Source organism: Ascidiella aspersa, chromosome 1, assembly GCF_963924565.1.
Source record: "Ascidiella aspersa chromosome 1, kaAscAspe10.2, whole genome shotgun sequence".
Classification (NCBI taxonomy): domain Eukaryota; kingdom Metazoa; phylum Chordata; class Ascidiacea; order Phlebobranchia; family Ascidiidae; genus Ascidiella; species Ascidiella aspersa.
The window spans coordinates 27,292,648-27,417,515 of NC_139447.1; the positions used below are offsets into that span (position 1 = coordinate 27,292,648).

Consider the following 124,868-nt stretch of genomic DNA (forward strand, 5'->3'; position numbering starts at 1 on the left):
TAAGTGTCTTAATACAATTGTTTATATACCATTATTAAGTAAAATCAATCAATAAATATAGTCGTAAATCGCCTGTTGTTTTAATCACGTTTAATGGAAAATAACAACAAATCACGTTCAGAACCGCTAGCAAGGATGCCGCAATCTATTAAACGTTTCTGTAGCTTGCCAAATTTCGAAAGGAGGATGGACAGTCGAGTTATGTGACTTACTTGCGGAAGTTTAACACAATGTTAAACAACATGCCATACACGCGTTCTGTCACCTAAAAAACGGTTAACATGACAGCTTACCAAGAATCCTAAATGCGTGCGTGCTAGTTTCACGTGTATTTTGTTCATGAACTTTAAAAAAATGAAAAGGAAGTAGGTAAGGTTGTGACTCGATTCTTCCCCTTCGACCAAGAAGAGGTCGGGAATTCCTGAACAAAAGTCAGTAGTGGTCTGAGCCCAGTCCTCGCCAACCAGACAACCTGTCTCCACTAGGGAGCAGTTGCCGCCACGGAGGTAGGGCCCTGTAAACTGCATAAGGCAAAAGGAAAACGTTTTAACCTTTTGTTTGTGGTGGTAGTATTGGTAAGTAGTAATAAGTAGTCGTGAAGTAGTAAATGTTTAGTTATTTTAATATTTAGTTATACTGCTGAAAAAAAAACGGGTTTCCTAGGCAAAAAGTCAGGATTCTACTGAACCAGGCTAGACTCCACAAGAAGTAAACTTACCTTACAAAGCTACCAATTAACCCCCTCGCACCGATGAAGCTCAAGAGCCAAACAGCGGAAAGTAACCTCTCGAACAATCGCGCAGGTCTCGTCTCTTTCTTCGAACGCCGGCAGAAGGCGAAGACGCTCGACCTCAGGCAGTCACTACGAGGTACAGAGGCACGACAACGGCAGCACGAGCACCGCTATCAACTTCGACCTCCCCGACAGTGTCGTGCAGAGCGCCATCAGCCAGAACTCGACCCAGCTCACCGTTCTCTTCTTCAAGACGGACACCCTCTTTCCAAGCGGCGAGAATGCAACGCAGGTGAGTGATTTTTTTTTCATTAGATTTCCTAAATCCAATCAAACACAAAATATTTAGGTCTTGATTTTTGAAAGTTTTATATCTGGAAAATGTAAAAAAGATTGGGTAAATAAATTTTTAAAACACCTTTCCGTTAGTTACCGCGTCGAAAAGATCATTTTCGTACGATTTATTATACTGTCATTTGTTTTGTTACATATGTATTATTTTTTTTTTTTCTGAAAGACGATTGATATAATTTACAAATTTGATTAACTTTTTTTGTTTAATTAAACCTTTATTTGACAGCTTTTCTAATTGAGACACTTAGAATGTCAAACAACATCGTAACATACATGTAAAAGTTGTTCAGTAACGAAAAAGGGTCTCCTGCACTCCAACGGCAACGGGCCGGGCAGAGACAAACTAGTTATGTTTTCGTTTTTAAATCTTGGACGTTTTACAGATCTTGCTTCTGAGCTTCGGAAAGCAGGTGGTGCTCACCAATCTGCAGCAGCCAATCAGAATTAACCAGAACAACCAGCCGAATCGCTACGGCGAGCTGCCAGACCCTGATAACTCTAGATTGGTACGATATCTCACGAGCTAATCTGTGTTTATTAAGCCCCCTTTGGTATTGATAATGGGGTCTGGTTGACTGCGTAATGACAAACGGAGTAGCTTTTTAATTTTTGAAACTATTAAAGACATTTAAATGTCAAATATTACGCGATTTGGTTTAAAAAAAATGTTCGCAGCTCGTAATTTGTACTTTTTAAAGCGGTTAAATATATTAGGATTTTCTAAAGGGTTTCCGAAACTAAAACTGAAGAGGCACTATTCAATCTGGTAGCCCATATAAAGGCATTAGTAAGATGCAACGCGCTCAGCCTATATTAAGATGCTATAATTATCCTCTTAAATGTAAAACCCTTTCTCTTCAAACCGAATTAGTTTTTATATGTCGCTTTTCATCCCTGCTTTTAGGTGGACCGCACCTTCCTGGAGTGCAAGTACTGGGACGAAACAACCAGTGGTTGGGCGACCGAGGGCTGTTGCTTGAACCAGACCGACCCGACGAAACCCGTGTGCCAATGCTCGCATTTCACAAACTTTGCCCTCATCGTGGTACGCTGCGACGAACCTACCTACTTTACTTTATAACTTGGTGCTGTTCTTCCAATTGAGCAGTTCCGCAGAAGTCGGCTTTCTGCCCCGCAACCCTTTTTTATTAAGATTATTTATCACCTGATTTCGTGGTTTTTGTCACCAAATAATTTAACCGCAGCGAAATGATTTGTTTTTTAGTATAAAATGGAAAAAATCAATCACAGTATTTATTAGGAACGGCAAGCAAATAGCTGAACGTATTTGAATTTCATATTTTATTGAAACTCAGTACCTTTCGCGCATTTTAAATGGCTCAATGTCTATTAGAACTATTTCGTTAATTGTTTAATGATAAATCTTACCCGAAATTACTTCCTCTCTCTGTCCATAATAATCTATGGTTCAACCTATGGTTCAACTTAGTTTGGTAAGAATTGCTTAGAATTAAGCCCAATCAGTTCTTCTGAATTGATAGCTGTTTTGTAATTAAACCAACATCATACTTAATGAAATAAGCTATTGCTGCTAGGCATAATGTATAATCGAGTGTTGCTCATCCAGCAGTATATAATAAAATGCTGGATGAGCAACATTCGGTTATCATACTAAATATCACTCAGTTTTATGTGTATGCAACCAAGAATATGGCATAGCTTTTACATACCTCCTTAATCCGCTTCTTGTGAACTTTCGAAATAGAAACCGAATTCATGTCTTTTCAGGCGAAGGACTCGATTCCCATCGACGTGGTGCTGGAAACTGTAAGTGACGTGGGATGCATCCTTTCTATCATCAGTCTTGTCATCGTGCTCATCCTACAGCTCTCGTCCAAGTGAGTTCCTTTGACCATCGATTAATTTACCCAAAGTCTAAAACTGAGGCTCATCGAAAAAGAGTTGCGCAGTTGCGCGTTTGATGAAAGAATAATAACTCTGATGTACAGCATTTTAATAAAAAATGGTTAAGATAGTATATCCGCGAAAAATATGAATGGCTGAAGTAAATAATTAAAAATCACTTTGTCGTAATAAACGAGTTTCATGCTTACTTAGTTGCGCGAATATTGCGCGTTTGATGAAAGATAACTCTGATGCACAGCATTTCAATAAAAAAAATAGTTAAGACTGTATATCCGCAAAAGTTATCAACTGCTTAAATGAATGATTAAAAATTACTTTCTCGTATAATAAATGATTGTCATGCTTACTAAGGCCAAAGTTTACTGACCCTGAATAAAGTGTTTAAGGAAGGCCTTTACACTGAATTAAATTTGGAGTAGGCCGTAAAAATGTTCTGTAATTAAACTATAGATTTCCATCCCTCAAAATTATTGCTTAAAGTTTCAACCGCCCATTTGATATCAATCCAATGCCAGTTGTTTTAGCAAAAATGTTTATCAAACTCAAACCGGTGTTTGAATTTTCCTTCTACAAACACTTTCGTTCAAATAAAACCATACTTTCTAATAAAAAGTCGCAAAATAAAACATGTCTAAGAATTGTAGTATATGTGTAATACTTGTACCCACAACAAAATCTTGCCCTCCAACAGAACACATAATGCCGAGTTCTAAAATTTTAATAAAAGCTTTAGAAGGACAACGCTTCGAACGAAATCTTGGAAAGTTTTACACTTTTTAGACTGATTTGTGTTCTCAAGCCTTTGTCTAAGAATTGTTTCCCTAAAAACATCAAAAAACGCAAGGTAACGGAAGTAAACGTATCCCCCCTATGTTGCCAGCGAGCGTCGCCGTCTGCGCTCTACGCGCGTATTCGTGAACGTTTGCGCCAACCTGCTCGTCGCCTATCTTATCTTCGTGATCGGCGTTGGTAAAACCGAAAACGACGCAAGCTGCGTGGCCATCACCGCCATTCTCCAGTACTTCTTCCTCACCACCTGGTTCTGGATGGTCGCGTACGGCTACGACCTTTACCTTAGCCTCATTAAGGTAGGTGTCTCGTTTATGTATGATGTTATTGTAACAAAAATGGCATAAAAATGGGTGTTATAAAATCTGGTTTTCTTTTAGTTGTAACTTCATTTATTTTTGAAACTGTGACACTTGGGTTGCCAAACAATTTTATTACCAAACACCGTTTTCTCTCAAAAACACGATACAAATTAAATTAAGATATTTTGAATTATCTGTTTAGTTAAAGTTAAGTCATTTTCATCCAACAGCTTGTCAAGTCCCAACGAAGTTATAAATTGCCTTTAGTGCCAGTCCGCAATATTTAAGTCCACGTGATTGAAACAAACAATAAATGTTTACGTAATACAATGGTTACTCATTAGATTAAAAGCATTTTTGACATAATCAAGAATAAAAGTTATTTTTGTCTACAATTTTTTTAAAAAACAAACAAATTTTATCAAAACTTCGTTTACCATCTCAAATTTTGTTTTACATTAAAATACGAAGGACATTGTATGTTTTTTAAATTCAAAAGTACAGGTCACAGTAAAACGTCAAAAGTCGAATCACATAAAAATATAGTAAGTAGACGAATTAACTATACATACTAGAATAACTACAATAAATGTGTAACGCGACAAGACGACACATGCTCCACCTCCACGTATAGGTTTTCCGCGACGACGGCAAGATTTTCATGCGTAAACTCTACATCATCTCGTACGGAATCCCGCTGCTCATCGTGATCGTGACAATCGCGTCCGCACTCGGATACGACGCAAATAAACTCGTGCCCATCACCTGCGATGGAAGTAAGTTAAAGCTCGAATTAAATAGTTTTGTTTATCCGATTTGACATGTTGGCGCATTACACGTTAGAGCCGTGTTTCTTAACCTTGTTTCGCGGCTGCCCAAATATTAAGCGGAAAATCAGTAAAACTGTAGTCACTTGCATTTGAAAATCTGTTGTTTAGATTGATTCTGTTTTGCCAGAAACTTACTTTCCAATACCGCTTTTTTTAAATGCAACTTACGGCACTCCCAATAAGTTTCTTAAAAAAGAACTATAACAGGGTCAATATATTTTAACTTGGCGATTCAGCCAAAAATTTGACACCGGAGAGAAGCCTTCACAAATTGTAGAAAGCAAAAAGTATAGGTTAACGCTTTCATTTTTCCGCTTGCAGACGACCTGCTGCGTCACTCGTCGTACCGCGCCCTGAACATGTGCTGGCTGCATGGATACGCCCTCTACTTTGGCTTCCTACTACCGGTCGGTGTCTGTCTCCTTCTCAACTGCTTCTTCTTCGCCATGGTGCTGCGCAAGGTCGTCTGGAGGCAGACCGAGGTCAGAGTTAGCTGTAGGCCTTTTAACACCCGTGCATTCTTGTTTACAACAGCCAGTTTCGTGATTTGCGCATAAAAGTGCTTTGACGAAAGCGTGTCCCAATTAATCGATTACTATTTTTTACCCTTTAACCCAGTCCTTAGGCAACATAGGGCCGCCTAGCAATTCGTAAACCAGGGCCGGTTTGTACACGTTTAGTTGTATCCTAAACTCTCGTTTCGGAAACGTATCTAGTCATGGCCAGACCAATTCGATTTTTAGCCTGTTTAAAATACTAAAACGACTTGTGACCTTCTTTATATTCGTCTTAAATTGCACATTTTTGCACAACTCCAAACATAATAACAAGTTCGTTAGCTAATTTGTTTTATACCGTCAGAGTATGACGTCATATTGCGTGTATTTTAGATCCCATTTTTGACCCGGCCCGCCACAACATTTTAAGTTTCTCATGCTGCCCGCGGTTAAAAATAATTGCCCACCCCTGATTTAAGCTAAAAACAGACACGCCTTAAAAATATTTATTGTCTTGAAAAATTTGGTCTGGCGACTTTGGAATAAGAACAATTTTGCTGTTTCCCTTTCTAAATAAAAAAAAACTTTGTTATCGGCATAGGGTCCGTATTGCAGTTGTTCGAAAAGATGTGTTCTACAGAAACCCTACTTTACGGCCTGTTGGATACCAAGCGCTACACGAACTGTCAAATTTTATTAATACTTAGGCGAACTGTAAATATAACCAAAAAATACATAAAACAATAAAAATCGGCCAACGAAATTGGGCAGAAACGTGAATTGCTAAAGTCTAAAAATGCTGTCCAAGCTTAGCCAAAACCCGACTCCCATATTTTGCTTTCAGTTCCCTAACCACAACAACAGGGGAAAAAAGATGTACCAACTTTTTTCAAATACTAAAACTTAATTGGGACAACTAAGCTTTCTGCAACCATTTTCGCGACAGGACCTATAGGGATCGTTTGAAAAAAAATCACTGGAAGATTAAAATGTTCCAATAAAAAACATGATAATTGTTAAAAAAATGTGTAAATGCCGACTGTAACTAAATATTATGTGCCAGCAGAAAACGTAATAAGATAATAATAAAACGTTTACGAAATATAAAAACAATACCACAAAAACAAAACGATAAAATAATGCGTGTAACAGATACACACCAACCTGCGTTACATCGTCTAACATGCTCCGTTATACAATCTAACGCAGCGGTTCCCAAACTTTTCTAAGAAATTTGCCTAGTGGACCCGTTGGAAATGTTTTGATATTTCGCGGCCCTAAAAAATTCAAGGGTCAGTTGACCCATGTTTCATGAAGTATACTAGCGCAGTCACGATTCTTTCTAATGTAACAACTTTCTAACTAACGCGAACGATTCGCTGAATGCAGGTAGTACAGCATAACAGATGCTCTGTGTTGTCACAACACGCCATACGATCTAATAATAAAGCATAACTAAAGACAACAATAATGACAGATATTAATGTTTAAAACATAGGTAGACTAATGTTTCAAAACATTCGCTAAAGCCTAATGTTGAAAAACTTAAAAGATGAATTCTCCTCGCGGACCCTGTGAAACGGCTGTACGGACCCCAGTTTGGAAACCGCTGAACGTCTAACGTTTTTAGCTTTTTTACCAAACTCTTTCACTTTTCAATTGCCGCAGATTATCTCAAACGCCTCGCAGAAGTCGGCTAAACAGAAACTTGAAATATCGGTGACCCTCTTCAGCACAATGGGCCTGTCCTGGATCTTCGGCTATCTGCTGCTCGCCTCCAACGACCCTTACTACGTGCGCGTCATGAGCTGGTTCTTTGCCATTTTTGCCGTAACTCAGGTTCGTGCAGAACGATCTTTTTATTGAACGTTTTTATATTTTACACTCGTCGCTTAACCCCAATATGCCACAACAGTGGTTGTTAGCCGCCAGTCCGCTATACGTTTCGTCGGAAGGGCAAAGCGTTTTCTTTATTTTGAAGGTTGGCAAATTATATTTTTTGCCATCTTCAGCTGCGTAAATGCGAAAATAATTTTTACTTGCTATATTGTAGTGTGCTAGTCCTGTTTCACAGAAAAGCGCCGTGGGTAGTTCATCAAAATTCGACTTTAGAATGACACAATGAAAGATCTACATACATGTGATCTAGCCCCTCTGACGCTGTTTTTGACCAACGATTACGGCTTCCGTATCATACAGTACACCGAAAAGCCATCGCAGACTAATCGAATCAATGATGCAAGCCAGGCAGGCTAGAAAACAACTAGCCTGCAGTGAGGTTCGAAATCACGACCTCCGGTCATACCGGGACCCTCGAAACATACTGAAACATAGGCTTAAGATGGGAACGAGTCGAGACCAGACCACACGCCAATGCTTTCACAGGATTCACAGAATGTAGCGTTGTCGTATGATTGTGCTTTTATAGACGCAGTGAATTTATTTTAAAATTTTATTTGTTTATATATTCGCCATACTGTTAGATTCGAGAATACTAAAATATCGTTAAATCATTCTGATGTAAACTTGTTGCGCGCTGTAATAATATAGATATTATTCGTCATTGCAGCTTAATTGTTTTTATCAAACTACTTGGATATAGTGCGAACTGTTACCAATGTTAGCTTAAAAAATTTAACACGATGTTTTCCCTAAGGTGATAATTGGGTACTCTCGTTGTACTCTCATCTTTCTAATGCCCGGGTTTCGTCGCATAGTTATCGGTTAGTTTAGGTTTAAATCTTCCACAATGGCCATATCGTACATCACGCGCCAATTCGATTTCACCCATCCTACACCGTAGTATATTTTACATTGTAATCTGCCCAACCACCTCCCTTGCTTTGTGGCTAGGATAACCGAACTGTTTGATTTCACACCGCAGGGAATTCTCATCCTGGTAATGACTTCGGTGCGCCACCGTGCGGTAAGGGAAAAGATCAGCAGCAACATCCGCCGCGTCCGCTCAAACATCTTCAGTCGCTCCGACGCCTACGACATGTCTTCCTCTGATCCACAGCATGTCCAAGTCCAGGAAGCTACCAGTCCCAGTAGTCCAAGGTCCTTTATCGAATAGGGTGAAGTTGTGTTGAGGACTTTTGATTTCAATGACTGCAAATACTTTTTTCAATGACTGCAAATACGGCAGCAGTGGAAAAATGTTATGCGTCGACGCAAAACAAAACATTTTTTGCGCGCAATAAGTACCAAGAGGCCCCAAAATACTGAGAGCTTTTCGATATAAAAATATATAAAAAAAAAAAGTATCTTTAAATTTTGATCTAAAGCAATTTTTCGTAGTGTCATACCTGATTTTAATGTGACGTCATAGCTGAAAGAATCAGTGACAACCAGAAAATGCGCTGCTATTATAATATTTCAGACGCCGTCTGCCTCTTTGGTGCGCACGTCCTGTATGTAGGTCATTGTCACACTTACTGTACACGTGTACGTCACATGTAGTAAAATGGAAAAATAGGTGCCTGCAGTGTGCAATTGTCAATTTTTGAGTATAGATTTTAACAACGCTAGTTGAACCTTATTATGACGCAGCGTTGTGTGTGTAGCACCCAGCTTTAGTTCGTAACACACCACATTTTCACAGCTGTTACCCATTAACAAAGTTGGAAATATTTTCTGTGTTATTTCGAACACCTTGCAATTGGCATTTCTTCATCCTTTCAATGCAGTAAAACCACGATTATGTTCGTTTGCACAAGTCGTACTATTAGGTCCCACGCTTTTTGCACTTGTAGATTGTGTTAGTTTTTTTCTTATCGTCACTGTTCCACTAAATATTTCAGGTTCGGTATTGCTCGTTTACGGTTAAAGTATACAGAGTTCAATCACTTGAATGCCTTTCGTTGTATGTCTTGTGCCCTTTTTGACATGCCTTAATATTTTACCGCAATAAACCAGATTTCTCAAAATGTTGTTAACCCCGGCCGGAAACATGGTTGTTTTTTTATTTTTGTAGTCGGAAAAAAACAAAATTAAACTAACTATGTCACATTTTTTGTATAGAGTTATAGACAGTAGTTGTCAAAGGGACCCACTTTGGCTTATTTTAATTTTGGGAGGAAAAACGAATTAAAAAAGAAGGCATGAAAAGCTTATCTAACTGTAATGATTAGTAGTGTAAAAAGTCTATTAGGTATAATCTAAGTCGGTTGTTTCTTCAGTTACATATTAGTTTATTATTGCTTCACAGTTACAGCCATTTAAAACATATTCACCAATGTAGGCATTTTTACATAGGTGTAAAATTATTACCTATGTCACACGTTCAAACAAACTCAACTTTCTGAAGATTAGCGCATCCAAATTTTTGTAACAAGTCTTGGCTTTTGGCGCAGATGTATCTATTGCAGTTTTGCATATTTTTTTTATTTTGTCGACACTTTTCTGTAGGTTTGGTTTTCTGTCAGCAGGGTACATCGAAGTAATAATATAATAATAGTTAGAATACTTTCGTGTTTTTTTCTTGGGAGAATTTGAATTGTTTGGGCTGGTAAGAGAGGAATATAAAAAAAACTTTGAGAACCACTGGTATAGATCAACTTTTTTTAAATACTAAAACCTAATTGGGACAACTAAGCTTTCTGCAACTATTTTCGCGAAAGGACCTATGGGAATCGTTTGAAAAAATCACTGAAAGATTAAAATGTTTCAATAAAAAACATGATAATTTGTTAAATTGCAGGAAACTACCTGTAATTCAATAGCTTTTTCTGCTGAAACCACAGTAACCAGGTTAAAACAAACGCTGTCTGGTGACGTCACTATCGCAGTCAAACTGCAGACAGAATAAAGTGAACAAAAATAAAGGCAAATTATCAGCAATAAACGCAGAAAATGGAGTCGCAGGAACATTTTACGCCAGAGCAAAGGAAGCTACAGTGGTGCGAGTACGTGCGGAGGGAGAGGCGCATGAGTAACAAGACCTACGAAGCGCTGGAGACGCCGCACGGCAGCTGGCTTGCGCCTGATAAAATGAAGCAGGAAATCACCTACTTCAACAACAACAAAAAGCACCCCAAGTACTCCGAGTACGAGCGACTGTTTCATCTGAACCACCACTACGAGAAAAAGCTGCACAGAGACGACAGGGCCAATAGAATCGGCCTCGATGTTCACAACGAAGAAAAAAACAAAGCCGTTCCAATCCTGTCCTCGTCTGAATATGGTTCCCGTCCGCCGCTGGAACAAACTACCCGGGCCCATGTTATCATCGAAAGCGTGAACAAAGGTTTTTACAGGTCCAGGGGAACGAACATTCCGAGCAGCTTGGATGGCTAAAGTTTGGTTTGCTTTTTGTACTTTTGAAAATACAACATTAACATTGTTACGCTGTGTAGCCTACTTAACTGTCATGATGAATTTTTACGAGACGTAGGCTGCATATGAAATGGAAATAGTTAAATAATATTTTGTTAACCGAGCTACACGTTTTCTAATCATTATTTTTTTTTAAATGCGGTTCTGTGAAATGCATTTATTGAGATATAGTTGACTGTTTGACGTAACTAAAGTTATACTTGTAGAATTTAGTCCACGAGGGTTCTGTCTTAGTTTTCATAAATTAAAGTTTTCTAAAAAAAAATAACCGGTTAATTTATAGCAACTTTTATTTAGTTTTGACAATACTATCCCACTTTAAATTACAAACAGTGAGAAATTTTTAATATCCCACTTAAAATTACAAATGTTGTGAGACCCAAGTAAAGTCAAGTAAATTTTTGGCGACAAAGTGAGTTCCAATCATTTTTCGTATCAATAATTCCTTTAAAAAAAATAGGAAAAACACCCAAATATTCATGGTGTAAATCAGCCAAACAAATTTGTTACCTTTTTGTGTCTTGTTTTCTGTTTCTTTTGTTAGTATAATTATATCAAATAGAAAGTCAAATTTTTTTTTAAATGAAAGTACATTGGAATTAGCCTATATATTACTGTTGATTCGATGAGACCAGTGTTTCCCAACCTCTCTGTGGACGTAAAAGAGTTACATGGGCATTGACGATCTTTTCGTATTATGTAAAACACGCCACAGTTACATTTCTTGGTCTACAAAACTCGTTAGCCTACAAACATTATTACAAAATGTTTTGCTTAAGCTTGTATATCTGGAAAGAGACCAAGTGCGTTGTTTCCTCGCAAGGTATTTTGTTAACTGTCAAAGCCACATATAACCTAGAGTCCTAGAGTCACACATCACAAATCGGCGACACTTGAATAAGTTAAACTGCAGCGACCACTATACAAAAAAAACAACATGTGGCTTACGGCCCACGGTTGTCTACGCCTGTAGCCCTGACATTTAGTTAAAATTATGTATGCACATAAATTGATATGGTACAGTATAAGTATTTATTTGCGTCTAAATTTTAACTCACCTTGTTTCGTTGAATATATAGTTAATACCCGATATAATCATAATCCAGGCTAAATTAATGGCCATGCTTTTATTAAGCATCTTAAATCCATCTCCGGATTCGTTGTAACATGAGGGGCGTTACAAGAATCTCAGTAGCATAAGGGGCGCTAGTACAAACACGGTAGGTTGGAAAACACTGAATAAAACAATTAATTAGAAGCTACTATAACTAGGCTTGCCATTTTTTAGAAACGTAAATCCGGGACGTATATTGAAAACTGAAATAAACTTAATGTTGACCAAATATGAAATAATTTAATGCTATTAATTAACTTACCAGGGGTTGCGGTTGTTTTATATTTTGTCAGTTTTATATTTTTTTTCAGGGCTTTATTTTTAAGGGTGGTTTTTCTAAGTAATTTAAATTGTAACCGAAAGTAATATTCCGTATTGTGAATGAAATGGGTCGGGTAGATACTTTCTACAATTAAAGTTGGATGCAGCCCTCGTGAAAGCAGCAACAATATTAGGCCCTTCATGTTGGCAAAGGCGCTGTGTCCTTAACAAATTCGTGTTGCCCTGACCAAATCATTCTCAAGCATAGGTTAAGCAAAATGTAAGATTCCAACAATGATACTATATAGGTTATATAGTATCATTGATTCCATCAAGCTGGCCTTTTAATAACTTTTACATATTATGTTGTACTACGTCATTTGCTTGAACCGCATGTTATTGTCGATGATTTAAAACGGTAATTTACCATGTTACTAAAATGTTACGGATAGCGTAATATCCTGGCTTGAGTGCTAAATAGTGTGTAAAGTTTAATTTTCTCTAAATAAAACATTTTAATTTCTCTAATCGCTAATTGCTATACTGTACAAGTGTACATGGTGCCTGAAATGGGTTGCTAAGCACGTCAAACATTTTTTACGTAACGAAAACTATTGGCATATATATCAATAGGGAACACTCACTAACGTAAAACCTTAAGTTGTATAGCAGCCATTGTTCACGTTGCGTGATATTCAGCAAATACGTAATCCTGGTACCATGCTGCGTTCAACGTAAAAAAATCTCGTTCGAAACTGAAAATTGGTTACTATTAAAACCGCATTAAATGCGAAATTTTTCGAATTTGACCTAAATTTTGTGCGGTAACAGACATCAAGAAGTTTTTAAACATAAAGTCGTAAGAAACATTAAAACATATTACTATTGAGGCAATCAGTATGTTATGACTTAAATTTGATTTGCAATGATGAAAACCCGCGACATTTATCGCTCCAGAATTATTAACAAACGTTAAACTTGAATTTGTAAAAGCAATTGTTGGGACTTGCGTAATATTCAAGCAAATAATACCGGCACCAAACTGCGTCATGCGTGAAAAAAAAAACTTGAAAATAAAAAGAGTTGAGAAATAATTAAATGGCTAAACTCGAGAGTTTTAGGTTTTTTATTTTTTTGTAAATCTCAAATTGAAAAATCCGGGACAAATTGGTTAACCGGCCGGGACACCGGGACAAGGCCGTAAAACCGGGACTGTCCCGGCTAAACCGAGACGTATGTAATCGCAGTACTTGGTCTTCCTTAAAATAGTGAAGCCTTGCTTTAGCATGGCGCGCTGCGAAAAATTGGACGACGCTGTCGTGGCCAAATAATCGCAACCGCGAGATGCCGCCAGAGATTCGCGCTTGACAATCGAAGCGTAGGACAAGCCGAGGCCTCTGTAGTTTTTAGCCACTGCCACCATGCTTACCCAAAAGATCTGTTGCGCTTTAAGATCCTTGAAGATATCTCCTGGTAAAACAAACCGGACTACTTTAAAATCGTTGCCGAATCGGCGTTAAACATATACGCCAACAAACTATATTCGTTCATATTTCTTTTCAATTACACTATTTCCAAAACCACTAAAATGCACCATGGATGCAAAACGTGGAATAGTCAATTCTAAGAAGATAACAGAACTTTCAAACCTAAATGTTAATTTGTTTAATACCCTGATACATTTTATGATACGTTCGCGTACGGTAAAACATTGTCAGACATTTAAACCACCAACCTTCAATTAAATCGACAAAGGTATCCAATGCTTTTTCCTCGGCGGTCATATCGATGATGGGTGGCTCCGCAGGTGTACAACCCGACCTATTTAAAATCGAATTCATTTCCACGTACACCAATTCGTCTGTTTCCTTGACAAAACCGCCCAGCGAAACGCCATCGGGAATTTTCGCCTGAATACGAATCCGATCGAATGCCACTGCACGTTCTTTGCCCACGCCGAATGTTTGCCTCAAAGGGTGCTGGTCGCTGTAATGGTCAGCCATGAACGGCAAAATGCGATCAGAGTCCTGCTCCGTTAGAACCCGAACGTCCAAATCTGTCAGTACTTTATTTGGGCAGTTCATGGTTTCACACATGTCAACCTTTCATTTGACAAAACGTATCGCGCTACATCTAGGCACTATGTAGATTTATGGTAAATGTGAACATCAGCCTTTTATTAGAAAACAGCAACTACAAGTATTTTATTACATAACGCGAAACCTAATAAAGGTCGATTGATTAGCAAGCCCAGAAGCAAGCAAAAACAATAAATCTTACGCCTTCTACAATCTAAAACATATTTCAGCTTTGGAATAATATAATCTATCACGACGACCTTTAAACCGACAACAAGTTTAATCACTGGAAGAACAAAATGCTTTGCTTGTTGGACATTTGTACAGCAAAACTGGTTGCTCTCCTTTACAAGTCAGCGCTTTTAATGTTGCCTTACATGTAACCTAGTATTGCAGGCCTATTGATTATGCCAACACCAAAGTATCAATTGTAACTCCAATGTTGCAAAGTAAATCAGTAACGGAAAGCAAACAAGCAAAACTAATGCCCAACAGGCGTCCGGGCAATTTTAGTTTGTTCAAGGCTAAGCTTTTAAGGAGTTGTAATTTAAAAAGCCCAAAACCTTAATCCAGTATTTTCCAACGCCCCTTGTAGACGTTAAACAGTTACAAGAGGGCATTCGGAGTCTTTTCTTAGTTTGGGGACGGCAAATGAACATTAGGGGCGTTATCGAAATTCCATCATCTTATCAATTATACTATGTAAAACATTCCATAGGCAACACATTTTGTTTACAAATCATATGTTCGGCACCTAATATTCTTATAACAACATGTGCTGTTTCTATAGCTTTAATTTTTAAATACCAAATCAGCAATAGACCAAGGGCCTTATTTTCTCCTTAAACATATTTTATTTTAATTGTCAATACAGTAGACATAAACAATTGACGACGACGTGGCAAGCTGTACTGCCCAGTGACCCCTATACATACAAAGATGTATGTGCTTATGGTCCTTCTGTACAGCGTATTTAATCCTAATTGCTCACTAATCCTGTTACGTTACCGCGAAAATATCGTTTTTGTGAACGCGTAAAGTTGCTTACTGCGACTCATTGATTGGGTGGTTTATCAACGGCAGTGACGCAGCACACCGGTCACGAAACACAGTTCTATTAATACTAGATAAATCCTATTTTTCTCTTTTTTCCTCGCGAAATTTTCTTTTCTCCGCGCGAAAGTGCTTACTTCTACGTTGTAACTTTTTAACGTCATATTGTAGCAACAAGAGGGGTATGAGGCAAGAAATCTGTCGAGCCCAAGAGGCGGTACTATAAAAAGGGCTAAGAGATGCGCTTTAAACTATACCTCCACATTTCACTTTACCATAAAATCCCCGTAGAAATTAAAATAATTTGAAAGGTTGAACTATACGTTGAAATAATGCGCGCGGTCTATGACGTGTGAATTGAGGCATCAACCATGTTGAGACTTGTTATATCAAAGCTAGTTTAAATCATTGCTTGTCGCGCCATAGAACGTTTCCAGTGCGCAGGCAAGTAGCTAAATTATTTCTAAATGCAAAACATACGATTTTTAATAATTTTTACTTTCTCCTTCGGCTTAGCTCATTCATTTTACAAGTATTAAAAGATAAAGCAACTATAAGACCTATAAACTTCCAATTTTTCCAAAATACGAGGTATTTCAAAAGAAATGCCGATCTAAACCAAAAATTAGAGCTTGCGTCGCTCGCCAGGTGAGCAGTCAGTGATAAGAAAGATTATGAAACACTTATATAAACTGTTGCTACCGGGCATAGTAATATAAATAAAAAAACAGCTCCTCTGGTAATTTTAATTCTTGACCAAAGGCCCTGAAGGCCCTGACACCCTGACGAAGGCGGCTTGCATAGGTTGCCGAAACTTTGTTCAGGAATTAAAATTACCAGAGGAGCTGTTTTTTTTTTATTATGAAACACTTGTCAAGTAACTATTTGTTGTAAATGGTTAAATGTAAAAAGTGTACAATCAACAAACATCGATAAACAAACTAACAAAAACAAACTATAGTTTGTTTACCAATTCACTTTCCACAACTTTATATAGCTGTTTTGCTTAATCAATTTAGGATTATGGGTATTTACCTTAACTATATCATTTTTGATTTGTGTGCGACCGAGAATAGCTTAGAACAGAAGCGCACCGGATGTTGATTTTCATAAAGTTTATTTCCAATACAACGTTTTTTTACTGCGTAAATATACTGAGAGGGGTCGGACAAAAAGGGAAGTAGCATTAAAATACGCATACAAAACTGCATTTAGAAAATACACGCATACTGCACTCAGTGATGGAAAGTACGAACGGCGTTCTGCATCGACACACAGTAAACTTTACAGAGAAAAAGTAAACGAAAGGCCTACTACAATATAAGACCCAACTTAGAAAAAAAAAATAGTCAAGTCAGCAAGTAAGGGCGAAGTAACGAAACCGCAACTCTGCAAGGGAAGTATCACTCATGTCATGTCGCAAACTTTCAGCACGTGAAGTGTGCTCAGTTATTTCGAGCGTTTCGGACAGACAACAACAAATTTGCTTCTCTTGTTCATTTCGTGCCGTCGCTCAAATTTGAATTTGGTCCAACAAAAATTGCTTGGTATGAAAGTTAAAAAATGGAAAACTCGCGACGGAGCAACAGACGTATGGTATAGTGCTGAGCGTCGACAAAACAAAAATAAGCACAATTTAAACACAATTGAAGATAGAATCTGCGTTGGCATATCCAGGCGCATTCGTTGCACCCTTAAGTCGTTACGTGTAATAAAAATGAAAAAAAAGATGTTACTCAGTGTTTAACGAAGTCATGAAACAGCAGCTCATTTCTCATTGCTGTGCCAATAAGGGACAAAGGCAAAGCCGTGATATTCTCCCAAACATGCTGGTTTGCGACACGAGCTGACAAAGGTTATGTACCCCTGACTGGGAAGACGATGAGACGTGACCTTCGCGGGTGACCTTGGTATTGTAAGCGACCACGTGGGTGTAGCGTGTAATCGATTTTACTCGGTGGTTATTGCGATATGTGCGTGAAAGTATTTTTGCAGACATCGCTTTGTGTGTTTTTCGTAAACTTGGTTCAAATGTGCAACGCAATCTTTCGGTTAAATCGAAAACATTACACCTGGTCAGTGAGTGAAAGTTTGTGTGGGCGACATTGTCTAGACAGGATACGGAAAAAACTGTGTTTTGAGTTTGCGAGAGACGGCGCTTTGTCTATGAACATTTCATAAAGTTCCCTTCGGCGAAATAGTTTTTCCGTAGCCTTATTTCATGCATTTAGCGACAACAAAATAAACGCACAGCACAGCAAGGCACTGCGGGTGATATTACTCGCGCGAGTCAGGCCTGTCTTACAAAGTTGGCACCCGAACAAAAAACAAACGTGAAACAAGGGGTCTGCTAGTGCGACACCGCCAACTTGATCTGTTTTCCCAGAAGCACGTTGGCGCTGGGCAGCGCTAGAGGGCACACCGTTGTCGTTGGTGACGCAATAATCCAAGAAGATACTGGCGACTTTGACGTCGGGCTGACGATTGGTTTTATGTCTTGCGCCGAGGTGACTTGAAGAATTTCCGAATCATTCTGCGGCAAAACGACACTCGTTTCCTCGTCGACAGTGGCGGCGAGGACGTCGGGGTTGGGAGCGGGCTCGATTTTGAGCGGGACCAGAAGTGGGGACTTGGTGATCGGAATTGTCAGGCCGGTGGATTCGCAGAGGTCTGTGATAAAAAGCAGCTGCAGTTGAAACGTTTTCCGTTGACAAAAAAAAACGTTAAAATTTATATTTTTTACGCACTAAAAATTAATCAAACAACAATTTGATTATAGTTGTCACAAGGTAAAAGTATCCAACATAGCGCATGGGGTTCGTATATTGTTTTCAAAGTTATATTTCAGCAAACGCCCACGCTTTAACAATCTAGTGTTTACGGTTCGACATTTATTCGTCTGGTTACAACATACGCAGTTAGCAGACAGTGCTGTTTTATACGTTCGCTTATAATTGGGATATTAGACAAAAGGCTTCAAAAAAGCTGTTTAAATGCCGTTTATTCGGCTTGCGAAGCCCGGTGCCGCCTTCGCAAAGTTTCCAACGCACGAAGAATAAGCGTCCCTTTCTTAATTTCGCAAGGGGCGACCGACACCGGGTCGAGAGGCTTTCTGCTGACCGCTGCGAAACGGCGCACAAAGGCTAAAGCGGAAAGCGGCGTCGAGCAGCATCGTTTGCTCAGTGATTGTTGGCCTGCAGATGGGCTTACGGTGAACTGTTGTGCTGGTGTCGTCTGCTGACTGGTCGCCGCTGGCTCCGCTTGCAAGTTGCACCCCAGTTGTGTCGCTGGAAACGGCCGGTGCTTTCCAGCCGTGCGCGTTCGGGCCAAACTTGTACACCAGACGGCGTCCGTCCACTCGTTCCAGGATGCCGCGGTTGTAGTAGTACCTGTGCGTTTCCAAAAATGGTCGATGTAAGTTCACTGCGTCACTAAGTAGATATGCGTAGGGGTGGTGGATTCAACGGAACCCAATACTAAATGCATATGAACGAAAAATACGAACGACACTGAGGCAACTTATTTCTACCTTACTCTTTTTGATCAAATTTCCGTGGTTTATTCATTTGGTGTTTCTAATAAGGATTTACGTTAAAAAAATGTTATCATGAAAAAGCTGTTGCTTACTTGTTCTGTATATAGCGTGTTTTTAAACCTAGTTTTATATTTATGGTATTATATTTATGGATTTAACTGTTTTGGTCCCGATCAAGGGTTTTGCGGTGTTATATTATTGATAACGTATTGTTTTTACTGCGATTGGTAAGTTATTAATAACCTTTACTCATCGCGACTACACTTAGTTAGCACGTTTACACAATGGGCAACATCTAAACAAAGTGAAGGAATAGCACATTAAGTCATAAATCAAGCCCAAAATATACGAGTCGGGTTCCCCAAGTCGGCTGATCCATGGAGGCTCTAACTATTTTACAATAGGGTATAGCGAATGATGAACGACTTGTATCAAGAAAAAAGAAGCGCTCGGCTATGCAGAGCCAGGATAAACACTATACACAGCGGGAATTCGAAGACTGCATAGAGACGGCGACCCCTTTGCTAATGGGCTGCAGCATTGCAACAGCCAAGGCCCGAAAACAAAAACAAAGGCGTCGAGCGGCCTCGCAACCGAAAACCATCGCTCATAAGTGATATAGACACAATGGATAGCGGGAACTGGCCCTGGATGTTGATCCAATCCCGCTTCCGCCGCTTAGCAAGCGCGATTTCTTGAGACAAGCTTCTCGTTATATGCGCAGCGTTTTCGGGTCATGGCTTGAACTGAGCAGAGAGTTTCGAGTGCCCGGGTTTCGAACGACCGATGCCTTTCGTGCCGTGACTCTTTCGTAAGTTTCTTTTTTAGATTTACAAATCATAGCATTTGTCTTGGTGCGCATTGTATTGCATTTTAACTAAACCCATGGGAATTTGCAACATACTGTCTTATCCATTTGTTGTAGCTAATGAATCCATACCCACGTTGTCTTTGTCCTCTATTGGAAACCTTACAAGAATAGAGAGTATTGTACAAGACTTATTTTTGCTGAATTGTCTGCCTTCTATCGCCACGCTTTTGAATTTTGTGTTATAGAATTCTACGCGGAGGCGCCAACAATTAGACAAAAGCAAAAGTCAGGACGACGCCAAAACACTAGAAGCTGATTTTGCGTTAAACAAACGCATGCGACGACGGGGTTAAACGCTATATAGTCCAGTCGTACTCGGGGACTTTAGGCCCAATTACTCACCGCATGGCGCGGCTCAGTTTCTCGTAGGTCATCTTCGGGTTTCGCTTTTTCTCGCCCCACATGGAAGCCACCACGTCCGACTGCATGAAGCGGAAAACGCCCTGCTGCCGGTCCTCCCACTTGATGAGGGTGGGGCAGTGCTGCGGATCAAGCAGGATGTTGCGGATGAACTCCCACAGGTGCACCGCCTTGCCTGTCGAGCGGACAAAAACAGTAGGTAAGACGGCGCGCTTTTCGACTTTATGTCTTGCTGTTTTGAGAGTTCTCTTGGAATAATTTAAGCTGTATAGAGATTGGACGGTTTGAGGAAAACACCGCTGCTGGCTTTTCAATCTGCCTGTCAGAGGCCTATATGGTCAACCTGCATAGCCCCATTCAGTACAAGATAGGCAACGGAGCTTTAAATAAAAAACGCGTATATACTGATGCCCACGCGAAAAGCACGCTTTTGTTATACTGCTATTCGCCAACATAGTTAGGTTGCTCATTGGAAGAAAAATCATGTAACACATGGTGTGTACGGTTCATCTCCACCAATAAACCGAAGTTGTTAATGTCAAAAGAGTAGTAGGGGACCGTTACGTTATTAACATAACAATAGAACACCAAATTGGTGCGTATAGGAAGTGTAATATAATCGAAAACATACAGCCACTCGAAAGGTAACTTATATGTCTAACGAAAACTTAACCGTGAAACATACAGAAGTTCCGCAGCGAGTTTGCAACTTTACGCGGCGTTAATCACACAATATAGTCACAACCTTGTGACAGACCAACGATATCACAATAAAAGTGTGTGTCAGCGTATGCAAATAAGCGCAAGGAAAAGCGGTGATTTAGTTTGGACATTGCAATTGCGACTGTGCGTCTATATGTTTCTGCGCACAGCAGTTGCGCATGACTCATGCGCACGTCATAAATATCCTTCAGTTTAGAAAAGGTGAAGTCGGTTGAAAACGCAGTGCTGCACAATTCAAGTATTATTTGGCAAAAAAACAGGCAACAGTGCGAAACGTCTAAATTCTAAACTAAACGCACGATATTGACGTGTGCACAAACATATTTCAAGTACAGACCATTTTAATGCGTGCGTGGTGTGATGGGTCATCGTGAGAAAAAAAATATTTCTATACGTTTAGTGAGTTGCCTGTCCTATGCCGAAACCGAATGGTATCCAAAGTAAGATGATTCTAAATTAATTATACGAGTGATACACATGTTTTAATAATATGTCGCCAGTGATCACATTAACCACATCATTTTACATACATTTCGAACGATCAACATACAGCGCTTTCAACTAATCGGAAAGCCGCCTAAAATAAAATATAAAACGTTATGCTAAGCTACAGTTACAATGGTGCAATCCTCCTTAAATGTCACCGCTATAAAAATAACACTTCGCAAAGATTGAGATCACTCACAACATTTATATCAACAAGAAAGGCGCTATAACACTATGCGCAACCGGTAGCGACGTCAACGGAAGTCTTAAAAACGTCAAGAGTGGACTACAAACACGGGCGCAAACCAATTCGACCCCCCAAAAAAACCTTCCGCAAATTTGCTGTCGATATCACGTACCCGCGAAATAAAAGCGGACGTCAAAGAATGCGTAAATGACAAGTCGGAAATTTAGGCGTTATATATGACGTCAGCAATTTGGCCCCTTAAACAGGAAAAAGCGCATTAAACTTCCTATGTGTTTTTTTTCTGTCGTTGGTAATACTTATTTTTTGGGAATTGTGACTTTTGATCAAAACTCGCTTAAAAGTTAACATCTAGGTTAAAGAGGGCATACATATTTAAAAAAAAAATTACTTTTTTTTTCGTATCTTTATTATGTTATAAAACAAGTGTTTCGCTACAATAATATTTTAAAATATAGTGACATTACCGGCAGGGTTAAAATATTAAAAATATATGAGCTACAATTAAAATAACAAACAAAAATGAGCTCCAGTTTTCAGGACCAATGAGTTTATCATATTTTCATATTCTATTATGTTTTTCTTTTTTGATATAGCGCCCTATTTTTTTCATAGGTCAGCAAAACTAACATTTCGTGTGCAAAACCCGGTGAATTCTGAATTCTCACGAGGTCTGATTTCCCAGAGTGCGCGAAGTGGGTGATGACAATCATATATGTAATTAAAATTAGGAAAATTGGCATAAATGAACCCCATGCGAAAGGGTGAGTAAACTCACCGCTTAAAAATGGTTTTAAATAAGCGTAAAAAATGCAATCTTTTTGGCAAGGACTTTAACCCGTGAGCTTTCGTCGATAGCGTGCCAACTTTTGTAGCTTTAATTATTGACCACCAGTCACTGCACGTTTAGCAGCAGCAGCAGCAGCGCGTAGCTTATGTATTGTATTGTAAGTAATACAAGTAATGTCAATTATGTAATTTGAATTTAGCATTCCAATTTTATCGTTTTTTCGAACTGAATCTAAACCAGGAGACAGCTGACTCGATGAACCTTACGGTCTTTCGCTGTCTCCTGGGAACGTCAAATATTTCAAAACATTGTGATTTCGGCGATTCTCGTTTTTTGTTTTTGTTTTTTGACGTTCCAAATAAAATATTATCCTATCCTAGCAGACATTTTGGCCCGGTGAGGAACGGACACCAAATGTTAAAATTCGCCTAGTTTGGACGAAGATGAAAACCGCTGACACACAACAGTTGCAGGTCTCTACGCCAGTCCGGTTTCGTTCGACCTATTTTTTGGCAACATTTTGCGCGTATTTTTAGCGCGAACCCAATTGGGTTCGGGTGTTGCAACGTACTTGGTCAGCTGATGGTTACGGGGAGCCAGAAATAAAAAAAATGCAACGAGTGTAAAAAAGATGCATAATTTTGTCCTTTCAATGACTGTCGATCGAATTTATAGAATATTTAATGTGCTTTGTCTTGTTTGTATACACTGACCTAACAAAAGTAAATATTTAGGCGGTGAAGTTGGTGGAGAGAAATCACGTATGAACTAATTAAGTCAGAGTCAGTTTCTTTTTAAATCCTATATGCTCCTCACGAACTACCTTTTGTATTTCCGCCGCCCAAGTCATGCAATTGCTATCCGCTTACGGCAATATATGTGTAACACACCATTTTAAACCATATACCTTTTTCGGCCGTCATCTTGCGCACTTTGCAGCAGAGTTGTCCCTCGGTCATAAGGTTGCCGGTCACCACGCTCGCCTGCTTACGCTTGGCGTTGTGGCTCGACCTCGGCTTGCGTCGTCGGTAGGGGTTCGACGAGTCGTCCTGACGCAAGACCGACAGTCGCGGGGCGAACTGGCGGGAATTCGCTTCCAGTTCTGCGGCCGTCGACGCGTCGTCGCAATTAGGCGCCTTGAGCGAAACGGCGATCTGCCAGTTGCCGACTGCGTGTCTGTACTTGGGCTTGGAGGGGATCTGCTGCTGCTGCTGCTGCTGCTGTTGCTGTTGTTCTGGCTGAGGTGGACAGTCCACCATCAAATGCGCGTTATTTTGCAAGGGGGATTCCGCCCGCTCGCAGGTAACCGACGCAAAGTAATCGTTCTCGCTTTTAATGACCGGAAGTGCGACGTCATCGCTGCTCCCGATGACGTCAGCGATCGTCGCGTCCACCGCGGCTTGTTGTTTAAACTGCAAGGAAGAGAACCTGTCGCTCACCGAGTACGCTCGAACGGGTTCGGCCAGATCGAGGAGGTTGTGTGCCGGTTCTGAAACCAAAAAATGTGGTTAAAACCGCGTTATACTAAAAATGGTTATGTTTACTTAGCAATGAAGCATAGCCTGACGTGCGTGGTCCACGAAATATTGGCAAATAACATATTTTTTGGATACTGGTAATCGTTAAATGCTATAGGCAACAGAGCTTGACAAAAAAGGGGAGCAATTACCGTAACACCTCGAAACGTTTTTGAATTAAAAATATTGCTTGAACTTAACATATTATATGTGTACTACCAAGGTAACGTAGTACCGGATGCTTTGCTAACAACATACAACAAAGCAGTCTTAGTTGATGCAGAAACCAGAAGGAGTTAAATGAAGAAATGTGCTAGCCCTAAAATAAAAGTTTGATATCAGGTGTTGTGTTGTGAGGTGAATAAGCAAATTAAAATTCCAAAACCGATTTAGCCCTCTATAAAAATCGGTGATTTTATTTTCCAAGCAAGCATTCAACACCGAGTTATTTCACAAAACATAATGGCATCACCTGCTTAAGAATTGTAGCGGTGTGCGCACACGGGTAATCACACCTAAACTTCGATTGGTGAAACGAAAATACGTGATCACTGGCACAACCAATAAAAACCTCTACGTTTTGCAACTTTCGTTACCTTGCGACAACGTCAGTTTCCGAACAACGAAAAGCAAGGGTCGCTAAATGTTTACTGTTTATAGAGCGGACTGCGTGCGTGACATCCATCTGAACGGCGAAAGCTGACAGGTTAGCACGGCCGTAAAAATTCCCTCTTTCGCGCGAGCTCCGGAAGCACCGCTGTCCCCGAGTTACGTCGATGGATGCTGTTGCTGCTTTTTGCCGGGCTTAGGCTGGCTCTCGCGCCAAGAGAGGGTCGTGATGTGATGGCTCGCTACGAAACGCAACCGAACAATAACCGGGCGCAATCGAGGCGCTGAGGCTGAGGTGTTGTTTAGGTTTTTAGGCGACAGGAAGGACCCGTGACAGGCGAAGCTCGTCCGGACCATTTTTCACGTTTAAAAACGACGACGACGACGACGACGATTTCGGGAATCCCCGTTGGAAAAGTTTTCGCTCGCCCCACGTAACAACACAATCGGCCTGCTGACGGATTAGATATGAGGAACGTGCGGGGCGGGTCCGGTTTCGTTCTATGGTCATCGCTTGCACGTAAACACGGGAATTTGCAACGTGAGGCGTGCGGCAGACACAAGGATCAACCTGCCGGCCGAAGTATGCTACAGCAGCCTGGCGTAAAAGTCGCAAAATTCTAACTAAAACAACCGGCGAAAAAAAGTTTATAAATTCCTCGTGTTTTTTTCAAAAAAACAGTAACTTATTTCTTGATTGTCATAATCGTGTCAAGTTTATTCGAAGCAAAACTTATGAAATGGTCGATTGCACAATACGCAAATGAACATAAACAGTTAAAAGTTGAATTGGCAATTAAGATGTTTCTGGTAGCTTGTAAACTAAGTCAATTGTTTTTGATTCAATGTTTTTCCGTGCAAAAATGCTCAACACGAATAGAATCACAGCCAGTAGGCAGCTGACTAGATGACTTCAGTCTTTCGCTGCCCCTAGGACCTACAGACGCTTCTTTTCTTTTTCATTTTTTTTTTCTATGTATATACCGTTGTTTCGAAATAAATTTAAATCTCTGGTTCCACTGTCAGTATATCCACAAATATCTACCTGGACTTGGCGTATCAGCGTCGCTAGGGGGCGTGAAGACCTCCTGTAGAACACGACTGGCGTTGGTGTAAAATGCAGATGGACTTCCAGCCGCGTGGTAGAAAATCTAACAAAACAAACAAAAGGGTAACAAACTATCAAACAAAGGGGTTTTATTAAACGTCAAAAAGGCAAAGTACTGATTGCTGTTTAAAATCTAAAGAAATGTTGGCCCGCAAAACTAACTCGTATGTTGAATTCATTTACTATCGCTAAGGTTGGCATCCAAAATGTTTTGCGCTTTGATAATTGAGTTTATTTTTCAATATTTAGTATATCATTTGTGCCACTAAACAGCCTATAGTGAAAATCTAGTATCCACATATGTGTAAATCATTTTTACCGTATGGTAAGATCTTTATAGACATAGATTGATCTATATTGGGTAGCTAAAAACAAAACAAAGCTGCTGCCGCACACCTCTTGGTCGGAATGTGGGGTGGCACTCCGGTCGCCCACCGACATCGCGTCGCTATGGCAACTGTAGCTCCGCCACTCCCTCTTCACTCCAGTGACGTCATCGAGACCAAAATGCGTTCCTGACGGGGGAGAAGACTTAACGGGGGTCGAGCCCGGACTGTGAATGCCGCTGTCCGTATCCGAGAATGTCTGAACATTGCTAAACTGTTGCTCGCAGCTTGACGTCATTGAGTCATGACGTAGGGTCATCGTTGAACTATGTGACGTCATCGAATCGTAAGGTACTTGCTGATGGGTATTGGTCGTGTGGCCTTGGTAACAGTATTTGATTTGACTAAGGTCTGAATTAGGACTGCAATTGTTTATTTCATGGCGCCTGTCGAATGACTGGGGACGCGGAGTGATGTCACAATTACTGCTGCCCATGTCATTGACCATGTCGAAGAAAGACAGGCTGTTGTTCAGAACCTCCGTGACATCCTCATCACCCAATAACTTGCCGCCGTCGACGTTAAACAAATCTAAAACATCGAGCGGATTTTAGCGTTTAATATACATATTTATGTAAGAATCTCAAATTTCTTTATGTTAAAACGCTCTACTTACCTTCAAATATTAAGTTGGTCTCTAAATCGAAGATGGAAGATTTGCTACCAGGAAAAAATGACTGCTCCCAGTCTAATTGCTGCGTCATCTCTTCGGTGTTTGAAATATCCTGCTAAAATATAAAGTTGCTGTAATAATCTAATATGCCTTTGAACAACGTTTTTACTATAAATAAAAGATATTTTCGACAGTTTTTTCATACAAAAAACTTACTATCGCTTACAAAATAGTTAAACAACCCACCTTTGTATCTTTGTTGGGTTGGTCCTTTGAGTCTTTACAGACGTTTTTACTCTCTAAGAAATCTAAAGACAGAAAAAACATTGTTAAGGAAATATTTTGCTGCACAACGTAAATAGTTGACGTCACGAGACGTCACCAGGTGCCATCTTGCAAAAAATCAAAACACTGCAGGCAGAAGCAGAACCGTCGATCCTCACAGCCGTTCGCGCACGGCGCAAAGGCAAAGCCGCTTAACCGTTGTGAGCATTCGCCCACCATATCCTTTCTACAGGTTTGCTCTGGTACCCACGCGCTCCAAAGAAGCTATGTTTAAACGACGGCATTTGTTTTTGCGAGCCGGCCGCGGGCCAGGTATGGGGTGACTAGAGGGTGGCTGCGGGGCAGGGCCGCGTTTAAAATAATGCGACCGCTTCCGTTGCTCGGCGCGCGTTATTAATAAGCAAAACATGCATGTTTTCTTGGCGAACACAAACAATAGTATGCAAATGCGTTGCGCCGCCTGCACAAGGGGTGGAAAGACGGGGGACCAATGGCCTAGTTTATACCTCGACATTGGCATTTCTACACGAAATACAAAAATCTCAAACCTTCGCCGGTTGTTACGACGCGTTGAGCATTACTACTTCGACAACTTGTAACACAGATCTCCTAAAAGGATATTTTAAAAATGTATGATTTAACATCTACATCATATATATATGCCAGCCGAAAAATATAACGAAAAACTTCTGTTACTAAGCACTGTCAGTGGAACAATAGAGTAGCTGTAGCATTAAAACTAAACATCGCTATTTCACATTCTGTTATCCCGTTTGACCTATTGTATTCTTAAACTTTGCTAAAGTACTATAAAAGTTCGTAAACAAATGTGGTCCATATACTGCTACACTTAAAGAAAACTTAAAATATGCAAACACACATATCATCATTAATTTAAGTTGGCTTTTTTAGTGAATAAAATTACTACATAAAAAAAACCCTCGTTTACACAAATATTCAAGGACGCCATTGTACTACAAATATACAAAAAACGATACTTTGTTGCAACACAACTTGGTTGATGCGTATAAAAATTTAAAAATAAAATTCTAAGAAGCTTTGCGATAAAGTGAACGCTACTCTGCTGAAACTGATAATGACCGTTAAAACAAAAAAATAACACTAAACCATAAAAACTTCCAACAGCTGCAAGTATAACGTGATTTTAAATGAACCTAATCGCTTTCATTATCGGAATAGATCCTCATAATGCTAACACTTTCGCAATCATGACGCGTAACTACTCTCCGTGCGCCCATGTGCGACTATTTCGTTTTCTAGGACCTCGTCCGCGAAAAGCGTTGCAATTAAAACCAGCCTAGGCTCTCCCGGCTGGATCCGTGACTGAGCGTATTGTGAGCGACATTTTCGGTCGCGTCCTGACTCAATGGACGACCGGCGTCATCACATTGCTGCTGCTTATGTGAAAAAAGAAGAAGGCTCTCTTCTGTTGGAAGGCAAAACAGTGGTTTGTTTATTCGCCAGAGACAACGGGATTTTGCGACACGTTGTTATTTAGTTGATTTTAAGTGTGCATTGGATCACTTTTAAAAGACCGGTTCCGTTTTACATATTTGCTTTACAAATCAATAGTTTAAGCGGCAATCGCATCGCCCTAACGAATTATTTACACCTAAATAAGTATATAAATATTTATCCATTTAAAAAAATAAAATAAAATAAAATCTGAAATACAACCTTATTATAAAAGCCAGTAAATATTACTTTGACTCTATGTCTTAAACTCAAGTCAAGCAACTCCTAATATGCAAGCGACTTAACAGACCAAAAGTATGATATAAAATATTGCGTTGCCAACCGATCGTTTGTAATATTTGAAGCAGCTACTGCAGTTAAAGAAAGTCTTGACCCTATGCCATTACTGTTTTAGGAACACTTGCACCTGGACTGAATAACGTGCTTGTATAGCTATATGGACCACGGCCCCATACGGGGTCAAGCTTGTACGGATTAATCTTGCAACGATGAACAACTTTTTAAAGTGAAACTTCGTAAACATGCCTTTGTACGCGTACAGTTAAAATGAGCACGACAAGCTAGTGGAGAAACATCCGACGCCCCTTAAAACGCATTGCAACATGTTCAAGTTTCAATTGATGTATGGTACAAGTTTCACTTGGCGGAGTCGCTTTTTGCCGCGAAAACGAAAGTAATGCAGACGGCGATATTTGTCATGTGTATCATCCCTGCAACTACGTAACACCTCTTGAATGATATATTATTATGGTATTATTGTCGCATAGCAAGGTTGTTTAATATAGTTTACTAAACCAAATCTTGAGTTAATTTGGCCGGGTCCCTCTCCCACATAAAGTAATCAATATTACGTGTCTCAATGGTTGCTTAGTCGGAAATAAATAAGGAACGTATAGAACAAAAAATCATCTTTTCGGTAATAGAAACTGACACGAATGATTTTAAGCCACTGTAAGTCTATGTCAACAACGAAATGTTAACTAAATTAAGTCTAATTTGCGCGAGCGAACTTATCATAAAACAAAACAATGCACAGATACCCTCGATTTATGGTGAAATAACACATGCACAAAATGCCTGACAATGCACCGGAACCTATAGCCGATGCACGGCCGATGGGCGGCTTTATTGGTTGCACACACAAGACAAGAAAAGAACGTCCATAGACCGGGTAACTGCTCCTGTCATGTACTAATTTACGCATCCGCATAGGCTTGTAGGTACGACAAAGTTCTATTTAGCTTAAAAAGTGACATATCGTCCACCGACCCTATATGCAGCAGGGGGAATTTCGCAGGGACAAAGGAGGTGCTACCGCGCGCGTGTTTTTTGTTCATCATTTATGGTTCGCGACGGAGATGGCCTTACTCACAACCTAAAACGTAACGTACGCTGAAAGTTTAACTATTTTTTCGCCTAAGCTAAATTACAATCTAAACGGCGTATCAAAAGGCAGGTGACACAGTGGCCATTGAAATAAATAAAATACCAAGCTAACGACATTTTAATGTTTAAAGGGAAAAGCTTTGGTTAACAATTTGGAATATCACGTGAATATTCAAGAAAACGATGGCGTTCAAAAGTAAGGTAAAGGTCACAAAGAACTCAACTATAGGCCAAACGTACACCTAACTTATTTTTATATGTTTGCGATAGATAGGTCAGATTTTTAGCTGAACAAAAATTAGTTTAAAAAAGCGATAAAATAAAATGTTTTTCAATTAATAAACATTACTTTAGTGCTAGTTGGGCATAAATAATAAGTTACGTTTCCTATATAAACAATTGTGCTGCTACATTTTTACACAAGTTCATTCAGCAATTCAGGTTGATAAGGGTTGTTTGGCAAAGCGAAACACATTCATCGAAACGTGTAAGGCGCCACGTCATTGCGTGACACAACACACTTGCGCCTGCATAACCCAACAAGTTGTTGCACAATGTCTTCTATTTGCCGTTGGGTGAACTGCACCGCGTTGCGTTACATACCACAACCGATTGCAAATATAGCAACACCGTGAAATCACATTAGCATTCGTGTATGGTATAGGTGAGCTGGCTGTAACGGGCCTGATGCAGAACTTCGACCTGCACAAACTAAGAGAGCCTTTTTGTATACCGGGTAAAGGCTTGCAATAAATTGGCGATGATCCATTGCTCGTAAACACCCATAGAAATGTCCGATACTTATTTTTATTTCGATACCCGATGTTGTTAAAGAACAATACTTTAAAGCTGGTAAACTGTGTTATTGTTAGTAAACAATTTTTTTGCAAAACAATTACCTTTCGAATTGGAAAACGTTCAGTTAGATTGCAAACCTTTGCTGAAAGTTTAAATTAATTAGGTTTTGGATCAGCACCGATACCACGCTCGTATCGGGCGAGTACTAACATTTAGCACCGGTATCGGCTAAGATCCAATATTATCGGATATCCCTAATCCAGACAATTTAATTACCCAAAAAACATCAGATTACTTACCGTCGCAGACAAAGCGCTTCCAGCTTTCGTCCCGGTCAGAAAAGCTGGCGAGAACGGACGAAGAGCGCTTCGAGCCCGCTTTCAGATCGCAGCCGCCTCTGCTCGCGCATGTGAACGCGTTGGAGGAAGCGCTCAAGATTGGATCTCGACTCTCAATGAGTTCGTCGTCGGACTCGCAAGGAAGAGTTCGTACCCGCGATACGTCAGCGGCCATCGAATCGCCGGGGATGTCGCCCGCTTCTTTCAAGTCGCAATCGCTCAGAAAGGGGTCCGAGTCGGGCGGGAGGATGGCGTCGGATGTACCGCCACCGCCGCCGCAGCAGTCCAAAGTTTCGCGGATCGTTTCCGCCGAGGCGAGGTCGCGCGACGCCAGGTCGGAAAGCGCTTGCGTGAGCGGCAGTGCGTGGCTCGACAGCGCCGTCGCGTGATCAACAGTGGACTCGGGCAGCTTAGCATCAGCATCAGCAGCAGAAGTGTTGGGAGTTATAGCGACAGTGGCAGTAGTGGAAGCAGTAACGGTGGTTGGTCTGGTCTGAGTGGAGCTTTTCCTTACTTGCGGTTTACGAACGGTCACGCTGACAGTCTTGCACGGCGGCTGGGACGGGGGCGGCGAGGGGCGCTTCTGCTGCTTCTTTTGCTGTCCTTTGGCCGGTTCGAAATTGGTGTGGTGCCACTTGAGCGGCGTCGATCCCTTGCCGCGTGACCACGGCGAACGCAACACGAGGGCGCCGTTGCGCGGCAGCTGCTTGGCCACCCGCTTTACGGCAGCTTCGGTGCGGCTGCCTCCACGCAACACCGACTTCACAGTCACGTTACATGTCTTCAGCAGCTGAGCGAACTCCTTGGGCGTGAGCGTGGTCCGGCTCGGCGGACTTTCCCCGCCGGCCTTTGGCGATAAAACGGTGACCACGCGCGGCCTCTTTTCCGCTCGCGGGCCTTTATTAGTATTGTCACTTGGTCGTTGGGCTTCTAACGCCGTGGCGCAATCCGAAGGTTGCCGCGCGTCGGCTTCAGTACCCAGGTCGGTTTTCCCGAGCACAGTGTCGTGCGGGTGACTGGCCACGCCGGTTTGAGTTAAGTCAATGGTGGGTATGGCACTGACAGGTTTGCAGTCCTCGTCGCTACTTTGCTTCTGCTGATGCTGGGCAAAAGTGCTGGCCAAGCCGTTCAGCTTGCTGGTGATGTCACCGTCCAGCGCCTTCTGCTTCAGCGAGGCGATTATTTTATCCAGCGGCTTCCTGTGATCGAAAGCGGACTCTTATTGTTCGAAGCGTGGGCTATTGTTGGTGCCTTGATGACGGGTTGTTTAGTATGTCCTATGCTGTGCCAGCGTACTTTCGTTGGGTAGCTATATTTTAATTACAAACAATGCAAAACTTTAAACGCGTTGATTATATATTTCTTTCGAAATAAAAGCATTTATTTAACTGACCCGCACCACTAGTAACTCATTACAATACTATTAAGGGGCTATCTAGAGAAGGGGTGAACAATGAATAAAAATAGACTAAAGTCGGGCTTTTTAGTGGAGTGTCTGAACGTTGCTTAATTACGCAAGTTAATTTCATTTTATTTTCCGACATTACATATAGCAGAAAACTTTGCCCATTACAGAACGAAATGTAACAAGTTAAATCTACTGAAAAAAATTATGAAACCACTTCTACCGCAGATTAGCAAACAAACTAGCAAAGAATTGTAGTAAGTTCTCAACTCACTGAACGAATTTCGATGTCTCGTCTTTTGTCACAAAACACCGCTTGACGTTGTTTTCCCGCTGGTCGAAAGAAACGACGATCGGCTCCGAAAGGTCGAACATCTTCCTTTTTGTGATGTAATCGTGATCCGAGCGCCCGTGAGTGATCATGTGATTGTACTGAACGGCAGTCATCGCGGAATGTAAAGTGTGCAGAAAACGCTACGTACCGCCACCAAGCGGTCAAGTTACTTTAGGTACATGTCCGTTAGGTGACGCAAATGCATTTGCATAGTCTAAAAATAAAAGGTCGGTAAAAAACAAAAAAGTCGTTACTGATGAGGTTACACTATCTTGGTAAAGGGTTTTACTCGAAAACTTGACTCAAACTTTGTCACTTAAAATCATGCGTGGCTAAATAAGTATGACGGATGAATTCATGTGCTTTGCAAAGAAATATACTTTCTACGTAAAAAAATTTCTACAACAGGCAGTAAAATGACAATGAAATTTCGACTTGTCTAGTTCTACATCTTATTAACAACAAAACTTTATCAGCTGTAAGAGTTACATACCTAAAAGTCTTTCAAATAAGTAACAATGCGAAACCTAATATTGTGCAATATCAGACAAACCAAATTGTATACAATATGTAGGTTTTAACAAACAAATAGTTAACTTTACGGTAGTCACAGTATTAACAACGGTTGCGATTAAAAAAGTGGCATTTTGAATGTATTGTTGTTAATGTCTGGTATTTAACTGCAAAACAAAATTCGGTGCGTAAAAGAACACTAGTCAGTTGCACCCAGGATTCCCTAAAGCTCTAAAGTCTATGAGCCGGTACGCCCGAATTAGTCTAAAATTACAGTCTGCGTTTGATCGTTCTCGATTTTGCCTTCTATTCTGACCTATCGTTCGGCTATGTTGGTCGTCGGTCTTGGCTCCCATGCTAACTGACTGAGCACACCCAATATCTGGCAAATATTGACTGGTCGAAGGTCTCAAATACCTCGTTTTGTCGCATGTGTGTGGAATGGTGGGTGTGACCAAATAAGCTCATTGGTTTATGTTGCTACTGTCTCGTATAAAATCAAATCCTTTAAACTGTACACATATGTGCACAGTCGGAATGAATAGATAAGAAAAGCTGATCACAACAGTATCTGAAAATCGTTTTGAATGCTGTCCATTTTGCAGACCTGCCAATTAATCGCTTCGTTTACTTCTTAATATGACAAGGAGTTGTGTAAACTATGACAAATTTCGACTTACGCCGATAAGTGGACTTATGTGCGCTTTGTTGCCATTCGATCGTAATATCCCGGTGGAATAAACGCCAAGTGCTTCTCCTTTATATGTCTGGCTACGAATCACGAATCATATGTATTAACGGTGGTACCACAACTTAAAAAGTTTTTTTACAAATGGACTTTATGAGGGAGAAACGTTCGAAACGATCGAATGAGTCACCCAAGCGACTTCACGTTGATTTCCATGTGCCTTCAAGCAATACAGAGCGTAATACCGGCTGGTAACGCTCCTTCAAGCAGCCTAACGATCAATTTAAAATACAACCATCGTTCCCCAATTACACCAGATTTCTACTAAATAAAGAAACTCGCGATTGCATGATTGAGTTATAGCATAAGGCGGGGGAAACCTGAAAATGCCTGCTGTGGACTGGAGTCTGATGGCATTTGAATGATTTAAACTAACACGTGGCGAAAAAAAGTTTCTACAGTTATACTATTAGGTCGAGTACAATACAGTTATAGTACACTTAACAAGCTGAGGTATGCTTGGTACTACGTTCCATGCTTACAAGCGTGTAACCGTTCCAAACCGTTGCATTTACCCCAAAAATGTAGGAACAAATGTTTTGTGCGTAAATAACTGATATAACTGACATTTTGCTATTACCAAATGTGGAAAACCGAAATGAATTAAATTACAAGTTGCTAATTAATAATCCTGTATGACGTGTATGAGTTTTGTTGCTACGCAATTACAGCGTCATGAATAGAAACACTGTCGCAAATTCGAAATCAATCGTAAATCTTGGAAACATTTTTATGTTACTGGGCATACGAAATGCAAATGATTAATAATAATTGATACATCAAGCAGAATGTCACGAGTTTCACTTTGACTTTTTTCCTTGAATCATTCAACGGCAAAATAAACTTTCGTTTTATTCCAATTTAGTAGCCTTACATGTGTGGTTTGTATTTCTGAGTCCTTGGATTGTTGTGAATTTATAATTTGCGTTAGTTGATGTTTGTTTTAACGGTTCCAAACTGTGAAACAAAGACTTTCGTTTTGCGGAACCGCTAGATTATTTATAAAACCATAACTAGCTTGAAAGTAGTGTTGCGAAAAAGACGAAAGTAGTATTGCGAAAAAGACAGCCATATATGGCGAAATTCATAAACAATATAGCAAGGCCTATGGTATTTCCACTTAACTACCTCCTGTTTGTGTACCACAGTTGACCATGAACAAAGTAGTTGCAAAAAATAAAGGAAACTTACCACATGTATTTTGATCATAATCTACGTGAATATTTAACCACCAATTTTAAAAATATATATATTTATGTACCTTGAACGTTAACGAAATTGTTGGGACTTTTAATTTATTCACACAAGAAATACAAACTTTAGGTAGGTATTCGACTGTTACAGCATAACAAAGTACAAAATATAATGAAGACATTTTACCGGAACTGTACGTTTATGTAGTGAACGGCATTGTTTTTTCATATACGACAGAACAGGGTAAACTATAGAAAGCAACGTATCTCTCTTTACAAGGCTTACTTGCTTGTTCGTTCTTACAATTTAAATGTCTTTTAAAAATAAAGAGTTATTCGAAACGTTCAAAATGCTACCTACTTCTGTATGGGCTTAGATATTGTTATTCCGTCTTACGGCAACATTCAACCATTATGCTCCTAAATGTCTTTTGTTTAAAAACTTTCGACTTATATTTGGCGCTGTGTGAACTTTGCAGAATCTAACGCCACAGGTTCAAATATCAGTTTGTTTCATAGATTAGTCAACCACGTTTGCAATGATACACTTGTTGTTCCATTTAGAAGCAGAATAGCGTACAACACAAAAACCGGCAAACGGGGGAAAGCACCGAATGGCCGGTGACGTAGTGCGGGGCGTGTTTCTCATTTCAAAAACATCCCTTTCCGACTCGTTTCCCGTTTTTTGCGCGCGCCACTCCAAAAGGACGTGACGAGGTTTTGACTCGACCAAAAAACTTGCCGGAATCGCGTAAATGGCTTATCGAGGAAAGAAGCTCCGGTCACAATTTACGGTGAACGTAACACAACCTTACCGATTTGGTTCTTGATGTTTTTTTTCATTTGCACTCGCCATGTTTACGGAATATCGTTTTCCAGTCGACTTTAAAATACAAGTAAATATACTTTTATTTCTAGTTGTTACGAATAGCATCATAGTATGAGAAACGTTGTTCGACCAAGGAAATTAACATTTAATGACATCACACGAAGTATCAAAACTAGAGGTTAGCCTAAAATCTGACGAACCAAATGGTTTAAACACAGGTTTACTGCAGAAACTGACGTAGAACAATGTATAAGTTAAAACAGTAGCTCATAAAAATATGCGTCAAATTTAAATTAAAAAAACTCAGATAAAACGTTTAATACGGTACAGGCGCAAAATAGTTTGTTTGTTTGTTTGTTAAAATGGTTATTTTGTTTGCCTAACAGCATATATAATAGTAACTTTGCTCACAAACTTTCACCTTAGTCTTTGTCCAAGCTAAATAGCACATATAAAAACAAGATTACTACTAATAAAACCAATCTCACACCTATATTGCAAACGTTATATGACGGAATATTTTGTAAAACGGATTTTGTTTAGTTCCATATTCAGTATTCTGATCGATTCTTCCCAAACGTGATTATGGGGTCGTTCTCCACGCAAATGCCAGGCCATTTTCGCTCGATAGGTGAGTTTAAGAAGTATTGATTGCATTATCTACTCGTACAACCTCGGATAAGTTGAAATCCACCTGTAAGCATAACGGCTACAGGTTTGCGTTTACAGTTGAGTGATACGTTCTGAGGCACGCCCAAAAAGCAAACCCTAACCTTCGACAAAGTCAAATTACACCACAGGATTTCATAATTTGAACAAATAACGCTTATTTTAAGTCAACACGGAAATCAGTTGTTATCTTGAAAAACGAGCTTGCTACCTTAGTGTGGCTAAAACATAAATATGCAACATTTTACAGTGAAAAACCTAGCCTTGGATGAACGTTTTTTCTCACACACATTCCGCCTTCATGGCGTTACAGTTGGTGCACATTCCAGCAATATTCACAAACGGAAGGCTTGTGCTTGTGCGAATATTTACCCACAGAGGCAAATTGCTACATCCTGGGTAACTTATGTTGAACCATAAAAAGGGTGCCAAAATGTGGAGTGAGCATAGCCAAAACTAATATTGCAGGTAGTCAATTTCGTTTAAGTAATATGGATATTGTTGAAACATACACTATTACTTATCCACAGTCAAGTGAATGTTTTCAACAAACAATGATCGGTATATAAACCCGCATTAGTACTATCACAAACCCTGAAATCCAAGTGTTTATTTCTAATTAAATCGCTTTTTATTTGATAACTTTACTCGACCTTATTAACGTCCATCGTAGGTGTTTAGTGGCTACTGATCAACGGAAGTAAAGCAATCGTCTATGCAGAGTGAAAATTAGCATAGAAGATATATGAAAATTAGCCGTAGAAGTTACTGTATATAGTAAACTGAAAATAAAGATGGTAGATTATAAAGAGCATATACAGCATGACACTACGCCGATCCTACGACATTCTTTTAACACAGGGAGGCAAATAGTTTACCGCGAATAAACGGTTGGCAGAAATATTGTAAATAACCTCATGGCCAGCATATAACCGAATTGACTTCATCCTTCGGGTAAAGAAAAACGAAATCAAACAAAAGTTTCACCAACATGAAAACCTAATGTCGCCTCCTGACGACCTACGCTTCCCCACAGTAGCCGATTTGTTGCTGCCGTGTGCTGCGTAACGAAGCTGATTCACAGCAAAGCGTGATGTGACGGTGACGCGCCGGAACACTAGAGGAACAACGTTAGATAAGCTTCTTCGCCACTAGAAATGGACAGTCTTTTTTAACGCCGAACCGTTACGAAAAAAGCCAGTCAAGAATCCGAATCGCGTTATCCGCCGTGGATTTGGTCTTGCAAACGGGTTCGGGCATTTTCTATGCACAAACTCGACGTAGAGCAAGCTCAGTCCACGTCGCTATACATCAACGGGCAGCAAGTCGGGGAACGGAAGCAGCACCAGCGTTATAGCGAGCCTACGCTGTCGGGCGCATTTCTATGCCATCGTGCTTTCTATATACAGTACTGACACCGCTTAACTTTGCTCTGTACAGCATCCGCGGTTTGGATTTGAAGTCACGCCGTTGTGGGACCTCGAAAGGAAATCCACACTCGGCGCCCGATACGGCTATTAAAGCGCCGGCACCGCCAGATCTCCCTGCTTCCTATTATTCTGTAAATACATCGCTTCCTATCGCACACGCACACAATACTACACACTCTATGTCCACCCATACATACACGTTTCGCATTCATTGGAGACCTTAAGAAACCGGCCGCAATGGGTTAAGGCCGCTACCGGTGTGTGAGCGTTGAAGTATGACAGCCGCGTAAGTTTGCACTCTTTGAGCTCCGTTCAGTTTACAGCGCATGCAGCACGCCTCATGCGCGACCGGTGGCTTGCGCTGTAGATAGCAGAAGGATTAAGTATTTTGCTTGGTGCACTATAAACCTACCACCGTTTCTCACCGCATAGAATGGAGCTTGTTGACTTCTTTGTGAACCAATTTATTCGAATTTCGACATTCCATCCTCATGATGCGCGACTATACGAACAATGATAAGTTGATAACAATTCTTCTAACCAATAGTCATACAGTAAACAGAGTTTAAAAACTTCCAATTTTAGAAGATACATCGATTGTAAGACAGTAAGATCCTTAACCGATGCTCAACGAACAGAAAAGAAATATTTTACGCAACAGATGGAAGCAAATGTCGGTAATGACTTGACGGTTAAAAGCATTCTGGCGGCCAACTGCGTCTGCTGTTACTCTTTTACGAGGCAACTTGGCAACAAAATTCGAGCGGAATTCATAAGCCTGGAAGAACAATAGAACTGCAGAAACACACAGTGCCAATAAACACGAGTTAAATCTATGCCACTTAGACATCCACATAATTATACGCTGACGTGCGTTTAAGATCCTATACCGCGTTTTCTCTGTTCTTGCTCCTTAAACATTGTCGACTGACATGTTATTACGCGAAAAAAGTTGTTCCACGTACATTTTAAAACTCTGCACAGTGATAATAAAGAGGTAATAAACGCGTAACGCACAGCAGCAGAGAGCTCACGCACCAACACTCAGTATATAGTGTGCCGGCGTGCCTTGCATGCGCCCGCTTTGCCGGCCTACGCAAATGAACCAGGAAAACCTATTTAAATAGATGATCTGTTTCGGCTATTATTCTTTCCACAGGACACTAAGTTCAGCGGGCGCAAAGCTAAAACACAAAAGGCGAGCAAATAAAGATCGTCGGTCACAAGCTCGAACTAAAAACTATACATGACCGTCAATGACGTGCGACGCTGACCCGACCCTCTAAAAACACAAATGACTATCGCATAACGGTTTAGGCTACGCAGAACCTGCATTCGCGGATAACTTACGGCCGACACAAGTGATTGAGGGACATTTGTCGGCACGACAATTATAACGTGACTCCTGAGTCACTTCAAATCGGAAACTGATTCATTTTCACCTGCCCCCTCGTGCGCACTGCGAAAAACATGCCGACACGTAAAAGCCCTGTTCAGCACAAAATCGGGAACGGCGGGACTAAATGAACCGGTATACCCAACAAATAAATTCGTTTTTTTCAATGCCTTGCATTTTTTGGAAAACCGGGCCATCGTTTTATTCTTTCCTTCTCGGATAACCACGCTAGCATTTGGCTGCAACAAGGAAGCTAAAAATCCGACGCGTTGGCTTGCTGACTGATAATGCAGTTAATACAGGCGTAAATACCACCATACTCCGGAACCGCCATAATGACGGAAAGTTGCTACAAGTAAGCCATCACTCCTAAGAAGGCGACCATTCTTGGTCGCTACAAATATTCATCTTCGAAACCTGGCGCGATAAGAGGCACAGTTTACTTGCGTACATTGGGCTAACATCTTACGTCATTTGCCTTTAAGCCTTGCACGTTTTGCCAGCGTTGCCAAAGATTAAGTCAGTCGAGTTGGCGACCAGTAGTACCACTGCTGATCGACTTATGGTAGAGGAAAGGTAATACCACTACTGTTTTTCAGTATATCTTATGTGCTTGTGTTATGAAGTCTAACTGTGTGGCACTGGTTCACAGAACTCACTGGAAGTCGGATATGCCTTGTTTATGTGTCACCACCCGACACCCGTGTGCTGAAAAACCTACTATACGGGCTTGTAAAGTTTCTCACAGTTGCAGCTCTTACCGATGGTCGACTTCACAGAAATAGCTTTCTCGAGACCGTGATATGACTGTATTGAGATCCGGAATTGCAATTTCGATCAACTTGGCCTAAAGTTCTGACCAATAACACGGCTATAAGGGTCTGCTGCGACACAAACGCCAGGCGGTTTCTCACTAAATCATAACATCAAATATAGGGTAAGAGCAATTTGTGTTTAAAAGCGCATTTAACTCTACGAACGCTAACGTTGGTGAATATTTTTGGCTTCCAAACCCCTATGCCAAAATTCTGAGAAACCCAGAAAATCACCACGCGTTTCAGATGCAAATAGCGATTGTTCTGGATTATAAGAATTTTATCAGTAAAATATTTCCTGTGACACTGGATAAAGGTGTACAACAATAAATAATATTGCCATTAACGTATTTCATATGTCAATATCAGTACATTTGGTACACTGTCTGCTACAGAATAGAACGGTTTCTGCACCCTTTTTGTGACAAATAGGATCTTCAAATTCTAACAAATATAAGGTTAAATATACAAGTACATTATTTACCTCATGCCTACATCTAGCTCAGCACAACTTTTTTTAGCATACGAACGGAGTTATAAAAAGTTGGCGGCAAACCAAGAAAAAATATACAAAAAACGACAATAGGCAAATGGACAATTTTTAAAGGCAGCAAGAGCGAAGCACAGCAAATAGACAATGTTTAAAGGCAGCGAAGCACAGTTTTATGAAGCTTAAAGTAAACCTTTCCATATCTTTTTAAAGTTTGCATCTTATATGGTCTTCCTAAAACGTTTCAAGCCACTTAAATCGTGGAAATCGCCTCGGTTCCAACTTGCGAAGGCGGGGGACATCGAGAAATTTCACTTGCATTCGGAAAATAATATTAGGGGCGATTAAACCTAACATAGTTTTTTTCAAATTCTTTATTCGCAAGAAAGTCATAAAGTTACACGGTTGATTGCATATGGTCAAAATGCGTAACTTGGTGTAGCTTACGTTTTTCGTTTGTATTCTGTTACTCGTTTTTAAACTATTATACATTACCTTTGTGAAATGTTGCGGAGCACTGAGCTAGATTCGCTACGTGGACATCTCAGTTTATATATATATATTGCATATAACTGTAGACATTTTCTGGTGACTTTTTTAATTATTTAGTTAACCCAAACAAAAGGCTATCGATCTGGCAACAAAAGCAAATAGGTTTTACTGCAGCCTATGCCTGAACCAAACGACCAATTGCCTTTAAAGTTGGTTAATGAAGAAAACGTGCTGTACTGTTTACAGCTCGCGTATCCGCTTCCGCCAGCGCTGCTTCTAAGCATCGACAGCTTGCCCCGAACGACATTACGTCATAGGGCCGACGCGCTGAACCGGTGCAAGTGGAGCTGTTATTGTTTTTCGAGTCAAACCTCTTGTTCGTAGTGCTGGTATATGGTGTGTCGGGTTTAACTGTCTTTCTTGTTGGCCATATTATATCGCACAGCACATCAAGTGACCAAGCGGTCAAATTTGTTGTCTGATAGACCCAATATAAGAGTATGCGCCAAGTTGTGTAGTTTTGTTATGACTTTATGTAACGTTTTTATGAGGACAACTAAATGGCGATTGAAAGCTATTCTGTATAGCAATACAGTTGAAAACAACTTTTTGTTCTACTAATATCGCGAGAATTTGGCGCGGTTGAACACATGTCACAACTCACAAGGTATACAAGGCCAACAAACCATCGCTAATTAGTAGTTGTATACTTCACTCTAAACACGGTTAAGATACAATTGTAAACGAGAAGGCATGCGTATGTATAATAATATAATCTGCTGGCACTGAAGTTAAACACCACACGAAGGAATAAAACACGTCACTTGCAATCCAAAACTCTATTCGCTGGTAAAACTGCGTCTTGCTTTATTGGTCATCTTCGCTATACAGCTTTGACAAGGAAACAATAATTAACCGCATTTGCATGTCAGCTCGAGGTGATAAAGGCCCTAGACATGACTGCCGCGTTCACTGTTGTCTGGTAAAAAAAACGCAAACGAAATGTGATCTGGTTGTGCTGTTGTATTTTCTTCTACGTATGCACTAAGAAGCAACGTACTGGGTTTCTGTATAAAGTTTTTCAACATGACAAATATACGGACTAAGTGTCTATAATTTGTGTGCCGTGTCCTAACGCTAAACTTCCGTTATTCAAATATGTTTAAGTCGACCGACTCGAATTGACACAAAGGGACAAAAAGTCGATCCATATAATCTGCTTTAGTATACCAATTATTGTCATTATTATCAGGGTTGGACTTATCTACGTATAAAACCTAAGTCAAACTAAGCCATGCTCCCTAAATATATTTGTGAAATGTTCATGTCTTTCTAAACGACACATTAGTTAAGTACTGCCAGGATATCAGTAGACCCTGAGCAAATCGCCTGTAACAGGTAGTAGTTAAATATGGCCCCGCTTGAATGTATAACTTAATCCGAAAGATAACAATGTTGATGAGTTAAACAAGCTTGGCGATTTGCACGATTCAAATGGTTATTTTGTTTATAAATGCAAATATAATCCTAGTCAAAACAAATCTAAGCGGGATTAGAATTTTGAATAGACTTGCGAACAACACCTTTAGTCACATCGAGCATTTGACAGCAGAGATTGCAATCTAGAACAGTCAAGCCTGCTGTACGACGCCGGGTGCACTACACAACATCAATTATTTAACTTTCTCACCTGACGGCTAATCTTTCTGACTAAAACAAAACCTGATTTCTAGTCGCTAAAAGGCTTTACTATGTCGCTACCAGCACTAGGCAGCAGACATCTCCAAAATACGCATATCCAATTGACTACTTGAGTATGACGTAATCGCCGACTCGGGACTTACACGGGCAATTTCTCCGGTTGCCCGTCTGGTTGATTTTGAGTCACGCCTTGAACTAAACATGCTTTACGCCTGTGTTATGCCACAAGTAAACCGTGTAGGTTCGTAGGTGGTAGGCAGAAATAAATCAACAAAGGCGTGGCTAACTGTAAGACTTTACGATCATACACCACAAGAATCATATATCTGCATCGTTGGAATTCCACTTTAAACGCTAACTCTGTTGAACCTAGTTCAACCGTTTGTAAAACAGCAATCGGCAAGCAAATATTGGTGTTAGTTAGACGATGGTGTGCACTGCTGGACAACATAAGCACACGACACACGTTAAACTTCCACCCGAACTAATCACTGATAGGCTTGCTCCTCACAAGCGAATTACATCAAGATTATGAGCAACCGGCCAAACCATCAATTACGCTATCGGCGCGCCCGGCGTGACCGGAGGTTATATTAACGTGGCGAAGCGTTGCAAGACTACGACGAAAGCAAGAGATTATGCGCGATCAAATCTTCTTGCCAGAACCAATAAACAATAACCAATGGCGCATACAAATATTGGCTTTTCAAGATCATCAAGTGAAGTATGCCAAGACTTCGCCCACTTATGCAAACAACTTGTTTAAGTACTGTCGTATCTTGGAAGAGTGTAGGCTTACGACGCACAAACAATCTACATCGCTCTGCTGTCTAGTCTGTTTTAAAATACAGATGTAGCAAACTGTAAACACGTATCACATTAATATAATAAGGCTGTCTAATTACATACAGTAAGCTACATTGTTGTTGAAGGTTATGCCTAGAAATAAGAAACTGTTACTCATTGCTTCCGGATGGTGCGCTGCAAGCAATCAACCCGGTCTGGGAATAACGTTTACAATACTACTTGCAAGTACCCACAACACCTAAAACCTTGATTACTTCAAAATGACTTTCACTCGTCTACTAGTATAGCGAAACATGCCCAGATAAACTGCACTGCTTAGCACTAAGTCGATGGCGAATCAAATTCCTTGCTGCCAGCAACAACAGAGCAGAGCTGCGATAGACTGTGACACCAAGCACGAGCAGGCGTTCGAAAAACTGCGATGTAGTATGAAAAAGCTTGAAGCATGCGCACCTTTCCACAACAATGCCAAAAATGGACAGAGTCGCGTCGAACTTAACGACGTTAGTGCGAAGGTCTTGCTGCGCCCGAGTGAATGCTGAGCCTGTTGTTTGCACCGATTTGCTGTATAAGCTTTGCATGTGAATGGTTCAAAACTAGCAGATATGTATAAATGTAATAATATTGTAACTGAAAAACTTTGTGGGTATACCAAGCGATGCTTTATTAAGTAGTTGCAAGGTGGTCTCGATTCAATACGAGACCTACGTCTGTTACAGAAACACCTATAATGCGATTAATCAGTCTTCGGCTGGACATATTTCGCATTGTTACTTATCTCTACGGCAACCGACCAGAATAAAAAAAATAAAAAACACGTTTATTGTACCATTTTTATTACAGTTAAATTTAACAGATATATAAGCAAACCTTAAAAACTATACCTAGGCTATTCCTTTAAATATAATTACATCAGTTACTTGTAGTTGTACGCTGCTTAAAATAACCTTTCACAAACGTGTCAAAATATAGAAACTGTCAAACTATGGCGAGGCAGCGTTTTAGCATAGCTGACTACCATCATAGCACGGTTTAAATTTAAATAGCACTGAGCCGGTGATATATCAGCGGTTTACACAAGCAAGCCTACTGAGTGACAACTGTGACATAGCCTTTACTGGAAGTGCCGGTTTGTGCAAATGGCCGGCATCGCTTTTACGGCTTGCAAACTGCAAGCGATTTACGCGACGAGAAAGGAGCCCAAGTTAAAAAAACTAAAAGAAGGGGAAGATATGCCCTACCTACCTTACCACTCATTTTATCAAGGAGAGTACCGCTCTAATAACCTGTGTTTGACATCAATGACTGAACAACAAAAGTTACAAAACAAAGCTGCATAAAGCCAACGAATACACGTTAACCATACGTTTGTTTACAGAACAAACAGAGAATTTGTATGTCATGGTACTGCTCAGAACCAGTTTCCTTTCGCAGAGGAAACTAGTCAGTGTGTGACGTCATCTTGTTGGAAGAACGTTGCGTTTTGAGGTGTTCTTCGTTAGGCTACTGGTATGGTTCTTGGGGTATTTTAAATCAGTTCAAAATTATTATTTTCAACTAAAAATCTCATAACCAAAGCAATATTTAATGATGTTCCAAAACCAAAACGTAAGGATTATTCGTTTTTTTCTGAAATAAGCAAATTTTAACTTGTGTTGTCCAAAACACAAAAGTTTCGTATTGATTACAGGACGGCTATCTAAAGAGATACTTTAATTTGAACTAACATAGCTGCGCAGCTTGCTTCGAAGTTCACTACCAGAACGAATGTATTCGCCGGAACTTTAAGTATCACTACATATGTTGGTTGTTGGCCTTTTTATCCATCCTTTAAAAATAAAACTGTTTTCCGAAATTTCAAATTAAAAGTGTAAACCTTGCGTAGACTCGATGCATGCGTATCAACTTTGCCTTTTTGCAGTTGTCGCATTGTGAACTGCCATCTATCGTGCATAAGTAGCCGTGGTAATGGTGCCTCAACAAACTAAACGTGCAATGGTAAGCGGCCCTGTCAAAATCTCGCATTGGTTTGTGTAATGTTGGCCACACTCAGGTCAAACAAACATGAATCCGCAGTCACGCGTAAGTTTACAATCATTTTCGCTTTCTCTGGTTTGAAATGTCGCTGAGGCTGCCAAGCCCTACTCAATACTGAAATAAGCTAACAAGTGTTTCGTTTTAGAATGCAATAAGCGAGCGCCGTTATTAGCAGTTTTTTGTACCAATGCTCGCTATTTTTGTAACGTGTTGGCTTTTGGTACATTGTAAAATTCGCAACATTGTGTTTTGCTCAAAGGTAACACAACCGTTTGCACTATGCAACTGGGTCGTGCAGTCATGCTCTACATAGTTTCCTATATACGCTGTTGTTGCTTCCTGTTCTAAAGGTACACGCTTGTCGTGACCGTTATAACACTGCTAAGAGTTTGATCAAATACACAACTTGCGTGTAACCGGTCAATTAATGCTCATCCCCTTTTGTGTTTGTCCATTTTAAGTTACCCATATAACGCCCGTTTCACTCTTTATTATTTAATCCGAGAAATTACTGATAAGTATAGCTCAGGGATTGGCAACAGAAGGCCCACCACTTCTTTGGCGAACTGACATGAGGTCGTTTTCCATATTTTTGTCTATTTTATTTACATATGTAGTATGTTTGCGTTTTGCGGGAATCTTTTTAGCCAAAAGGCGCCGGAAACTAAAAAAAAGAAAGTTTTGTCAACTTAGTATATCTGAATGTATTTTGTTGTGTTGCGCACTAGTTCTTGCTTATTTTCAATGTCAACATATAATAGAGAGTTTAACGGTCCTATTCAAATTACCCCGCGTTTCCATAATGTGTTATATTGTGATCATGAGCGACGCTGTGGTGACCCGATTTTAAACCAAACAAACGCATGTTTTTGTTTAGCAGTATGATAATTATAGCCCATTTTCAAATGCAAAAAATCATACGCTCGTCTTTAATTAACAGTTGTTATCACAAAATGCTTAAAACTCCAGGTTTTAACAAAAGTATCGGTTAAAACTTATTACGGCCCGCCGAGAACCTTCTGAGTTTGGGTCAGGCGCGCGACTAGGAAACTGTTACCGACACCTGGTATAGCTTATCCAAGATTGTGGCCAGGAACAAAAATTTAAACTAATAAAAGCCAGAGATTTAGCACACAAACAAATAGAATAAAAGATAACTTTATTATATTGCGTACGGGAAGGAACTGGGTATCTTGGGCAAAAAAATCCGGAAAAACAAGACAGTCCATCCCAGAAGGTAAGCCAGAGACTAAACCCTAAAACAACAAGGAAATCAATTAAGATAGTTTAGTTGCTGAGCAGCACATTTCTTTAATTTTTTTACAACTTTAGAAAATACTGATTGACGAAATTATTACCTTTTGATAATTTGAACAACATCTTCATCCATGAGAATATGCTCTTTGCCGACACTTTGCGGATTGTGCTTGACAGAAGAACCCCACACAAGAGCGCTAAAGCAATAAAATGCTAAGCGTCAAATAATCACTATAAATTTGAACTAGGACGACGAATATTACACAGAAGTTCTGTTTCTGTTTCAGTCGGGCTAATTTATGAGCTCAAGTTTTAACTATTGTAAAGACTTTGCAAAAAACTAGGTTTTGCTAAAAATTTGAAGCCTTTACGACCTGCAATTAAAACTTACTGTTTAAATTCTTTTAATAACGTTCGATGGATTTTATTACAGAAATCTTCGACAGCAGGACTTCGCGATGAGAGTACAACTGGGGCCTCGTAGTCTGGAAGCTGACCTTTTGGTTTCGTGTATCTGAATTAGAGTCATTTTTACACACATGAAGTATGTTAACAATGCTGTACAAATCTGTAAATTCATAGGCGCCGAGCTTTTAAAATTCCAGGGCGTTTTCCCCAACCAGTGCAAATATGATTATTAATCACATAATAATGTGACAGCTCTTTGATATTGCGCTGTTACACAATATGAGTAAAACAAACCATTTAGCGTAGAGTGATTTTTTTACAGCCCCTTTAATTTTCCACACTAATTTAGTGCGTATCTCGAAAATCCTAAACGTTTTAAAACCTTGTCAGGATGCCAGAGCTAAAAATGCTCCGCACACCCACGTTGGCGCTCATGTCTGTTACATAAGATTTTTTTTATAAAATCATAAAAAATATTAATAGGGGGGATTTTAACAGTTATTACATTCTGATCAGCTTTAAGTAGTCCCACATCATTTCCAATAAGTCGTCAAAATTCCATTTATGGTGGGCCGAAATAGGGACACAGTGGGGCACTTTGTAAATGATGTCAAGTTCTTCAATAGAAATCTGAAACAAATATAATAGCTAAGCTCATCTGGAGCAATATCTTCCTTAAAGTTTAACACATCATATAATAGATATACAATATTCCTACTCAACAAAACAATTGAAAAACTGTTTTTCTACAATTGATAATAAGGAATTATCAAATTCTATTGAACAGTTTTACCTGGTCAATTTTATTTAAAATGTAAATGCAAGGAACATAAACTCGGTTTCCCTCCACCACATCAATAAGGTCATCCGAAGTGCAATCTTCCTTTAGAATTATATCAGCATTGTGTATTCTGTATTCAGCAAGGATTTTTTTGGCGATATCCGCGTCCAGTTCACTTTGTGCAACCTTGGGGGACATAATAATATTTTAACAATAATAACAAATTATGTTAAATTACTTGTTTTTGTCAAAATATGTTACAAAACTCAGTGGGGGTATTCAAGTTGGATTTGGTGCAAGTGGGGAGAAGGAATTTTTAGCTTTTAGTTAACACCTGTTATTTTATGACCAAACCAATAAAAAAAATAAAAAAAAATTCATTTTGACAAAAAACAATTAAATATCATGAAGTTTGAGACATGCACTATTTATCAATAATAATTACACAATAGCAGAAATTGCAGTAAGATCAGTTAATACAGTGCTTCTTAAACCATTTATTTTGCGACGCCCAAAATTTGTTGATCTTGTGACGTGCCCGGTAACATATTAGATGTTCCATGTAGGCAGAGCAAACTTTCAATTTCATTCACAAATGTAATATATAATCCGTATTTTTGTCAATTATAAGCCTATTAGGCATTATTTTGTTACTGGTATATACCTCGCTGCAGATAACACATTGGTGACTAGGGTTTCCAAGCAATTGTCATGATAAATGTTTAAAATGAATTTTGATAAAAAATGTTATTCAGTAATGTTAGATAATTTTATTGCTACAGTTAAAAAACACTGTGCGATGCCCTTGGAAGATTTAAATGGCCCACAGTTTGAGAACCTCCAAATCAAAATATAAACATTTCAGGTTTTTAAGTTTATCTGTGAAAAAGTAAACCAAACATGCTACGGCTGTTCTTACCATAGCTTGGAAGTTGATTCCTCCCTTTTCTTTCATTTTATAATGAATATTAGGAGGGGTTTTATTGAGCCTTATTCCAAAACCTTCCAGTTCTTTTTCAATCAGCTTTTTATCACCAAGTGGCTTCAACACATCAAGTACAATAAATATGAGACTGCACGTTCTTGCCACTAAAAAATAAGAAAATATGCCACAATGGCGTAATATCAATTTGAAGCCACTGTTTGCTAAAAACACAAAGTAATACTGAATTTTTCTGTGAAAATATTTGGATATAGGCCTACCTATGCAATTAAGGTAAGTAACACAACAAAATACAAACCTGCTATTACTTGTTTTCCTCGACCTTTGCCATCTTTTGCCCCTTCAATAATACCAGGTAAATCAAGCAGCTGAATTTTTGCACCTAAAACAAAAAAAATTTTTAAATTATATAAAAAAATGTTTTTTTTTTAGTAATTTACAAGAAGAAAATTTAACAGAAAAGTTTTCTGTTTATTTGTAATAAAAAACAAACAGAAAACTACCGTCATTATAGTTCTGAAGTGATTAAAACTGAGGTAGGCAAGTGCTTATCAGCAATTTACCCTTTAGGTTTTGTGTATTAAGTAGGGCGATTATTTTTTGACTGGTCAAAAAAGGTCAAAATTTACACTTTAGGTCAAAATTTGTCAAATTTTTTTAAGTCAAACTCAATTAAAAATGCACTTATTTCGTTTAAAAATTTAACAAAGTATAGTTACCTTTTTTAAATTGTCGTTAGATTAATTATATTCAAGGAAATTTTAACCGTATCATTAGAGCAATATTACTTCATTAGAGCAATATTACAGTCTACGTGAGCCGGCAAAATTAACCACCCAGGTCTGGTTTATCGCATAAGGTTTAGCTTAAACTTCTCTTTACTTTTTATAGTTGTGTATTCCTGATTTGGCCAAATTTCTTAATTGGATAATATACTAGGTCCAAATTGTTAATTTTCTGCAATTATTTCTACCTTGTATTTCAACCGTTTACACAACATTTTTCTAAAACAACCAGCGTCTTGTCTTTCTTTTGCATTTTTATGGCTGTTTGTCTTTATGAAGTGACAAAAATGTCAATTAAGCATTTTCATGAGTTTTGCATAAACTTGAAAAAATAACTGATTTGTGTTCGACAAACATCACAATTGTGTGGTTGGCAACGCCAAGACAGTACTCTATACCAGTGGTTCTCAACCGCCGGTCCGCGTCAACTTTCCTGCCGGTTCCCCAAATAAATTACAATCTTAACTCTCAACTACAAAATGCAAGATGCTGAATGCTTGTCCACCAAATTTAGAACTTCGCCAGCTTCGTAATTTGCAACATTGTGACATAACATAGAGTTAATTGTCTACTTTGGACTTTATCGTACGACACAGTGCAAGTGTTGTGCCCAACTGTTTAAAATTAGGCTACTGATCGTTTAAGTCGTAAATTTTAGGACCAGTTGTATATGAAAAACTTTATTAGAACCACGTATAACACGTATGATATAAAAAAAACAGCAGCAAATTGCTCAATGAATTAAGTTTCCACTCTTTGCTTTTAAGTTGCATACTTTTGTCACATTTGCATTTTGGGTTGATTTTCATTTTTGAAGGTCCACCGGTCCGCAAAATTTATTTTGAAATTTTACCGGTCCGTAAGATAAAAAAGGTTGAGAACCACTGCTCTATAGAACAATATGAGTTTTAAATCAATGTATTTCCAATAGGTCAAAATTTTATCACAAAAACAAATTCCAAGGTCAAAATTTCTAATTTTTTTGGTCAAAAAATATTCGCCCCAGTAATAAGGAATTAACTACAGCACAATATATGAGGTTAGTGAGCTATAACTACTTCAATAAAGTCACATGTATAAAAACAAAAATGTTTATATCTATAATGTTACATTAATTGAATTAAGAAATTTGTATATAGAACTATATCAGGGGTCGGCAACCTTTTAAGCAGTGTGCCAGTTCATGAATAAAGGCAAAATATCAACAACTCGCGCGCCAACATTTGCTTTGGTTTTGCACCGGCAACCAGGACTGCGGAGTGGGTTAAAAACAACCAGAGTCCCAGTCCAGCCAAATGTGATTTCTATGAGTCCCTAATATGGGGCTGACTCTACAGCCTGTATTTCACTCATTTCTGTAACTAAAATAAGATGGATATTCAGCGATTCACTGATAAGGCTCATGGAAAATATGCCACTATATACCATTCCACCATAACAATTAACAGTTTGCTGCCTTATCAGTTTCGAAATTTACATGCGCACACGTCGGACTTAGGTAGTTTAACCTAGCCTATACGAGTCTAAAGTTTTCTACAGCCCTGCTGTGATCTGCTAATTTATGAATGATTTGACATCTAACATAAGTATCCTGGGAAATGCCATTAAACCTAATTTCATAAGTTAAATTCTGTAAATATACCCTAAACCTGCTAAAAAGCAGATACCAAGAAGTGTTAACTATCAGTTTTGCTTTTAGCTTGGTTTCTGAATCACGCAATAACACACATGCTTACCTTTAATTCAGAATGCCCAGCTTTACACACTGATCTCTACGAAAGTTTCCCTCGTAACTTTTATTGTAAAAGGACCTGCTTTAACTCAATAAACACCATGCCACTTTTGGGTGAATAATGACATAATATAAACAGTTAGTCGTAAACAACAAGTGTAAAAGGCCCACATAAAATAATGTTAAATACAACAGTTAAGACACTAATTTGTGACACAAACACTAGAGATCAAACTGGAAATGTGTGCAACCATTTAGTTAGTGCTGGTGTTATAGATAAAATAATAACGCTAATGATGTGGTAGTGATGTAATGGTTGCACTTTCTTAATGTGCCATAACGTGCACGTTAAATCATTTGGCGTGCCCTGAAAATCATCTTGCTTCCACAAGTGGCATGCATGCCAGGGGTTGCCGACCCCTGAACAATATAAACAATGCAGAAGAGTTGATAGCTTGGTCACTTTTTAAGTTTTCCATTTTTGCCATGACATATTCTAAAGCCTATCTAATAACTATAAAATTCCTCATAGAACATACAAACCTTTATATTTTATTACTCCAGGTACGGTTGTGAGTGTTGTGAATTCATATGAAGCCACTTCACTATAAACTCCAGCCAGGTTACTTAGTAATGTAGATTTGCCAACAGAGGGAAATCCCACAAAACCAATTCGAGCATCTCCAGTCTTTGCAACATCGAATCCTGCATCAAAATCAGTTGTAAAAGTTTATTACAAGTTTTGCCTTTTCTGACTCTTTCCATTTATCTTTTTGAAAAATAAAATGTATATATCCAACTTAATGAGTTTAATACAGAAAACGATACAATATAAGTTTTAAATATGTGTTTCCTTGACCACTCGAAATTCCTTTAAACACTTTTTTTATGTTTAAACACCAGCTATTTTTGAAAGAGATTTGTGTGCACACATCAATTAGTATATGGCACAATTTAATTTCCAAAAAAGGTTGAATCTTGATAGGATTTCCAACCTCAGAAATGCAAAAAAACATGGTTGCACATCTGCACACCTGATATCATGGCCTGATGCACCTGATGCACATAAAGACTGAATTTTGGGCACCTGCACACATGGCAAAATACTAGAGGGAACACTGCCACCGAATATATATATATATATGTTTGCAATAATACATTGTTAAGTTTATAAATGATTTGTTTTTGATTGTGTGGGTTACACAAAATTAGCAATATGACAAACTATGGTGTAAAATATAAAACTAAGCTCCTAAGTTTGGTTTAGCAAGGACAAAAACAACAAAAATTACCTTCTCCAGTACCACCACCACTTCCCCCTTTCGGAGTGATTAATTCCCTTTTTAATTTGGCCAATCTTGCTTTGAGCAGACCAAGATGGCTAGCTGTTGCCTTGTTTTTTTGTGTCCGAGCCATCTGCAACAAGTGTAAAATGTGTGAAACTGTAAACTAATAAAGAAGTTTCATATTCTAGTTGTTACAAATGTTTATACTATCCTTTTTTTAAGTTACATTGACTTGTTTTTGTTTTACATATTGTCAATGGACCTAAATCGAAAGACTACATCTACAGTATATTAACATATATAGCACTGACAAAATTACATACAATAAACTTACCTCGCTTTCAATCTCAGATATTCTTTGAATAATACTAGCCATGATGAGCTCAACAATTAGTTCTTTATATAAACAAACCGAAAAAGTTTACCTTGACCAACAAAATGAGAATCATTCAAAAAACACCTAAATCCACTATAGTTACAACAAGTATTTTACTTTCAATCAGGTGAACTAATAGTTTGGACAAAATTTTGCCAATGTTTGTTATTGTAAATACAATGAAATAATAAAATAGGTAACTGAAGCGTGCAGTAACATTGCATTTGACTAAAGGGTGATTTTAGTACTTTCTGTTAATTTGTTAAGTTTGTTGATTGCATTACGGTTGGTCTAATCTAAACTCAATCAATGTGCAAAGCTTGCCAGTGATCGGTGAATACACAACTTATTATTTTAAATATTTTAATAGGTGTCCGGTAATGTGCCTCACATAATTTTTAAATGTTGAAATAGGTACTTGAAAAAAATGAACAAATTTTCCTAAAGAATATTACCGGTTTACTATACAAACAATATTAACATCAACATGCGACTCTAAGTATTTGTGACGTCATAGTTACCACATGGATTATCTATACATCGCAAACTACAGCAAGTGAATAAAAAAATACAAAGCTAAAAATGTAAAACTAACAATCATTGGAGAAAAACAATGTTATAACCATTGTTATTGCAAATTAACCGAATTAAAAAGTTATCTTATGAAAAATCAAGTTTGGATGAGTGTGAAGATTTGTGTACAATAAAAACATCAATGAATTAATCGCCATATTGTATCATGACTTGAAAACGTTTAAATTATTGTGCTTTAAATTAATTTTATACAACTTCTTATCGGCAAAGACTAAGCGAACAAAAACAAGCTTTATCACATTATGGTCATGTACGACTTTAAATAATAAACTGTACTTCGTTCACATCTATTCGATAGACACAGCACGCCATGTTTGACCTATAACTTCAAATTGAGCGTACTGCTGCGAAGAAGCAGGGTTTCGGTATGCTTTAAAATACATTGCTATGTAATAGTCTTAAATCTCAATAAATTTAATCAGTTTTTAGAATTGCGCAAACATTATCCTTTGTTGGAAGTCTAAAGTGTTTTGAGGTCCCAATTGCAAAAATATGAGAGAAAGCGATTTGGTATTTTGCTTTTGCTGCGTTATTATCTAAAAAATGCATCTCTAGCATTCAGTAGGATTATACGCATTTAATTTATTTGAACCATGCGCATACTGCCATTTGGGTACAATATTTGTAAAAAATTAGATGGCGCTGGTCTAGAATCCTACCACAATGCAAATTACTTGGGTTAGGGTGCGGGGTTTGGGTTAGAGTGAGTTAAGTAATATTATTAAATAATGAATATATTAATACTTCACCCACCCTTACCCAAACACTAACCGACACCCCAACTCAAATATTGTGCATAGTTTTAATAATGTTATAGGATTTTAGACCAGCGCCAATTAGATTTCTTCCCTAAATTTGTTAGTAAGGCATATACTGGTGCGGGTCTAGAATCCAAAATTTACAACTCACATTATAGTGTTAGGGTATTCATGTTAGCGTTTGGGTGGGTCAAGGAACAAGCTATATTATTAAATAATAAATGTGATAATGTTTGACCAAACAAAACTGTTTATTTTGGTTTATTGAGAGTATACATATATGTTTTTTACCTTACTAATATGCACCAATATAAAAGGCACATATTGCTTAACGTACTAACATTGATTATCCGGTTTAAACTATTCCACTAAAAATTAATTATCACTGAACTAAATTTAGTTTGTAGTGTTTAGGAAGTGAATATAAATCAAATAGGACAATGGCTGTTAAAACAGATGGAGTTAAGAGCAAGCCAAAGCAAAGCCGTTCATCTTCTGAATCTGGAAGCAGCAGTGGGTCATCCGGGAGTTCCTCTGGAAGTGATAGCAGCTCATCATCCAGTGAAGACTCTCCGTCTCCTCAAAGGGCAAGAGGAAGAGGAGGAGCCAGGGAAAGAAGTCCAGTGAAAGGAGCAAGAAAACGGCCATCTGTGCCAGAGAAGAGAAGATCTCGATCTCCCCACAAGCCGGCTGTACGTAGGGAGCGAAGTCCAACACCGAAACCAACTAAATTGCATATTGGTAACCTGACCAAGAATGTCAACAAGGACCACATAACCGAAATATTTTCCTACTATGGAAAGGTGAAGAGCATAGACATGCCAACCGAAAGGAATGGATTTCCAAAGCTTTTGGCCTATGTTGAGTTCGAAGATCACACTGAAGCAGAAAAGGCTGTTAAATACATGGATGGTGGGCAAATTGATGGACAGGTGATAAGCATTCGCTCTGTGCATCCAATAAGAAGAAGACCACGACGTCCATCACCGCCACCAATGGGTAGGGGCCCAAGAGGAGGTTACGCCCCTCCTCCAATGTGGAGAAGGTCGCCGCCGCGACGACGTCGCCCACCTCCACCACCAAGGTCTCCTCCGAGGCGAAGAAGATCCCCATCTCCTCCTCCAAGGAGACGCCGCCAGCGCTCGAGAAGTAGCTCAAGCGACTCCAGCTGAAAAAATTCACACACAACATCAAAACTGATTTTTACTGTTTAAAACAATCATAGACATTATCACTGGGTTCACTTTTGATATGAAATTTTTTTCATGCCTTGATGTTTTAGTTTGAATTTTGCAAAAAGTTTTGTTTAAACATGTATATCTTCATGTTTCTGCAATCTGCATTTTCTATGATGGAGTTAAACAAGTTGTAATTATGACAGTAAATGCTGCTTTTTTGTGATAACCAATATAAGTTGTGTTTTTAGGCGAAAGTTAGCGTTTACCTGAATGTTAGAATGCTGTCTTGGAAATTAATTACTGCCCTAACTCCTGCAGTAAGCCGATCACATCAAAATTGTATGTAAGTGCGTTTATTAAATGCCAATGGACAAATTATGTTTATCACATTAAAATGTTAACACTAGTATTCCAATTTTTTCTGATTAAGTTTTAAGTCATGTTAATTGTTAATTAACTAAGTTGTTTGAAATCAGATTTTTTAAACAATTCTATAGAAAAAAGATTTGCAGCTTATCTGCAACAAAGCATAGAGGTGTTCATACAACAACAGGGTCTTGGGACCTTGAAGAAGAAAGTATCTTCAATGGTGATCATGAACAACTGCGTAATTCCTTGAAAAAGGTGACTACTTGTCAATACATAAACATTATATGTTGTTAAGATAGATGTATTTCAACATATGTTTAACAATAATGCTGAATCACGAAAGTGCCTGAAAACTAAACAGAAATGTTTTGTATAACTTTACTTTTCTGACCTAAAAATATTGATCACAACAGTTGCATAATGCATGGTTAAAAAACCCTTGAAATTTACACCAATGTTAAAATGTGAAGTTGTCTTACATTGTTGTTTGAATGTCGACATATGCTTAAAATGGGTGGCCTTAGAGCTAATGCTGGATCGTTTTACAGACACCGAAACTTTCCTCAGACCCCAGGGGTCCATTGTTCAGTGTTTTATTCCAACCTCTTTAGTCTCGTGAGTCGCAACCACCTTTTCAGTTTTTATCAAACTTACTGAAACTAAAAGCCCAGCCAACATTTCTGTCAGTCAGTCCGCCTGCATCAATAATTTGCAGAAAATTATTATGTCTCTTTATCGTAAGAAACAACTTGACAAATCAACTGCAATTAAAGGGAAGTAAAGTTAACAGTTTCCATTTCTAACAAATAACTACATGACTGAATATGAACTTCAGCTAATAATTGGAAACAAACACAATAGTGACAGAATGAACATGTTTGGCCACCTGCAGCAAACATAAACACAGCGGTTAAAATGGAGCATGGTTTTGCTTTATCTACTGCTATTTTTTGTGGTTTATTTTATTATTATTTTAGATTTATTTTAGCAAATAATACTCTAGTACCCGAGGTTGGAAACCACACTTACACTGCCAGGATCTACCAAAATATTGTAGTCACGATGTTTTAGCTGTGAACAATGATGTTTTCTAACATGGTCAAAAGCAGGGCAACTTCTCCAGTCGACGGGCTGATTCCTGAATTGATACATTAATCGTGTATTTTTTCACCTATACAATGAATAAATCATTGTTGTTTTTTTGTTTGTTTTTTGTTTCTCCTTGTTAAATTAGTGACACTGTTTGTCAACTTTACTTTTGTTGGCAAAATCCATGAAAAAATATTTATTGTAAATTCTAAATCTAACTTTACCCCAAAACAAAAAATCTAAAAACGAACTAAAGAATACCTAACAATCACTATTATTTGACGTAGTAAGCAAGTAGTGGGGGATTGCGCAGACTGTGGCCGCGGGCCACATTATTATGTAAGACCAGAAACTGTTTGCGGGCCCCTTAAAATGCCGTCCAGGTCCGCAGGCCGTATGTTGCCGGCTCCTGGTCAAAAAGGAGTACATATTGTATTTTAGGACAGTCCGACCCTAGTGTTAATGTGTTTCATCTATCAAATTGGAAGATTACATGAGCCCACTTAATAAATTAATACGTTAGAAGCAATAGTGGAGTGTGTTTGTGTAATATTGTGTAGATAATTGACACAGAGATAAATCCGTTTGTTGATGCTTGGGAGGATGAATCAGCTTTTCCAGCACATACGGTCTTCAAAGCACTTGGAAGTGCTGGTTTTCTTGGTGTAACTAAACCTACAGGTAAATTTATTGTCACTGTATAATAATTGTTAAAATATATCCAAGCAAAACTACTTGTTGTTTACTTTCTCTGTAATTTTAATTTATAATATTACAAAAAGTAAATGATTTTTTTTGAAACAGCAATTACTTAGATTGTGTTGTTTTAAAAGTGAATACTAAATCTAAAGATTATTAAAATTGCTTTAACTTATTATTTTAGTGAACATAGGGGAAATGCGTTGGTAATGTAACATCTTAACTATATTGAATTGCAAATTATGCCTCATTAACATAAATTAAATACTACACTGTGGGAGTAATTGTATGCTGTAATGTCCTTTGGCTTCGATTTTGTACTAGCTGCCATTTTAGTATTTTCAAACAACACAGATCAAAAATACTTTACAGTATATGCAATGCAGAGTATGGAGGACTGGGTTTGGACTACACATATAGCGTTGCAGTAGCTGAGGAATTGGGAAATATCAGATGTGGTGCCTTACCAATGGCTATTGGAGTTCAGACTGACATGGCAACTCCTGCTTTGGCTCGGTAAGAAGATCAATCAACATTTGTATTTAGGAAACTGTAGCGTATTTTGCAGCACATTTACTAACAACAAAATACAGTTAAGAACCAATAATGTTATGTCAGTCCTAAAACTAATTTTGTTAAGTAAATAAATTGATGTATGTAGTTAACAAGGAAATGTATCAAATATCTAATTTTATTGTGTAACTAGTATATATTAGTTTTAACTGTTGAATTTTAAATTCTTGCAAGCTGTGAATGCGCAAAAACTCACTTATATATTGAATTACCAAACAATTAACTTTAGTTTTTTTGCTAAAAAATCATATTTTCTCACTAGGTCATTTGTACGGCATTTTTCAAGCCATAATATTCAATAAAATTAACATTTTTCTGTTTTTAACTGTTTTTGCATTTATAGCCTGTTATCATCGGTAATAAAAGGTATAAAGATAAAACTGGTAAAAACGCAATAAAGGAAGCAAGAGTTAATAAAAAACAGGAAACACATCAGTTTGAAAAAATGCATATCATGATGTCTTAATTCAAGTAATCTCCGGAAAGTGCTGGTCTCTGAAAAACTGGCGTGCAATTATGCAACTAAAGCAAAGTTAATCACACCAAGCTAAAATCAATTATGATTACCAGGTTTTATTTGGCAACACATATCCTAGAAGTATACTCAATGTATTATGTGCAAAAAATATTAGCACATTGCCAGGTTAATTTGAGGTACTAGGCTGTGGAAACATTAGCCTGCCATAATGCAGAAACATAATATAAAACAAAATATTATTTCCATTTTCCTTTTTTACATATAGTTTTAGTTTCAACAAATAAAGTTTAGGGGGCAATCATACCAGCGAAATAAGAATAAGTTTGAGGGCCAAAAAAGTGTCAACAGACCACATTTGGCCACTGGCCTGGTGTTGGCTAACTCTTATAATTTCCCAATAACCTTACCTTTGTCATAAATTCATAGAAAACAGTTGGCCATATACAATTTAAATGTTTCAGCATTGCATTATTTTACTAGGTTTGGAAGTCATGAACTTAAAGAGCAATTTCTTGAGCCATCCATCAAAGGCGATATGGTTGCTTGTCTGGGAGTCAGTGAAGCTGGGGCTGGGTCAGATGTTGCAAGTATTCACTTTAATATATACAATCATAGGCACCACTAGTGGACTGACTGATTTGTCATTATACCTGCCCTCTTCAACTGAATAAATCAAAGTTAATTATAACAATAATGTAGCAAACTTTATTTAATAAATTCATTTAACTAGATTTAAAACCTATAATATTTTAAACAAATGCTAGACAGAGGGGCACTTTAAACTAGAAGTTTTTTTTTTACTTAAATGGAAAAGTTGTTCCTACTATGTACAAATTTTAATTGCATTTTTGGCATATTTTAGCCTGTTATGGTGGAATTTTTGCTTTAAGAAAGTGCCTACACATATAGCAGCAAAGTAAAAATTATGGTAACTCTATTAAAATGCAACCAACCATCAAAATAATAACCGCCCTATTAAATGACTATTTAAATTACAAAATTAAAAAGTCAAAAATTTCACCCATTATTGTAGTATTAAACATGTATTACAACAAATTATTATATCCGTCATGCTTTTCATGTATTCTTCCTTTACATTGCTGGTTGCTTAACTCTATACTTAGTATTCATTGTGTGTTAATTAATTCTATTTTCTATGAATGTATTAGGCATCCAGACAGTAGCAAGAACTGATGGTGATGACCTCGTCATCAATGGAGGCAAAATGTGGACAACCAATGGAACGCAGGTGATTTTATATTTACTCCGAATCTGAAGTATAATAAAACAATAATACAGATGTGTGTAACAGCTGTGTTAGCCATTCAAAAGTTGCCGTTTTGTATAAACGAGAATGGATATTATACTATTCCAGGAGTGTTCAGGGGACCAACCAAATCAGTCAACCAATTAAAGATTTTTATGCAAGCAAGGCTAGGCTAAATAACTTATCAGGGATGAAATGATCGATTGTAACCTATTGACTGCTTGCATAAAAAATTTCTACTTTGCAATGTTTTGAATAAAAAAGGTGTATTGCTATGACCTTGGGTCATTAATTTTGTACTTTATAACCTAGGCTGATTGGATGTGCTGTTTGGCTATCACAGGGGAAGGTGCAATGCATGAAAACAAATCTCTTCTATGTTTACCCATGAATACACCAGGGATCAATATAGCCAAAACGATCCAGAAAATTGGCATGAACTCTTCAGATACTGCCCAGGTTGGTATTTTCAATTATAAACATTTTGCTAGGGTAACATTTCTATCAACAATTAAAATTTTAAAACACGGTAAATTTCTTAAAAATAATTATTTATTATATATTTTATTAAGGTATTTTTTGAAGATGTGCGTATTCCCAAATCTTTTATCATTGGTGAAATGGGAAAAGGCTTTACCTACCAAATGTTGCAGTTCCAAGAAGAAAGACTTTTTGCTACAGCTGGAAGTAAGTCTTTCATTATTCATTCAGAACACGTATTTGTAAACTTACAAGGTTCTCTCTCAATAAATGTATAATTCTTTAAATGCTGTTTTTAAAAATGGTATAGTGTTGAAGCCCTTGGAGAATGCTATTGCTGAAACTATAGCCTACACCAGAGAGAGGAAGATTTTTGGACAATCAATTCTTGATAATCAAGTGGTGCATTACAGATTGGCAGAATTACAAACTGAAATTGAAGCTTTAAGATCTCTTTTGTACAGGGCGACAGGTTACTGCTTAAAATATATTACAAAGTTGTCTTTATTTTATCTCACCCAAAATAAAAATGATTGTACTAAAATTATATTTACTTTGTCTAGCAGGGTGTCAAAACTGTAATAAATCTTGTTAAGTTTGCAGTTACCAATTTTCTTTTGATAGGCCTTTACATCAAGGGTCATGATGTTACAAACCTGGCATCAATGTGCAAGTTAAAGGCTGGTCGCCTTGGTCGCGAAGCCACAGATGCGTGTTTGCAATACTGGGGTGGAATGGGTTACACCAAAGAAACTTTTATTTCAAGATGTTTCAGGTTAAAGAATTTTTTATTGTGGCTAGTTTCTATTGTGTTAAATTTAATTTGAAGGTATTTTGTTTACTATTTGTGATCAGTTTTAATAAAATCAGGAATTTATTTTGCAGAGACTTCAGACTTTTGTCAATTGGAGGTGGAGCTGATGAGGTTATGCTTTCAATTATCTCTAAATATATGGGCACCATGCCGAAAAAGCACCGATGAACCTATGCAGCAGCATTATTATAATTATGAGAGTTTTATTTTATAATTGCATTTATAACTTTACAATATGCAAATAAATCCTTCATTTCAATTGCATAGTAAGTGGCGAAAAACAAACAACAGTTTCATGACAAGATTAAACTTTTGGTACATGGGGAAAACATTGAAACAACTCAATGTCTTGATGGGACGGAGTGCTTATATAGACTATTACCAGTAGCACTTATAAATCGAACAGTCATTTGCTTTGGATCCATGTCGACAGTGGCAAACCCTCCAAGACCTGTGATATGTGCCCAGTGAAACTTGAGTGAGTCTTTAGGAATATCATCCAAGTGGGCAGTGCTGGGGTCTACAACATCCACTGCCCCAGTGAGAAAGTATTCAACCGTAGAATTGTTTTCTTTAATGTGCTAAAAAGAAAGTGTATATTTTTTTACTTCTTATTAAATCATTTTCAGACTAAATTTACAGACATGATTTCCTAAACTCGCAATCTGGATAGAATTTCCAGTGCAAAGTGTAGTTATACAAACCTGTAAGTTGTGGTCGTGTCCACAGAAATATGCAGTAGCATTGTACTTTTCCAAAAGTGGTTTCAATTTTTCAAGTAAACACTGGGTTGGGCCATGTTCAGCAACCGACCATACTGGGAAGTGTCCAGCCACCAGCAAGTATTTGTCTCTTAAAATTAATAATTTACCCTTTGATTAAACACTACTTAATGCTGTTTCTCACACTGTGCAAACAAAACATATAAAAATCAATAAATTACTAGAGATTAAACACCTAATCATGTGATGTTTTACAAAAACTAACTTGCTACTCTTTAACTTTTGTTCGATAAACTGCAGCTGCATCTCCGCCTCTGCAATGTTGATTTTGCCATTCGGTTTACTTCCAACCTCATACTGGTTAGTGTTTCCACATAAAGTGACTGTGTCAATCATGACAATGGTAGCACTTACTGTTGGATTTTGCAATTCAATGCTGTACCTGTGATTATTTTGATGTTGATTATGTACTACTACTGCGTCTTTCTATCATATTTTTCTTGTTAAATGAACACCAAAATATATACATTTATATCCTATGTTGTAATGACGTCAGTTAAAGTAAAATATATATTTTAATTTTTTCAAATACAACAATTTTCTTGCTATGTGTTGCGATTTTGTTATTTTTAGTGGAGTTATTGCTGGTAATTGAGCGAGTTAAAACTTAACTGGGACGTAATTTTAAAATGACAAGTTTAAACACTGTTTATATCTTACCACAGCTCAGGAAATACCCATCTCATTGAATGCTGTGAGTATGCGATTTCACCAGTAACATTTCCGTAGTGATCATGGTTTCCAGCCAAAACAAACCAGGGAATTTTATTGAATTGCAAATCGGAAAACACATTCTCAAAAGTGTGCTAAACAAATAAAACTTTTTTATAATCTTGTAACGCCTGATAATCATTAAACCAACATACATTAAAACTAGCCTATAAACATTTCAGATTTATAAACCTTCAACTACATATTCTATATGTACCTGAAACCTTGGATCATATTCATTGACCACTCCATTTTCATAAAAATTGTCACCAAGGGCCAACACATACTTTGTGTCTTCCTCATTGGCAACAGTTATCATGCGCTTGGCTGTAACACTCTCAAAAGGTGTGTAATACGGCCAGACTGGAATTCCACCCCAGTCGCCCATGACAATCATTTTGATGACATCATCATCTACAAAAAAAATAAAAGAAACATGGCTAGAGCATAAATAATTATTTAAACTACAACACCATAAACAAATAATGGCAACCACTTGGATTTCAATTTAGTTTTTTAGATACCTGCTTTAACTGTTAGGGTCTTTGTGTTCTTATCATAAACATGTGGTTGATGAGCCCAAGTAAGGGAAACAACAGCCAGCAGGGTAACTTTCAGAAGTTGCTGCATCATAAGGAAAACTGCACAAACTTGGTTAAGTAAACTTACATTTGCTGCAAAAAAGGCAAGACTAGTTACTAGTACAATGACAATCAAAGTTTAACAAAACACTGGATAACACATATTGATCCCAACTAACTTTGTAGTAGTGTTCATTTAAATAGTATGCTACATAATTAACACAGCGTTTTTTTGTGTTTTAAGGCGTTTGAACATTGTTTTACATAACTGTTTTCCCGCAAAGCATAGCTGAAGAAAATACCAAGTTTTTTTATGCTAATAATCCATGGGCTACCTATTTAAAAAAATTAGGCAGAGTGCGAATAAACAGCACTGACTTGTCAACTGCGTAATTTTATGTTGTACTTTTGTTTATTCCTTATTTAAATAAATATGAATGCCTTACAGACGCGTGAATATTTCAACAGAGAAGCGTTGAACACCGTACTATCCAACTCCACTAAACAAACTGCCATAACAAATCAGTGCATATTGTCGCCTAAAGGTTTATTGTACATTCGAAAAATTCAGCATAACTCCGCTTTCAATAAAACCGCTTACAGCGCAATAAAAACACGTCTCGTCAGTAAGCCGTTCATTTCCTTGTCTGGCAGTAAAACTCGAATAAAACTAACGTTGCAGGAAAAGCGAATGCGTTTGAGAACGACCTTGGTAAGCGGGATTCAAAAGGAAATAGCCAGCACGATTTTGAACAGACTTTTCTGGAGCACACGCAAAACAAACACGCTGAATGCACCCCATCAGCAGAAATCAGTGCAGTTCTAAGCAAAAAGGTCTACGACAATCAGTGCATTCAAAGGATCAAAAAGTCCGACTTTTAGACTTTGAGGTCTTGGACAATGCACTAATTTGCATTAACAAATGTGCATAAGAAGATTAAGTTTAACAATACTTGACCCAACCAAACCTAAACGCTAACCAGCGCCCTAACCCAAATAATGTGCGATAATTTAATAATTATAACGCTTCAGGCCCCAATACCTCAATTTGTGACGTAATAATCTTAAATACAATGGACGAGAAATCAATCGACCGTAAACCCTGGATTTTTTTCTCTTTTGTTATTTGTTTAGGTTGACTAATTAGCAAGGGTGTATTCGACAACTGACATCGCTAAGTCAAACCTTCTTTCTTTTTTCTTGTGACATCGACATTTGTTTAACTGAAGCAGATTCTTAAAATGAGGTATAATGGTGACTGTCGTGCGCGTTTCAAAGTCTTCACTTTTATGTAATAATGGTTAACGCAAAATTATGCTCTTTAAGCATATTTTAAGACCACGTGCTAAGTGTGCAATGGACACAACTTTCCCCCCCTCAACCGCAGCTTGTATTTTAGCTGACTTGGCACACAGCTCGGCGAAATTGTTGCGCTAAACGTGGCATGATAACACCCGGGAAAACCGATCTTCGTTTAGTATTGCAGGTGGTGAAAGGCGTGCTTGTAATTTAGCGCTAGTTCCGTTCATGGAACTTGAAAATTGCGCTGCTGATAGTCGAATTATGTATGATTCTACCTCAATTAATCACACATATTTCACGGTCTTGGTTTATTTATTCGCCTGAAGTTAACGATTGCACACTGTGGTTTCGCAGCTGGCGCGTGACAGGATTGTTAACGACGCACGTGGTCGCTTTTGCTGGACGTATTTGGCTGGTTCTGATTAGTTTTTTATGACGTCTTGCAATCACCATTCTATGACGTCATACTGTCACTGTTTGATGACGTCATTATTCATTAACGTCGGACGAAAAATAGGGGAATTCCCTAAGTTGAAAATTCATGACCCTCCTTTTGATTTTCTGGTTACGCCCCTGCTTTTAACGGCTATGAAAATTTTGAAGGAAACGCCACAGAGTTACGTCGTAAAACAATTAATATTAAAAACAGCTGTTGTTCTCTAGCGAACCCTTGCGAAAATAAGAGTGCGAAACCCAGCGACCCAGTAGTGTAGTAAAATTGCAGAAATCGCGAAAAAATTAACAGAATCTGAATTTTATAGAGGGCAAAATATGTTTGCTTAAAACAGTTGGATAACATATATAGTTCAGAGGGCATGACCTAATAAGATCCACCTATGGCCCATGATCACCCTTTACAGCAGTTGTTTGTATAGGCTACTTTACAACCAAGGGAAAGCAAGCAGCTCGAAAGTTTACCGTGTAATATATTCGTTAGTAATAAGATTTTGATCAGAAATTTTCAAACATTACTTACTGGACCAAAATGCAATAAACTGTGGCATGGCTTTTAAGCCAAATTTGCCGAAGAATCAGGTGCTTACTGCAACGCAACTTGAATAGCATATAGCTGTGCGTTGTTTCAGTGAGCGTAGAACATTTTGTATGTATTTTAGTGCCGCAGCCTCAAACACTTAACTTAATGTTCCAACACACACACAAACAAACTTTTTAATCTACTAGAACTTTGTGAATAATAGACAATAGAGTTTTGAGAGGCTGGGGTCTTATTTTAATATACGTTGAACATTTGCTGAAAACAAATTCAAGAGAATAGTATCAGTATTTGTAAACACCATGGTAAGAGTTACCTAAAATTATTCCTATTTTGTTTGGTCTAGAGTTGAATTTTCTGGTATGCTGCAAGTTTGTAGAAAAAATGAATACTAATTTAGTCAGTTGGTGACAGTATTTAAAACATAAATGGATGAATGGGATTGACATGCTAATAATTCCTGCCAGTATGTTAAAAATATTTTGTCAAACTGGCTTAGGGATTGTGAAGCATGATTGATCCACAATCAATCTCTAAAAATGATCAAAAAATGCGATGAAATCGTTCTCTACATTATGTGTCATTATACTTGTAAGTTGTAATATTAAAAGAAAATGCTATATTTCCAAGTTCATGTTTGGTTCTAATTGAATAATGTGTTTGAAACCTATTTAATTTTGACCAACTTCATCTGGAAATATTTTAGTTAGTACTTAAAAAAATAGTGTCGCTGTTTTAATGAAATTTTAATCCTAAGAAATTTAGTATAAAAAAGAATTAGGATGTCCAACACCGATGAAACCAAACTGGCAGTCACTTGTCCATTGAAAGATAAAAACTTTGTTGCTGAGAATGGTGATTCAGTGTTACCTGATTCATTACAAAACAAAAATAAGGGGTTAATTGAAGTTGCAGCAGAAATTAATGCAGATGTTAATCAAAGTCTGTTCTCTGACGACGATGAAATCAATGATCAAGACATGGAAGGTGATATCTAAATTTTGCTTTTATTGTTTATTTATACATTTTTAACTTAAGAATGTTAATATAACAAGTAGTCACTTTGTACCTACACATAGGTGTTTGTTGCACATTAACTATTTGACAGCGTAAATACTGTACTTTTATTATTTTATAGGTATCGAAGGTGAAATGGAAACTGAAGTCATGCCCATAAATGTAAAAAAAATGTTTTTGAAAAATAAAATGTTAACAAATTATTTAAACCTTACTTCACTTTTTGTTTTAAAGAAAGCTGAAGACACAGCTGCGCAACCTGTGCGCTATTTTACTAAGAGGTCTTTAAAGGTCAGTAATGGTAACAGCATAACAGCCAATATTTTTATTTGTTTAATCCTGATATAATTTTTGTACTGTATCATTTTAAACAGTATCAGATACCTTCTTCATCAATGGAGCCCTTGCCAGAGGGTTGGGTGACTGTTCAGCATAACTCTGGTATACCAGTTTACCTTCATAAGAAAACCAAAGTACTGACATGGTCCAGGCCTTATGTTATTGGTGTTGGAAGTGTCCGTGTAAGTTGTTTTGCGTTTAAAAAATCTTTGTTGAGTTTCAAAGTAAAAATAATATTCCACTCTTAAGGTATTTATACCACATGGACTCTTAATCCAACTGTTTATTTATTTATTTATTTACATGCCAACTTGTATGTTGTGTAGTATTTTAGAATCTTGCTTATCTGGCGATTTCTTTTATTTATTTAAAGTAGTTATACAGTCTTTATTAAAGTATGGCATACATTCATAACATAAGCGGGTGTTCTGCAGAGGCTAGGTCAGTTATTTCTCTTCAACTACCCTAACAATGATTGTTTAACAGAAAAAATCAACAGATTTATGTTTGTTGATTTATTTACTCAATTATATATCCAGCAAAAGCCTGACTGGCCAAATCTATATCTAATAAAGTATTAAAGCTGCCTAGAAATTAAAAATTTGATTACATTAAACATTTAATAAATGTAAAAAATAGGATGAACAGCGCCCCTGACCTTATCAAGTGAGCCGCCAATTTCAATGAATACATATATATATATATACATCTTTGCCCTGAAATATTTATGTGGAAAAAAAAATTGTGGTTAGCCTAAAACACTAAAAATGCGCTATATATGACTCTAATTGTACAACTTTGCAGATGCAGTTGTGGGTCAGAAAGCCCACCGAGAGGTTATGAATTACACCTAATAGCACATGAAAAAACGTTGCCAGCACTTGGAATATACTACCCATAACTCTATTCAATATTTAAATACCGCTAGTTAATAGTTACGCAGTTAATTAACTAATTTATTTAAAGGTGTACTATTTTTGTAGAAACACTCTCCACCAATTGTAAGCATTCCATGTTTGGCTTATATGAGAACCCTTGATAAAATTAAAGCTGAAGTTTCAGAACAAGCAAGTGAGTCATCTTTATTTTATTTTTCATATCAAGTAAACTGTTGTGCTTGTTTATTACATATTTTTTTGTTTTAGAAGGTAACCTTGCAAATAATGACCAGGATAAAACCAAATGTGATGAAAATGAAAATAAAGCTATCCCTCCAAAAGAAAATGGTAATTCTGCAAATGACCATGTCAGATCTGAATCACAATCTAACAATAACCAACAAGACTGTTCTAATATTGTCATCGTCAACAACGACGATAATAAAGATACAGCAGCTAGGTCACAACAAAATGGAAGTTCTGCCGAAGCTTTTTTTCCAAAAGCAATTCTGCACAGCAATCAAAATGAACTATTAGGTACCATTTGCTTCTGTATGACATATATATAGTTAATTATATAGAGGTTATAAATGCAGAATAAACTTTGTTTGTTATGAGGCCTCCTTGTTTAAACCAATTTTACTAATCCATTTTGCAGATGAAGCATCTCTATTAGAATATATCGACTTGCGATTTAAGTTTAGTATTACACAAGTTCCCCACTTTAATAAATGGTCTGATAAAAGGCAATTTGCAAGAAATAAAAAGAGGGAAGCAAACCAGACAACACAAGAAAGTCAAGTAGAACCCAAAAAGGTTTTAGTTTGCTTTAAATAATTGTTTAAAAAAAAGAGTTATTGTGTAATAAGTTATTGTGTAATTTTTGCAATATTGTATGGGAACATAAATTAAAATATTTTAATTTTAGCTTGGTCCAGCCAAGGTTATTACTGTCACAATTCCAAGAGAAGAAGGAAGTAATAGACCTCAAAGTGAGTTTTACTTGTTTTCTGTTGCTACAAAGCGATTATTAGAGCAAAAGTTTTTGTATTTATGTTCATTCAATTCGTCACTATTTCGTCTCGTTTTAACATGCAAACAATAAAATATAAGCAAATTTTTGGTCATTAACAAGTTTTAAAATTCGTTTCGTCCTCAAATCGTTACCTTACGGCCGAAGTGCAGTTCCTATAATGATTAAAATTCCCCGTTATGTATATGTAATTACTAAAGCAACGAAAATTGCTTTACAGAAGTTGCATTCAACCCCAGCACCAAGCCAATGGTTTGCGTTTTACACGAGTATGCCCAGAGCGTTCTCAGGACAAAGCCGCATTTTATCTTTGAAACAAATGGTAAGCGTTTTTAACTTGAACTTTTTACTAACTTCCAAGCGTTTACATGACACATATTTGTCAATCTGAAAGTGGTTGTTAAAAAGTGCGCAATTTGTCACAGACGATTCGAGCGAACCTTTCCAGGCCACGATTGTAATCAACGAGAAAACCTACGGCGTTGCAAGCGGCCTAAATAAAAAGACGGCAAAAAACAAAGCGGCTCTTGCCACCATGGAAATGCTTGTTCCGGGTTTCAAAGTAAGTTGTCAGAACTCATAAGGACAAGGGGTGTATTACAATATTTTAATATTATATTTACCCTGATTATGCAATCATACAATAATGGCCACAACAGGAAACGTAGGTCATATATTATTAAAGTTAAGAACACGTTTTTTCGGACACATTCTAGGACTGTTATACGACAGGGTTGACCACTGTACACTCTACTTTAAACCACGTGGTTGTGTCGACTGTTGTATTTTGTTAAGTATTGACAAAAACTTTCAGCCTAAAAACTCGTGCTTCTGAATTTAGTTTTGTGTGCAATTAGACTAGGAGCGAAATCGTCATAAGCTTCGAAAAAAGTACTTTTATGTGGGAGTGTTTTTATACATCTGATGTTTGTCCACTGAACGTAGTACTAATAAAATATTAAAAAATACTCGTTTCTTACCCCCTTGAAAGAGCTGCGTTCAAACTACTCGCGAAAAAAAAGTTGGATGAAAACGACCTTTTTGCGGCGATGATTTTGTTGAAAAGCATTGAGCGGTTGCATATTGTCGATCAAACTTATCGCTTATTTTTCAAACTTATCGCTTATTATTTATTTATTTAAGGACCAGGTCGAAAGTCTTTCGGGCGAGACTTCAGTGGAGTACTTCAACGACGTATCAGTCACCGACCAGCGAGTTTACGATCTTTGCGTTCACGCCGGCAACTACTTACCCTATCAACTGCTCACCGAGTGTCTTAAACGGTACATTTACTAATCCAGTGCCTTACCAACGTTGCCATTTTTTGCCGATAATTTCAGCACTCACAATAAGGCGCGCCAAAATAATCTACACAGAGAAAACTGAAAAATAGTTATTTGCATCTATATCACTAATAGGGGCGCATTTTAGTGTGCAAAAATTATCTTTTTTTGTTTATTTATGTTCATATCACGTATTTTACAAATCAAATTAAGTGTATGTTTTAACAGGTTGTAGCTTCTATTTAAGCCAACCAAAAAAATAGCATAGTAAGAAGGGCCCAGCACCGTCTGGTTTGAAAGCACTGATAAAAGAGATTTTAGAACATCTCTTATATTTAATCTAGCATGGCCCGCAGTGATGTGACAAGTGATTTTGCTAGTGTTATAAGTACTAGGTTTAAAAAAGTAAAATTTGCAGTCACAAGGGTTGTCGTTTAGCATTTTATTACACTTTTTTGTTAAAATAGAACTCTTAAATGTTGCATATATTTATGGCACAAAGTAATTTGATGATTTTCTGCTATTTTATAATTGCGCAATCAGAGACTTGCGACTGTTCTCACCATAAACTCGTTTTCATCACAGTAACCAGGGAATCGCCGACACCAGCATTAAGTTTGACGTTCAGGCCGGCAAAGGAAAAAATATTGACTACACGATGGTTTGCGGCAAGCATGTTGTCAACGTAAGTAATAGTAGTTCATTACCCTAGTTTGTCTTTTCTGATAACAGTCGACTGCTTTTGCCATGGAAACTGACACAATGGGTCCCTGTTATCAGCGTAAAAAATAAATCTTTTTTCTAAAGTTTTCAATTTTAGGGTTAGGGTTAGTAATTGATGATAGCGGTATGAAAGGTAAAGTTTGAAAAAACTATACTTCACATTAAATTTATCTGGTAAAGTTCTGCCGACCGGGACATTTTTTTAAAGTTTTAGTAGAATTATCTTTGAAATGTCTTACGTCAATGAAATTTTGCATTAAAATAATGTTTCTGTAGATTATTTGTCACTCAAAAATGATTTCGTTAACTTTAACTTATATAAATCGAGATGATTTTACTAAAGTTGTCATTTGTTGCATTTCAGGGGTCAGCCAAAAACAAAAAGATCGGCAAGCAGCATGCAGCACAACAAGTTTTGCAACTTCTGCATCCCAAGGTAAAGTAACTAAACCCGATGACTAATATATGATAAGGAAAAAGAAAGAGAAAGCGTTCTGCGGCAATAGCTTTTCAATGGTGAAATTGCGTTGTTTAAAAAAGAGACGCACAGGCCGTCTGTCAATAGTTCATTGGTTTGACCTTGAACTACTTAAAACATTGTAACGTTAGGCGTTTTATGTGTTTTACGACTCGTAATGAAACCAACTACCCTGTTAGTCAAATTATACAAAACGAAATACATCTTTAATTTTAAGCTTATTCTTCAAAACGTTTTTTGTGTTTATGTTCAAAAATTATTAACTTAGTCAAGCTCTATGGCAGAGGTTCCCAACCTGGGCGGTACCGCCCCCTTGTGGGCGTTGGCGAGTTACAAGGGGGCGTTTTTGGTCTTTTACTAATTTGGGGGGCGCTGAACGCACATAAGGGGGCGTTACATGAAAGTACTGATGGCAAAATTTTGTAAAAGGTTCACATAAAAATACTGACAAACAGCATGGTAGGTAACTTTTAACCTTATGGCAACTTCCGTACTGCGAACTTGTAGTAGTTTTCCGACCATTGTCACGTAATAATTGGCTTTCTTATGTTAAGTTGTTGGATGTTGTTGCGTTTCACCGTTTTATACGCGGCAAAATGTTTGTATATTTAAAGCAGGGGTCGCCGCCGGATTTGGCCAGCCGCGCCCCTTTGACAACTAGACATGAGTTCATTTAAAATACTTTTTGACTATTTTACCCTTAGTACGTCGAAAATTTTTCGCGCTTCGCGCGAATGATCTTTCTACGTCCAGTTTGTTTCCACATTTTTAAGCTGTTTCTGGACTAGATCAGCGCTTCTTTACCGTTGCGCCGTGAAAGGCTACGAAGTGCGTCAAGGAAAAACGGAAAATGTCTTAAAAAATATTACACATATATTTTTTAACATTTTTTTGGGCAATGTAATAACAAAAACTAGCAGGAAATTTAAAAGAAATGCCGGTATACCCCCAAAAAATCGCGCTCGCTTCGCTCGCCAGGTGCGCCCGGACTTAAAACCATTAACAAACACTACACTATCTATTAAGGTTAACCCGTTTCCTCAAGGTAGCTTTATTACACTTTTCATTAGTAGTATGGATAAAAAAAATGCGGCCAACGGAGACCTTTCTGAGTTTGGTTGGCGACTAGAAAAGGTTGCCGACCCCTGATTTAAATTGTTGGTGCAGAAAGTTCAGGGTAATGACATAACCTGGTGAAATAATGTATCTATAAATTCCCATAGTGAATGTATGTTAGACAACCTAAAATATGACTGACAGCTTATCGAAACGAAAGTGAAGTCAATATGATGTTAGACAACGATTAATATAATACTTTACTGTAAAACAAGATGAGGGGGGCGATATGAAATAATATTGAGCCCAAGGGGGCACTAGTGTAAAAAAGGTTGGGAAACACTGCTCTATGGCCTATGCGGATGATAACCATTGAACCATTAGTTTCCCAAGGTGTTCAGTTTTTGCTTTTTTTTTTTTTTACCCAGTTTGCGATTAACAGGATTTGCAATTCCGTGTATTAAAGCGTGTGCGAAGAAGGCGCGCCGGTTAAACTTCTCGATAACTTAACATGAATTGAATGTACATTTGAAGGCATTATGTACACCTTGTTTTTTGTCTTTTGTTTTATGTCTTTTGACTCACTTTATAATATACCCTTCTGTAAAGTTACAAGTCTTTTGCCCTGAAGAAGATTACCCGTATAGCTAATCCAAACGTCGGCGCTGAACACAAATTTGTCAGAAGACCCCCCTTTATAACGAACATACATTGTTCTTTCCAGGTTACGTCTTGGGGCGAGCTAATCAAAGCTTACGGCACGTCGGTGGCCGAGAAGAGAGCCCGGAAAAAGAACATGGAGCAGGAAATTTTCGAGCTGAAACAACGACGTTCAGCCGCAAACGCCGCTGAAGCGCGATTGGACGAGGATGCCGACACGTCACAGGAAAAGGGCGGCGCCCAAAGCGGCATGTCGCCGCTGGGTGTCGGTAGAGGGCGCGACCAGAAGGAAACTCCCGGACCGAACCCGGAGCTGCTCGCCAAGTTGCGCAAGATGATGGAGGAGCTGGGAGAAAAGAGAAGGATCCCGGAGAATGGAGGAACGCCCAGCGGGGAGGAGGAGCCTGACGCAAAAAGGAGTAAACTCCTCGAGATCGACGTGTGACGAATCCTCCCCTTCAAAATCGACCCTTGCCGACAAAACGCGGTTTCTTGTTATGCACCTGTGCCTCGCATATGGAATGAAATACTTGATTTACCACTAGTTTTGCATTCAGCGTGCGATGAACAATTTTGTTGGTTGACTACAAGCATATTTTATTCTTTAAACCTCGCAAACTGCCACGAAGTACCTGCCTTTTGTTTCCACAATCAGCCGCTTTGGTCACTGTTGTTGGTGCTTTGCCTTGATACAAACATTTCTCTTTTCGTTACGAAGCAAAATATGCTATAAAATAATCATAAAAGTCCTATTTCATTCACGAAAACGTAAATTATCTTCGTACCTGTGTAAGGTAATACGCCTATAATAACAAAATTGTTCTCGTAGAAAGAAAAAAATGAAATGTCCGGCTATTAGACGTGCTCTTCGCAGTGGACCTCAACACATGTTAAAAAAAGAAAAAAGTTGATTAACAACTTTGCAATTAAGTTTGACGACCTTTCTTTGAATTTTATTTATTTTGGCTTTCAAAACGCAAAGTTTGGATCTCTAACCTAATTTAATCTTATTGCAATTTTCCCATAAGGTTCTACCTGTACCGATCCGATTTCTAAGCACGTTTTTTAATCATTTGAAACGACTCGTTGAGTTTTTGCTCAAAGATACATGGCAATGATATAATTGTTGTCGTTGTTTTAAGGTGCTCAGAAGTTTTTTCCTGCCCCTTTCGTCAATCTTGTACAAACTCAATTTGTAACTTGGTTTGTCTCCGCCCATTGCACTACTTCTGTTTGCAAATCACTGCAATTTTTCGACGGTTGCCTTTTTTGATCGTATGTTCGAATTTTACTGTGAGTTGTGCATCGATACGAAATAAAACTTAAAACACGATTACGGTTTACCGTTGGACTGCTGACTAAAGCAAAAATAAACGCATACTTTGTGGAAGAACTATTTGGTATGTTTGAAAAGCCTTTTTAACTTGACAACAAATTAATAAAACAAATTTTTACTAAAATAATTTTTTTTACACTTTTCTGGATTGACATAAGCCACTTCTTAGCTTGACTTAAAGATTATGGAGAATTAGTGTTTTGCCGCATCAATGGTATTTAGTTAATTAGTCGATATTTCTTCTGGTTAGTAAATGTTTACAGAGTTATAACCAAAAATGGATCATGCGCAGCGTAAAAATAACAATAAGCAAAAGCATGAGTTCTAATTTCGAACACGAGAATAAAAATATGACAAAACATACAAGTTTAAGAATAATCCCTAACCTAAACTTATACGTAGAAACAATCAATCTGTTGAAATTTAAGTAGTTCGCAAAAGCTGTATTGCTGATTACAATCCAACCTTCATAATATTGTATTTTAACTTCGAATTAAAAGTGTAGGTGCGTTGGCAGCCAGCTCCCCAATATCATAGCAGCACTTTGTAAAGCGTCAATAAGGCCACTTGAGGGTGGAACTCCGCAGTTGTGCAAACATTTAGAAAAAGGAGAGGCGTTAATAACCCGACAATAATTGTATCCACTGGCGTTTACCGCATCAAATGCTCGAAGCCGACATGTTGTAATTTGTGATTGATTGCGTCAGAATGAAAGCTGTCGTTATAAATGTTTTTCTTTTAAATTGCGCGATAAGTTTGCATTAGCTTACTATATTTTCAAACAAGTGGCAAAACGTGGCAATACCGAGTTGAGTGACAAAAACCAAGTTTAGTTTTGCAAATATCAATGGACATTTATGAACAGAATTAATCACAACATGGAAAAACAACATAAAAAAATGTAAGGAAATATAACCTTGCATATCCTATTGTAGCCAAACTTGCCTTGGCCTACCAACAATTTATTTTTTATCATCACTATTCTATTCGCCTATAAACGTTTGAAAGAAGAGTTTTTTTGCAGCCTATATACTCCTGGCCGTGAGCTGTCGCTTATGGAACTTCTCGGTAGAACTGGTTTTCAGCAGGCTCTTAAAAGTAGTTTATGGCCGGCAACAGTGAAAGTGCAGATTTTTTATAATAACTTATGAAATTCTTTAAACAAGTTCGGAAAATCTCAAAACCAACAAAATTGGTCCGCAACAGAGACATTTTTCCTCGTGCTCTTTTTTAGCCTCATACTGCAATAAAATAGATGAAAAGGGAGTTATTCTTTTGCCTCTCAAAAGCTGACTTTAATTTTTTTGTCAATTGTAGTGTTAATTCGTAGTTGCTTTGTAATCATGAAGGTAACTGAAAATAAGTTCTTAATAGCTGAAAAAATGTAGGCTCCGTGTTTTATCAAGATATTGTAGGCCCACGCATTATTTAGTACCTCTGTTAAACAATAAAACTAAATTTCAGAGTTAAGTCGGAAGGTGGAATACAAGTAGAAAGCGGTATATCAGAGCTTCCTGAGAAAATGCCTTAAATAATTAGGATTAATTTGTTGTATGTTGTTTTGTCGGCTTTATAATAGGTTTTTCAAACATAGTTTCAAGTAAACTAAAATGAATTTCAGCAGTTTTTCTTAAAACCTTTAGCAAAAAGTCTTCGTATGTCAACGCTAGTCGGCGAATTACGTATTTTAAAGGCTAATCCATTATTTACTCAACCTTGGGAGCGAACGTGTTCACTGTGTATCATATCTTCGGCGCGCGTCCATTTGTCATCGCTCCGATCAATTCGAAGTGCTCCGGAGACACAACAATACAAGCCCTTGACAACCGGCGACTTGGCAAATATTATTGCTGACACTTGGTCTTCCCGGCCAGAACACGCACAGCCTCTGTCAGCGACTTTATTTTGTTGGTTTGGTGTTGTGACCTATTCATAGCTTCACCTGAAACCTTTGCAGCACGAACGAGTGTCGTCTGACTCGACGAATTCGTGTTTTGTTAAAGTACTGTCTAGTTATGTTAGTGGAGGGTTGAGCTGTTTCGAGTATTATTAGCTGTTTTTAAGATGAATTTAGAATCATTAAATAAAGGTAGGAGGAAAAGTCAGGTCGTAGCCACAAGATAAGGCGACGGTTAATTTACGTAAAAATTCATCCGAGAATCACGCTATGTCGTCACTAACTTAAACCACTAATTTATCTTGTGAGTCATACCAAAGAGACTAATGAATTGAATCCTCAATTATCTGGCGCGTCCGTTAGCATAAAGGTACATTGGCGTCGCGCGTACATCTATAGTTAAAATGCGGGTGAAGCAAGATTTGTTTTATTACGACCCTTGCTATTTAGGGTAACTCAGCCTTGGCGTGACCTCACAAACCTTGACAAAAGCACCTTTGTCACGCTAAACCGCAACTTATATTTGTGGAAAGCTTTTTTCAATACATATATGTTTAGGTATTGTCGCTCGTAATAAGTTGTAGGCCTACTAAGATCCAATACCACCAAGTTTTACGATCTGACAATAAAGCTGCCTCATAGCGTCAGCCGATTTATTGCTTTGTAAGCGTTATCATGACACAGTGAAAGAAGAATTTAAACAACCGTTGATATATGTTAAAGTTAAACAAATATATTATTAGGACGACTAAAAGTTTGCTCTTTGGAAAACTGTGTAGAAAATATATCAGCCTAAGGGATATCTACCCCATATTGAGATACAATCGCTTTGATGCAGTATCTGTGTCGGCTTTGCAAGAATAACTTACACTCCAATCTGCCGCCAAATATTCCATGTTATTGGGCAATCGGAGACACTTACACGCTTATCCGGCGACGCGACGACAATCATACGAATAAAAACACATTAATTTGACTCCAGACAAGAGACGTTTAGCCAGTTGTGTTCGTATTTTGTCAACAGTCCGACTTTGTCTGTTTGTTTGACCGCCTCAGATCAAGCCGAAATGAAGAATGGCGTTTCCCGGCCAGGTTGTGTAGCGGCGTGAAAATGACAAGCTTTTAGAGGTGCCAGTCACAATGAGTGTAAAAATGTGAAAACGTCGTTTTATAAGTTTGTTAAAAAGTGTTGTTTGGCGAAAAAAGCTAGTTTATGTTTGTTTGCTAAGTTAAATATGTTTTTCGCCAGTGTAAACTAGATGTTGTTCTGCTTAAGCAAATGTTTTATATAAAAAGTTATAGTTTCTTGGGTGACAAATCAGTGAGATATTTTCTAGATTTAAATTCAACAAATGTGGCGTCCGCATTACTCAAATCTAAGTTATCTGCTTAAAAGCTGTGATTCACATATATTTTTATAATTCGATTGTTGTTGGTTATATTTTAAATAGGCATTTAAGAAAAAATAAAAAGAAGTAGTTCAGGTTTGTTGGATGACAAGTATCACACATACAATGGAGATAGCAAACCGCGAAAAGTCAACTCCCTCGCCTGTGAAAGCGACGTGGGAACTGGGTAAGTCGAGCTGAATTAAACTTTAATTTAAAAAGAAAGTAATGTGCGAAATTTATATATTATAACCTGCTGCTGTTAATAATGCGTAAAATTAGATGTTTTTGAACGCGATATATATAATATATTTTTTGATTTTACAAGTGCATTTTTAATTAATTTAAGAAATTGTTTTACTTTTCCTTTTACCGAGCTTTTAATTATAATATTAACCGTATTAATAAAATGTGACATTAAATACCAACGAACCTTGCCAAAGTTGCTATATTTTGCACAGGCTGGCAGGCGCCTGATGATATGCTGAAAATAGCTGTTTACGACAAAACACAGACACTAGGGAACAAAAGAGGAGCTTCTGAAGTCCTGCGACAAAAAGTCATGGTAGTAAAAATTTTTTTTGTGGACTTTTCAACAAAACACTAAACGTGGTAGATAATGCACGACAACTTTATAATAATTGAAATGGACAAAGGATGATAAAGAGCTGCAAAGTAGATAAAAGTTTTTCGGATATTTGTTCATCAACGCAATATTGGACTGCTGTGGGACCGAAACATAACATAATTTTAACAAACAAACGCACAAGTAGGGATGCCTGATTAATATTGGTTTAGAGCCGTTGCCCGATGCCAAGTGACAGTATAGGTACTTGTCCGATACTAGGGTGGTATCAGTGCATGTCCGTTACCAGATAAATCAAGGAATTTCAGTCATGATTTGCATTATAATTCAGCCCTTTTTTACTTTGAAAGAAAGATTAAAAAAAAGGTTAAACACGGGAATAATTAACTTCTTAACGCTAAAACAAATATAAGTCTAATAACAATGCCACCGCGAAACATTTGTCTAAAATCTCGCTTATAGAAATCGGAATGAAATTTCCAGGATCGGATAAAACTAATCTCAAGTTATTGATACTAAAAAGTTTTTTCGCTTTGAAGCCTTTGCGATAGACCAAGATTGTTCTGTCTTGGGTATATAAAGCGGTCACGTGCAATGTTGCGTCACACTGAAAAACTAGACTAATATTACAGGCTATTAAACAACAATACTATTTTATCATAATATATTGATAATAAAAGCAAGCTAGTTTAAATACGACATATGTGCTGTCTATCAATTTTGATATTATACCTTTAGCTATGAGAGCCATAAGAAACATGTCGCCTAACGGAAATTTTCCGAGTTCACGTTTAAACTTTGGCTTACGCCGTAATAAATATTGCTTAAAATATCAGACTAATTTAAGCTAATTTTTTTTACAGATTGTTATGCACCAAACAGTTGGCCTGTGGGACAACTTGTAGGCCCCCAATACGTAATTTAATCCTTAGGATAACAATTTCTTATTACAAATTTGTTCGCTAGGTGGCACAACTGGGCAAAGGCAGTTGTTAATAACTGACTGCGGCTTAAGCCCAAGATCAAACATTATAAAGTGTAACAACTCGACATCACCTTTTAAAAAACCAACAACTTCCTTTAATAATTGACCGATTACTGGCGTCGCAACCAGCCAACGCAAATAAGAAGCGCATGAAATGTAAACCAAATGCTCGCGCTGCCAGCTTGCGCTGTCAAGTTTACAAAGTCGGTATAACAACGGACGACGCTTAGCTTCTTAACAATATAATTGCGTTTTCGCCTCTTTGTTCGCAACTGGCTTCGGTAAATTTGCCAAAAATGGATTCGAGAGAAAGCGAGCAGCAAAACCGAATCGATCGGAAGAGATCAGTAACTTTCAAAGTAATCTCGGTCGGGGACCGCCGTTATTCGCTGGCGTCTTTAAAAGGACAGGACGACGTCTTTACGGTAAATCGAAATTTCTTAATGATAAGTTTTAAACTGGTAAACGTTTTGTTGTAGAACTAAATTAAAAAGTTGGAAAAAACTACGTAAGTTTATTTCTACCTTTAAAGGCAAGATAACAAAACAGAGCCAGTTTTTTCCGCTTAGGTGACCGCTAAGAAAGTTTTAATGTTTAGGTCATATTCGGTTATTGTTGTAGTTGCAAATCATTACCCACATTAGTTGGCACTATGATAGCAGATCAAGGAGAATGGGTGAAATATCACGCTGCACTGAATTTTAAAAAGCTTCTACCCGTATCGGCCATGAATTTCACATCCTGGCCAATTTCTTATATATTCACGCACTGCCAATCCTTAATATAATGGTAACGGGATAGATATTTCAGTTATTGCTTTTTCACCATAAGTTCAGAAAGTATTTGACAGTCAGTTGTTTTAAAATGCAGAGAATGGAAGCTTCCATGGCGATGCTTAGCCCCTCGGGAGTTCACAGAAGAGGAAGGCTGCGATCAACTTCATTGTGGAGAAGAAATTCGTCGGTAAAGGTTCGACTTGTTGCATCTGTTATCTAATCGATACATATTGTTAGTAGATTGCTTGTAACCACTCAATGTGAAACTTCCATCTATATTACATTGGATTGACTATAAAGAAGGCTTAATATATTTGGTTCAATTGCACGAAAAGTGCAATTAAATGTTGCATAGGTTCCTGTCGCCAAGTTAAGTCAGATCTGTATAAAGCTCTGGCAAAACCACAATACATTTTAATTGTGCAGTTGTAGGGTTTGGGTTTGATTCTCAGGTTATAACCTACAACCAGGACCTTCAGTCCAAAGCAGCTTTGATTTAATCAGTCGTGAAACAAAACTGTTTTCATAGCACTTGCATTTCTTCCGCAATCTTGTTCGATGTGTCATGTTGCTTGTACGGTGTTTTCGTCTACGGAGAAAGTAAGCTGCACGTATTTATTGTTTGTTTTTGGTTAATCCAAGTGTTTTTGTAAACATGTAAATCTATAGTTATAACAATAGCTTTAATAATAGGCCGTAACGGTCAATAGCAGGACAACATATCGACTCAATATAATGAGCAATTATTGTTTATAGGTTTGCTGTCCAGTCGGACGACCTCACGTACACACATCACGAAAGAATGGTGGATTTCGCTTCTCATGACAGAAGCAGTGTAATTTGTTTGTATTACATTTATCTAAATAAATTGTGATATATATAATTATATATGACTAAATACAACGTGTTACTTTACTTATTATATAGAAGTGAAATTAACGAAATTAATTTTATTCCACAATACAAAATCGTATTTTATTTGATTAAAGTTTAATCGAGTAACCTACCCGATACCAATAAGTTTATTTTTTAAAACAGATTAAAACAGGAAACTTGCTGTAGTATAATATATTGTATAATAATTTTATATCGAAACATTCACTGCTTCGTGCACTGGTTCAGAATATTATTTAACCAATTGACAAAACTATTCCATTCGACAACCATTTATATTGCAGTTAACCTGGGAAATGAGGCTGCTTTTCTCCACTCCTCCAGATCTGCGCAAAGAGGATGGAATAAAAAAGATCGTCTTCTTTCTGAGAGCTCGTGGAGCTGTTCGCGCGATGCTCGGACAAACAATGACCGACAGTGACAATAAACTGGCCCGCTATGTGGCGTACGAGAGGTAACTTTTAAACGCGTTTCGGAACTCATTATACGCTGTAGTTTTTATGTATTTTGTGAAGCGAATAAGTTAATGCTCCTAGTTTTTCTTTATCATTTAACATTAATTAATTAGAGCGATTTTCATAAAACTAATAAACGCACTTCGTGGAACGACATTCTCATTTAAAAGTAACTTTTAAACACGTTTCGGAACTCAATTTGAGCTGCAGTTTTGATGTATTTTGTGAAGCGAATAAGCTAATGCTCCTAGTGTTCCTTTTTCATTTACCATTAATTTATTCGTTTGATTTTCGTAAAACCAATAAACGCACATCATCGTTGAACGACATTCTCATTTAAATGACATTTTTTTTACTACCAACCATTTGACGTTAGAATCGCGCAGAAAAATATTAAACATAATCAAAAGCGATTTCAGGTGTTTTAGATTATACGTCCACCGGCACTATATAACTAATATAACATTTTTCAAAAAATATACGACAATTAGTATGTTATTTATGTAAATCCTTGAAATCGTTCGATATTGTTCTTAGATACGAAGACGGGCGAGTGCTAGCCCAGCAAGGACGGACACCCGACAGGTTTTACTTCGTCATGTCTGGTAAAATTCTGGTGGTGAAGGAGTATCACGTGGGAAACAGCGTGATATCAAAGACCGTTGACATTTTGACCAAGGGCTGTACGACCAGCGTAAGTCGGTTACCGACATCATATATGTTTCACTTAAATAATATACAGAGTGGGCCAAAAGTAGGTTTTGGATCTAAACGTAAATTTGTTGTTTTGGGGTTCTTCTCATACACCTTGTTCTTTACAACACCCCAAAAAATGAAGTGCATTGGTGTCAGGTCAGGTGAGCGTGGTGGCCATTCAATGCTACCTCTTCTTCCAAGCCAAATAACTGTAAGCCTACTTTTGGCCCACCCTGAATGTTTTACTTAAATAAATATAAATTATCTGGGTAACAGATGTTTTGTTACTATTGCCAGTTATTTGATTCAAAATGATTTGTTTAAGATGGACGAAATCGAAAAAGATTCCGAGAGAAAGCAAAGTTTACTCTGCCGAGGACCAGTTGAAGCAATTGTTCTTGACAAAGATGTAAGACATAGATGTAGCAACAAAAAAGTTGTCGAAAAATTTGGTAGAATATATATCCTTTGAATAAAACACATTACTTTGTATTATAAATAAACCACTGTGATGGGAAGTTAGTTTCTTCCTGTTGTTTTTAATAGGACTATTTCCTCCTTCGGCAAGACGAAATCGGAGGAGCAAAAAAGTTTCTGTTCGGCCACAGATTTTTTCATTTGTTTCCAACTCAATTACTCAAAAACGACGGCAACAACCTTCAGCTGCACTACTACCCGTATGCACGTGTTTTAGGTTTACATTAGTATAAGTTTCAAGTAAAGAAATAAACTATTCCACGTCATTTACACCGATCTATTTATATTCCAGTATGTAGATTATGTTTTTGCTCATAGTTTATGTTTATGCCAGTGTTTAACGCAGTTCTGTTTCGTGAGTGGAGTTCCCACATCTCCCATTAATATTTTAGGCTAAAATTAAGTAATTTTGGCCCCTTTGTAGAAAGAGTTTTTTATTACCGAACGCCGACAAAATTACTTTAGCCTCCCTTAGGGATAAGTTCTATTGCTTTATAGTGTATTTTACTACATTGAGAATACTTTTAAAGAACTATAGTTCTCTTGTTATGAACCAATGTAATCTGTCAACCTAAACATCTTTGTAAAAAAGGACGTTTAGTTTGAGTGTAATCAAACTTTTGTCATTTAATTCCAGAGATGGTTCAGTGGTTTTTCCCGGAGGGCGCGAATACGAGTGGATTTACGTCATCAAATCGGTAAAAATAATGCAATCAAATCTTTAAATAAATATGATACACCTAACGCACATTTTACTTTACAACTTTAAAATCTATTATGTTCGAAGTAAAAAAATATTTATTTTTTTTTAACATAACATTGCGAATGAGATGATTGTTACAGATAGACCGCGTAAAATAAAAAAAATAAACTGTTGCTTAACTTCAGGGTGAGTGTGTCCTTGTCCGGTCTCAGATGGTTGCCAACGTCCTCTGCCAGAAGAAGTCGCTCTTTAACAAGCAAACTCCCGAAGAGCTGGGATGCGATCGTGGGAGAAATTTGCAGAGCGCTGTACAACCTCTTGCCGATTTTAAAATGTGGAGAAGAAAGAGCAGCATTAACACGTGGCGAAAGACGCCATCATCGAAACAGTAAAAAGTTTTTTCGTTACTCTCGGTTTAACAGTATTGTTTGCAATAGCTACAGCAAAAGTTAAAAAAAACTTTCTTTTAACTGACATTAACTGACAGCTACCACTTAAAGTTAACATGGTCATTCAAGCGACTATTTTTCGTATATTAACCACTCCTTTATAAAGCTTTGGTAAAGTTTCCTATTTTTAACTTTAAAGATGTATTGTTTGTGTATAGATCAACGCTATATAGCGGCGGCCTTTCAGTTTGGAATGAGCGAAGTAACTTAAGCGACTCTTCTCAAATCTCCTTTTCGGTTGAGCCGAGTTTTACAGAGAATAAGGTAAGTTTGATCGATACCGTTTAATTTTTCAAAACTGTTGGATAGGGTTATTCAAAAAAACACTTTTTTGTCGAATTTCAGGTTTATTTATACCTATTCCATTGAAAGCAATGCAAAAAAAGTAAAAAAAAGTTTTACGGGGAAGTGAATTTTTTTTTTTCAAAAATTTAAACTTAAATCTCAATTTCAGGGAGTCCCCGCTGAAATTCGACAAAAAAGTGTTTTTTGAACAACCCTACTGTTGGCGTTTGTGTAAAATATTACACTTTAATTACATGCTTTAAACAAACTTGAGATGTTCGTTAACCAGTTTTTGTCAAACAGCAGCACAACGGATATCGCCAGTCCACGGAAATCCTTCCCCGCATCGGAGTAATGCACAAATATGGAATAAGCGAGCATCCGAACGACAGAACGCGAGATCCAGTGAGCGCGAGTCCAATAGACGCATCAATGGTAGAAGTTGACCGATCTTTCGGCAAGAGACCAGCCACCGCGACTGGAACTCCTCGATTGACCTTGAGTCGGTCAAAAATGACTTCATCCAGGACTAGGTATGCCAACGGCGAGCCGCATCCAGCCATTCAGGGCTCGTCTCGTTCCCGCCAAGTCAGCAGTGCGCCGCCAGTGCTTAGAAGAGCACATCTTGAACTTGGCAGGCTCAAGGCGAACGACGTTTACGTGAGTAAAATAAACATTTCTACATTTTTCAATATGCTGAACGTGTAATGTTGTCTGGCATTCTATACCAGAAAAGTTCAATCGGGAGTTGTTCTTTGTGTTGGTTAGAAAAAATTGGCTTAAGTTTAGTAGTAAGTATTCATAACTCAGGGTGGTCCGAACCCAAGAATGCAGGCCAAAAGTGGCCCACGACATCATTAATTGTGGCCCGCTGAACAGTGTTTAAATTAAGTGATAAAAGTTTTTGTTTTATTTGCGTACTATTCGTAGCATTCGGGGGATGCAAGTTATATTATGGCCTTAATAACCAAGGACCCATTTGACAAAGCATTTAAAAACTACGCTAGGGTCTGGACGACTTGTTTGGAGGAGCTGAGGACGTGGCGAGGATCGCTCTCGTCAGCAAAGGGTCGGATGTTGTTCGGATCAAGAGGAGTTTTTTCCTTCGACACGCTCCTGCCAGCCTCCTCATACAACTTAGTGGAGTGGTGAGCAACTCAGTGCAATATGAAGTTTTTTAAATACCAAAGAAAGTCATAAAGTGTTGTCAACATGCTCTCTACATCTTCTTAATGCAAAAACTTTACATTTGGTCGAAGAAAAAATACGTAGGCTTTGGGCCCTGTGAGTTAGGGTAACTTATTGTATTTGCCTGCTCCTTTTTCCGTGTGCAATTTGGTTACAAATGCGTATTAACAGCTCACAAACGCCTAAATACTAAAACTTGCTGTTTAGCTTAGGTAAAACCTTTTGAATTAACGTAAAGAAAACCTAACTACGAAAGTTGTCCTTCAACAGAACCACGACTTTCCCACGGTAGCGGAAGCTCGCGCGTCGCTAGAAGCGTCGGAAACCTGGTCCATGTACAAAAACTCGCTCATGAAACTGCTGACGTCACACCGCAGAAGCGAGCAAGATAAAAGAGTTCCGCGCCACCTGCCACGGTCGCCTAGCAACCGTAGGGCTGTAACCTCACATCAGACATATCGAAGGAGCGCGGTTAACAGACAAGCGGACGCTCTGGCTTTAAACGGAAACAACTCAACCTTGCTTCGGAAGAGAAAAAAAAGAAACTCGACCAGTGCGCCGCCGACAGCAGCTTCCCTCCTCTAGTTTGTTCGGTATAGCATTACTGCACGTTACCTAGCTTGGTTCAACTGCTTTATCACATCAAATGTGCTGAATCGCTTTCCAGGTACTATGCAAGTACCAAACAATGACGGCAGCAACGAAATCACGTTAATTAACGTAATACCCTCCTTGTAATGCAATCGTTATGAACAGCATTATGGCAGCGTGTGTGGCAGTTCTAAAATGATGCTTTTTCTAACAAAAAAACGAAAGCGTGTTTGAGGGTTCTATTTGCTTCCTAAGAATTTGTAGAATTTAAAATACACTTCTTTCGCCTTTTCGAAAGTCAGACTGCTATGAAAGTTGCATGCTATATTGCTATAGTCACCAAATACGAATGGTAGCCTACAGTTTATTGTATTTTGGTATTCTTTCGATACAACCGAAAAAAACATGATTTGAGAACGACCGAACGAAGTGTAGGCCTACACATTGTTTTATTAGTTAGAATGTTATTGTCGTGTAGGAAGCGTGCGGGGAATAGTTAGATTTTTTTAATGTACCGCAAGTTATAAATTTAGGAACCACTGCTTTACATTTTTTTCATGACATGTTACAGATAATACTTTTCTTATGATGCTAAATCAGGGGCTCTTAACTTTTTATGTTTACCCCAACACGACGAAATTTACCCCAGGTTAATAAAGGCTGCAAATGAATGGGTTTGATTCTTTGTTGGAAAAATAAGTCCCAAGTATTTGTGTCGAAAACATGTTGAATTAATGGAAGCAGTTAAAATTATTGTGGAAATCTGAAATCTTTTCAATAATCTGTAACACAAGTTCTTACATCGTGGCCGATCTTTATTGCGGGTGAACAGTGTCAACGAAACATCGCATAGGTCGGCCTTTACAACGTTGTAAGAACAAAGCGACAAGAAACAAGAATGGGAGTTGAACTTTAGCTGAAAACGCGGTATACAAATGTAAAATAACGAAATATGTCAACATCACAGAATTAGTTATAAGTCTTACCATTTTTTAATACAATTGACATCACATTTTGACCACGAATGCCGTAAACGGTGGAACCTTACATTGTGAAAATTACAAAGCACGGTAAAATGTTGACGGCAATGCTGGTGAACGTTATATTGATAGGCTTTAAGACGATGGTAAATTTGGAAATATCAAATACAACAGTAGTTGCTGGCACGATAACAAAAAAAAATTGTAGGATTGCAAGCAAAGAAGAAAATAGGGCTCGGGCAAAGAAAAGTAAGAATTAGACTTGGGCAAAGCATGATAAACTTATAATGCGATAGTTAAGCTCTAGCTTGCTAAAGTCCAACGTGGTGGGTAACAAAACATGTCATATTACACACGCTTCCCATTAGAGAAAGACAGTTAAATGTAATACCTTGTTTCTAATCTTTGAAGCAACGAAGCCGCATAAAACATAATAGCGCCATATCAATAAAAATAACTAAAAAGCGTCAAGCGAACTAATCCAAAGGCAAGGAGAACAAAGATATTTATGTTTTTTTCGCGCGATTTATAAAACGCAGGAGCTTTTATCGGTCAGTTTCATCCAATTGTAGACGGTTTAAATTCGTCGAATACTAAATAGGTTAACAGACGATGGAGAAAGTCCGATATTTTTTAAGTCACAACCTATAAACCGACACCATAGGCTTGAAGTTTACTAAATTGGTAATCGGTCGAAATTTTCGATTAATTCCTGTGGTGATATTTTATTACAGCCTGCGATAACTAACTTACAGTATTGTATGGCTTAAAACTATGGTTAGCATTGCATTGGTTCAAAACTCGAAATAATTGAAAATAAATTCATATTAACGATTTAGTTTATATATTTATTAATTATTAAACTATTGTATTGCATATTAACTTGGCGTGATGACAAAACCCCAATTTTTTTGATCAAAAATAGTTAAGTTATTTGTTGTACAGAAAAACTTACATCATATTTTCGTACTACATTTACCGATACCGATATATCGGTAGAAGTCAAATATCGGCCGATATTATCGGTAAACCGATATATCGGTCTATCTCTAGTTAACATTGCATTGACATGTCTCAATTCGGACCTAATTTGTTAATTTTACTCCGGCAAAGTATCGGTATTGCATCGCACACCTGTACACTTAAGTATACCGGTTAAAGTTGTCGGACTAAAACGCAAATAAGTCATGGCTAAAAGAGACAGCCTGTGTCGCTGTCGAAGCCAAACTCGGAAGAGTCGGTGGGCTGGTCATCAGAGTCGACGAAGAGCATGTTCGGGTCGTCGTCACCTTCCTCTCCATCGTCGTCGTCGTCGTCTTCGTCGGAGGTCGTATGCAGACTCATCACGTTGTCACTGTCACTGTCGCTGTAGAAGCGTACGTCATCATTATCGTCATCATCGTCCGACATGCCGCCTGCAAAACACGGGTCGGGATTTGTTCGTGTGATCCCCGAAGTGCAATGTTATGGGATATTACTATTTTTTATGGATTTTATGCCATTGTATAAATCTAAAAGTACACCAGCCGTTTTTAAGATATGCTACCATTTTTAGGATAAATAGGCATTTTTGATCATATGTCACCATTTTTTAAGTAATTTAATAAGACTTGGCCGAATAAAAACGCGCAAAATTGTAATATCGTAAACAATAAAACAAACAAATTTTAACCAGATCTTTCTTTGCATTTCCTATAATTAAGAAATGTGTTCACCTTGCTCCTGACATTGCTCTTACATTTACCGTTGAAAGCAACATTTCTTAACTTTATCTTTAAGTCTGAATATGACTCAAGAAAGTGTTTCTTAAAATCAAATTATATATATATAAGGAAAAGATAGATTAATTAAACGAACTTTGGGGTTTACGTATAATTAAAAAAAAAACTAAAAAAGTGTTATTTTTGAGTGGTGCGTCGCATATATACACAATAATCATGGTATTATTGAAATTTACGTAAAGCTAAAATAAAGTTTAACCCCTGGGTTAAAGCAAATTTACGAAGGAACTCTGACCTGGTCGGGCGTTCGAAACGTCGGCTTCCCGGTCCAACGCTGAGAGACTTCGGCTGCGAAATATCTTCATCGACTGCTCAGTGGCCGAACATTCGCCGGCCTTGCGCGGACTTCCTACCTTCATGTCCTGGCGCGCGAAAACCGCGATCCGCTCCATCGCTGCGTCACAGTCGCTCATCTCGCGCCGAACTTTTGTGACGTCACAGTCCCGAAAGGCGGCCACGGCGCACTTAATGTCAGCGGCGCTCAGCATCATGTCGCTGATGAGCGCTTGTAACGCTAGGGTGTGGTTCTCCAGCGCGGCCGAGTGCAAAGCGATGGCTCCCATTCGCTCGCTGTCCTCAGAGTAGTAACTGAAGACGTTGCAGTAGGCGAGCGCCTTACGACACTGCGCCATCTTAGTGCAAGCGTCTGTCGCAAATCGTACGTTGGCCGGTGGCACAGACTGGTCGTCAATGGCAAGTATGCGCGCGCGGATGCTGTAGGCGAACTGCTTAACTTGGTTGTGGTACTGGCAGCGTTTGCTGTACTCGACAAACTTGAGACCGGACTGAGCCAGCTTGCTCACCTTGCGGCTGCAGTTGTAGTAGTCGCGGTGCGACGGGCGCCAAGGCTGTAGGCAGCGCCAGCAGAAGTCCCAACTGCACTTGGTGCATTTCATGTGTAGGCAGCCGTCGTTCTTCTCGATGTTGGCCAGGCAATTGGGGCAGCGCTTGGCGATGAGGCGCGCCAGGTGCTTGCTCTGCGCGTCGTCGTTCATACCTTCGTAGTATCCGCCGTCGTCCACCCACTGCGACATGTGGCTGCAGCTGGCCGGGAAGTGCGCCTCGGAGTATGCGCAGAGGAAGCACGTCTGCCAGCCACAATAGGCACACAAACCGCTTTCGTGACTCTCGGCGCTCTTGCGCAGCAAGCGGCTGCATCCCTTCGGGTTGTGGCACCACGAGAGGGCGCGGTTTGACTGCACGTACGACCTCACAAGCGAGGTCTCGTGTTTCGCCATAATGTCAGCAAGGTCTTCGTCAAACGCGCGTTTAATAAGCGAGGTAACGGCGCGGGCAGAACAGTCGCTCACTGGGCATGTTGTATTAGCCGAGGTATCCTGCTCCACTTGCATTCTCAGGTAAGTTTGCCAGCAGCTGCGGCAGCACCTGTGTCCACAAAGAGGGACGAGCGTGTCGTCTGCGGTGAGGTCGTTGAAGCACACCGGACACGAACATTCATCCTCGATGCTTTCATCCGAATACGAGTTGTTTTTGACTTGCGCGACTCCGATCCTCGCAAGCGTTTTGGCTTGATCAACGACGAAGCTCTCGATCAGCTTGTCATCGTTCCACTCGAACTGGAGCACAAGCGCTTCGCTCGTGTCGGCGTCGACCGAGAGCAGATCCGAGACTTTCGAGAATAGGGTTCGAATCTCGGCCAGAATTTGAGCGCTCGTTAACGTCTCGGTCGCCGCTGCCTCGAATCCGAAAAGGTAGGGAACTTCTTGCTTGCCGCTGGCCGAATCGCCAGTAAAAGTGTGCAAGGAAGTTGCGTGGTTCGGGGAGGATGACGTGGTGTTCTTGCTGACCGAGGTATCGACCTGCACAAACACACTTTCGCTCGTAAGTATCGAATCCTTTAGAGGCGACTCCAATCGCGAAAACTTCGCATCGGCGCCATCTAGTGTCGCCGCAGTAGTGCCGTTGCCAGCACCCGACGCTATGGTTACGTCATCACTCTGCACCGACGTGTCAGGGTTGTACGTCAACATTTGTGGCTTTAAGTCGCTGTGGATGAGATATCCGAGGCTGGTGAGGTGCTCGCACCGCGTTCGCACCATCCTAGCGCTGGGCAGGAACGGGTCGTGATTGGCTCCCTCTTCGGGGGCGTACTCGCTCTTTCCGGGGGCGTGGCAGTAGAGCATGACGTCGTGAAGGAGCAGGTCGCCGGTGCATTCGTGCCGTTTCTTCATGATGCGTACAATGGCGCAATCGACGATGGCGCGTCTCCGGTTGTCGTGTCTCTCCATCTCATCCCTGGCGTTCCATAAAGCCAGAAGCTTATCGTCGGGCGAAACGCAGCAGTCCACGTCATGCGGTATCACGCTCGCCGCTCTGAAGGCGCCTTCATCTGTTTTTTCTATCACGCCGGCTTGCAGCAGTTGGTCGGCGGCATCCAACGCATCACAGTCCCGCCAGTCCTCGAACTTGCTCTCGGCCACTTCGTTGAAGTGAAGCAGTAAGATCATTTGCAGCGTGGTCACGCGAAGCAGGACATTGTTTGCTGCGTCAGCGACGGTCGCTGACCCGTCGGTGGTCCAATGTAAGGACGGGCCCGTACTCGAAAAGCAGCACGACTGACCTTCGGTGCGCTCTCGCCGGAAAAACAAACCAAAGTCCCGCGTGAATCTGTGAAGCCGCCGATCGAGCGTAGACAGACATCGCTGGAACTTTTCTCCGGCGACCGGTTTCAAATTCCAGGCGCTGGGTCTTAACATGGTGGCTTGAAAGCCGCCGTTGCTGAGCAACTTGTAATCGTCCCAGAGCGTGTCGGCGTCGGTGCTCGTCGAGGATCGTATGGCGACGTCATAAGCCTCCAGCCAGTTGGGAAGGAATCGCTGCCACAGGTTGCCGGAGTACGCAATATCCTGCAGAATCGACATAGGGCGGCCGCCAGGAAAGCAGGCGTGGAGCTGCGAAACGACGCGCGACTCCGTTTCCATGGCAAAGTCGCCACCACAGCGCAGGACTCGCGAGCACATCATCGAGCAATAGATTGGCTCCAATACGCGACACAAATCGGCACCGGCGGCCACTTGTAGCATCGCGATAACGCGTCCCACGCAGCCGCGCAGTTTCTCGGCATGCGCTTGGTCGATCGCTTCGTGCGCGGTTTCCAAGGCGACGTAGCGATGGATGACGTAGCTGCAGACCACCGAGAAGTGAAGGCAGTCGTCGGTGCCCAGCACCATGAAGGACTTGCACACGCCGGCAGCGAACGCCATCGCGAAATGCGAGTTGGCGCCGAAAAGGTCGCGCGTGCAACTCTGCAGAAAGCGGAACTCCGTCACGATCGCGGCGCCCAGTTCCAAACAGTCGCCGGACGACGGAACAGGGGACTTCCCGAGCACTTTTGAAAGGAATTCGGTGAACTCGCGCTCGACCACCTTGGCCCATCGCTTGCAGAGCTCTGGGACTTGCGAGGGAGCCTCGTAGGACTCTTCCCCGGATTCGTTTTGACTGGAAGAGGAAGAAGAATCGTGGTCGGCGTCGTTACGCGAGTTCATGTCCAGGTATCCGCGGAAGGAGGTTACGGATTGGGCGGTTGATACTTTGGAGCTGTCCACGTTTCCCGCTTCTCCGTGTCGCGTGTGAAGGCGCTTGTCCCACAGCGAGTAGCTTCCGCTGCGCGCCCCTCTTGTGACTCCGCCGCTCTTCTTACCTCCGGAGCGGGGTCCGGAAGATCCGCTGGTGCCTCCTCGCTGCTTCTTAGTGTCCAGGTCCACCAGGATGCGGGTGATGCGGCGGAGCTTGGAGGCGAACACGCGATCGCGGCGCGAGTCTTCCTGAATCCGGACCGCGCTCACGTACGACTGCATTAGGTCAGCAAAGAGACAGGTCGAATCTTCGGTGGATTTCAGAAGAGCTGAAAATAAACAGTTTAGCCGTTTTAAAAACATATCTTGAATTGTATAAAGTAGTTTCAGGTAAGATTTAAAAGAAAACAGTGTTTTAACCAATTTAGTATCGGTACCCTTGATCAGTTTTAAAAATGAAAGATTTTAGTTAAAAATTAAAGTTAGGATTTTGCAATCAATTTATGAATGAATAATAGCCCAAATATTTTTTTGATTCCGGTAAGCATCAAATAAATGTTCAACAATTATAAGGCTAGATTCAAGTTTCTGTAATTCAGTGGTCGAATATAGCATCTAATAACATTGTCAAATTACCCTTTTAGGGGATAACCTACGAAGTACAAACCACGAGGCATGATTGCTGTTCAGTGCTCACCTAGGTTGAACAGCCTACTATCAACAATATCCTATTTTTATAATTATGATAATGTCCGTTGTAGGTTTATCGCCACATATTAATCTTCGATAATACCATTAGGAAGAGACCGACCTGCCAGTATAGGGGCCGAAAGAGCTGATCTGCATGCATGACCCAACACTAAGGCCGACTCAGCGTTGGGAAGATAACTGTCGGCAAATCGCTGCTCGAAGTTCAGCGCCTCAACGATTCTAAAACAATGGTTAAACATGCACTTTTATGGAAACGGAAACAATTTGGCAAACAATACAAATAAAGGTTGTGTGTAATGTTATGGACGATGCAAATAATGCGTTTTTTATGGTCGACGCAAAAAATACGTGAAAACATTTTCATTGGCGACTTTTATGCGCGCCAAATAGTAGAAAAGCGGATATAGGTGTGTTTTGTGATACTTGAAATGTAAATAGAGATCAGCGTTATACCCAATTACCTTAAAACAGTAAATAAGTAGAAGTTAAAATTGGAAGCATAGAAATGTTATTTTTACTTTTATGTTTCAGACGCATATATTTTTTTTATGTTGTTTCGCCTTCCACATCTTGAAACCTCGATAGCATTTCCGGAGTGTGTAGCAGAGTGTAGTAATAAACTGATTTTAGATCAAAGGAATTATAGCTTACTTTTAAATATAGTACGCATTGAACTTAATGACCAGTGTGTATTAACTGTACGAGTTAAGATGTATTCTATGCGAATATTTGAAAGAAGCAAAATAAAAAGAAACCGGCCCGGGTAAACAAATATTAGTAATTCAAGATTTTCTAACTAAGAGCTCCGAAATACGAAAACACTTTGTGCGTGTGTGTTATTTTCGTAATAAAAGGTCGTGGCTAACTTGGTATTAGCTCTGTACGTCGGCCAAAGGCAAACGGTTAGTCACTCACTTGTCAGAAAGGTCCAGTATCTTGTGACGATTGAGTGACAGCTGCTCCTCGGCTCCCTCTAGCGCCTGTGCCACCCAGGAGTGCGCCTGAACGCTGTAGGCGAGGCTGGTGCGAACATACAGCTGGCGACGCAGGATCGGCCAGAACGAGGGCTTGGGACCAATGATGTCGATGCCGTGGATGCGAGTGTCGATGCCGCCCTGAGGAAAGTGTCATTTACGTTTACGTTTACGCTGGACGCGTTTTGTTTAGGATAAGGTTGTTTCAATATAGTTAAGTGTGCGACGTGCGTTGGTTCACTACGAAACTAAGACGTCTCGTTTTTAAAATAACTATCGAACAGCGCGTGTAAACATTGAAGTTTGATAAAAATTGTCAATAAGGTTTGCAGTGAAAGTTGCCATGCTGAATTTTTTTTTTTTTTTTAAGGCATTGGAAACAGCATTTTCATTGTGTTCTGTGGCATATTCTAAACACTTGGAATAGGTCAGCCCATAGAGGCGGAAAGTTACTCCTTGTATGGTCATTGGTCAGCAAGTTCTGAGATCCTAAAACCTATAATGGCACTTCGAGCTCAGATATTTTATTTATTCATTTATTCGTTTCCAATACAGTATGCATAATTCTTAAAATGTTAGCCTATTTCAGCATCTGTGGAAAGATCATTTCCTCTTTGAAAATTCTTGCTTCGTCCAAAACGAAATTTTACAATCGCATATAGTGTATAATATAAAATTGTACATAAATGTGTATTAATTAGATGCATAAGACATTTGAATTTTGTAGTTATTGTGAAGTAAAAAGTATCGTGTTTGTTGTTTCACAATGTTTTTGTTCGAAATACACGTAAAAATTGCATGAGAGATTTTAATTATGGAGATTCGAATATATTTAATGCCTAAAAATTTAAAGTCATACATTGTCATATATTTAAAAAAAGAATGTCACAATTTAAGATTTTTTGGGTCATAAAAACTTGCCCTCCTATTTACTGTTAGATTCGTCCCTGATGATTAAGTTCAGTCGTTTTAGGCTTCTAATAAAAAAAAACTTTGGCGAAAGTATAGCTACCCACCCTAACCTAAACCAATGAAGCATTTAAAGAAAAAGGCAAAATCACAAGCGAGATCACCGACCAACCTGCTGACATCTTCGGATCGAGATGCGGATCACGGGCCAGTACCTCCAGGCATTCTCCAGGATGACGACGTCACGGTCCGAGGAGGACAGAGTGACGCAGGAAAGCTGGGTGGTGGCGTCCTGGGAGGAACTGCCTCCGAGCACCACCACACGCGCAGGCATGTAGCTGGAGTCCTCCTGCGCCACGAGGATGGTCATTTTCCTGAAGATCAAAAGAAGAGCAATGAGGATTTTCAGGACGATAACGATGGCTCTAAAAAGCATACTTGGACAACTAGATTTATTTCAGCTTTTTAAAATTAGATTAGAATTAAAATTAGAAAATTTCATTTTTTTATTAAATTAGATTAGAATTAGAATTAGATTTAGAATTACAGAATTGCCAAAAAACGAATTTGAACTTCGAAACTAGAATTACATTTAATTATTAACAATCAATTTCATTGAAATTGCGATTTATTCTAATAAGAATGAGAATGGTTAAAAAGTGTGTGCCAAGTTTTATGCTTTTTAGCATCATATGCTTTTCAGGCGTTAAGAATCACCTACAGGTGGTTCCATCCAAAGAGTTTATTTCAAATTCTTTGTTTTGACTGAGAGACTAAAAATACCGTTTGACAAAGTAGCATTTTTGGTAAAATCTGAATTAGATTAGAACTAGAATTAGAGGGCACAAGCAATTCACAAATTATATTAGAATTAGAATTTTCGTTGAAGTAGAAAACTAGAATTAGCTAGTTGTACAAGTCTGCTAAAAAGTCTGGATTTTGTGAGTCGGAATACCTGACGACGACTCCCTTCTTCATGAAGACGTCGATCCAGTGTCCTCCCGAGCTGCCGTTGCTCTCCCAGTAGGTCTTGGGGTTACCATCGGTCAACTTGACGACCTGACGTTGATTGGTGGAGACCTCGAGTCGATCCCAGCACTTGTGCTCCTTCATTTCAACATCAGCACCTGGGTTACCAAGTTGTTTATTAAGCTTAGTTGGTGTTTGTAAAACTGTGAGCCGCACATCAGAGTGTTTCGACAGACTCTTAGAGTGCCGGAACACATTTAGTAACTTTGGAAAAACCTATTTGTATGATAAATAGGCATATATTCAAGCATACGGGAGTTTAATGCACACTATTACTCACGTAAGCGCGTTTCAACATGTGTTAAACTGATTAGGGCAAAAATGTAAACTTTACATTTCGGATCGACTTTTTAAAAATAATTTAACCATTTGTTAAACTACGTAAAATTGAACTTGAACCGTAAAAACTCGCGTTTCAAAGCCTAAGACCACAAAGGCGTCAACTGGTATTGTTGCCGACGTACTGATTAGCATACCGTGAACACCGTAAAAAATAACGTGGAATGTAAAAAAACATAAAAATACAGTAAAAATATCGTGGGATGTAAAAAAGTAAAAAATATTGTAAAATATATCGTGGTATGTTAGAAAAATAAAAATACCATAAAAAATATCGTGGTATGTAAAAAATTAAAAACAACCGTAAAAAATATCGTGGTATGTAAAAAATAAAAATATCGTGGTATGTAAAAAATTAAAAATACCATAAAAAATATCGTGGTATGTAAAAAATAAAAATACCGTAAAAAATATCGCGGGATGTTACCTCTGCAGAGATTATCCAAAAGCTGTGCGAACAAAGGGACGTTGATCTCCCTTCTGCTCCTTCTAGCCTCCTCCACACACCGGAGGGCGGTAGATATACACCCTCCCAGCACGACCGCCAACAACTTGTTGTGCAAGGATCGGTGACGCTCGCATGACGTCACTAGCTGCTTCAAGTCGTTCGCTTTCTGAGACGAAACACGATTATTGTTTACAAAAAATGACAGTGACGTTACTCTGTCTGTAACGTAACGGTTCTTGATGTTGCATTAAAACTTTTTCTTATGGCGGGAACTAAATGCTTATGAACAACGATGACGTAACTATACGCAAATAACGACTTTTTACGTATTTTAAAGGTTATAGGCAATATTAATAACTCAACGTGAATAAAGGGCCTTAGAAAGAAACGAAGGAAGTTAGAAATAACAGCACAACACCTGAAAATCGCTCATATAAGGAAGACCATTTAGAAATACTTATTTAGTTTTTACCGCAACAGATCCGTGTTTATCCAGGAGCCGGGTGATGGTTTGCTTCGCTTCCAGGCCGCATAACTCGACCGCAAAGTCCTTGTCCATCTCGGCGAGGGTCAGCAAGGTGGACATACAGTCGCCCGCCACCTGTCAATCAAAGTAATAACTCAGATTAGTAGTGTTAAGTTTAACTATTTAACGTTTTTTTTATTTTTTTTGTTAAATAGTGTTTCTAGTAGACACTTGCCACACGTTGTTTACGTATGCCAGTTAAGTTGGCGATTTTGCACAGATTTTTTAAGGATCGCGAAAACAATTCAGAAAGTTTTTATATTATGTACTTTTCTGTCATTCATTATGCAAATGTCATCAAAACATAATTCACAAATAAGTTGCGCAATGCCATAAAAAGTTCTTAAAAGCGGTTTCTTTTTAAAATGTAACACTACAATGACTGCAGGATCGCTAGAGTTTTAATAAAATTTAGGGGTCATAGACTTGAAAGTTTGGGTAGCCCTGAATTAGCGATAAATGCAGTTTATTTTTCAATCGGATAATATTTTATTGTTATATATCAAAGAGAACTGATTTGTAAGTTGTTGCCAATTTTGGGCATTCTTGGTTTGGCTGTGTACAAATTTCCTAAAGGTTTTCATCTACAGAAAGTAAAACAACGAACTGCAATCACGATTATACAACACTGACCTCCTGTAAGGTTGCTTTAACGCCGTCCGCCATCAGCGCGCACTGCTCGATCACGTGATGCAGGGCGGCCACCAGCTTGGACCAATAGGATTCTAGTAGCAGCAGGTTTAAATCCTGCGCCAGCTCGCTGAGTTCGAACACGAAGTTCTTGACTTGCGCCACGCACTGCATGCACTCGTTGGAAAGCACCGACTGTTTGCGTAGAATGGGCAGCACCACGTTGATGATCTAAACCCGGTAATAATTAGTAAGTTTATAATAGTGGTCCTTGAGGTTCATGTATTGTTGGGGAAAGTTTAAAAGGTGACGTGCATCAACTTTTAGAATTTTAAGTCATTTACTGATGAATTATGTAAGCCGGTGCACATCTTATCTATTCAGTTTTAATTATTAGCAAGATCTTCTAAACAGTTAGTGAAAACGTCAGTATGGATACGGAATTAAATGTTAATACAACTTTTTAACCCTAAATTGTTTTTTATAAATTGATTGGGGCCTTTAATTTATTAAAAGAAACAAAACAGGAAGAGTTGGGTTTGGATAGGAGTTATATTGGGATAAATGCAACAGATTTTTAGCTGAAGCGATTGATCGATAAGTGGGATAATGCAATTCAGATACAGAATTAACATAAAAACTACTAAATCTTGACATGGGTATTGATAAGCATTTCTTTTGGAGAAATGATGTTAAATAAATCTAGTTTTAAGGGTAACCAGGTTACGAAAAATTCTACCCAATGGTGTTAAGCAGGGATTCGAAAGCCACACAGTGATTTGCAGACATTTAATACAATATTATTATAATATATACGGTCCCAAACCAATAATCACAGTAAATAACGTTGCGGCATTTCATGTACCTAAAGCCAGAAAACTGAAGAAGATTTATTAAAAAAAACAGATAAAAACAAGAATTATTTCTTTGTAAAATAGCGATTTCGCAGCTACAAAGTTGACCTAATTAATGTATGTGCAGTGCATATACAATTAAAATAGCAACAAGACGAATCGTAAATTTCGACAACTTACCAGTTTGCTAGTGGCCTCTTTCGCTTCTGCGTGTTCCTTACTTTTGATCTTGTTCAAACAATCGTCGAAGTTTTCTTCGAGGTCGGGGTTACTCGAGGGCACAACAAAGCGACCAATCGTAAGGCCGTCCTCTGCGGGCCAAACATGTTTAAATACTCTGCACTTCTCCCAAAAAATTACTGCGATACAAGCTTAACCAGGGGTTTCAAATGAGGGGTAAGTGTTGGTAAATAGGTTGCAATGAGTATGAGAAAAGTTTCTTTAATCTAAGGCAACACTTCTTTGCTGTAGTAGGTGTATTTATTACTACAATTGCACTACAATATCGCACCAATAATTCGCTAGTATTTGACGAACTTGAGAAGAGAAAAGTTTTGAAAGGAATCCGAGACTAAAAAAATTGGAAAGAAACAAATTTTAATCTACCTCTTTCTGTTGCACATTTACTAATGGTCACTTCGAATTAATTTAAAGGACTCGACGGTCTATGTATTTCACAAAGTAAAATCCTCTCACCAGTGAAATCAAGGTACTTGTCGGCGCCGCTTTCGTCGGCCGTGTCGTCATCAAGAACGTCACGGGAGAGTGACATCACGAAGCCTTTCATACGCATGACGAGTCGTCGCAGTGGTCCGGGGTTGGTAGCAATCTGTATAATCAAATTTCGTTATTGGATACACGTTTCAGTTCAAATCAGTCGTTCTCAACGTTTGTTGGTAAAGGAGTAAAATTAAAAAACTCGACTGTACTGAGAAATCGCAAAAAGAACAAGCGGGTTATTAATACAAATTTTAATTCATAGCTAATCACAAAAGCCGCAATTAAGAACCACTGGTACAAATAATAAAGAAATTACTGCGAGAAACAAGAATATTTCAAAAAAACACCAAATTTTCTGTGATCAGCAAAAAACAAATCATCATTTTAAATATTAAACACTTGAACAGTAAAATTTAAAAAGAAAACCATCATTACTGTACTCTTTGATATCAGTGTGATTCTGGTTACGATGGTTGTATAAATTCAGAAGATTTGCTGCACCAAAAATATTGCTAGGTGTGGAGATTTTAGTGTGTTTTCGCGTAATACATTCTTAGCAAATTGAATGCAATCATTTTTTTAGTATGCCAATGACTTCGGTAAACGTAGTTAGAAACTGCACAACAATGCAAACAGTAGATCACCTGCAATCCCGTGGTGACAATCCGGAGCATGGTTTCGCGCTTGGGCACCAATGCCTTGCTTTGATCCTTGCGCAAGATCATACACACCACGGACACCGCGTCAACCAGGGTACTGTCGCTGCAGAAGAGCCTAAACAACAACACATGAAACTTGTAATTTTTTTTACAAAAAATATATATAAAGCCGTTTAATTTTTATTTTTTTATATTTACGATTAATTTTTTTATCTTGTTTTTAGCATAATTTTTTGTTGTTAACATTTTCGCAAAGAAACGATTCATATTACATGGCACGGAACCATGCGACCCTTTCAGCGTTTGTTTTTAGTTGAATGATTCGGAACGTTTGCTTAAGAATCAAAAGTATTTTCATTTATAATTTGAAATAAACAATGACGCACAAAACCGAAACGTCATTTAGTTTAGCATTACAATGGAAAAAAGTTGAAGATAGTTTACTGTATAGGCAAGAATAACGTGGGACACGCGCTCAAAACGCACAACATACTGTATATAAGTAATAAATTCAACAACTTGAGCTTTAAAAAAAATTAAATTATATTCGGTCGCTACAAAAAAAAACAGCTAATCAGTCGTACTTAGTTTGGCTGTCGGCCGAAGACTCCGACTTCTTGGCCTTGTCAGCGTCCGTGAAAAACTGATACACGGCCTGGATAAATGAGCTCAGTACATTGGTGCCGGAAGACTGTGATGAAGTGGAAGCCTCAGTTCCACCGGTCGTCGTCATTACGATAGAGGAAATGATGGCGGTTATGATGTTGGTGTACGACTGGTTGGCGGTCGGGTTGGCCGAGAACTCGCGCGCTCCCATTATGGAGCAGATGTCCTGCAGTATCCAAGGCGCAGGTTATGAACGCAGGTGCTTGGGCAAGTGAAATATTTTCGGTTTTCCGTAGAACGGTATTCCGAATATTTGCTCTAGCCACGTAATATTTAATAATTATTTACCAACGCTAGTGAGGGTCTATCACCTGTTTTTGACATGTTACCCTTTGTCTAATTTAAATCACTCAAGCTCCTTTTTTGTTTTTGTATTCATTATTTAAACCGATCATATCCCAACCGAACTAAAAAAAATCCAGCTGATACCCACTTTTCCATGATTACGAAAAAGCATTGCAGCAATTTCAATCCTAATTTTAATATTGGAGCCCAATTCTGTTTTTGGGCCAAAATTAAAAATCAGCTATTCCCCATTAGAATCCATCAAATTAGTAAAATTAGAAAAGAATAATTCAACAAAGTTGTTAAATCACAGTTTTATACGGAAGTTACAGAACTTTTATGGGTCGATTTTCGTGATCGTAAAACGTCGGTATGCGCGCGACAGTCGCTACAGAAAACTCACTCATACTAACTGAACACTATACGTAACTGCATCTAGCTTACTGAGCAAGCACCAAATAAAACAAACCAATAGTTAACATACGTGTATGGCGACCGACACAAGCTCGCGGTGCTCGGGAAATCTTGCGATGGCGTCGAAGGCGGCCTTAAGGTGCCCGGTCGTGGCCAGTGAGATCTCCAGGCATTGAAGCTCGCGACTTCTGGGAGCCCCCGTTTGTTCCTTGAGCGCGGCGCTCATAAGGTTCAGGTAGCAGAGCACCACCGACCTGCAATGCGAGTGTTTTTATAAGTGAAATGTATAAATTTAAAATAGCTGTGGAAAAGTGTAAATAGGTATTGTCATTTTTGTCATAAGTCAATCGTTTACCTTATTGCAAAAAGTTACAAATATCTGGTTTGGATTTCAGCAATGAAGAAAAATGACTTAACTTCGACATAAATTTTTTTCGGTAAAGTTTGGCTTGCGAAAGTTGTTATGTTTTACGAAGGTTGTGTAAATTAACACTAATACAGACAAAACCCATATACACATATTTGGTACCAAAACAACAGAAGTTATCGGGCTAATGGAATCCTGTATAATACAAAATAAGTGAAACTAATTTATTCGATCATTTACCATTTTTTTATAGAAATACTGACTGTTTCGTCAGTCATTTGAAAATTTTGTGGTTTTCAAGCTTTACACGATAACTCAAATCCGAACAATTAATTTAAAAAGCAGGTAATTTTCTGACACAAAACACTTACGCGTCTGAATCCTCGGCAGTCGGCAAAATGTCGCCGAACATTTCTTCGATTTCTTCACGAGGGTTGTTTGTCCTGCAAAAAAATCGCATTAACAAAACGACTTTACACAGACCAAGAGATTTAAATATAAGCCAATATAAGCAATTAGAGAAACACAACTCAATTTAAAATGAGGGAGGATTGTTTACTACGCGGTCGTTTATAATGAAAAGTTTGCCAGGTTATTTTAGTTCATGCCTGCGGTTGGTTAAAGTCCTGGATTTAAACCGTTTTTTACCAGTTAATCGCAAAGGGAGAGCAAATTCCTCTTAAAAACAAGTTAAAAGTTAAGTATCCTGTCGTTCATACTAATATGCATACGCTTTGGTATTTTATTCGCACCTGGACAGGAGATTGTGCAGGACCGTGAGGGAAATGATGCGTGACGCTTTGTTGCCTTTTTCCACCAGCTTGGACACGGTTGAGAGCTTCTCTTCTTCTTGCTGCATTTTCCACAATCGCTGGCCGAGCGCGTAGTTGTCTTTGTCCTGAGGGAATGGAAAAGTGAACTTGCAGTTTTCAAAGGCCAAAAAAATTAATGCCATTCCGTATCACTGTTGTGCATTGCATTACTACAACAAAGTTCACACCGTCCATAGCTTTTAGTATGGACTCTATACCGATTGTTTAGATGAAAAAAAAAACATCTTTTAAATAACAAAATCTTAAAAAGCATAGGCACTACATTTAAAGCTTACACTACACTTGTTGTATATAGGTAAAGGCTACATTTTCAAAGAAGGAAAAATATATTTTGTAAATATTATAAGATGCATTAATGCTAATAATGACGGACTACTTTCAAAAGTTTTTACTTGGCCAAGAAAAATACAGTCCAGCATTACAATCTGAAGTTAAAATTCGTAAAAAGCCAGACCAGAAACACTTTCAACCAGGAAAACTAATGTTGCGTGAAGCAATAAAATTAGATGGGTCAATAATATTGTGATGAACTACTTCCACGTTTTTTTTACTTAAAAAAGTCTAAAATTATGCACTGAAGTCGCAATTACGCAAAAATCCTCTCTAAAAACAGCTCCACCCAGAAAAAGTAATATGTTGTTAAAGCAATACCAGGTAAATTTGTCCTCTAAACAAGTGCTGTTAAACTTTTTTTGGTTTGGTGAACCCTTAAAGTTGTTGTGACGAACTCATGCACCCTGTTTACTTAAAGATAAACTAAGGTAAAAGCGATATGAAAAATCATTAAGCATATCAATATCATCATGTCAATTAAACCGAGCGGAGCTGCCGAAGTTTTACACACTGTCAATAAAAGTTCGATTATTGGTGCAGGCTGCTTGCGACTACTATTGCATGTCATAAAACTGCATTAAAACTTGAGAAGTCAAATATTAATGGTTCATTCAAAGTTTGTGACGCACTCTTTTATACCCTTTCGTACTGGTGCACCCTAGATTGCACCGCGCACACTGGTTAAAGAGCACTGCTCTAAACTGTTTTTTACTTAAAAACTGTCTAATAGTATTAACTGAAATCGCCATGCAAAAATCCTCACCAGGAAGAGCTTTCCGTATTTCTTCTCGCTCTCCCCGTCCTGGATGAGCGAGATGCGGAGGCCCATCTCGACGGCTTTGGCATACTCCTCCACGCTCCCGTAGTCCTGGACGCGAGAGTCCACCAGCTCCTCCACGTCCTTAGTCGCGGAAGACGCCGGGGATTCTTGCTCCTCGGATCCATCGACAGGACGAGATTGGGAGGACGAACTAGTTCCCACTGCGGAGAAAAAGAGGCTTGGAAGATTTATCTTTTTATAACACTGAGAACAAATCGTTAGATTTCTCTTTGTCATATATTCTACCGAAGAGTATGAATTTTCCACTTTTAAACTAAATTAGTATGCATTCGTTCTTTCCCAAGTGTTGCGTATTGCAACATGAGATCGGACCAAAACATTACTTTACCTCTAGCCTTAATAATTATGTTTTAGGAATTATACGCCGGTAATCCTTAATGCAGAGGTTCTCAACCAGGATGCCGCGGTGCCCTGGTGTGCCGTTTGTAATGCTAAGGGTGCCGATAGATATTTAAAAATTTTTACGAATTTGATCTTTGCTTAAACGGTAAGATTTTTGATAGAACTTATTGTGTACGATTGAAGACCATAATATCAAATGAATTTTTCCTACATGTTTCAAGTTGATTGTGCTGTTCTAGTTCCATTTATAGCAGCGGTTCTCAACCTTTTTGTTCTCGCGACCCCCAGTTTTCGATAACTTCCGCGACCCCCCCAATTATAGTGTGTGATACATAGGGCTACCATATTTTCAGCACCCAAAAGAGGACATTTTGGCAAGTAAAACGGAAGTAGAATTGTTACGTTTAAGTTTGTTAATATTTTACATTTCCTTGGTAGTTGCACGCAATAGTTACAAAAACAAAGCAAAGCAAAAGTTACGAAAACAGACACAAAAACAACAAATCAAATTTATTTTTTAGCTTCAGCCCATGAATACTTTGCGGTTCCCTTAACTTTTGCCAATAAGGAATGATCATTTTTAACGAGATCGTAAAATTGTTTTCACGAAATGTCATTGAAATTATATACAACCGCCAAGGCAGTATTTTTTTAAAAGTTTTGTTGAAAGTATAAGCAACTAACTCGAAATGCAAAAAAAGAGGACATTAAGGCATTTTTAAGCGTCCTCGGAGGACCATTCACTTTTCTTGAGAAAGGAGGACAAATCCTCCTAAAAGAGGACATACGGTAGGCCTAGTGATACATAAACCTCAGTATGGCAAAATTCGATCCGAAAAAAAAAATCTAGACTATGAATCTAGGATTGTATCAAAATTTGGCTAAAATGTGCTATGCACATTGCATAACAAGCTAAAGTTACGGTTTGAGCCATGGTTGTCAGATGCTGGGTTAAATATTAGGACACTGTTGGTGTGAAATTCCGATATTTTAGGTCAAATAATAATTTAGCATGTACCTAGTGCGAGACTAAAGAGAATCAATGGAATGGAGGTAACTGTTCTTAGTGAGCAGCCAAAATACCTTACAAATTTACAAAACGGTTAGTCATTAACGGTAGTCCAATAATAAAGCTTTCTGTAAATTCTATTTCCTTTTGCGAAAACGGCAACACCAAAATGTTATTACCGGAGTTCTGTTGATGTTTTAGAAAGGCTATGTAAAAAGTTATGATGCCCTGACAAGTAGAAATACTTTGCCTGTAACCTATCGTAAACCTTGCACAAATTTTATAAGTTGGCCTAAATTGCAATTTGGAACTAAAGCGCCCTATACTTCACCTGACGCTTTTATGCTGTACGGAACTATTGGGGAAATACGCATCAAAATCGCGCGAAGCGCGAAAAATTCTTGATTTACGTGGTTAAAATTGGTATAAACAATTTTGGAGGCCTCTTGAGCCCGTGGTTTTACTTCATCCCACAATGTTGCAAATAAATTCGGCCAAATTAGAACAGAAAGCTTACTGTCCTAATAATTTAAAAACCGTCGGACACTGCAGTTAAATTAGGACAATTTATCATTTTTGGACCGAATTTTGTAATGGTGATGTCATAAACGACAGGTTCACTGCAGCAAAAGCCACACAAAGACAAATGTTAGACTGGCGGTTGCTTTTGCTCATTCTATACTGCTAAACTTTTGGTTCACATTGCGTATTTCTTATGAATTTTTTTTTATCAAATACTACACGGCGACCCCCCAAACAACCCCTTGCGACCCCCAGGTTGAGAACCACTGATTTATAGTGACATTTCAGTAAAATACCCAAGGAAATTTCCAGTCGGGGTGCCAAAAATCTATTTATTATTTTTGAGGGGTGCCGTAAGTCAAAAAACGTTGACAATCATTCCCTTAATGAATTAGGTTAATAGAATTAGCCAATCTCATGGCCATGGGAATGTTCGTATAGAGCCAGTTTTTGCAAGCCACAAAACGGATTACGCGGGTCTATTGGCCTACAGACAAAACTCGGTCTAGAAAAATTACTCTGCCTCTCAAAACGATACGGGACTTTACTTCGATTTTATATGCAGTATGTGTAATGTGTACGTGGTATAATTTTGCATATCTAAATTTTGAAGTGTCAGTTGACTTGGTTTCCCGTCGTTGATATACAATTTAATTTTACAATTTAATCTTATGTTTGAAGGATAAACAGAATTTTAAGCTGAGATCAACCCACGCCAGAAATCATGTTAAATCTAAACAAATATAAAAGAAAAAAAGAAAACGTTATACTAAGAGTTAAGTGTTGGCAAATTCGTGTTGATAAAGTTAGGAAGCCCCATAACTTCATTTTTGTAAAAAAAAATTGCGATAGGGTTTTAAATGGAGTTTAAAACCAAACAATGTAATTCGACATCTACTGATTTAAAATCGATTAATCATTGGATTGCTAGAAGTTTAATTGTTTTCCTTTTTTTGTTACGATGTACAAAAGTGGTTCTCAAACTTTTATGGCTTGCGGCACCCTAAGAAATAATAAATAGATTGCGGCCCCCTACAAGATTTTTTCCGTAGGTAGTTCACTAGTATGTCACAATAAACGAAACTGGAATAAAACACGTCAACTCTACACAACGTAGGAAGTTATAATTAGATTTATTCCACTCTAATCTTACAAAAAAGTTGTAGGAGTTGAGTAAAAATCAGATTCTTAAATATCTCTCGGCACCTTTGAGCATTAGAAATGGCACCCCAGGGTGCAGCAGCATCCCGGTTGAGAAACACTCATATACACACAGGCAGCTTTGTTACACATTTAAGTAGAAAAATAACTTTACATTTAAAGCAACTCAACGTACGTATATCCTCTGCAGCCTGAACATCTTTGGACGGAGAGGACGGCTTATCAGCCTCCTGCCGCATCTTTTCAGCATCTTCTTGTTCTTTGATGATCTCATCCATAATGGACTTGCACATCGCGGACTTGGCAAGGGATTTCTACAGATCAGTGACAAGAGACGAGTTTTGAAAATATCGGAGATAACTGTCCCAACATCACAACAAAATAAATTCATCCCTCAACGAAAAATTAAAATAATTTTCACCAGTTTGCATGGTAATGTGCGAAAGAAACGGCTACATTCTTTACTGACCTTTGAGTAGCTGTCTATTGCCACATCCCTAAGGCTGCATTTAGTGTCCGCTATACATTTGACCATATTACAAGGAGTGATTACAACACGAGACAAATTACAACAAAATATATTAAATGCTTTGGACCTTATTTCCTTGCACCAAGTACAGTGCTTGAACAATGTCCATCGTCAGAACAAAGGTTCGGGTAAATCAGTGGTCGGCAAACTGAGGGCCACAGAGCTATTCTTAGTGGGCCGCGAGTTATTTTTGAATAGCTTAGTATTATCATGTAGTTGTGGTCCGCGTGATAGCTGGATAGCTGTACAATGTACATTCATTGCACTTAATTTTAAAAGTTCGTGTGGCTAAGAATTTTTATTTTGTCTAGGCATGCATGGTTCAGATCAACGTCGAACTATACATTTTTCCAACTTCAAGTGTATGTACAGTTGTACACGCAAAATTTATCGCGCTTCGCGCGTATATTCTTCGTTATGTAATGTTCTATATTATGGTATGGCAGTGCTCAGGGCATTAGACGCCGTGTAATATTTCACCTCAAAAACAAATATTTTGAAACCGCCACTGTTTTCGTAGTGGCCTTTAATAGCTCTGAAAAGAGTGCTTTTGGCCGTGACAAAAAAAGTTTGCCGACCACTGGAGTAAATTAACAGTGAAAACAATTTACCGTACTGAAAGAAGGTTAGCCAGGAAAAATTTAAGATATTACTTACCTTGTCCCATTCGTTAATTTCCCCAAGAATCAGGTGCATAATCAACACAACAGTGTCGCGCGATGGCGCTTTAGAGCTCATGTGAGCGCTCGACGGAAGCTGGAATACAATAACACAATTTATAATAAAAAATAACACGTTTTTTACTATAAGGCAACAAGGTATGCTCATAACACTATCGATGTCTTTTTTTTATCTTATATAATTAATTTCACACATTGCTAATGGATCGTTTATTAGTCTAAACCAGTGGTTCTCAACCTTTTTTCTTTCGTGGCCCATTTACGTTGCAAAAAAATTATGTGGCCCAATAGTTTTATGAAAGAAAAACTGTAAAATAGGTTTAGAACAAAACACAGCAGAACATATTTCAAAACAGATTATTTATTCAACCGTGCATTACTGAGATACTTACGGCTGAACAATAAATTTACACTCATTTTTAATTCCTCCGCAAGCCAATATTCCGGTAAAATAAAGTATAATGACACAAATGAAACTAAATCTAGCTTTTTTAAATTGGTCTGTGGCCCATCCCAAATGTTCTTATGGCCCACCAGTGAGCCATGGCCCACTGGTTGAGAACCGCTGGTCTAAGCCATCAAGTTTAAAAATTATGTTTCATTCGGAATTTAAAAAAGGAGCACTTGTTTACATTTGTTGTGAGGAAATAAAGAAGTGCATGTAGGAAAAAAATTACAACTTGGTTGACGTCAAAAATGCTGTTTTCTAAATGCTTACGTTTTTCACATAAATATTTTTTACTGATTCTTTGGCCGTCTTGGAAAGTTTGCTCACATAGAAAAGCAAGAGCCACCAATCTTTCTCAGGACACTGCCACTATAAATTAAAACAAAGTATATAAAACATAAAATTGTTTCCAATCACTACAATAAAGACTTCAAATAACAGTCATTAAAAATTACTGCACTAAAGGATTACTTTATATACTCATTAGTGGTAGTTTTATATGCTTTATACAATTAAACACTTACATTCAATTCGGGATTTTGTTTTGAGATCACTTCTTGAACGGGTGGACGTAAACCATAAATGCGTTTTGGTTGAATACTCATACCTGATTAAAAAGGAAAAATTATATCACATGAACTAGAAATTAATACATAGTATAACGTTTTTTTTCATATCTCAAGATTTCCCAATGTTTGTACGAATCCAACTTTATTGCTGTGCCTTCAGTAGATAGCTTAAAACTGTGCTAATGGTCTAGTACAGTGGTTCTCAATCTTTTTTCATTTGTGGCCACTTAAGTTGCAAAAAAATAATGTGGCCCAATAAATTTTTATGAAAGAAAAAAGTAGGGTTGGCAAGCCGGTCAAAATACGGTCAATTGACCGCACTTTATTTAACTGGTCAAATACTCATATTAGATTCAAATTTTGTAAAATTTTGTTTTTGTGATTTGATCTTGATTGTAACTTTTTTAAAGAATTCAAATATAAAATGGTAGGGTTTACCTGATGCAAACACATGTTCTGTGCTAATAACAAGTGTTTGTAATAGCAAAGTAGATTTATTTTGTTTAGAATAAATCCAGGTATATGATGAATCGCATTTGTCATAAAAGAAAGCACTAGTCGGGGTATACCACAATCTTGCGCTACTTAGAAATTTAGAAGAACCAAATCCCTCGTCTCCAGTGGACCCAGGTGATGATTTAGAAAATTCAGATAGTGACAAAGTTGTGATGAGGAGTAAAAATATGTTTTAACTGATGCATTAACTTTTTGTTAAATTTTGTTAATGAACTTGTTGGCTTAACTTGGTGGTTGTGCTTTGTAAGATGGGCATGTTTTACAAAAATTCTTATTGATAGTCATAAAATAATTGTTTTGGTTTTACAAACCATTGTACTTGAGCCAAAACGTTCATATATTTATTTAAAGTTAAAATCAAGGTTTATTTTTAATTTAATTTTCATTATGATAGTGTGTATAGTATTTGACCAATATTTGACCTATTTGACGAGTATTTGACCGTATTTTATTTGACTGGTCAAATGCCCAACCCTAGAAAAAACTGTAAAGAGGTTTAGAACAAAACACAGCAGAACATATTTCAAAACAGATTATTTAATCAACCGTACATTAGCGAGATACTTGTGGATGAACAATAAATTTACATTTCTTTTTATTTTCCCCCCCAACCCATTATTCCTGTAAAATTAAATATAATGACACAAATGAAACTAAAACTAGCTTTTTGACATTGGGCTGTGGCCCACCTTAAATGTTCTTATGGCCCACTGGTTGGGAACTGCTGGTCTAGTAGTATTGTATATTTGCGCAATTTAAAAAAAAGTAAAAACACTCAGGGTAAGTGAGCAAAAGATTTATCAATTGTAGGCGCAACTTACCGCTTAATAACGGCCAGAGCAGCGATGTCTCGGGGTTGGCGATGAACTTGAGTGGTTCGGCGACGGGAATGTCAGCGTCAACATCCGAAGGTCGCACGAGAACGATGTGGTGCCAGTAGACCCAGTAGGCGCGGTTCAAGCGGTGCCAAAAAACCTGCACGAGTAAGGCAATTCTGGCCGATTTTTTAACTTGTCTTTATTACAAACAGGGCCAGGTGATAATGCTACTTTTTACGATGGAAAATGGAGTCAATTTAAAAGCTACCTCTTAGCTGACCTCAAGTGCAAAGACACCGGCATGACCACCTTTCCATGTTAATGAAAATGTAAATGGTTGTTTAAATAGAAACATAATGACGAACAAACTATGCTGTTTTATACTTACCAATTGGGGTTATTATGTTAAAACCGTTAATTAAGAGTAGTATGTTTGGTTCACATTCGGCGTTCGCATCGATCATGCATAGATTGATGACACTGAACCCATTAAATAGCGAGAAGATTTAATACGATTTTGCACACCTATTTTGAACCAAGTAGGGTGGATTGAAAAATAAACGACCTTCGATCAAAGAGAACCCTGATGCGATACTTAATGTGTAAAGAAGTTTCCAGGGACAGTTTTATTCTAGTTTTCAGCCTTTACGTTGCCATTTCACAATTGATTATTATAGCTACAAAACACATTCCCAGACGTTACCACAATTAATCTGGTTATAAAATGAACGGACCTGTACGGGAGGCGTGGACTCGTTGTGCTGCCTGTAAATGCCTTCATCGCCCTCAGTTACATCTTGGTAGGATTGGCACGCCCTCACGCGGTAACCCGCTTTCACGATCGACTTCACATAGTTGGCGTAGTGGCGCCGTGAGTCGAAAGCACTTGGATGCCTGTTTCGAAACCAACCAGTTTTACGCCGATCTTTCGAGTCATAAGCTTTTATTATAAGGACGTGACAAGTTTTATTACTATTGTGAGGAGAAAGTACGCAAATCATGCGTGATGTCTTTTTTTACAAACCGGGATTAGGAGGAATATCAAATTAAAATAGAACTTGGCTTAAAAACATTCGCCAGCCTGTTTTACGAATTTTAGAGTGTCCAATCGTGCATCTAATTTATCCTGTTATAAACACATAAGATGAAGAAAGTTGCAATGCTAACAGTTTGTTAAAAAGTGAACAATCTTCCTGTTTGTGAATGTTGAAACGTTATTAGTTTTGCCAAACTTGTAACTTAGGTACTGAATATTTGCTAGCCAATCGTATTCAAAAACCTACGAACTGTATTTTTAGGGTAAATAGGTATTACATAACAAAATGACGACACTGAAAAGGGTTTCATATTTGCACCACAAAATAAATAAAATTTTGAAAATTCAAAAATAGCAGCCACAGTAGATTGAAACAAAATTCCTTAAAAATGGTTTTAAGTAGTAATTAAACAACAACGAAAAAGTAATTGATTCTATTGGAAAACTTACTTGTATTCAGAAAGTGGGTGATCAGACTTAATTAGCGATGCCAGCAAAGAGGGATCAAGGGTTGTTTCTTGCAATCGCTCTGCAAACAGTGGTTTGCAAACACCAGAGACTTCCTTGTCATTCTAAAATAAACATATGCTATAAAATGCTTGCCCAAAGTTGAATATAAATGAGCTTTTAGCTAATACAAAAGAGTTGCCAAAAAATGATACTGAACGAATACTAAAATAACACGTTATGCGCAGTGTAATTGTCAAGAATTCGTTAAGTCAATAGTAACTCTGTATTCTTTGCAGTACATTATTTGACTGCATAACTCTTGTTCGTCGAAATAGAAGCCCTAAGACCCAACAATGCTTGACCAAACACGACCGAATTGCTAAATAGTTCTGCGTGCAGTGTTGCATTCTACTCACTATTGGCAAAAATATAAGTTTTGGACACAATCTGGGCAGTTGACATATTACAGCTAACAAAACGGCTTCAGATGACAGTTGTTAAGAATGTAAATGGGAGATTTTTTTAATTATAATGTACATATGTTAGCAAATTGTTTGGGCGATTTATTTCTGTGATTGTGGGCCCTGTAAGGTAGATAAAGATTAACCCCTTCCCCAAACAAAATCGAGGCTAAATAATTTAATAAAAATACACTAGGATTCGCTATTCTGGATTCGTTATTCTAGATTCGAAACCTATTATTCTAGAATACCTTGGGATTCTATTTTGAACATCCCTAATCACCACCATATGAAGTAAACGTTTTTGTTAACTATTTTTATCTTTAATTTATAAATAACATTGAATTGTCTGTCACGCATATTTTAATCTGGGGGAAATGTAAAGTAGTATTTTCAATTTAGGATATTGTTTTGAAATAAAAAAAAACGGTGATACTATATGTTTTTTAATATTTAGAATTTTGTCTAAAAATGTAGTATATTTAAACTAAAAGACATATAAGAAACAAAAGGCAAGTTTAAAAATCACTACATGTGAAAAAAATTAACCTAAAACGAAGGCCCTCACCTGACTACTGTCTGAACTTGCAAATTATAGAACGCATGACACTCCTTAACCTAATTAAATGGAATGTTAAGAAGATTGACTAGTTGACTGTATCTACTATACACGTACATTGTCAGTTTTCTTTTCTTTGATTTGATGTTGCTTTACTGCTGGTGGATTTTTTGTACTTGCAGCACTGGATGATGTTGCTAAGTTGCTGGTATCTGAAAAGGGTGATCCTAAAAGGCCAGCATATATAAACATTAAAAACATTTTAATCTTTAATATATATTAATTTAGAGGTAGACTGATATATTTGTTTTTCAGTTATATGGGCTCATATTCTGCTCATACTGGTGTATCAGTATTAGTAAATTTGGGCTGATATTTTTTCCGATATTTTACTATATACATTTCCAAAAAAAATTTATATTTGAGCTTGTAAATTTATATTAAGTTTGCACATATAGAGTTTGGTTTGTGATTTTCAGCAATCAGCATTATGTAAAGTAGATATGCAAAATGGTAGTTTTCTGAATAAACATATGTATGGATAAACCTTTATTACGATTTTATTTTTATTCAAATAATTAAATTATTACCATATCCATTTCCAAAACGTAAAAAAATACAGAATTGCTTAAATATAGGAAAACCCCAGCATTAAAGTACATAGGGGTGATGTAAATGTTAAAAACGCAAAATAACTTAACAATGATGTCATGCAAGGTGACATTCAGCCTGGGGAGTTCCGCATAATATAAAATCAGGCTGTACTAACTCTACCGGGGTATTACCAGCTTTAGGGGACTTGTTCCAGTCCATGATCCTGCCGAGCTCATAAATAAGATCTGATATTGCCATGGAAACCTCAAAGCGGTGTACTGTTTCATCGCACATAGAACCTTCTGCTATACAGAGTAAAACAAAGTTATAAAAATTTTAACCAGCCGATCTATTAGAGGTGGTTTCAGGTTGAAAATTGTGTATTTCTTTTAAAAAAATATTAAAATGTGCTAATACTTCAAAAAACACTTATTTTTGACCTTATGGTAAATCAGCTCCATAAAAAAAATGATAAGTATTTGGATTGAAAAATTTCTAAGAACTTTTTTTATTTTATGTTTTACCAACATTCATAGACAAGGTTAACGTTTTTCATTAGTCCTGTCCTTTTTACCAGATTAGGAAAACAATGTATTCTATCACATAATAATGTCAAAGGATTGCTTGTTCTCCCAAATTGCAGATCGCCACAAAATTTTAACAAAAATCCTAGATCTGCCCTGATCATCGCAGAGCAAGAAGAGTGCTTTTCCAGGCTCAGTAGATGGTAACCCTGTGTATACCTTGTAAACAAACTCACTTAAAGTCATCCACGAGCAATGAGTCTTTCCTTGGTGTGTGTTGGAACTTGAATCAATATCCATAAGTGATGTAACCCGTAGGTAGCACTTCATCAACGTGAACAACGTTTTGCCAGTGACCTTGGTATTTTACACAATAAGTCTTTGTAATACTTGCAGTTAAACTAGCAGTAGCAACAACCAATGTTATTGTTATATATTTAGATATAATAGTGGATCAATGAGTTTTCACATTAATGATAAAATAAGGTTGACTATATTTCACTGGGGTTTACAATATAATGACTAAAGGGTTTTACTGAGGTTATGAAAATGACACAGTAGAAAACAAAACAGCAGGCTGAAGAATAGAGATCTAGTTTGTTTCAGACTCAATTGTTTTACAAATTCGCTTAAATTAGCATAGCATATTATTAAAGGTTAAAAGAGTTAAGAGGCAACTAGCTCCAGTGACTAAAGAAAACATTTTCGAATATTTATTTATGGAAATTTCTACAACCTACTCTAAACATTAGTGACACATGTGTGTTGGTATTTGTACAAGTATATATAGACTGTACAGACATACATATACTAGTGTAAGACAGGTTTAATTGAGGTGAAAAACTGTGAATATTTAAAAAAGGATAAAAACATGGTAACTTTTATCATGCAAAAATTAAAATATATAAACCTGTATACGTACAATGAAATCTAAATTGATTAATTTAAAACAAAAATCGGGGAATAAAAATATGTTGCCTATCATTAACATATTTTTTATTTAAATCAGGATATGTTTTGTGAGCAAACAAACACAATAACATGATATACACCTGTGGTAGTTGTACAGAATCTAATGCGACTGCATGCGCTTCTTCGCCAGAGGCAGTCTCTGCAAACATCTCCATCACCATGACACGGTTCTCAAAGTCAGCGTAATGCTTCTTTTGCTCGTGGCCCTCATTTTCATTTTGAGTCAACGACAGTAGCACGTAGGCACGACTACCTAAATAACACAAGACAAATATTGATTGAATGAAACTCCAACAGCATGAATTAGACCAGGGGTGTGGCGGTCCGGCCCGCGACAATATTTTAAGCAGCCTGCAGATAGTTTTCGGTCTTACATGATAATGTGGCCCGCGACCACAGTCCGCGGCAATCCCCCACTACTTGCTTACTCTGTCAAATAATAGTGACTGTTAGTTATTTGTATATTTTGTGTTTTTAGATTCTTGGTTTTGGGTTAAAATTAGATATAGAATTTACAATCAAGATTTTGCCATTGGATTTGCCAAGAAACGTAAAGGTGAACAGGAGAGTCGCAAATTTAAAAGATTGGTTACCCAAGTATGTATGCTGTTCAATGAAAGTGTTGCCGTGTTTAAAGAGTACAACAAAATATGATTTATTCATTGCATCTAGGTCAGTGGTTCTCAACCTTTTAAGCTTCCTGGCCCCCTTTGAAAGGCTCTCACTCCTCGTGGCCCCCCTGCTTATAAAAACACCAAGCATTGTGTTTAACGATTTACTTGGTTTACTTTTTCAAGTTAATAACAAATACAGCCATTAATCAACGAATAAATGCACTTACTTTTAAAAATTGTACAATTTTAATTTAAATTAACTTAGTTAGTCATTACAAATCTTGTTCTTTGACGCCGCCTGGTTATTGTTTATATTCGGCTCTGTTTTGTAGTGAGCGATGCGTTAATTTTAGCCTACTTGAATCTTGGCCTTAAAATGACCTTGAATATTTAAATAACCCTGTAGCGTACTTTATGCGTTTTACGATTGTTGCAGTCTTGCAACATCTTTAGCCGTTAGTAATTACTTAAGGAATACTAAATTAACACATTCAGTACCCCAATAGGTTTTAAACATTCGTGCATTTCATAGGCGCCGGTTACCACGCTATTTACCTCGCCACTCTGTGTTATGACTAGCATGTGATATCACTCGTTTATTGTGTAGATAATGTTGGATCATTAGGATAGTAATTAGGATAGAAGTTAGATATAGGAATTGGTATAGCGTTTTTGTCGCTATGTATTGCTGCCGTTTTGAAGATATATTCCATGATAAGGGAAAATGTTATGTAAACGTCTTTGATTATAGTTGTTGATTGTTAGTCCATAATGTATGTAATTTTGATGTAATGCGCAAGCTCGTTTTTGTTGTCAATAATTAATAATGGTATTTACGTTTCTTGGTATTTTTGAGAATCAGGCAGATAGTCTTACTGCGGCAGAACATTAGCGCTAAGATATAAATAATCAGAACTCACGCTAAATTTTTATTTACGATATATAAGGTCGTAAAATTGGTACCCGAGTATCGTAAAATTGGTGTACCCGAGATCGTAAAAACGATGGAATGTTTCTTTTGCAACTGATCGCTCTTAAAGCAAATTACAAAACCGTTGCACATGGCATTGCACACTATTTGCTCACCTAACAGCATTTGTCTGACACTTGATGATTAGGCAAAGGGTATCGGTAAGTAATAATTGCAGGCCCGAAAAAATGCTGACGCCACACTGCACAGCTGTATGAAACAGCACAGTAATTGTTTCGCCACAGCGACAGGCTTTTAACCAAACTTGCCACACAAGAACTACCAATAAGGCGTACTTTTCCACGATAAAACGATTAAAAATGATCTAATATTCTACTTTTAAACATCCCTATACTGACCGTGACCGTGACAAGTCAAAGCACATGTCGGAAAAATGGGTTACAAACCGTTACAAGAAAGGTTTACAGTCATAAAAACACAAAATTAAGTTAGCTGGTAAATTTAAAAAATAGTGACACAGGTTTTTGGCTTTCCAATTTTGTACTGTTTGTGCAATGTGTTAGTCTCAACCTCATGGAAATCAATTCATCTAAATATTATACGTGGACCACTGAGTCACCAGATACATTTAAAATGTGCTAAAAATTATTTCGTTGGTTTTTAGAAGGGTCCTTCTTAAAACATAAACTTTTCTTCTGTTCAGCAAAGAAAATTTTGGTTCATAAGAAAAATCCAGTTGACCCCTTTGCGAGGGCGTGATCTCATAAAAACACTTTAAAATTTGGGTGCTAACAAAAAAGATACAGCAAAAAAAGATACAGCTAGTTGAATAGAATAATTGTGTTATTGGTAGGGATGTTCAAAGTAGTATAATATTGAATCCTTGGATTTGAATCCAAATTATGGGATTTGTATCCAATTCTGCCGTTCATGAAGGGTAATTTAAACCGATATATATAATTTAATGTTTTACCGCCGATGGTTGTGTCCAATTGTAGAAACACAAGTGGCAAGTTAGATAAAGGCCTGTCGCTGCGGTGACAAATTTATAGTGCTTGCTTTTAAACAAAAATTAAGGTTAAATTATTTGATGAAAATATACTAGGATGCGATATTCTGAATGCGAAACCTAAAGTTCTAGAACCCCCTTGTGATTCTACTTTTGATTTTCTAATTCAAACATGCCTGCATCATTTAAAGCAAGGGCCCTCAACATTCTTCCAGCAGCTCTTCTTGTTTCCTCATCTTTGGTCCACAAAAGTTCAAGTATTAGGTCCAAAGCTCCAGTTTCTCTGAACACATTTGAAAGAGAACCGAGGCTGGCATACGTTCGTAGCACCTAGAAGCAAATGGATGACGTTAAATTTTTGGCAAATATGATAATCTAACTGTACTGAATAATTTGATTGTCACATATTTTTTTGAAATACCAGAAAACAAAAAAAGAATACACATAAATTATTAAAAATGTATTTACATTACAGTATTGTCTGGCATCTGTGAAATCAAAAGTTGTGTTTGTACAAAAATGTGAATGAATACTTAAAGCAAGCAACTAATTAATCAACTAAATTTAAACTGTCTATAAATACTGTGAACACAGACTCTTGCCTTTATAGTATGAGTTAAGCTGGGTAAAGATTTGGACATGTTCTTTAACCTCTGCATTTGCTTCCTTGCTCGATTCACTAGTTTGACAACATCTGCAAAAAAAGTGCCATAGGACATAAAGTCTGGGTTTATTGTGTGCCATAGATATACCTCAAAAAACAGATCTTATAATTGTAATTATTTACAAACCTTTTGATAACCTATGCAAGTCGCCTTTGTCAGGGTTGACAACGTTATTGCTAATTATTTTCTTATCGTTTCCTTGCTCGTATTTTCCTTTGTGTGTTTTTTATGAATTGTACGGGCGTTCGGTGTCATTGAAACCTGCTGAAGGCGACTTGCATAGGTTGCCGGAACAGTGGTAAATAATTACCAATTACCAGAGGAGCTTTTTGATTTATATTACTATGCCTGGTAGCAACAGTTTATGCATAGATATACCTATAAAAAAAAATCTTTATTTAAGAAGTTTTTTGTAATGATTTATTTATAAGATAGGAAAATTCATTAAAAAAAAGAGATGGCATTAATCGATTAGCAATTACAACAAAAACAGGTCTATGGTATGTCACACCATGTCGCATGTCATCCAGGTCCTCCACATCAGAAGGCGGATCACTGTGGTCAGCTGCTTCAGATCTTTTGTTTGTTTGTTTCATCAGACCTTTGTCTGGTTCTGCATTATAAAGCTGGGGACAACACACCATCAACTGAAAAAGGGGGAATTTTAAATAAATTATATATTTAAATGTTTAGGCATTAAAACATGGTCCAGTATTTCTAGGATATTGTTGTGATTTACAATTCCATAAATTATTTGATTTTTATACAAGATTTTTTACAAACAAACCTCTTGATTGCTCATCCAAAGAAACACATATTTAGACGGCCTGTTTTCATCATTGAGACTTGTTGAAGATGACTTGTCATCAGACAACGTCAGGTTTTTTGGAGGACTGAATATGCACCATTTTACCTACAACAAAAACAATGCATACTGCTTTAATATAATGTAAATAATAACATTCTTGTAAAACCGATGAGTATATAAGTCATGTTGTAGTTAGAAACAAGATTTAAAAATTCTGGTAATGATTTAAAGACTATCAGAAATTACGATATAACTTTGGATTACAGACACAAAAAAACAAAATAATGGAATTAGTTTTAAAAATATATTGTTCCTAAACAAAAAAAAACTAAAAAACAAGTTAAAATCTACAATACACTGTATACACAGCACCTACTAAAACAAGTCCTCTTTGTTAATTTTTATATAATGTACACACATATCAGCCTTACCAAGTTTTCAACACTTCCATCTGGCAAGGTTCTTTGTCGAATAAGTTCTTTGGCAAGCAACGTTTCTGTGCTACTCACGACAACACTAAGTTCCTGTTTTTTATCCATTTCAATTATCAGGTCACATATTTAACAATTGATCTTCAATCAAGTAACAAGTTAGTCTGAATATAAAATAATAAATTAATAAAATTTGCTATAGTTTTATCACAAAATAACTATTCTATAATTACAAAGTCTAAAATATTACTGAGATAAAGTGTATTTAATTTGAGTTTATTCTGACAAGAGCAATTAAAAGTACAACTAAAGTAAAAATTACCATAAATGGATGTTTTATTCTTTTTTTAACAATTGTTAGAAATTGGGCAAGTTTTTATTTATGTTACACATGGTATCAATTTTGGCCGCTGGTCTAGAATCCTACCCAAACGCAATAACTGTTAAATAATAATTAGTTGACCTACGCTCACCCAAACACTAACTGACACGATAACCCAAATATTGTGCGTGCTTTGATAATTATTTCTATGCTGTGATAGGATTCTAGACCAGCGCCCAATTTTGTGTCATTGGGAAATGAGCTGCAAACTTCCCTTTGATCCAAGCTTAGTCTGTACTTTATGGAACTTTACCTCAAGATCTTAGGTGTGCAGCACAGAATTGTGAGGTGTGCACTGTGCAATTAAGGTTTTTTCACACAGCGGAGGTTCAGGATCATAGCACAACTTTTTTTAAATTATTTCGATTTAAGTCAATAAAGGTCAATACATAATTCAATTTCCCGCTCCCTATCTTTTATCTTTACAGTTATCCAACGAGCAAACGTCAGTCGGTGGGGTAATCAAGCCTATTAAGAAAAGTTTCTCGACCCCACGGACTTCTTGTATAATCGCAACTTGCAAGCGCGTATAAGCTTCCGATTCCGGTTCCCATAATAGAGAGTAGCCTATAGTTCCTATATGTGTCACAATGTCTATGTATATATGCGCCCCGACAGGCTGCATTGGCTGTCACGAGAATTTCAGATTATTTTACTCGTGGTGTACCTTTTCCGGCGCTGGTCTAGAATCCTACCACAACGAAACACCATTTGGGTTAGGGTACAGGTTAGCGTTTGGGTTAAGGTGGGTCAAGTATTATTATTAAATTAGGAATATAATATTACTTGACCCACCCACACCCAAACGCTAACCCGCATCCTAACTCAAATTTTTTGCAATGATTTTAGAACTGTGGTAGGATTCTAGACCAGCGCCCCTTTTCCTCGTCCTGGGCAGTCTCAAGAAATCAGGGCAAAGAACATGAAATATGGGGCTGCTGCCCCACAGAGCGCCAGGCAGTGACACATTAAATCAAACGTTAGTTCAAAGTTTTGGAAATATATTAACCAAAAAGAAAAAAACGTATTATAATAATTTACTGTAGCCCTGCAAGCAAATCGTACAAAACGATGAGGTATTTTTTCTGGATATTTTAACTAAAAACTAAACTACTAGGATTTTTTTTTTTTGATTGTTTTACCAGCCGTTTACCATACGAATAAATACGACATATTATGTTTCTATGTTGTTGGACCAAAGAGACTATAATAAGATCCAAATAAAATTTGTCCTTATTTTGTGAAAATTTGCGATCTTTATGTTTCTTATGATCCAGTATATTTTAGATCTACCGTGAAAAACAGCCAAACATGACTAGATTTACACAAAAAAGAAACCCCCTCCTACTAGACTGGAAACACACATTTTTAGGACGTAAATAGCAACAATATCTACAGCGAAATTATCTATTGTACCGGTGTATAAAACTATTTTTAAATTCTATCATCAGGGAAATAACACATCCCTAGCAAACTAATATTGACATATCTAATACACTGGCATCAATCGACCACGGGACCTTTACATGCCATAATGAAGTTACAATTATATTCACTTTTACAATAAGGAAATAAAAACGCACATTGGTTATTACTCTCAATTAAGTTGACAAAACAGGCCAATCGCAATCAACCAATATACGTGTAAGAGAAAATGGCGCTCTTTCACTATTGTACGTAGAAAATTATGCAAAAAGAACAAAATAATATTACCGCATACCACAACGCATATTGTTTGGGTTAGGATGCGGGTTAGCGTTTGGGTGAGGGTGGGTCAAGTAATATTATGTTTATTGTTAATAATAACTTGACCCACCCTGAACCAAACGCTAACCCGCACCCTAACCCAAACAATATGTGTTGTGGTATGCGGCATTTGAAGAAAAACTTTATTTTATTAATTTTTACGTACAATAGTGAAAGAGCGCCGAGAAAATAAACAGCGGGAGATTTTGACTAGAACAACGCCCTAAAAATAGGACTGTCCTGGCTAGATCAGGACGTACCACATTTAAGTCGCTAAGTAGACTATAATATTTTTTTGAGATGTCGTTAGTCATAACGTAACAAACCACCTGTTGATCTCTAGCGCTCTCGTGCGTAAATATGCCGCTGAAATTCAGTCAAATCGAAAAAAAAAATGCGTTTATTGGGTTTATTTAAAAGAACAGCTTTCAATTTAAACGAAATTAACGTAACGTTGGCCTACATACAAAGGGGGGTCACTATACATGCCATAATATGTACAGCGTCTTTGATATTATCAGATTTACTCGAAACGGACATTAAAATTTTGCTACTAAAAAAACATAGAAAAGAAGTTACTAGAACCGTGGAATGTTTTAAATTTGCATAATAAAGTTGTCGAAAAATACAGTTTTTTATTGGCATGGCTTGGTGCCCCCACTTGGATCCTACCCTGTTCACGATGCTCTTAACCAATTTGACAATCATCAATTGGAGACTGATTGTCAGCCTGGCCAATAACATGAAAATCCTGCTTAGTTTTAAACCAGTTTCAAAAGGCAAATTTCCGCATAAAGTGGACATATAGACACCTTAATAGGTCACCAACTTTATTCTAGCCTACATGTTTTTGCATAACAATGAGACAAGCGTACTTCGAGGTTCGACAAAAAACTATTTCCTTCGACCAAAAAATATTTACTATTAGAAATCTTGAAAAACAGAATTTAAACTTGTGTTACATAATGTAATTTATTACATCAATTTAGTTTAAATCACAATTTAATATTACCGGTATCATAAGAGAGTAAATGGTGAATATTTGTGTCAAAATTTTATGCGTTTTAGTACCGGTAGAGCATAAAAAGTAGCCCACAAGTTGTTCCCACCAAAGAGTAATAAATAATAATTAAATTTCGTTCTTTCGTCTGAGCAACGAAATAGAAACTCTGTATATGTCGTTGGTCTGAGCAAATATAATTTTTTTTGGTCTAAGACAGTGGTTCTCAACCGCCGGTCCGCGGACCGGTGGCGGTCCGCGTCAACTTTCCTGCCGGTCCGCCAAATATATTACAATCTTAAATCTCAACTACAAAATACAAGATGCTGAATGCTTGTCCATCAAATTTAGAACTTCGCCAGCTTCGTAATTTGCAACATTGTGACGTAACATAGAGTTAATTGTCTACTTTGGACTTTATCGTACGACACAATGCAAGTGTTGTGCCCAACTGTTTAAAATTAGGCTACAGATCGTTTAAGTCGTAAATTTTAGGACCAGTTGTATATGAAAAACTTTATTAGAACCACGTATAACACGTATGATATAAAAAAAACAACAGCAGCAAATTGCTCAATGAATTTAAGTTTCCACTCTTTGCTTTTAAGTTGCATACTTTTGTCACATTTGCATTTTGGGTTGATTTTGATTTTTGAAGGTCCACCGGTCCGTAAAATTTATTTTGAAATTTTACCGGTCCGTAAGATTAAAAAGGTTAAGAACCATTAGTCTAAGAGACTAAAATGCCATTGAACAAAGTAACTTTTCTGGTAAAATCCAAATTAGATTTGAACTAGTATAAGAGAATACAATTCGCAAATCGGATTAAAATTAGATTAGAGGCATTTTGCTCTTTTTATTGAATTAGAAAACTTGAATTACCCAGCAGTTGCCCAAGTCTGCAACTGATGTGAACGACCAAACAAAAAAACTAAATTAACGCAAACGCAATGTACGGCATGAAAATTACCAGCTACTGAAACGTCTTTGTTGAGAAACAATGCATCAATGTAAACAATATTATGTACTAAATAAGAGAACATACAATAATTAACAAAATTTTCTTACGAAGATAAATTAATTACAACCTAATAAAAAAAACTTTAATTTTTTCTAAATGATGGTTACGCAAAATTTGTTTCCTTGTTTTATACTAGGCCTCTGTTATTAAAACGAAGTGCCTATATTGATTTCTTTCTGAACTATTATAATTTAAACAGTTTTAAATACAAAAATATCTCAATATAAACGTCATAAAAACTAATTCATTTCCTAGCAACGCAAACTTGGCAAAACGTACAAAAAACGGGAAAAGAGTCAGATGTCAGCCGACACTGCTGGACAGTGGACAGTGTCTCAAGTTTTAGAGATACAGTATTTTGAAGGTTTTTGTGTGACGATTTTTATCAAAATCCAGCTACGATGAGTGTTCGTGCTACTGCAGTAGTTGGCTTAATTGCTTCTTATCAGCTCGGGTTAGTGGTCAGCAAGTCGGCTGATGTCGTCTGATAATAGTTAATTAGACTTGGGACAGATAAAGAAATACACCACAATAAGGTACGATTTTTAGGGTAAGTTTGTAAGATTTAGCACTTAGGCCTACGAATTATCAAAAAGTTTGTCTTCACTTGATAGTCAGCATTAGGTTAGCAGTACTTGTATTTAGGCCTACATGCGAAAACATGCAAAGTTAAAATTAAAAGTGTTATTCAGTTATTTTAAACACTTTCGGGTGAAACATTTCGAATTGCACTTTATTCAGAATGTTACTAAAATTCATCGTTTTAAATTCGACATGTGTATAACCGGCCATGTTAAAGTTGCATTTAGTTTATTGAGTTAAAGTTGTGTGACTCAGACGAAAATTTAAATATATTTCATGACGTCGCTAAGAAAGACTGTTTCATACAGGTGAGCAGTGGTAAGTGGAAAAGGATTGAGAGGTATTTTGATCAGAAATGTAAAGGTAAATGGCGACGAGGCCAACTTTTAAGCAACATACTCTTTTTCGTACTCTTTGCACTGGGAACCTGGGAATTATTCTACTAGAAATATAACAAAAGCACTAGTAAGTTTCCTAATATTTACACGCTTACAAATATTACAATGGATAAACCGTTTATCATTGTGGTGAACTGGAAACAGATAACCAAAATAAATTTTCTCCAGACAACCGAAAAAAATTTTTGCCTACAAATCCTCCCGGATTTAAACATTCAGCAACCATAATGAAGACTCTACAGTCT

General features: G+C 38.0%; 10 protein-coding genes across 12 annotated transcripts; 5 read left to right on the top strand and 5 right to left on the bottom strand.

Moving 5' to 3' along the window:
- The first annotated feature begins 10,246 nt into the window (after positions 1–10,246).
- On the top strand, positions 10,247–10,690 carry LOC146169197 (uncharacterized). The gene has a single exon (XM_083390809.1). It carries the CDS (start codon positions 10,247–10,249, stop codon positions 10,688–10,690), a length of 444 nt encoding a protein of 147 aa, XP_083246935.1.
- Positions 10,691–13,275: 2,585 nt separating this feature from the next.
- LOC146169198 (uncharacterized) lies at positions 13,276–14,200 on the bottom strand. The gene is made up of 2 exons (XM_083386317.1): positions 13,840–14,200; positions 13,276–13,574 (listed from the first exon to the last, which is right to left on the bottom strand). The coding sequence occupies exons 1-2, from the start codon at positions 14,198–14,200 to the stop codon at positions 13,276–13,278; spliced, it is 660 nt and encodes a 219-aa protein (XP_083242443.1).
- Positions 14,201–16,385: 2,185 nt separating this feature from the next.
- LOC146169199 (uncharacterized) lies at positions 16,386–42,793 on the bottom strand. Its single transcript, XM_083388963.1, has 11 exons — positions 41,060–42,793; positions 32,422–32,695; positions 30,704–31,941; positions 26,685–26,746; positions 26,442–26,553; positions 25,836–26,356; positions 25,377–25,482; positions 23,113–23,694; positions 19,984–20,176; positions 18,446–18,624; positions 16,386–17,905 (listed from the first exon to the last, which is right to left on the bottom strand). Exons 2-11 carry the CDS (start codon positions 32,592–32,594, stop codon positions 17,586–17,588), a joined length of 3,486 nt encoding a protein of 1,161 aa, XP_083245089.1. The 5' UTR covers positions 32,595–32,695; positions 41,060–42,793; the 3' UTR covers positions 16,386–17,585.
- Positions 42,794–46,743: 3,950 nt separating this feature from the next.
- LOC146169200 (developmentally-regulated GTP-binding protein 1-like) lies at positions 46,744–53,263 on the bottom strand. 2 transcript variants are annotated; one of them, XM_083392626.1, is made up of 10 exons: positions 53,128–53,263; positions 52,800–52,923; positions 52,051–52,212; positions 49,289–49,372; positions 48,967–49,136; positions 48,060–48,233; positions 47,772–47,896; positions 47,250–47,372; positions 46,960–47,055; positions 46,744–46,857 (listed from the first exon to the last, which is right to left on the bottom strand). In XM_083392626.1, exons 1-10 carry the CDS (start codon positions 53,167–53,169, stop codon positions 46,851–46,853), a joined length of 1,107 nt encoding a protein of 368 aa, XP_083248752.1. In that variant the 5' UTR covers positions 53,170–53,263; the 3' UTR covers positions 46,744–46,850. The 2 variants fall into 2 exon arrangements, with proteins under 2 accessions (XP_083248752.1, XP_083248759.1); XM_083392633.1 differs by lacking the exon at positions 46,744–46,857 and having other exon boundaries at positions 46,956–47,055.
- Positions 53,264–54,926: 1,663 nt separating this feature from the next.
- LOC146169201 (uncharacterized) lies at positions 54,927–55,925 on the top strand. The gene has a single exon (XM_083382477.1). The coding sequence runs from the start codon at positions 54,962–54,964 to the stop codon at positions 55,691–55,693; it is 732 nt and encodes a 243-aa protein (XP_083238603.1). The 5' UTR covers positions 54,927–54,961; the 3' UTR covers positions 55,694–55,925.
- Positions 55,926–55,951: 26 nt separating this feature from the next.
- Positions 55,952–62,792, top strand: LOC146169202 (putative acyl-CoA dehydrogenase 6). The gene is made up of 11 exons (XM_083382452.1): positions 55,952–56,042; positions 56,197–56,323; positions 57,718–57,838; positions 58,243–58,372; positions 59,388–59,494; positions 60,077–60,156; positions 60,487–60,633; positions 60,747–60,861; positions 60,965–61,126; positions 61,279–61,429; positions 61,540–62,792. Exons 1-11 carry the CDS (start codon positions 55,978–55,980, stop codon positions 61,634–61,636), a joined length of 1,302 nt encoding a protein of 433 aa, XP_083238578.1. The 5' UTR covers positions 55,952–55,977; the 3' UTR covers positions 61,637–62,792.
- Positions 61,577–63,631, bottom strand: LOC146169203 (tartrate-resistant acid phosphatase type 5-like). Its single transcript, XM_083382465.1, has 6 exons — positions 63,486–63,631; positions 63,179–63,375; positions 62,911–63,056; positions 62,456–62,632; positions 62,173–62,320; positions 61,577–62,049 (listed from the first exon to the last, which is right to left on the bottom strand). Exons 1-6 carry the CDS (start codon positions 63,592–63,594, stop codon positions 61,810–61,812), a joined length of 1,017 nt encoding a protein of 338 aa, XP_083238591.1. The 5' UTR covers positions 63,595–63,631; the 3' UTR covers positions 61,577–61,809.
- Positions 63,632–66,603: 2,972 nt separating this feature from the next.
- Positions 66,604–74,619, top strand: LOC146169204 (microprocessor complex subunit DGCR8-like). The gene is made up of 14 exons (XM_083381680.1): positions 66,604–66,825; positions 66,977–67,017; positions 67,090–67,146; positions 67,230–67,376; positions 68,178–68,265; positions 68,340–68,609; positions 68,731–68,888; positions 69,001–69,064; positions 69,326–69,427; positions 69,531–69,667; positions 70,249–70,388; positions 70,974–71,073; positions 71,476–71,547; positions 73,370–74,619. The coding sequence occupies exons 1-14, from the start codon at positions 66,621–66,623 to the stop codon at positions 73,748–73,750; spliced, it is 1,962 nt and encodes a 653-aa protein (XP_083237806.1). The 5' UTR covers positions 66,604–66,620; the 3' UTR covers positions 73,751–74,619.
- A 3,369-nt stretch (positions 74,620–77,988) lies between these two features.
- Positions 77,989–86,676, top strand: LOC146169205 (uncharacterized). Of its 2 annotated transcripts, none has more exons than XM_083381659.1 (15): positions 77,989–78,113; positions 78,388–78,491; positions 80,368–80,466; positions 80,803–80,873; positions 81,030–81,108; positions 81,452–81,621; positions 82,160–82,316; positions 82,644–82,727; positions 82,865–82,995; positions 83,433–83,493; positions 83,684–83,886; positions 84,106–84,211; positions 84,536–84,892; positions 85,240–85,380; positions 85,691–86,676. In XM_083381659.1, exons 1-15 carry the CDS (start codon positions 78,032–78,034, stop codon positions 86,003–86,005), a joined length of 2,160 nt encoding a protein of 719 aa, XP_083237785.1. In that variant the 5' UTR covers positions 77,989–78,031; the 3' UTR covers positions 86,006–86,676. The 2 variants fall into 2 exon arrangements, with proteins under 2 accessions (XP_083237785.1, XP_083237794.1); XM_083381668.1 differs by having other exon boundaries at positions 84,539–84,892.
- A 149-nt stretch (positions 86,677–86,825) lies between these two features.
- LOC146169206 (cullin-9-like) lies at positions 86,826–119,622 on the bottom strand. The gene is made up of 33 exons (XM_083388816.1): positions 119,495–119,622; positions 119,043–119,168; positions 118,767–118,902; positions 118,193–118,284; positions 117,767–117,920; positions 115,117–115,289; positions 114,301–114,421; positions 113,732–113,845; positions 113,064–113,173; positions 111,927–112,048; positions 111,175–111,334; positions 110,444–110,597; positions 109,062–109,144; positions 108,808–108,906; positions 108,067–108,165; positions 107,056–107,194; positions 103,769–103,986; positions 102,592–102,737; positions 102,211–102,282; positions 101,543–101,726; positions 100,692–100,939; positions 100,093–100,222; positions 99,425–99,557; positions 98,909–99,039; positions 97,878–98,105; positions 97,191–97,319; positions 96,698–96,884; positions 95,858–96,029; positions 95,075–95,276; positions 93,935–94,134; positions 93,120–93,238; positions 89,008–92,637; positions 86,826–88,406 (listed from the first exon to the last, which is right to left on the bottom strand). Exons 1-33 carry the CDS (start codon positions 119,600–119,602, stop codon positions 88,183–88,185), a joined length of 8,343 nt encoding a protein of 2,780 aa, XP_083244942.1. The 5' UTR covers positions 119,603–119,622; the 3' UTR covers positions 86,826–88,182.
- Positions 119,623–124,868: the final 5,246 nt, after the last annotated feature.

Bases quoted from the DNA above. Each gene is read 5' to 3' on its own strand.
- LOC146169197 (XM_083390809.1), top strand. From the start codon at position 10,247: ATGGAGTCGCAGGAACATTTTACGCCAGAGCAAAGGAAGCTACAGTGG.
- LOC146169198 (XM_083386317.1), bottom strand. From the start codon at position 14,200: ATGTGTGAAACCATGAACTGCCCAAATAAAGTACTGACAGATTTGGAC. The intron at 13,575-13,839 runs GTTGGTGGTTTA...TTGTTTTACCAG, and splicing joins CTTTGTCGATTTAATTGAAG to GAGATATCTTCAAGGATCTT.
- LOC146169199 (XM_083388963.1), bottom strand. From the start codon at position 32,594: ATGACTGCCGTTCAGTACAATCACATGATCACTCACGGGCGCTCGGAT. The intron at 31,942-32,421 runs GTGAGTTGAGAA...TTTCGATCACAG, and splicing joins GAGACATCGAAATTCGTTCA to GAAGCCGCTGGATAAAATAA. The intron at 26,747-30,703 runs GTAAGTAATCTG...TTCTGTCTTTAG, and splicing joins GAAGCGCTTTGTCTGCGACG to ATTTCTTAGAGAGTAAAAAC.
- LOC146169200 (XM_083392626.1), bottom strand. From the start codon at position 53,169: ATGGCTAGTATTATTCAAAGAATATCTGAGATTGAAAGCGAG. The intron at 49,137-49,288 runs GTTTGTATTTTG...CTTATTTTTTAG, and splicing joins AGGAAAACAAGTAATAGCAG to TGGCAAGAACGTGCAGTCTC. The intron at 47,897-48,059 runs GTAAAACTGTTC...TATTTGTTTCAG, and splicing joins TTTTAAATAAAATTGACCAG to ATTTCTATTGAAGAACTTGA.
- LOC146169201 (XM_083382477.1), top strand. From the start codon at position 54,962: ATGGCTGTTAAAACAGATGGAGTTAAGAGCAAGCCAAAGCAAAGCCGT.
- LOC146169202 (XM_083382452.1), top strand. From the start codon at position 55,978: ATGCTGTCTTGGAAATTAATTACTGCCCTAACTCCTGCAGTAAGCCGA. The intron at 56,324-57,717 runs GTGACTACTTGT...AATATTGTGTAG, and splicing joins TGCGTAATTCCTTGAAAAAG to ATAATTGACACAGAGATAAA. The intron at 60,634-60,746 runs GTTGGTATTTTC...TATTTTATTAAG, and splicing joins ACTCTTCAGATACTGCCCAG to GTATTTTTTGAAGATGTGCG.
- LOC146169203 (XM_083382465.1), bottom strand. From the start codon at position 63,594: ATGATGCAGCAACTTCTGAAAGTTACCCTGCTGGCTGTTGTTTCCCTT. The intron at 63,057-63,178 runs GTACATATAGAA...TTATTTGTTTAG, and splicing joins AATATGATCCAAGGTTTCAG to CACACTTTTGAGAATGTGTT. The intron at 62,050-62,172 runs GTTTGTATAACT...CTTTCTTTTTAG, and splicing joins GACACGACCACAACTTACAG to CACATTAAAGAAAACAATTC.
- LOC146169204 (XM_083381680.1), top strand. From the start codon at position 66,621: ATGTCCAACACCGATGAAACCAAACTGGCAGTCACTTGTCCATTGAAA. The intron at 68,266-68,339 runs GTGAGTCATCTT...TTTTTGTTTTAG, and splicing joins TGAAGTTTCAGAACAAGCAA to AAGGTAACCTTGCAAATAAT. The intron at 68,610-68,730 runs GTACCATTTGCT...TCCATTTTGCAG, and splicing joins CAATCAAAATGAACTATTAG to ATGAAGCATCTCTATTAGAA.
- LOC146169205 (XM_083381659.1), top strand. From the start codon at position 78,032: ATGACAAGTATCACACATACAATGGAGATAGCAAACCGCGAAAAGTCA. The intron at 82,317-82,643 runs GTAAGTCGGTTA...GATTTGTTTAAG, and splicing joins CCAAGGGCTGTACGACCAGC to ATGGACGAAATCGAAAAAGA. The intron at 82,996-83,432 runs GTATGCACGTGT...ATTTAATTCCAG, and splicing joins CTTCAGCTGCACTACTACCC to AGATGGTTCAGTGGTTTTTC.
- LOC146169206 (XM_083388816.1), bottom strand. From the start codon at position 119,602: ATGGATAAAAAACAGGAACTTAGTGTTGTCGTGAGTAGCACAGAAACG. The intron at 115,290-117,766 runs GCATGTTTGAAT...TGTGTTATTTAG, and splicing joins CCTTGCTTTAAATGATGCAG to GTAGTCGTGCCTACGTGCTA. The intron at 113,846-114,300 runs GTGAGTTTGTTT...TACTCTGTATAG, and splicing joins TTGCTCGTGGATGACTTTAA to CAGAAGGTTCTATGTGCGAT.